This window comes from Amphiura filiformis, chromosome 14 (genome assembly GCF_039555335.1).
Source record: "Amphiura filiformis chromosome 14, Afil_fr2py, whole genome shotgun sequence".
Lineage (NCBI taxonomy): Eukaryota > Metazoa > Echinodermata > Ophiuroidea > Amphilepidida > Amphiuridae > Amphiura > Amphiura filiformis.
In genome coordinates, this window is record NC_092641.1 from 11389627 (window position 1) to 11521036 (window position 131410).

The 131410-nt window shown below is 37.2% G+C and overlaps 2 protein-coding genes and 1 long non-coding RNA gene across 3 annotated transcripts in view; 2 read left to right on the forward strand and 1 right to left on the reverse strand.

Annotated features, from left to right (window-relative positions):
* Positions 1 to 23003: 23003 nt before the first annotated feature.
* Positions 23004 to 110225, forward strand: LOC140169695 (dual specificity tyrosine-phosphorylation-regulated kinase 1B-like). Its single transcript, XM_072192993.1, is given in 15 exon segments — positions 23004 to 24446; positions 64873 to 65121; positions 65124 to 65173; positions 78328 to 78519; positions 96819 to 96966; positions 97816 to 97980; positions 97983 to 98015; positions 98018 to 98100; positions 98969 to 99115; positions 100792 to 100929; positions 102106 to 102236; positions 106275 to 106447; positions 107164 to 107800; positions 107802 to 107856; positions 107858 to 110225. Coding segments are annotated over 15 exon segments (2274 nt in total). The 5' UTR covers positions 23004 to 24433; the 3' UTR covers positions 107918 to 110225.
* Positions 110226 to 110556: 331 nt separating this feature from the next.
* Positions 110557 to 121519, forward strand: LOC140169696 (uncharacterized). The gene is made up of 2 exons (XR_011861381.1): positions 110557 to 119214; positions 119254 to 121519. It is a non-coding gene; the product is annotated as an uncharacterized lncRNA (long non-coding RNA).
* Positions 121520 to 124926: 3407 nt separating this feature from the next.
* Positions 124927 to 131410, reverse strand: part of LOC140169697 (rRNA 2'-O-methyltransferase fibrillarin-like) — a 15374-nt gene continuing 8890 nt past the window's right edge. Inside the window, exons 6-10 of the mRNA XM_072192994.1 lie at positions 130574 to 130744; positions 128471 to 128603; positions 127408 to 127520; positions 126629 to 126774; positions 124927 to 125442 (exon numbers count right to left, since the gene is read on the reverse strand). Of these exons, the coding sequence (XP_072049095.1) occupies positions 125424 to 125442; positions 126629 to 126774; positions 127408 to 127520; positions 128471 to 128603; positions 130574 to 130744 (582 nt within the window). The 3' untranslated portion in view covers positions 124927 to 125423. The remainder of the gene's footprint in view (positions 125443 to 126628; positions 126775 to 127407; positions 127521 to 128470; positions 128604 to 130573; positions 130745 to 131410) is intronic.

A 131410-nucleotide genomic window follows, 5' to 3' on the forward strand; every position in this document is an offset into this window, starting at 1 on the left:
CTGAACACTCCCCTAGTGAACAAAAAACAAAAGGGAAGAGGGATGGGGAATGAATAGGCCTATATGGGAAAGAGAACGAAAGACACGTGAACATGAAAAAGGGAAAGAAAAAAGAAAAAAACCCTTTTACTGCAATGGAAGAGGAAGGAGTGAAAGAAGGGGGAAGAAATTTAACAAGAAGGAAAGGACTCGTGATTCGTGAAGGCATGCGCATGGCAAGTATAGGGCCTAAATTTAGATTTTAGAAACGTTTAAGGGGTACTACACCCTGGCCAATTTTGTGCTTATTTTGCATTTTTCTCAAAAATTATAGCACATTGGTGACAAGTAAAATATGTAGGCCTATATTATAGGGGCAAGGACTACAACTACTGCACTGGAAATTCAACAACTCAAGGCAAGTAGTTATTGATTTATTGATCAAATATTGGTTTACCCTCATTTTTGACTGTAACTCCACAACTGTTGTCTGTGCTGAAATGAAATTTCCAGTGCAGTAGGCCTAATTGTAGTCCTTGCCCCTTTAATATACATATCTTACTTATCACCAATGCGCTATAATTTGTGAGAAAAAAAAAATAGGCACAAAATTGGGCAGGGGTGTAGTACCCCTTAAGGGATCTGGAATGAGCGTTTTGAGCGTTTCGACAGTATTTTTGTGGGACATGAGATCGAGAGCACATTAGACATATCGAATTGCATTCTGCATACGAAGAATGTCTTTCTGATATCAAATAATTTTCATTCAGTTTTGAAATTCACGATATAATACAAATTTTATGACAAATTATTAAAATTTGATATTTTTCACATTTTTGATATAATAACAGTCCTCGAAGTAAATTTGATAAATCTAATGATATATTCTTAAAGTGTATGTAACTGGGAGGAAAAGCCGACGATCAATTGAAAATGTTGACCTTTTATATTGAAGATATGGATTTTTTTCCCAAAAAGACTTATTTTTTTGTGTGTTTTGGGAAAAAATCCATATCTTCAATACGAAAGGTCAAAATTTTCAATTGATCGTCGGCTTTTCATCCCACCTACATACACTTTAAGTATAAATCATCAGATTTATAAAGTTTACTACAAGTATATACTGTTAAATATCAAAAATATCAATTTTTAATGATTTGCCATAAAATGTGTATTACATTGCGAATTTCACAAAATCAAAATTATTTGATATCAGAAGGACATTCTTCGTATTCAGAATGCAATTCGATATGTCTGATGTGCTCTAATGTCCCACAATAAATACTGTCCAAACGTTCATACCCCTTCCCATAAAGCAATTTAATATAAACTTGTCCAAGAATGACTTCAATTTATTTGAGTCTTCATTTATAAACCCATCAAGTTTATATATTTTTTATTTTCTATTATACACAATACCCGGTACCGGCATGTGACGTGTCATGTCAAAAGGAGACACTTTTGGGCAGGATCGTAAATGGAGAAATAGCCAAAAATCTGCCCGGGGTGATTTTGGCACAATATTTGAGTTTGTTGCGAATTTGTAATGTTATTAATATTAAAAAATATTGTCTGATAGTTTCAGACCGGAATATAACTGGCATCTTGTATTTTTTTAGACATTTTTCAAGGTAATTCCTAGTACTCTCAACATTGTCAATAATATTTTTAAAGGCCGATCGTATCTCAATATTTCCAATTTTATAATACTATAACTTATGAACTCAATATCTTCGCTTAGAAATGTCCGATTTCATTGGGGAAAACGGCGTTGTGGCGCAAAATGTCTCTTCATTTAAGGGCTGGGGTATGAACGTTTGGACAGTATTTATTTTGGGACATTAGAGCACATCAGACATATCGAATTGCATTCTGAATATGAAGAATGTCATTCTGATATCAAATAATTTTGATTTTTTGAAATTCGCAATTTAATACACATTTTATGGCAAATCATTAAAAATTGATATTTTTGATATTTAACAGTACTTGAAGTAAACTTTATAAATCTGATGATTTATACTTAAAGTGTATGTAGGTGGGATGAAAAGCCGACGATCAATTGAAAATTTTGACCTTTCGTATTGAAGATATGGATTTTTTTCCCAAAACACCAACAAAAATTAGGTCTTTTTGGGAAAAAAATCCATATCTTCAATATGAAAGGTCAAAATTTTCAATTGACCGTCGGATTTTCCTCCCTGCTACATACACTTTAAAATATATCATTAGATTTATATAATTTACTTCGAGGACTGTTATATATCAAAAATTTGAAAAATATCAAATTTTTATAATTTGTCATAAAATTTGTATTATATTGTGATTTTAAAATTGAAAATTATTTGATATCAGAAAGACATGCTTCGTATTCAGAATGCAATTCGATAGGTCTGAGGTGCTCTCATGTCCCACAAAAAATACTGTCGAAACACAATAAACGCTCATTTTGGATCCCTTAAGATATGTAAAAACCTCAAAATTGATAACCTGCATGCTCAAAAGTGTCTCCTTTTGACATGACACGTCACATATAATAGTGCCAAAATGGTCCTTAATTTGAGTTTGTTGCGAATTTGTAATGTTATTAAAATATTGTCTGATAGTTTCAGACCGGAATATAACTGGCATCTTGTATTTTTGAGACATTTTTCAAGGTAATTCCTACTCTCAACATTGTCAATAATATTTTTAAAGGCCGATCGTACTAGTATCTCAATACTTCCAATTTTATAATACTATAACTTATGAACTCAATATCTTCGCTTAGAAATGTCCGATTTCATTGGGGAAAACGGCGTTGTGGAGCAAAATGTCTCTTTATTTAAGATATGTAAAAACCTCAAAATTGATAACCTGCTCAAAAGTGTCTCCTTTTTACATGACACGTCACATATAATAGTGCCAAAATGGTCCACCAAATAGCTTCACTTGGGCTTTCAGTTTGCAAAAGTTTCACTTCCGAGAGCTAGAGGGAACATCCCCTATAGACACCCTCCCCCTTTCGTTTCTGCTTTTGACACCCAACACTGTACGTTTAAAGCAATAATTTATAACATGAGCAATGGCTTAATTCCGGCCTTTATTTCACCGATTTTCAGCATTTTCAAACTAAAACACTATAAGTATTGCACATAATACAAAAATGGTCCACCAAATGGATTCATTTGGGCCTTCATTTTGCAAAAGTTTACACTTCTGAGGGGGACGCGATGACCGTCAGTGGCGTAGCGCAATATAGGTCATTATATGGGGGGGTCTGATTGGGGGGGGGCAAGCCATTTTTCGGCCATTATCCTATATGGGATTTTCTAAATTTTCAGATCGATGCCCCCCCCCCGTGGATGACGCTACGCCACTGATGTCCGTATTAATTACATCAGCCCCCACTTTCAAAATCGTACCTACAGTTGGCTTGGGTTAGTCGTTGGCAGCAGGGCCGTCGCTAGAGGTGAGATATTCATAATTTGATCGGCAAAAATTGACTGTTGTCGGCAAAACCATTAATTTTGGGTGATTCGCTGCGAGCGATATTGTCTATGGCGAGTAGAAAATCGCTCACATTAGAAATTGAGTTTGGGCCAGCGGTAGTGAGCGAGATGGGATATACGAACGTCACGTTAAGTTTTCAATACGTTGTTCAGTACAACGTTTAAAGAACGTTACATCTAACGTTCTAGCGACGTCAAAAAAAGTCTACACTTTTGGTCATTTGACGTATAAGGTGGTCTAAAACAAGAACGTCCAGATGACCAAAGCCGGGGACCAAAGCCACCTTGTCATACGTTCTCCGAACGTTCTCACAACGTGTTACCTGGGAAGCCGGGTTCGAACCCCGGCTCAGTCTCAGCCGTTTGTTATATACCGGTAATTGAGGTAAATTTAAACTCCTTTGAACAAGGAATTAAGGGGTGGTGCAATAATTATGTGTATACCCCGGGGTGGTGAATTCTCAAAATGATCTGCCAAAAATCGCTTGCCCCCTCCCCCATTTGGCCATGCCAAAAATCTTTGCCCCCCTTTTGACGTGCCAAAAACCTTTGCCCCCCCCCTTACACAATGCAAGTTTTTGGGGAAGCTGAATTTAAAACCTTAAATTGTCTTATCATATAAATGCGAGCTTAGCGAGCAGGAAATTTTTCATATTTGAACGTGTTCCTACACCTTTTTAGGCGTAATATTAGAACTAGAAACGGTGCCCAATATCTGTGCCAAAAATCGCTTGCCCCCCTTTCGACCTAGCTGCCAAAAATCGTTTGACCCCCTTTCAACATGCCAAAAATGCTCGCCTCCCCCCCTTGGCTTGCCAAAAAAATCTTTGCCCCCCTATAATTCACCTTCCCGGGGTAGGGCCTACACATAATTATTGCACCACCCCTAACTGGTTAATTGTCTCGGTATACTCAGGCCCGTAGCCAGGATTTACTTGGGGTGCTGATTTTGAAAAAAGTGGACTTTTTTTTTCAAAATTTGGACCTTTTTGGACTGGAGGGGGTGGACATTTTTGGACCAAAGAGGCATAAAAAACCTCAATTTTTTCTCTCGCTGCGCTCGCAAATATGACTTTTTGGGTCAAAAAAGGGGACTTTTTGGGCCTTTGGCATTTTGGGGGGGTGCGTCGCCGTCACTCGCACCCATCGTTTGTCTGGGCTCGCACCCCCGCACCCCCATGGCCACGGGCCTGGGTATATATACCAGTATATACAAGAACTCATAGTCTCTTCAGCTGCACAAATCTCTAGTTGAACTTGCTTTATTCGCTAAATTTGCTACTAAGGGCTGTGCAATAATTATGAGCCCTGGGGAGGGTAAAATTGGGGGAAGGGGCAAGAAATTTTTGGCGAGCCGAAGGGGGGGGCAATTTTGGCCACGCCGATAGTGAGGGCGGGGGAAGCGATTTTTGGCGGGCCGTTTGGAAATTTTTTTTGGGGGGGGGGGGCGGCGCGGGGGCTCATAACTTGCCCCCTCTTGTACATGACACATTTCTGCCCACACAATTTGTAAGCCTTAAATGGTCTAGATAATAGGCGTATAAAAAGTCCGTTATGCTTTCTTTCCTAGTCCCCGTAGCTCCCCGTCATGATGTCACTTTTATATATAGCTTTTCACATAATATTATGTATAATTAATATAGGGCCTACACATGCCTAAATCATCATTTATGCATGGGTATAGCTTGCCTTAATTTCCATTCTTCTCCGCCATATTTTGGCAAAGAGTCCCTTCTTCTCCGGCTCAGCCTCTCCTTCAATATCCCGTCTCTTTCCTTTGTCCTATCGCGTCATTCTATTTTCCTTCCCCCATGATCACCCGTGTAGGGGAGAGCGGGGAGTGTTCGCCCTATTTTTTTTCTAACCAGCCTAGCGATGTCAATTTTAAGGTTATGGATGACCTCAGGGTTTCAGGCGCTAGTGCCCTAAAAGCAGCACATTTTAATGTATAGTACCATTTTTTCAAAAAATTTTATGCTTTATCAAATTTTTTCCGCCCTTTTTTATTTACTAATTCATTTTGCCGCCCCTTCGTTTTTGCCGCCCCTGTTTTTGCCGCCCCTTCTTCTCAGTCCGCCGCCCCTTCATTTTGGCCGCCATCTGCTTTTACCCCGGGGGCTGGCGCCCCAAAGCCCCCCCCCAAAATACGCGCATGGGTCACCCGGGGGGGCACTTCAATATGAAATGGATATAGGGCTGGCAGTGGCACTTTCGCACTAAGGGGCATTCGGTGAGAGCAAAATGTAAAAAGTATGGGGTCATAATTGGGTGAGAGCATGATTTTTGGCAAGCCATTCGGTGAGAGCAAAATGTAAAAAATATGGGGTCATTAGGTGAGAACATGACCTTTTTTAAATGAAATCTTTGGGTGAGAGCCGAAACAGCGCCACAGAAACCTCGAAAATCGAATTTCTAGTTCTAAATGGCTTCAAATTTCTTTTTTCAAAATAAGTACCGTACGGTAACAAAATCAGTGATAAATATGAGTTGCTGTTCAAAATGAACTTGTAAGGGTCTTTGGGTAACAGATCAAATGGAAAAAGCGATGCTGAAAAAGGGGTTCTTAACAGCCAGGCATACGCGTCACCTCCAAAGTTGGAGTGCCCCGGGTGTGAGACATGGACCTAGTGGGATTGGACGAACTTGGGAGTGGACCAAAATGGGAATGGACCAAGTGGGAACTGGACCAAGTGGGAATGGGACTGGAGCAAATGGGATTGGACTCGGGGATTGGACTAAGTTAGGCCTAAGGGACCGTTCACAAACACTTGTGGGGTGGGGGCTGATGCAAAAAAAATTAATCATGAAAATTTTCAAGGCCCCTTTTTGACATGAAAATTATGGGTCATGTCAAAAAGGGGGCCTTGAAAATTTTCGCGATTAATTTTTTTTGACCGGGCCCGGTCAAAACTTTTAAGGAACTTGGATTGGGATTGGACCAAGTGGGAATAAACCTAATTCATCAAGACTTTGTCATTTAGCCTATGTTGGCAAAAATGCTCAGTTTTGAAGAAAATTCCTAAAACAAGTTTTTTTTTTAATTTAAAATATTTCGTGCAGCGTAATAAATTCTTAAGTGAAAAAAATATTTAGGCCTATTTTTAAAAACTAGATTTAAATATCCTAAATACCGTATCTTGACCTGTTTTTTTTTTTTTTTTTTTTATTTTTATCAACTTGAGGGAAATTTTTACCAAAAATGGTTGAAAAATGCTCAATTTGGCAAAAAAGTATAAAAAAAGCATGATTTTCACCCAAATTTCAACAATTTTTGGCTAAGTTAGTCAAAATTAAAAAAAAAATGTGTCCTACACACCCGGGCCTATACACAGTTGCATATTGCATAGGCCTAGGCCCTACATGTTGTAGGCCTACGGTAATAGGCCTAATCATGATGAAATTGGCTTTTTAATGTAATAGTTAGAAGTTGGTTAGAACTAACGAAAGGATTCATGAAGATTTTAGCTATATTTCATTTGGCATGATAGCCTAATACTTTTTTAATCCAAATATTCAAAAAAAAATATTTCTGTATTTTTCTGAAAATAATTATGAGTGTTGACGTGGGTTTTTTTTTTTTAAATATTTTTTTTTCTTTTTTACTTTTTGTGTGTCTGTTTTCCGTTTGTTCGCAGTAACCGGTTTTCTCTTTTAATTTTATTTTTTTAATTTTCCCCGCTGATGCATAATAATATGTTTGGCAAGGGCTGGTTTGGCGACTTTTTATTGGCAACACATGCTATCAATACTGATGTTTTCATACAGCTCCCAATGCGGGGAATTTCCCATTTCTCTCTCGTTCAAATCGTTCAACACACAACGCGGGAAACAACGCGTGGGCCATCATGTGACCTTTCAATCCGGGCCTTTTCCATCTTTGGACATGATTTCCCGATGACATCATCGATAATCCGGGAGTTTTTGGCCTTTTGATTGACATATTTGGTATAAACCAGGCGTGGTTTCTCTCTCTCTCTAAAGATACCGCCTTTTGATTGACAGTTTCCATGGTAGTGGGTTTGAGAGGTCGCGTCATTCACCTGCCGCTGAGGGGAAATTTCGAATAAAGAAACAACGTACTGGCAATCCGCCATTTTTGTTTCGCGCCGATCTCTGAATCTATGATTAACAAAATTGAATTGGGAACATGATCGTGACCTCTGTCGACTACAAGTGTTAACGGGATCCGAAAGATAATAATCTCATGTACTTGACTTGGTGGGTAATTTTCTCTTTCTCTACCGGAAAGTGATATTTTGGGATAGATACCGACTCGACTACCGTTGAACTGAGTAAGTCAAGTTTCATTTTCGCGCGCCAGTTTGCGAATGGATCGCAAGTGAATGACCCCTGGACGTCAGGGTTTGGCTTGCCCAGGGGACACCTGACCCCTGCACCAAACCATCAGCCGCCGAAATTGAAATTTCTAGATCATCAAGAACAGGTTAGTTTCTTATTTTTGTGGAAAAAACATGAGAAATGTCAAGAAACATTTGATGTTTTTTAATTGAGGGCGCCATGCCATGTTGTTGTAGTTTCTAAAACGATTTAGCTATGATTGCAAAATTTGAATCCAATATCACATTTTCATTTTAGAATCTGAAACATGGTTTCTTCATCAGATCGCTTCTTGACATTCTTTAAATCCACTTTACAGTAGAGTACATTGTCATTTTTTCCAAATCATCACAAACAACGCCATATTTTCCAACCCCATGAGTCATGTCGTATCATCCCAATTCAACCCTGAATCATCGCTGTACATGTACTGTACCCATTCGTACACCCCAAACAACTCCCAAATAACACGTTTATCATTCTAATACCAAGCTTTACCATATTGAAATATTACTCATGTGGTATCTGTAGATATTTGTGAAGCTAAACGTGTTGCTACATTGGTTTCTTATTGAAAATTGGCTCTGTAATACCAATTTTTATGAGGGATGTTTTGCTAAAAACAGCTGATCGCGATCGAGACGCGAGTACGTCCCGGTTTCCTTGGGCTGTGTTTCCCGCGTAGCTAGTTGTATGGTGACCGCCCAAATACACCCATTATTTCTCAAAACAACTGCATTTTAAGGAGTAACGCCCGTTTCATTGTCGAATGAGTGTTTTAAGGATAATTTTGAGATATGTTTTGGCCATTAGATATCTAAGTCTTGTTGTCAATCAGCTGATTTCAATCGGCCTCGTGGTTGTGTTTTGGTTCATCAGCTGATCGGAGCATGGCGATCTCACGCTCATTTGCATAATTATTCCCCACAAGGGCTGCGAGCGCAGACACCTAAATATGCCATTATTTTCCGTATACTTCACCAATTTTTTGTGTGAAACATGTGATTACATATCTCAACATCACTTTGAGAATTTTGTCTGTGTTCTTGTGGCTGTGTTTAATGTGCTGTTTCGAGAATCTAGTCAAGGTTTTCTCCCGGGTTTACGGTTTTCTGTATGTCTAGCTGTGTCGACCCGGTGTTTTCAAAATGGCCGCCTTTATTTTGAGCAGCTGACCGAACATTTCAATTCATGATTTGTATCACGAAAGTTTTGGAAGGGGTTTTCCTATTTATTTAGCTCCTACATGTACGACCACGGATATTATGTTTCAGTACTTTTCTGAGATACTGTGGAGTATATGAATAATAATTTTCATTTGTAGGTTTTCAACATTTAGTAATGATAATTTTGGCCAGACATGAACGATTTGGTTGGAAATGAATGGGAAAGTGTCTTGACACCATAGAATGAGTAGACAGGGCTCTTCCGTCTATGAGACTTACTCCCCTTGTAACCTTGTTGTGGTAGCAATCGACTGAATAGTCTACTGTCTTACATTCTGGTGTACATTCACAAGTGTGTTGCTGTGTGAATTCTAATGAGATTTCTGTCCACTCATGCCAGTGGCGATGCCAGGAATTTCATTTTTTAGGGGGGGGGGGGAGCAAAATCAATGTCTTCACTTTTTCATATTTTTGAGTTTTTACATGCGGGGTTATTTGCCCAAAAGTGGTGCAAAATTTGGGACTTTTTCGTAATTTTCGGTTTTACATGTGTGGGGCATTCCCCAAGTTCCTTCGTGAGGTCTTGTGAGTTGTGTATCTTTCCAATTGATAATGATTTTGTTGAACGGCATGGTCCGCAATCGCTGATTTGGATTGTTTATTGACCAATTGTTTGGCAAGAAAAGGCTTGAGAATCTTACCTTTATGTTGAAAAAATGAGCGAAGACAGCCACTCGCATTTTTAGAAAGCACCAGTACTAAGCCACTGCAGTACGTCCCCACAATACCCACCACATTCCACTTTAAAAATTGTATCGCATCAGGCAAATTTTGGAATGCAGTTTTGTGATGTGATATGGCTATTAAACAATAACAACTTTTTTAAAGTTCTAAAACTGGCATTTTGTGATTCCAGCTAGCCTCCTCTTTTTAGAGTTCATGTTTCAAGAAATCCATACCAAAAAATTATATCCAATATTCTACTACATAGTTGATTCAGACATTGTGTTGTAAACTTGTAATTTCTGTCAGTTGACAGTCGACAGACAGAAAATACAAATTGGACGACACTTTTGTCATGTGACCAAATTGACAAGAAAGGTTACCGGTACGCATGCTAGTCGCACACAAACGTAACATATTCATACTAGTTCATACATAATATGTAGTCCATTCAGATGGTATAAAAATTTCAACTTTTTAGTGGGTGATGTCTGAGGCTGACCACAAAGTGCTGCTTTAATTTCAGATCACAAAAACGCACTGTCAAACAAAGGAGTACGATATATGTGCCGTAGCTGAAACAATGAATTGATTACCAGTATGTTATCCTTGAATCAAAAGGGGTTCCGGGTTAAACAAAGAACATGAACTTGTTATGGGAATCTTTGTGAAAAAGTGCTTGCTTGATTAGAGACATAAATTCAAGCTATCAGTGCTTGATATCATTGTTAGTTAGGGTTACCATTTTGGCAACCCAATTGGGTGACTTAAGAATAATTTTACCGACTTTTGACCATGGCTGTCAAAGCAGGGATGTGAGACTTGCATCCCTGGTCAAAGCCATGTACATTGTAGCAGCCCAAAATACTACTCGAGAGTCGATATCTCTGCAGCATGTGCATAAATCGTGTGTGACGGTGAGATGCAATGATACAATCACCTAGTGACCCTATGTACACACGGTTTCGGCAGGCCTGAAAAATATGTTTATTTCCCGGCAAGAGAGATAAATTTCCCTCCAACTTAGCAGGATTTCCCACCATTTCTTCTGTTCTTTATCCAGATGCAAAATTTCCTCCAAATGACCAAATTTCCGGCAAGGAGATTGCCTATTTTTTCCAGGCCTGGCTTTCGGGGCTGGGCCAGCGAAACACCCATTAGTCACTCAGTCATCGGTGATCTTGTGCTTGGGATGTGAGGGGTCCACGGTTCGAACCCCGGGGTTGCCAAGCGACTTCTTTGTTCATCTTCTCTCCTTTTTTCGTTCCTCTTTCCTTTCCGATAGCCAGAAACCCTTTTGGCGTGTTACAGTTAAGACGTTGTCCCATGTATAAACACATTGTTATTCATTATGAGAGCGAGAAGTGTGATATTGTTGGTTTTTTTTTGGTTTTTTTTTTAACTATTTAAAAAACAATTAGGGCTGAAAACTGAGGGCATGCAACCCTAGCAATCGGTAGTAGTTGTTCAACTTTATCAGACACATATCTGAGTCAGTGAGGTAAGGTCCTTTCCTTCCGTTTCTCCTGTGATTGTTTCCTTCCTTCCCATAGCTAAGGCTGGGAATCATTAGCTACAAAGTACAAGTCTGACACCATCCAATTCCCTAACATCTTGAGTTTTACAACCTTTTGTTTTATAATGTGGTGGTTGGTGTAGGGCCTACATGTGAGGAGATGGTGGTAAGTTGTGTTTGTTTTTGTGACCAATTATTTATTTGCAGTAGAAATTTAGAAAGGAAACTTTTCACTTGGAAACCTGTTGGCTTCTCTATTGCAAAACCCTGGTTCTTCCACCAATTTGCAAGGTTTCGAAAAGCTTAGGCTTTTCAAATACAAACTGGGCTTTCTTGCTTTGGGAAAAAAAGGTTTCTTGGTGAAAAACAAGGGTTTTCTTCAATGCTGGTTCCATGAGCTGCACATCATTCAATGAAAGAGGGTGCAGACTCAGAGGATCACACGTGGGAAAATGTGTTTACAAATGACTTTAACCAGTGACTGGACTTCATTCAAGGCTGTATTGTATTTTTCAGAAAATTTGGATGTGTTCTAGACTTCTTACTAGTGGCATCTGCATTCCATTCACGTAACAAGTACCTGTACATGCATCCAATCAGAAAAATGCATTGTACAACTACAATGTACCATTGCATTCCTGATTGTACGTATACAAGAGGGGGTAATGGTGATTTCTCCCAAATTTGACAGTATACAGGAATAATGCAGGAGGGCTACACTACATACATTGTGAGCAAAATACATTGAGGGTTGAAAGCCTCCTTTGGCTTTCTGGCTCTAAACCCTCGACAGGGACTGCCTTTTGAGGAGAGCAAGAGCAATCACTCTCTACTGCTTTCCTTAAACCTAGGAGAGTGATTTTAGCTCTCCTTAGTTGACCATTCTCTCCATATTCTATTGCAAATTTCAAAAGACAGTCCCTGCCTCGACAGTGGATATAGCTTCATTTTACCCCATTTTGCTCCAAAACCACCCCAAAGTGATACTGGTGGGCAACTCCAGTTCATGTGGGAATGGATTATAGAACTAACATTGATAATGTATAGATCTAGATGAAAATCATCAGTGTGACTGAGTCAGCTGTGAATGATGGAACTTGTTCAGATTATTAATAGTCAAGTCCGTCACCAGTAACAGGAGAAAGTTTTGGACTGCATCCGTTTTGTGATTCATCGCAACTGTGGGATATTAATAACATCCTCAATCTCTTCCCATTGGCTGCTGGTCTATTTGGCAATCTTACAAGTTGTCAGGTAAACTGTTTTTGATCTCATCTCTAGAGTCACAGTTCATTTGGTAGACTTTTTCTGTGTGAAATAGGGTCAGTCTGGACTTGAAGGTGTTCCTAAAGTTTCCCCTTCAAGTGTAACCCTAACAAGAGGGTATGGTACCTTATGGCTACTATTGGCTAGGGAATTTCCCATGTTGTGGAATGTGGCTTGAATATTGGCTAGAATTGAAGGAGGAACTTCCACTAGAATTATTCCAATGTCAGAGATGGGAGAAAAACAGTAAACCCCAGAAAACAAAGGCATCAAAGGTGCCTTCGGGTCCGATGCCTAAATTGCCTTGCTGCCCTTCAAAATGTGTATCTTGTTTTGGACACATTCTTCAGCATGTGATTACCCAGTGCCCTAGCATGTTTTCTTTGCCTGGGCCCTCACAAACAATGATTTGTTTTACACTGTAAAGGTCTAGTGAAATATCCAACAAGTGAAAATGTAGGGGCACAGACTCTGTGACCCCCCCCCCATCATATAATGCAGACCTTGTTTGACTTGTACTGCCGTGCAGAGAGTAAAGAGTAAATTTATCAATATTTGAGGGTGGCTGAAATTTTTTTAGTACCGTTACTGTACAAAAATAGTTTTCATTAGGGTCCCCCAAACAAATTTGAATCTCCATACATGTATAGGTACATTTGGTCCTTCTTTTTCCTGCTTAACGCATCATACATACGCATGTAAGTGCAACTCCTGACTTGAGTCAGAGTGGCTTAAGGTGGTTCTCGAAGTTAAATTAAAAACTATCAGTAGGGACGAGAATGTTAACCGTGATTCAGACATTGAGGGGATTGTTTCCAGCGTGTACCACAGCAACAAGTGTAAGTTTGTATGTTCTGTCATTTGGGTTCCGGTTGTTAACTTCCTGAGTTTGTGCAGTGCCGTCTGCCACTGAAATGAGAAGCTTCCTTTTCAGTCTACAGTGAGAGTGGATAGCTTCCACTTTGCCGCTGACAAATGTTGTGTCACTGACGCTGGCTGTTAATAGGCCTAGTAATATTAGTTGAGGACTTGAGGTACCTGCCGGTAGTTTCAGTACTGTGGGGGTGCCGGCAGGTTTTTTTTTGTAAGTTAGCAGTGAGAGTGAATAGTTTCCACTTTGGTGCTGACAAATGTTGTGCCACTGACCAGTCTTGAAATAAGCTGGTGTGGGGAGCATGGTGGAGCATGCACATGAACCAGGAGCAATATTCTGAAACAAAATTGCTCACGGTTCCAGTTTTGCACTTGATGCAGTAGTTGCTGGTATGCTGTATTGGATAAAGGATTGCTATTTGAAAATTGCTCCTGGTTCCTTTAAATTCCCATGAAATGAACGGCTATGTACATTTAGTAATAATAGTTGAGGTAGTTCTCCTTTGAGAATGTGTTGACACTGCAAAAGCCTAAGGGGTAGCAGTGCGTTTACCCCTCCCCCCTCAATTTCACAGAATGGCCCAAAGATGTTTTCGAACAATTGTTGTCAGTACGGTATTCTAATGTCAGGGGAGGGAGGTGAAACAAGAAACTAGCGAATCTTGGTTGAGACCGAGCACCATACTCGCCACTTTCATTAAGGCTAACAGCACCAAGATTTCAAGAATCAGATTCAGACTGTTGACCATTCATGACAAAAACATTTTTACCCGGCAACTGGCAAGTTTCACCATACAATGCATCATTTTACGTCATTGCCAGTTGGGTTTTTGCTCACATTTTACATTTACGGCTTAAAAAACAAACAAATCCAAGACCAGGGTTTGAGACCAAAAAGGAGAATGACTGTTCTTCTGGACTAGCAACAAAATCAGATCTTGATGAGCTGGATGGAGACGTCAAAGAGATAGAAACCTAAAGAATACAGTGGGTACAAACCCAAATGTGTAACAAAATCTACCATACGTTTTGGTTGTGGATTGTGGAAGTCAAATACCGGTAGTGTACTATGTAATGTTCCTCCTACATTTATCGAAATGGAATGATAATTGGCGGCTTAAAGCTTGAGCAGTACAAATGTTTACACACGCAGGTCGCAGGGCTTGGTGCGCATTTTTGATGCGATACATCATCATACTTTATTTCGTCTACACTACCATAGATTATCAAATGACACTACGCTGTCTCAAAACAAACTGGTTAACAAACACACACTTTGAATCATCATGTTTATCGGGCCCATCCAGGTGTATGAAAGTACACAACACAGGTGAAATACCGTAAACGTTCGCCTAATGGCGCTATGGGCTCCCTTGACATAAATGGAATTTTAGGCACAACCTAAAAGTGCCCTCCCGTAAAATTCCCACCAGCAAATTAGGGCACAGAACTTTAATTCTTGTTGGGATTTCAGAGGCGAGAGCTATCTATTTGCACTGCATAAAGGAGCCCAGGTGCGCCATTAGGCTGACGTTACGGTATTGCCCCAGTGAGCGATGCGTGTCAAGGTGGCGGCATTACAGCCGAACCACGCAACCTGGCATTGTTAAATTCTAGGTTTGGGAGCATGTTACTTCAATATTCTGTTGAAACTGTCTAAAATTGAGTTGAAGTTTAATTTTAGGAATTTTTTCGTCGTGATTTGCTGTGTTTACTTCCGAACTGTTCAGATCAGGTACATTTTTTCCCAATTTTGTTGAACTACGATTGGTAAATTCAACTAAATTGACATTTTAACTAACGGACATTGCACTCCCTGCACTTAGTGAATTTGTTGTATAATAAAATAAAGATTTAATAATTTAACATTAATGTACACTGGAATTGGCAGACATTAAGTCTAATTAAGTACTGATTAAGGAGCTTCCCATTTACAAATTATACCTGCATAAAAGAGCTTGTCATTTACAGCAGTGCTCAATAATCGCTCAAAATGTTATTGACATCAGAATGGGTGAATGCCCGACTGTTGTTGTTAATGCCAAGGGCTATCGGGGAGGGAGGTGCGGTGGTATTTGGCACAGCCAAACGGCCAGCCATTGTTGATGCAGTGATACGGCCATGGATGAAAGCACTGGTTGTGCCACACCATACCAGACAGGGTCAAAAGAGACCGTCATCAATTCAAGTTTCAACAAATTGACATGTAAATATTCAACATTGTGGGGATTCCCCTTCTTGGCTGGGATTATGTTGTCTTTGTAGGAACTAGGAAGTTGGCATTATTTCCAATGTAGGCCTATGTGGCAAATATAGAACATGTGTATTTTTTAGCAACAGGGTCAATCAAATCATTCAAATGTCATAAAGTTCTGATGATTTTATGTTTTTATAGCAAATTTTAAAAATTATGTAGGCCTCAGAGATCTAATTTCTCCGTATTTTTACGGAATTCCGTATTTGTTTTCATCCCCCAAAACAGGGATGTAAGTTCTCCGTATTTTTACGGAATTCCGTATTTTTTTTCATCCCCAAAAAATCTCTGTATTTTCCCCGTAAATTTCCGATTACGAAAATGTATTTTTTACTCTGTTTTTTCTGTGTCTTTGTATCTTTTTTCTCCGCGAAAATACCCCATCTGGAACAGGGGGAACAAAAAAAATAGCGCCTCAAGCGATTATATTTCGCTAGTTTCGCTCGCGTCTCTGTCTCGCGTCTCTCGTCTCTAAAATAACAAAATTTTCCAAAGGGGTTCACTTGGAAGAACTTCTATCTGGATGTGTCCGTAATTTCACCACCATACAAAGGTTCTGTCAATAACTCTTGACATTTGATTTTGATCCTTGGAAGATTTTAGCCAAGTATTTATACATCAATTGTTGCACTCCTACCTGCTTCTATTACTGACAATTGAATGTTCAGTGTCAGAAGTGGGTAAGTGCAATAGCTGCCCTGTAAACATGGGGCAATTTATATTGTACTCATCTACACATGGCGACTATTGCACTTGTCCTTCTGGCACTGAGTGGTCTACTCTCGTCACTTTGAGTTTGAATCTTGAAGAAGGGGCTTGGCTCACAATAAGATTGATTTGGAAAAGAAATGAAGACAGAGCACTGGAAGTTAAGTTCTTGAATTCGGAATTCCCATGAACATGATGAAATGACTATCAGTGTTGAAATAGGGCGGTAAGCCGCCATTGGCCTGTAACTTTTGGCCTGGCGGTAACTTTTCTGACTGGCATCTAGTTGCCGCACGGCTGGCTGGTAAAGATCAAGCCCGGCTGGCCTGTAACTTTTTGAGGCATATTTCGAACACTGATGACTATGTAGGTAAAAACTGGGTGTGTAGTTACAAATTTAGGTGTGTAAAACTTGTGACAGGCCAAGGACAAAATCAAGATTTCAGAAAATGCCGTCACATTTTCAGACATACGCGGATGATACGCCCGGTCGAACCTGGTCTGCGGAAGTTGCTAAGAGTAACGGTAGACGCAGCCAGGAGTAATGGCAGTGGGAGTGATGGTCCGCGTAAGTTCCACTAGCCGTAAATCCGATGATTTACTCCTGACAAAAGTCCGCAGTAGACAGCTAGGTGTAATCACAGCCAGGCATATTTTGCCATGTGAATGCTGCTACGCCTGGCACCGCCGGTGTAAGTTTGACCTTTTTTTAGTTACATTTCGCATGGTTGAAAAAGGTCACAGAAACAGAAGTGGTTGCCAATGTTTACACCAACCAGAAGTGAATGCTTGGTGGAACTGGTCACTCAGTCCGAGTTACTCAAAATGTGAACACAACCACAGAGAAGTTTATGCGAGGACAAGGCCAAGGTATGACATTTTGTCATGTGTAGGCTTAGAACATTCATACCCTGAAGGCATGGTTTATGTAGTCCTCCACTGATGGGACCAGTTTTAGAAAATCAGAAAAACTTTTTTACTGAATGAATGGATGAGTAGGGAAAGCTACTGTTTGCCTGAGTTACTCAAAATGTGAACACAACCACAGAAGTTTATGGGAGGACAAGGCCAAGGTATGACATTTTGTCATGTGTAGGCTTAGAACGTTCAGACCCTGAAGGCATGTTATTTAGATTTTGTGTGACAAATCCAATAAAATATACTCACTGACTTGAGCTTTAGCCATCCAGGCTGATGGCTTGATCACAAGTGATCTGGTCCACTGCATTTCCAGCGGTGTTTGGATGCACTCTCACTCCTCGGGATCAAAGTTTGTTTTAGCAGTGGATCATACTAGACAAAGACTCAAATGCTGTTTCAAGAAGAATCCGAGAATCAATTCAGAGCCGCGAGAAGGGGGCTGATGCAAGCATCCGCGATGACGGCTCTTTTCTCTGAGTCACGTATATGATCCACTGCTAAAACAAACTTTGATCCCGAGGAGTGAGAGTGCATCCAAACACCACGGGAAATGCAGTGGACCAGATCACTTGTGATCAAGCCATCAGCCTGGATGGCGAAAGCTCAAGTCAGTGAGTATATTTTATTGGATTTGTCACACAAAAATCTAAATAATTTGATCTACAATCCTACCGATGCATCTGTTTACGGAACCCTGAAGGCATGGTTTATGTAGTCCTCCACTGATGGGACCAGTTTTAGAAAATCAGAAATTTTTTTTACTGTATGAATGGATGAGTAGGGAAAGCTACTGTTTGCCTGAGTTACTCAAAATGTGAACACAACCACAGAAGTTTATGGGAGGACAAGGCCAAGGTATGACATTTTGTCATGTGTAGGCTTAGAACGTTCAGACCCTGAAGGCATGGTTTATGTAGTCCTCCACTGATGGGACCAGTTTTAGAAAATCAGAAAAACTTTTTACTGAATGAATGGATGAGTAGGGAAAGCTACTGTTTGCCTGAGTTACTCAAAATGTGAACACAACCACAGAAGTTTATGGGAGGACAAGGCCAAGGTATGACATTTTGTCATGTGTAGGCTTAGAACGTTCAGACCCTGAAGGCATGTTATTTAGATTTTTGTGTGACAAATCCAATAAAATATACTCACTGACTTGAGCTTTCGCCATCCAGGCTGATGGCTTGATCACAAGTGATCTGGTCCACTGCATTTCCCGCGGTGTTTGGATGCACTCTCACTCCTCGGGATCAAAGTTTGTTTTAGCAGTGGATCATACTAGACAAAGACTCAAATGCTGTTTCAAGAAGAATCCGAGAATCAATTCAGATCCGCAAGAAGGGGGCTAATGCAATCAACCGCGATGACGGCTCTTTTTCTCTGAGTCACGTATATGATCCACTGCTAAAACAAACTTTGATCTCGAGGAGTGAGAGTGCATCCAAACACCTGGAAATGCAGTGGACCAGATCACTTGTGATCAAGCCATCAGCCTGGATGGCTAAAGCTCAAGTCAGTGAGTATATTTTATTGGATTTGTCACACAAAAATCTAAATAATTTGATCTACAATCCTACCGATGCATCTGTTTACGGAACCCTGAAGGCATGGTTTATGTAGTCCTCCACTGATGGGACCAGTTTTAGAAAATCAGAAAAACTTTTTTACTGAATGAATGGATGAGTAGGGAAAGCTACTGTTTGCCTGAGTTACTCAAAATGTGAACACAACCACAGAAGTTTATGGGAGGACAAGGCCAAGGTATGACATTTTGTCATGTGTAGGCTTAGAACGTTCATACCCTGAAGGCATGGTTTATGTAGTCCTCCACTGATGGGACCAGTTTTAGAAAATCAGAAAAACTTTTTTACTGAATGAATGGATGAGTAGGGAAAGCTACTGTTTGCCTGAGTTACTCAAAATGTGAACACAACCACAGAAGTTTATGGGAGGACAAGGCCAAGGTATGACATTTTGTCATGTGTAGGCTTAGAACGTTCAGACCCTGAAGGCATGGTTTATGTAGTCCTCCACTGATGGGACCAGTTTTAGAAAATCAGAAAAACTTTTTACTGAATGAATGGATGAGTAGGAAAGCTACTGTTTGCCTGAGTTACTCAAAATGTGAACACAACCACAGAAGTTTATGGGAGGACAAGGCCAAGGTATGACATTTTGTCATGTGTAGGCTTAGAACGTTCAGACCCTGAAGGCATGGTTTATGTAGTCCTCCACTGATGGGACCAGTTTTAGAAAATCAGAAAAACTTTGTTACTGAATGAATGGATGAGTAGGGAAAGCTACTGTTTGCCTGAGTTACTCAAAATGTGAACACAACCACAGAAGTTTATGGGAGGACAAGACCAAGGTACACTGTAGGACATTTTGTCATGTGTAGGCTTAGAACATTCATACCCTGAAGGCATGGTTTATGTAGTCCTCCACTGATGGGACCAGTTTTAGAAAATCAGAAAAACTTTTTTACTGAATGAATGGATGAGTAGGGAAAGCTACTGTTTGCCTGAGTTACTCAAAATGTGAACACAACCACAGAAGTTTATGGGAGGACAAGGCCAAGGTATGACATTTTGTCATGTGTAGGCTTAGAACGTTCAGACCCTGAAGGCATGGTTTATGCATGGAAGATGGTTTATGTAGTCCTCCACTGATGGGACCAGTTTTAGAAAATCAGAAAAACTTTTTTACTGAATGAATGGATGAGTAGGGAAAGCTACTGTTTGCCTGAGTTACTCAAAATGTGAACACAACCACAGAAGTTTATGGGAGGACAAGGCCAAGGTAGGACATTTTGTCATGTGTAGGCTTAGAACGTTCAGACCCTGAAGGCATGGTTTATGTACATGTAGTCCTCCACTGATGGGACCAGTTTTAGAAAATCAGAAAAACTTTTTTAATGAATGAAATAATACTGATGCCACGGTTGGAAAAAAAATTTAAATTTCCTGGGAATATAATTCAGAGGCTGATCGGTTTAATCACACTCACAGACGGACATTTTTCAAAATTGATACATAGAAAAACAGCTTGGTAAAAAATACTGCTAATACGTATGTAACATAAATATGTACCATACTTTATTGTTTCATCCACCTTGTGGAAATCAAAATAATTGGCAGTACATGTAGGCCTAAATGTAGAAAAAAATGAAAATCCAATCCTACTGCCTGGAGGTTTTGTAGACAATAAAACAATTTTTTGGTCTTATTTCAAGGGAGTCAATCTAGTTCCCCATGCATTCCATTTCTGGTACCATCAAGCTAATGGCGTATTTGTCAGAAAATAACGGGTATCAGTATACTGTATAGTGGAACGTCGCTGCTGGCAGCACCATATTTCTTGAGTTGATATCAAGACGTGTCGAAGTTCAAGTTCGAACAACATCAGGCTAATTAAACATATATTATGAGTGTCTGAGAAAACCAAAATGGCAGACACTGAAAATAATGTCATGAATTTAAGCGACTTGTGAACAAAAAATACTACTCTTTAGCCAACGTGGGGTCATCTGCCACCAGGAGAAATATTTGGCACTTCACAATTGTGATTCCTTTAGAAAGAAAATTGCTGGTTTTCGGCAACGAAGCACAAGGATTTGAGATTTCTTGACTCATGTTAACACCAAGATATATTATTCTTTTACTTGAAACTGATAAAATACAACTTTTTCATCCCATTTTTTCTTTATTTTTTACAAAATCATAATTTCATTCTTTCCAAAGTTCTCTGAAAAAGTTACATGGATCAAGAGGACAAGTAAATTAGCTGAAATGAGTCAGGAATGCACAAATAAGCAAGACCGTATTTATTCCATTTAACCGCCCAGGGCGCTAAAACAAGGTCATTTCGGTGGGTGCTTCCATGTATTTTTTTTTACATTGTTTAAGCTGACAATATTTACGTAAAAAGAGGCACAAAATATTCATCCATCATCAGTGTGCCATGTTTCAGACCATGATTCAAATTTGCATCAATTTGGCATAATACTAATAGTAATGTGTGATTTGCATAGATTCCTATTTTTGCAATAATGTGTGATTTGCATAAAGAATAGATTCCGATTCCTATTTAAATGTTAGTTTTCACTGATAGCTACTGTTACAACTTACAAAAATTGTCCTCTATAAAGAAAATTGCTGTTTTATTCCAGCGCCTGCAATCTGTGTAGCAGCTCGCCGTTCGTATTATGATCATGAATATTGGCATAGTTTTACACAGCTACAAAATGTAAGACGAACAAAAGAGATAATAAGACAAATAGCGATATGCACACAGTTTACACAGTTTGTGGGAGCACGTGTGGCCGAGTGGATAAGGCGCCCGACTCATAATCCATAGGTTGCGAGTTCGAGCCTTTCGTGCCAACGTGTTGTGTCCTTGGGCAAGGCACTTTATCCTCATTGCCTACTGGGGGATGGGGTTGGGTTGGATGTTTGTATAGTTGTTTGTTTCAATGTTGCAATATTGGCGCTGATTTAACTGACCCTGCCTGCAAATTGCATTGTGTCTGTTTAGTTGTGTTTTTACAATTCTATCAATTTGACCTGCGGGTCACCATTAGAGTTTGAAATAAAACCTTCCTTTTTTTTATACATCAAGGCGGACGGTGCCTACAATGCGTGTATAATTTTTTAAATTGTTAGCAAATGCATTTGTTTTATGAATAAGAAATAATTATGAAAAATTGAAATTAACAATTTAAAAAAAATTATTCACCAGGGACTGTCTTTTGGAATTTGCAGTGTGAGAGCCTTATATCCTTACATAGCTCTTCTGGACCCTCCAAGGAGAGTTGTTTAGAGCATTTACAATAGAGAATGGTCAAATAAGAAGAGCTAAAAATCTCTCCTATATATTAGATTTAAGGAGAGCAGAGCAGAAGAGAGCGATTGCTCTCGCTCTCCTCAAAAGGCAGTCCCTGATTCACATAGCATTGATTGCCCAATGCCCATCCAGGCATCCACCCATGCCAGATCTTCTCCTTGAAGAGTTTCCATTTTGTGTTCTTGAACCTCTTGATCAGATGCACAAAATAGTCAATAATATTTATAACTTACTTGAAATTGAAACTCGGTGAATACAATATTTTTACAGGTCTGAGTAACAGACGCCAGGTTTTTTAAATGGTTTTAAAATTATGAAAATATTTTAATTGGTAAAACAAGGCTGGATGTCTACATAATGAGTTTACTGTACTTATCATGGTCATTAGTAAAAAAAAATTAGCAGTTGGGTTTTATAGCGCTTATCTATTCATGAAGACTTCACTTACTGTGCTTTCATAATGTAAACATACGTGTAGCTCCATTTTCTAGTTTTACAAGTATTGTGTCTATTTTTATCACACAAGTGATGAAGCGTGCTGTTGATTGCCTTTCGAAAGTCTAAGTCTAACCATAATAGCATGTGGCTTGTGTTGTGTTTTTGGTCGAATTTTAAATTGACATTTAGCACAATTGTCTTGGCTTTGTGTATTATTATTTCTGTATGATACCATTGGTGCAGGCAGGGTAGGTTTCATATTTTGTACTCCTAAACCAGCCCCTCAGGTTATCCAGAGGACACCACCCTAACACCCCTGTCTGGAAAATACAGTGTTCCCATAGCATTACAGCTTGCACTGAATTTAACCAGGCAGCATGAATGACCTTTTACCAGATTGGCTAATCACAAATGTATGGCTGATGGAGTGTGACCATTGGGTAACCAATCACTGTTGTTGTTAGGGAGATTCCTGGTTGCCGGTTTGGCTGCCTATGCATTATTGGGAAGTGGGTGTGTTTCAGCATATTCTAGGCTCGTTCTACTGCTGTCATCTGGCTGGCTTGCCTGCTGTATAGAAAAGTCATCACAGGCCTCTGTGAAATAATATCGCCACTGGAACAAGACAAGAAAAAACATAAACATAAGCGCAATTTGGAAATTGCTGTAAAATCTTGTGTTTTCTGTACAAATCTCTACATCGGATGATTAGTGCGATTGTGCCGCATTGCTACATTACAGCTGTCATTTCCTGGTGCAGTTTAATAGCAGTATTGTGATGGTGTTTCCGATCTCAGCCAGGGCCATATCCTAAACTGCCTGTGTTGTTATTGTGGAATATTATCTTGTGTGCCTGGCTGGCTGGGACATCAACTCTAAGGATAATTATTATTATGTGTACATATGCAGCACTGAAGAGCTCGCTCAAAGGCTTGTTAATTTTTCCTGACATATCTGTGTCCGTCTGAGTCGAGCCCAATGTGTGTGGAATATAAATTATTTGGCGGATAATTTTTACCGGGAGCACATGAATGGATTTTATAATATGCAGACATGGCTGAGGTGAAAATTATGCTAATCTGATCAACTAGGATGATACTGTGTCACAGTTTGATGAATTGGAACCATGGAATGTATGTGCTCACTGAGTATTGATTAGTGATTTGTCTACATTGGTATTGTATGCCACAGATTTATGCACTGATCTTTATTGATTGAATTGATAATAATTGGAGGAATAAGTATCTGGGTTAGGAAGCCATACTATGGACTATTATTATCTATCACTGATGCACCTGCGACATGTAAATTAATATATTACATGCATCACAACAAAAACCAAATTGAATGATATTAAGCTATACCTTGAACAGTGAAACAACATTCTGTATGATCGCTTTTCAAAAAGCAATTGGGTGCTGGATGCAACTCCCAACTGATATGTCATAACATAAGCTTGATTCCTGAATGTCACCCATACCTGCTGAATTCGGCAGACTTGATGGGCACGACGAAAACATAAATCATGGATGTATAGCGATACAGGGGTATAGCTTTCGGTCAGATTAAACACAAAGGCTTTTGTGTTTATTTTAAACGACGGATGTAACAAGAAAATTTTGAGGAGGGAAGTTGTACGAGGATTACCGTGTTGGCGAATAGCCACACTAATTGATAATAACAACATATCGGATACTTCTTCTTGAAGTAAAAAGCGCAATACTCCAGGGCCGGTTGGTTGGACTTGTATGTGCCATCGATGGTGCGCAAGAACGCCGCCTTAGCAGATCAAAGTATGCTGTCCCGACGTCCTCGCGACAGTCATCAATCGGATCTGTGGCGGAAAAGTGACATGATAGATTGCGTGTCGTCGGCGGCGGGGTGGCGGGCTTGGGCGTAAGAGGGCCAACGGAAGCGGATGTTAGTGACTGGTAGGTGTCAAGCAAAGATATTATACTCGGGAGATTACCGGCTCAAAATTACACCATATAACGCATTAATAGCAAATCCGCCATCTTGGTTTGTTGCTCATGGGGCCACTTAATGTACCTCTGTTTTTTATCAGCAAGACCCTGTAATCGAAGAATAATTGCATCTTTTAGCGTGAGCATTTCAAAGATATGAGTATACGCACATTTTAACATAACATGTTACACGCAGAACGCAGACAACCATCAAAGTTTGCTGAGCTGGGCGTAACGCGAAATAATCTGGAGGAACACGAATTAGCGGCTTCCATGAGCTACACACAAACATGGCAGAGTCGGTAACTCTTTGATTCTATTTGTCCTACCACAGGACAGTTGTAATTCAAGAATAAAGTCAGATGTATACTCCACTTAGCCACTTCGCGAGAAGCTGTGATGAAAAAATTAATTCGCAGCTTCACGCGAAGGCATTCATGTATACTTCATCAAAATATTGCCGAGTATTGCGAAGAATTGTTGCCCGCTCTGTGCTTTCATTAACTTCGCTGGCCTACCCCTCAAAAGTTGAATCAAATCCAACTCTCCGCGAAGCGAAGAAACCTGCTGAAGGAATTTCCTTCGCGGAAGTCGTAAAATTTCAGCTCAAATAATTACTTCGCGGCCTGCGAAATCGCGGTCGCGAAGTGGAGTATACATCGGACTTCAGAGCTTGGTCAAGCAGGGTTTGGAGGGGATTGACCACTTTCCTCATTTTGGCACATTACCTCTTCATCACCTTGTCTTTTCTTATTGGGCTATTCAGTTGAAATCAACACCACCCCTATTTTTGACATGACCTTAATCTCCCACACAGGGAGCGTAAATTTCAAATGGAGCTACCTGACTTGGGGAGAGTTCAATCAAATTCCACAAAATAGTTCCTGTGGGAAAATATTTGTCACTGGTAAAATTCCACTAAATAGTTTCTGTGGGAAAAAATTGTCACTGGTAAACATGGTAAAATCACAGATATCTGTGGTAAAATGTACATTGGGCTACTTTAAAAAAATAGCCTTCGTAATCAAAGTCCCATATATCTTTTAAACCCTGAGTTGACATATATATTTGCAAATGTCCAAAGTTGTACGACTAGGAATTATAAAGGGCATGCCAAACTAGCAGTTGGAGCGTTATCAAACGCTGGAAGCGTATTCAATCAAAATCGGATTTATCTCCAGCAACATGCAATCAATGCAAGCGTGAAAGCGACTCGACGTTCGGGCATGCTTGCAACTTATCGATGTTCAATTATTCAGGAGCCCGATCGGCAGTCGCTCTATCGATCGATCAGGGACGGAAGTGACATCACCCCTTTCACTCCGAACGATTACTTAGCAGGGTTCCATTTTGAGGGGTTTTTACATGCCTGTGCATGCAATTGCAAAATTTTGTGATATTCAGCCCATATTGAATTCAAGGGAAAAACTGCAGTGGTACGGTACATGTAATTATTATTTTCTAAATCGACCCCTGATTTAAAGTATGCTACCTTACTCCTAGGTATTTGATTCTTGCAAATTATCTACTGTTCAGAATGTATTAGGCCCTATCTGTTCCAGCTTTGGTGACACCTCTGTCACATTGTTGATACATTAGAGTTGTTTGATGAGACAGGTGCCCTGTTCAATTCTTAGCAAATGAAGGCTGTATTGATTCCAGATTGACTTACTCCATTGCATTCATGCAGTTAACAAACCTCATCTGACAGTGAATGGAATTTGTTCAGCGTGACGTCACAAGGTGTCACTGTAGCTGAAACGTATTATAAATAATAATCAGATTTTGAAAATTTATGCACATAAAAATTATTCTTTTTACAAGAATTTTTGCGAGGTTCAATCCAGGGATTTGCAAGAAATTCTAACCATTGTAAGATTTCAGATATTGATCGTCCTGTGGTTGGAAACTAGGACACAATGTTCTTGGAATTTGTTGTCGGTCTCTGAGATTTTATTTATAGTTACTTTCACAGACTACCGGATTGTATCGCGAGATAAATGGCGTACAATGCATGTCACTAACTCCCAATGTTTCAAATACTTGGCTTCATCAGCACCAAAATGTAAATGAACTGACCTACAAAATGGTGAACCAAACATGACTTGGATCAATCTATTTAGAGTGAAATGTCTGCATTGTCTGTCCGTGCCAGGTCTGGAAAAATTTTACTTCCGGAAAAAGATGTACCGTATTCGCCCTAATTAGCACAAATATAATGGTTGTGGCATCCTGAAAATCAACAGGAGGCAAGATGTATCTTTTAAATTGATTTGTAAATAAAATTAATTAAAGTAATTGAAAAAAAGGATATAGAATTCAGACTCGCATGAAATGTTCAAACTTCAAGATTTCATTGCACTCAAGATGGCAGGAGCTAAAATATCTGAAAAAAGACTGCTCCTGGTCCTCAAAATTTTGACAACTAGGAGCCGCTTTTTCAAGACCAGGAGCCATTTTCACAATCCACAAAATTAGGAAATGCAGTCCAATGCTACGACATTCCCATGTACACCATTTTGTCAACTTCAATAGTTAATTATTCAATTGGCACATTGGCAACATTATTTTTTGCAGAAGTAATGGGCAAAGTAAAAAAAAATTTCTGGCCGTATTTCCATCCATCAATTACATTAAAACTATTCTTGTCAAAACTATTTATTGTAATAGAGACTGATCGGTAAACATGGTCAAGGAAAAGCTTGGTAAGTTGATGTACATTGTAACAGCCCATTTAGTTGATCAATACCAACATTAGGCCGAATAAAAAATAAAACATGTTTCACGTCCCCTCCCGCTTCCTTTTTTGAGGTTTCTTCAATTTTATTTTTATTTTTTGAAATTCAGTTATAACTTTTCAAAAAATTGGTCTAGGAAGTTGAAAGCTTTCTACATCCTTGCTAATATACAAGAAACACTTTTATAAGGTTTTGTGATAATTAGAGGGGCCTATCTCTCAGAACAACAAATAAAAAGAGGCCTCCTCCTTTTTCCAGGCATTATTGTATATAAAACATCTCTAATTATGCGTATTTACACCAATTTTGCGATAAAAAATAAAAGCCCCTCTTCCTCCTTTTTTTCAAAAACCGGACGTGAAACATGTTTTTTATTTTACTTAGCCTTACACAGAATTTGTTTGTTATCCCGCCTCTAGTGTGTCTATCTCCGTCAGTAGGATTCAAACCAAAACAAAGTCTACCAATTAATAATTATCCACATAATGCGAGTTGGTCGCGTCATCCTTGTTGGGTGCTAGATGCACGGTAAATATCAAAGGTCATTTGATGCTGCATTAAATGGGCTAAGTAAACAACACAAATTGGGAGTGGAATATCACTGGATTAAGGATGACCTAGATTTTGTGTCAATTTAATGTGGGAGGAATTTTTTTATATTATGAACAAAAATTTCATATTTCTTTCATCAAATTGCACTTAATGATGTCTTAAAAATTATGTCTTCGTTTGGTCCATTTTTCGTACATATTGTAGGCCAGAAATGTAGATTTAAATTGTGGTGAGTACAGAGTATGATACTGTCAGAAGCAAGGTGTCGATGGTATCACTGCACAAAATGCTGAACATTTTCAATGTAATGCCGCAATTTTGAAGCTACAATGTATACATTTGTAGCAACTTATACAATGTAAGTACATACATCATTAGGCCAAGGAAAGTCGATTTTGAGTTTCCCGTCACCCGCCCTCACTTCATTTTCTGACCCTCACTTGAATTCATTTTGTGATTTTCCAAAAATACTGATAAAACTGGTTATATTTGTAAAAAAAATATGAATATCCCTTTATTTTTTTGTGGAAAAATCAAAATCAAAACATATATTTTGCTGTCAACCTTGCAGACTCTTTTTAATATACATTTGAATCTCATTTGGGCTAAACATCCATCTTCAAGTGAGTGAGTGGCAAATAACAACACATTTTACATGCGTGTTGGTCATATAATGAAAACCAAAAAAATAATGAATAATGAATAATGAAAAAGTTACCTCACTTGTTTTCAGAAATTATGTGACGGGAAACTCAAAATTGACTGTTAGGGGCCTTATCTTTGGCTCAAAAATTGTATGTAAAACTTGAACGCTGAAAATGCTATGCAATATTTTGTAAATTAATTAAACTGTATGCCCAGTCTTAGAAATTTGGTGAGAAACTGAAGAAATCCACCCAAAAAAGTGCAGTGATTTAGAGTGCCTACACACTAAGAGGCACAACACCTAGACATTGATCCACAAGCCTCACAATTGACCTTTACAGCCAGGGTCAGCTCTCTGAGTTTTGTACGGGTTTCCGCGAGTAAGTTCGATTAAGCGAGCAATTAGCAGTAAGTTCTTTGTCCAGGGTAATTTCAAGCTAACTCAATATTTCCACGAGAGCGAACTAAACCACCACAAGGGTTCGAACCTGCAGCGTCTCGCACCATAGTCGATTGCGCTAATAATGACTGCTGAATCCATTGTCTCAAAGAGATTGTTGTAGTAAATTTGAGCCTACATGATTTAACAAGGAGAATTTTAAGATTTTGGTAATACTGTTGCCAGAATCCAAATAGATTCTCGCAAGGTGAGCCAAAATTTGACACTGATTTATTCAGGTACAGTAAGCCAGGTTTAGGCCTACAATAGCTGTCAATAAAAAGCACTGTCAACACATTATCCACTAACATAATTAGGCCATAACTGTCAAGTGGGCAGGGACTCCCCTGGTCTTGTTTGGTGTCAAAGCACTTTTGGCTTGTTATTGTTTTGGGGGGTCAAAGAACTTTGGCTTCTTGTTATTGTCACATGATTATTTGTAACCATTGGTTTGTGACTCTGTCATTCATGTGACTATGTTATACATGTACCTGCACAATGAATGTTTGGCCTAATTAATTTTTAATTAAATGCTAGATGAAACAATGGTTTCGTGAATTATTTACTACATATGTGCAGATTATGTGGTCTATTAAAAAGTATAAACAGTGGCTGGTAGACTATTGATTTCAATGATTTGTGTAACATGTTGTATAACACTGGTTGTATAATGCTAGCTGCATTTGTATTGATTTGTTTTGGGATTTGTGCTTGAATAGTTAAACACAGTTGATTGTACAGTGGAGTACATGTGCCTGACATGTAGGAGTGTCCAAGTAACACCATCCTGGCACTGATTTGGTGACCAAACCACTATTGGTGGAAATTGTATGCTGATAAAACACCATTGTTGATTTTATCACGAGAATTTAAAAATAGAAACATCTCAAGTGATGCAATATAGACCTATTATTTGTAGATTGGGAATTAATTTGGAAGAAAAAATTAAACTGGGTAGATTTTTTGGATATATTGTAAACTAAAAAGAGTGTTCAGGCATGATTACCTGTGCCGTGGCAAAGTTCAATAACATAGGCCTACATACCTCATAAGATAACCTCATGAATGTTATAATGTCAAAGTTCATCCCATGATGGAAATGGGTATTGCCAATGCCAGGGACTTAGCATTATTAGAACGGTGTCCCAACAATTTGAAATGCTTCAGGTTGAAATTTGCAGAGTATACATGTGGGTGTCAAATAAATCATAAAAGTGATAGAAATAGGTGATTAAAAATTGTTAATGGAAAGACAACACAATGAGTGATACATGCATATATTGAGTGGGTGGAGACTGCCAAGTATGTGGTCGCACCCTTCTCAAAAACTGGTCCTAATACTACAAAAAACGACAACCATGATATCTGTAAGATACAAATGTTCAAAATATAGCCCTGCCTAAGGCTGCCGCCTCCCAAATCAAAACCCATGTGTAGGCCAGGCCTACAAACCTTTGAAAGCTACATTGCTTTGGAAGCTAGCACAGCAGTTTGTAAACAGGGCTAGTTCTTTCTATTGAATTTTTAAAGCAAATGATTTCTCCAGGTAAAAGGGCAGTGTCGTCTGAAAAAGCAAATGCTTTTTATATGGTACAGCTGATGCATGGTTCATCTTCATCACCAATTGTGTGACATTTAAGGGTGGGGTTCATGTCAGTATGTTACAGGCCTTATCATGATAGGGTGGGGTTACCAAAGTTGTGATACCATAACTCATCAGGAAGTGCATGCCCTGCCCAACAGGCTGGTACTAGAGTGGGTACTGCAGCTACTATTGGTTTTTGACAATGCTTAAAATAGATTGTAAACAAGAAACTTGAAACTGCTGGTGGTGGGCGGTGGTGGGCGGGCGGGAAGGATGAGTACAGTGCATTGCCTTGGATGAATATCACATGTGCAGGGCCTACGTGATGTACATGCATGTGTGTGATCTAAGACCTGTCTGACTGAAGTTGAAAGAACTAAATATGAACTATAAAACTTCTAAAACATATAGGCCTAACAGGTCCTACAGGTTTCAAAATTTGTTATACCCTAAATTCCTATATGAAATGCCCCAGGGAGTTGCATTTTCCAAAAGGGGGACGTTTATTAGAGGTCATTTTTACAATGATGAATCCCTCCCCCTCAAAAGAATTGAGGTAAGTTTGAAAATCACAGAAAAAATGGTGACAAACTGAACTTATGCACAAATCAATTGTAGTCCCTGGCCCCCAGGGGCCGGGGATAGCGGGGACCTACCTGGTGATGTAATTTTGGAAACTGTTGCAAACATGTTACAGTCCCGGCTTAGTCCCTGCAGGGCGGGGCACTATTTCCATGTACATCCCGGGGTACATCCCCAGCCAAGTCCCCGCCCCCTAGCCCCGGGCACCATGTTCGAAGTCCCCACATACTCCCCGGCCCTAAGGGGCCGGGACAGGCTCTCAATCTCGTGATTGCGTTGAGCAAGAACATCAACTTGCCGATGGCCATAGTTCTTTGCACCGCATAGGCCTATATTTCGTCTATCGTTGATGATGAAAATATTTGTAACACTACTTAAATTGTCTGTTTACATAGAAATGATAGAACCTGCGCTCAAATGACGGATAAATGTGGGTTTCCGCCAAACATTTAGCCTACCAGTCTGTGTTTTCCTTACCACCAATTTTTTCTGTTCGTTATTTTTAAAGGGTCCTCACCAATTTTCAAGGGTCCGACCCCGGACATTTGCCTTTGAAATTTCAAGAGAGAGAATTAGCTACGGCGATCACAATGTAGATTGTAGAAAATTGAAAACCCGGGTTGAAAACTTGATGGTACTCTAAAATGAAAGTGTACTCACTACTCAAGGAGCTGGACGTATTATGTGAGAAAAAAAAAATGCAGTGGAACAACAAAACTAGGATTTTCTGCTCTTTGCTTGGTTCAATTTTTACGGGTCACACGGACCCGTACCGTAATAAATGTGCGGGTCCGCGCCTACTTTCATGGGTATTTGACGCAAGGATGCGCCTTATTTCGAGCGCTGGTTATTACTGGCCTACAGTCATTGAATGACCTCTCCCAAGGATGAGAAGGGTACACAAGCTCATATCATTGTCATTACCATAACTTGAGTCTAATTTGATGAAAATTGGGGTAACTAGACTTTGTCACTGGAAATAATACAATTTTTTGGTTCATGGAGATATACCTTGTATTGCAGCCTAGATTGCAGTCTCTCCTCCTGGGAATTTTGTCACCTGTCCCAGACCTTGACCTCATTTCTCCTCTGCCAGGTAAACAAACCTGCTCAAACATCCATCCATGATGATGATGATGTACATGTATGATGACCTCTAAATGACTCTCCTGGCACTCTCTATTTATGAACTACAAATGACTCCCACTCTACACTAGTCGTGTTCACATTGTCGGACGTACGCCCGGCGGAACTTGGTCGGCGCAAGTTGATAGGAGTAGTGGTAGGTGCTGCCAGGAGTAGGTGCAGTGTGAACGATGGTCAGCGTAAGTTCCGCCAGGCGTACGTCCGACGATTTACTCCTGACAAAAGTCAGGAGTAGCGAGCTGGGTGTAACCTCCGCCAGGCGTAAGTTGCAATGTGAAGGAAGTTTACGCCTGGCACCCGGTGTAAGTTTGACCTTTTGTTGGTAAGAACTAAGAAATTACTTATCGCGTGGTTGAAAAAGGTCACAGAAACACCGGAAGTGGTAACCATTCTTTACGCCGACCAGAAGTGAATGCTTGGTGGAACTAGTCAGCGTAGTGCTAGGAGTAGGCTAGGTGTGGACACGCGGTAGGAGTAGGGAAAATATTTGTGGAATTTTGATCAATGTTAGCGTAAGTTTACGCCGGGTGTAAGTCAAAATGTGAACACGGCTACTGGTGGTGAAAAATGAAGGTTATCTGAGTGGTGTAATCAATTTATTGATATCATTCAACAATTCAATGTAAACACACTTTTATTGCATAATGGCTGTGTGATATAGGCCAAGTTGGCACACAGTAGATTGAACTGGGCTTTTACTGTGGAAGTGGAATTATGTGCGATTCAGACTCAACATTGCAGAGCGATGCGATGCTATAAAAACTGTAATCTGGGCCAGGTTTTTACGAGCTCGGCGGTGAAAATTCTCATTGCACTGTGGAAATTTCGATCCGCGATGGAGTTCCCGGATTTTGTTCAACTAAAGTCGGCAGAATGACCATAAAAGGAGATGCCTACCCGCATGCTTTTAAAGATCGCAGCATCGCGCGATGAAATTGAAATGTACATTTTATTTCATCGCGCGATGCTGCAATGTTTTAAAAGCATCGCATCTAACTTTAGTGTTGGTTAATCCAGCCCTTGATCGGATTGCTGATCTGCCAATAATAAAATTGACAAATTGCCCGATTCAGATTCAGATCTGGAATGCAAGAGCTTAAATGTTTCCGTCCAGAGAGTTTGTCATCTTTAAAAATAATAATAATACGAGTTACAAATTGTAATTTTTTCCAAAACAAATCAGGCGCTAGGCGCTGGAATTATAGCATAATTTTTCATTTGTTTGGCTAAAAACTAAAAGGGGACAATGTGATCAGAAGAAAACTAACATTAAAATGGGAATCTGTTCATTATGCAAATCACACACGGCTTTAAAGTAGGGATGATTCTTATACTATAGGATGCAACTTGTGCCAATTACTGCCATGCCCAAAAAACCTGTATTTCATGCCTTCAATTTACTGGAATGTTGTGTGCATAAAAGCATGATTTCATCATTTTCATGCAAATTACATTTTCCTTGGCAGAGCTAGCTAGGCCTGGAGACCTTGAACTCGCAAGGAAGTTACCAGACACTTAATCATGACTTAGGAAAATAAATGTTTGTTTAACCCTAGCCAGAAACCTTTTTGCGCCCACGTGATACAAAAAGTACTGTGAATACGATACTTCTTGATACTTAAGTTCACAAAAATCCAAAAGAATCCTCCAGATTTTGAAATATTTTCTTTCCCCCTGCAGTAAGTGGGTCTAGAGTTACGTCGGAATTTGATCGTCTTTCCTCTCCGAGATTCTTCAAAGTGTGGATTTCCATCAATTTGATGAGACTGTTTGTCATACTTTCTGTGGTATTGGGACTACATCATACATGTATGGATGAGTCTATAATAATGTCCTGAATTTCAGTGCCACAGTTCATTTTAACCTCAATTTAAAGTCAAAATTGTATGTGAAATGCCCTGGTATTCATGTATGTAATACCGGTAGGCCTAGCTGTAAAGCACATTGTATTATGAAGTGTATGTACTAGAGTTGGGCGACTATCACTTTTTTCCTAGTCGACTAGTCGGCAGCAAATAGTCACGACTAGGACTATAGTCGCGAATATCTGTGGTCAGAATTGGACCAAATAATCGGGTGAAAGTTTGGCGCAAATTTACAATAACAAGTCAACAAGACCAATTTAATGATGATTTATGGACTTTATGATTACTTGTTTGTATAGTATTACTATTGGTAAGACAATGACTAACGTTTTTTTCACATTTTCACAGTTTTATATGTAAGTATTTGCTTGGTTTTGTTGCGGATATCTGGTGCTTTTAACATGATTTTGTAACATTTAAATATAGTTGCGTTTGACGACTTTTGGTTTTCAATAGTCGTAGTCGCGACTACCAGTAATAGTCACGACTAACGACTCTAGTATGTACTAGAATTTCTGGGTAAAAATATAATGTGTTCTAACACAAACAGGAGCATACAAATTGAGATTTAATGCATATTGGGGCAAGATTTTTTCCACTCTGATCTTGCGTTCCCCAAATAATACCAACCCGGTCCGATTTATCCTGGTTACAATGTACAGGGTAACCGGGGGTACACCCTGTCAGTCCGAAACACCGTCAGTCCAAAGTTTTAGGGTTCCTAACCTTAAAAATTCAGACTGACAGTGTTTTGGACTGATGGAAAGACCCCTGTACTGGTAGGTCTCAAATGGCTGAACCTCCTTCAAAATTCTTGGGTCCAACTCTTCCCGGTACATCTAGGTCTAAAATGGCTGCATCTCCCTTTTAAATTTGGGTGGTTAACTCGTCCCGGTAGGTCTAAATTGGCAGAATCTCCTTTAATTTCTTCTTTGGGTGGTTTGTCAGTATTTATATGGCATCCATGTGTATTGTGGGAAATGGTACAGAATGACAAACATACCAGCATTCCTAAGTGAAAACAAATAGTAGAAGGGGTCATAAGGTCAACTGTGTCTGATGTAGGTCATGGTTAAATAACATAGGCAGATTGCAAGTGTGTACATGTGTTGGTGTGTGTAGTCTGATCAGCAGGTGTCTTGTCTGGGAAGCTATAGTCTAGATGCACTTGAGATGTCTGACTTAGCTCAGGCTCACAGTGTTGCATGTATACAGACTTAGAAGACCCAAAATGGCTGCTCAGTAAAACATCTAAGGCTTATGGGTAAAATTGTACACCGGTCAGATATACACATTTGTATGGGCTGTGTAATGAGGCCTATCTTGTTTTAAGATTTCTATGCAAGTTGACATAAAACAAACTTGTAAAGTCAAATTTGGCTAAATTGATGGTGCTCCTTTCTAAGAATCGACATTTGATTCTGAGAAAAATTTTGGAAGTTGTAATCGAATAGCGACTGTCACTACATGAATACCTGGTTTTGCAGTGGTGTACTTGGCACTGAATTTAGATCAGAATGACAAGAGGTCCTAAAATATGTCATCAACACAGCACAGGTATCAAAATAATGTGTACATCACCCTGCCCCCGCTCATATCGATTGCAAGTCCCAAACTAACCTGCTATTAATGATATTAACTTCAGATATTGGAGTTAATATTGTATGGACTAAAAATTGGTTCAAATATTTGCAATGCCTCACGAAAGTTCTGTTTTAAAGTGAACTCAAACATTTTCCGTCCCCATGCATCTAGATAGGGTTGGACCCAAATTATGTTATTGTGCACGGATGATCTAAATGTGGATAGGATGGTTGAATCGATTGAATTATCCAGTACCAAAATAAGATGCTGAAAAGCCGACATACTCAGTCAATGAAATCAGTCTGTATTCTCGCAGACTGTTTTGCTAACATTTCTCAACATTACAGTCTGGTGCACACACAGTCTACGTAGCATGTCATTGCCCAGTGTGCTATTTTACTTCTACAACAAGATAGCAATCGGCAGATGATGCTAAACTAGGGTGATGAATTCGAAGTCAATGACTTGGAAACCCAACATGGCTGCAAGACATTACTACTCGCATTGAAAATACCATGTTAACCACTGGACTCAGCGGCAGACTTGTTGCTAACGCTGATGGCAGTGTGAGCCAAAATGACCTCATTCACATTGGCAAAGTTCATTAACTCCTATTTGACAACCTGCGCTCAAAATTTGACCTTAAGTTGTGAAGTATGAATTTTTGTACCCAACACATACAAATGTTATGTGAGTGTAGAGGCATATTAAGGTTTAAAGAACTGTGCATCAGTGGATGAGCATGTACATAGATCTTGGCGCTTGTAGAAACTATCGGTTGTGGTCAGTGTGCCATGGGATGAAATGTTCAATAAAAATGTGACCAATGTCGGAGCTAGTTGCAATAAACAGAAAAATGGAAAGCTTAAATTTCATGTCTCTGGATATTCAAAATGGATTTAATTTCATTTGTACAAGAACATTTGTCTCTACAGTCTGCATAAGTGCACATTCAAAATTGATCTTAAATTTCATGGAAGTGCAGTGTTTTGATAAGCTTTAAATTCTGATGTTACTTTCCGATGACGTATTTCTGTTCGTACTGTCAAAAAAAAAAGTAGGCAAAAAATTCCTTGGCTTGGTCTAGTTGCATCTAATTTGGCCTATAGCATAAAAATGAGCATTGTCAAGCCAATCTTCAAGGCTGAATTTTGAATCGTGTTTAGGTCCGCGGAGAGCGCAGTGATTGAGGCATGGCGTAATAGAGACTGAGGTTTACTCGAGTTCATATCGTAATGCCTGGGGGATGTGTGGGGGTTGTTATTATGCAAGAAGAGAAGGCAGCTCTTCCACCACCGATTTCAAGTGAAGATGAAGTAACGAAGAATGTGGGTATTCAATGTAATAATCCACCCCCGTATTGTCATCAAAGTCTCGCCCTGTCAACCATTCTTGTTCTGATCTGCACGTGGTTTATATCAGTTTTGACAAGAAAGTAACAAGATGATACTATTATGGTAAAAATATTGAGGCTTTCGAGTTGAAAACAAAAGAGTAAAGTATGACGTTCAAGTTCAATGTTAGGTGAGTGGGTGAGGTTTTTGCCAGCATTATGATTTGAGTTCAAGTTCATACATGTATATAGCGAGGCATGATGATGATTTGATGCTAGATTCTACACTGGGTTATTAATTTATTTGAAGTGAAGCACTGCTGTAATGTCTTTAGTCGTATCCACACGACAGACAGACACTCTGACTGAGGAAATTCCGAACACTGGAGGATTGGATGGATTCTACCTTTACCCTTGTCGGGAGTTTTGCCGGGGGGTTTCGTCCGTGTGGATGCACTTAAGGTTTGACACCCCTGTGGAAACCCACCTCAAACCCCCAAGATTATAAAGGGTTTAGTTGAACCTCCAAGTACTCTCAAAAGAAACTTGCAAGTTTATGTGGCCGACAGTGGCCCAGGCACATATTTGTTTGTTTGTTTGTTTGTTTACCCAGGTTGGTCCGTGAGGAACACATGCTAATCCACGGAAAACCATGGACCGTTCCAAGCTCATACAAATGCACAAGCCTGAATAGCCAGTGTAGGCTAATATGCATGCTGGTCTAGATAGCTTTGATAAACAAAGCAAGAAATGGAAGAAAATAGCTAGAGAAAAGAGAGAAGGCCACTCCCAAACACAATTGTACAATTTTACTCTTAGCCCTTACTTCGTGAGAAAGGAAACTGGAATTCCAATATCAGGCCCCGATGCAAAGGCTGAATTAACGGTTTTATGTAGAGGTTCCCTGTAGTCAATTCTGGTTTCTACACCCTTAGCACATCACTCATTAAAAAATTATAATAGGGTTTGTTCAAGGGTTTCTTCTGGCAAAATCATGTTGTGGACACAGCTCTCAGCCTCGGAGAACATTTCATTTTCTACGTCATACCGGTCTAAATGCTTTAATATTTTATAGTGGTTTTATGAAGTTTTAATGTGAAAATTTGGAGAAAAATTAAGATGGATGATTTATTGACAAAGTGTGCTCACTTGGGATTCTTCTGAAAAGTGATGTGTGGTACCAAGTAAAGTGTTTTTCATCTTCACTGATGCCCACACATTTCAATTTTCTCGGATTTTTCACATAACTATCATTGAGCTAACATTGGCATCATATTTTTGTTATGTATCGAAGATTTTAAATGTCAGAATCGTCAGAAGATGTCATTTCTTCTATCAATATGAACAAATATTGGTATTGTACAAGAACACTTTAAAACGCTAAAAATAACATACTATGTTTACTGCCGAACATTCATGATCGCACGTTTGGAGTTTTGTCATAGTGCAATGTCCTCAGTAATGTTTGTTTTAAAGTACACAGACACCTTGTGTGATTGTAGGAAATGTGAGCCGTTTTTACGATAGTTTGCCGCATGCATTTAGTCTAATGTTGTTGGTATTATCACATTCCCGGTTTTTGTCTATATTTAGTAACATTCGTGTGGATACATGAAAGGACTATGGACTGTAGAAAATTATTTCTACAATCCATGAAAGGACATTCAAATGAGTAGAAAGACTTTAGTGTTATGTAAGGGGTGGGGTGTTTTGCCGCAGGCCTCTATAAAATGATATTAGTTAAATTATTAGTACCGATTTGTCGAATAAACGCCTCGGGCGTTACATTTTCCCAAGGGGGGGCGTTTATTAGAGGTCATTTGTAGCACGAAAATTCCCGTAAAAATCATTAGGTAAGCTTAAAAGTCACGCTAAAATGACGAACTATGACCTTTTGACACTGACTTTTGGTTCACTTCCGGGTTCGGATGCCGATTTTCGCCATTTATTGCTGCTACTCGCGACCATGTGAGCAACTTGGTAAGCTTACTACACAAGAAAGCATGGAAATATCGGAATTTTTAAACATCTTGGTTGAAAAAAGTGGTGGGGGCGTTTATTGAGGGGGGGCGACTATTTGACGAAATACGGTATATAATGTAACAATATTTGTTGATTACAAAAAAATAACACTTGGAAAAAAATGATTGGCATGTTTTATTATGCAACAAGGCCATTGTAATTATTTTTTCAATAAGATGTCAAATTGAATTTTAAATAGCAATTTTACATGTATTCCTAGATTTGGTAAATTTCCTGGGAGAGTTCCCAGATTTTGGCATTTTTGCGCAATTATTTATACTAATTATCTCATTTCTAATTATCTTCATCTCATCACCAGTTTAATGAACTTCAGTTTTATTCTGCCATTATTGACACCTTTTATCAAAGCCAGGTAATAATTCATTACCTCATGAATAAATGCGATGTGTGCAATCCAATCCAATTTTCTTATTGTAAATATGTGGACACAAATGCAGGTTATCGAAATTGTATAATGACATCAACTCGTGACGAGTTTTGCGCTCAGACAATCCACGGCAGCGATGGCCATCGTATTACTATTTCGACATATAGCATGATTGGTTGGTGTATTGGTTGTTGGCGGAGTGTCTGATGCGTTGTCAGCAATTCCATTTTTGACAGTGAAACGGACAATTTAACTAAAATTTATTTTGTTTTCAAGTCTAAAATATAAGAAAATAATGATGCAGATGAAAAACAAGAATGAAGTTTAGGACCGAATGGTATTGATATTGTGAGTGTGGTGGAAAATCTAAACATTTTTCTTGGACCTTGGTATATCCATCCGGCTTAAGTTCCAAAGCAAAATGTTCAGATTTTTAACAATTTCCTCAAAAGCAAGTTGCAACGGATATGTGAAGTCAATTGTTGTGACCACTCGTCCGAGTCAGCTGCAATGTCATCATCATTAACACCTCGCACCAAATTATTATGTAAGACTAGCACAGCTGCTGTTTTCTGATACCTACATGTATGATGATCCCTTCACGGTTTGTGAACAGGGCTAGTTCTATGTAAGACAAGATGGTGGCATGATGGGGCAATGGCATCCAAGGCATTAGCCAGAGAGGTGTCTTTAGGGTGTCCAAAATGGTTAAAAATACCTTATTCTACAAAATCAGGGTGTCCACTTCCTATTCACTCCATTATAAAAATCAGAATTTTAGGGTGTCCAAATTGAAAACAGGGTGTCCAAATGACACCTGGACACCTCTCTGGCTAATGCCTTGATGGCATCATCATCACCAATCATCTGTACTCATCTTCACCAACCCCAATCTCTTCATCATACAACTTTAGTAGTTATTCCTAAAGCCAAGAATTTTCCGCGTTGCGGAAATTCCGCGAAAATCACGGAATTCGGAGGTAAAGCGGAAAACGCATTTCTGAGAAAAAAATTTAAAAATAAGCAAAAATGACCTAGAAAAAGGGAAAAAAATACAATTGACAAGAAATAAATAAAATACTAAATGAAACGGGTCTTAGATTTACTGTACAACGCCTGTCCTACCTCCCATTGCAGCCATGATACCCAATCACCCATCCCAACTTTGCAAATCGCAATGATGGTCACAAGATTCTTGTGAAATTTTATTATGTCAGAAATGTGCTAAAATTACAAAGCGGAGAAAAGCAGAATTTAGCATTTGTAAAGCAGAAAATTCTTGGCTTTAGTTATCATTGTATCCTTGTAAACCAAACATTCTAAATGTATTGGGACAACAACCTTTGAATGTTAAGTACAAAAAATCATACTCCACTACTAGAGTGCAATCATTCTCTCTACTGTCTATGGTGCAATGTTTCAGCTTTGCATGTTGAATTGGAGCTTATGATTATTGAACTTTGACATTAGGCCAAGAAAAAAAAATTGTTTGCTTGCCCTCAACTGAATTTTGACAATTGGGTCGGTCGGTCGGGATTTCTTTTTTTTTTTTAAATTACTAACCAACTCTACTGTTTGTAATTAATTAAGGCTCAAAATATGAAAAATCAGACAATTTTGGTGTCAAAATTAATCAACTAACATTACAAAACAACTAAAATGTTGAACAAAAACTCTAAAATACATTTTTTTTACATCTTCAGAATGCAAAAATTTGAAAAAAAAAAAACTTTTTCAGGAATTTCCAAAATTAGGGTCGGTATTCTTTTGTACAGTAAATAGAAAAAAAAAACTTTTTTCTGATTTCCAAAATTAGGTCGGTCGGTTGAGGGCAAGCAAACAACTTTTTTTTTTTTTGGCCTTAGCATGACCAGAGATGAAATTGTTTTTTGGCTTTCAGTGTCTTGATCATGAACACCAAGCATCTCTTTTTATTACATCATAATATTTTATCGTCAAAATCGGTATCAGTGTACCATACATGTAGGATACCATACCAACATCATCATCTTCATCTAGTGTTATTGTTTTATCCTGGGTACCAAAGGTCGCCACAGACAGATACACCAGCTGTTTCAATGCGCATCCAAAAGTCGCCAATACCCCAGGGCTATGCGTCCCCATAGAAGTCTCCTCTCCTCTTACTCCAGGCAAAGATGCTGCATGCATCAGCTGACTGGTTGCTGGGATGACCCCAGATTCACCTTTTTTTTGTATAACACTGGGGTACATGGGAGTGTGGATTGTTTTTAGGTGGCACGCGACTTAAATGCTAATGTCTAAACTCTTAACTGTAAAATGGGAATTTTTGTTGAGGATAATTTTTCACATTTGAGGACCTGAAACATCTTTCTGCATGAAGTTTTCAACTTCTAAATTGTAGGTTTTATTGGAAAACAATACTTTCCTACATCAGGCCGAAAAAAATAATTATCTCTTAGACCTGCTTTCATAAGTATACATGAAAGCCGTCCTATCGCGTAATCCTATGCGATGCGAACCACCCAGAAACAAATGGCTTTTTTTCCCCAATTGAAAAAAAAGTAGAGCCCTTAGCATTTTTACAAAATGTTTCTAGACTGCAACATTTGGTGTTTTATTTTTGCCTTTATGTTTTCAACTTGACAAACATGGAAACAAAACCAATGTTAGGTGGCCATACATTTATAGAATGCATGGTTACACCATTGCAAAAGAAAGTGCTTTTGAATAATTCTGCATAAATTTGGTTTTATAGAAGATGGCTGAGAATTTACCTAAGGAATTGAGGATTAGCCTAGATTGAATTGTAAATTTACCCAGGAAGGCAAAATCACCCTGAGGAATGGATCTAGTGCCCTTAAAATCGCATCTTCACTGGACATTGCTCCACAATCAAAACAATGTGTGTGTTTATAGTGTGAAAATTTAATAAGGCCATGAAAAAAAATTGCTGTGCTGCCCTTAGCGACCGACCCTACTGAAAAACCAGGGTCCCAATTTTTTTTTTTTTTGAATGATGATTTTTACAGATGTTCAAAAAATCAATGTTTTTCACTTCAAATTAATATTTTATTGAAAGATTAGTCTCAAATTGATTATTTAACAAGTATCCAGACAAATGTCCCCAATGGAAGTGGCATTATTGAATATTTAGTGGGGATATTTAAAAACTGAAGGTTAAAAAAAAAAAGATAACTGACCGCCCATTTTTTCCCCACTTGAGGGCAACATAACAATTTTTTTCCCGCCTAATCTGAACGGAAATGCATGCTTAAATACAAATAAATCATTATTTAAAACTATTTAAAATCCTTGCCTAATTTGTATGCAATAATATTTAATTTGATAGCCAAGAGAAAAAAACACCTCGTTAATTATATTGCCAATCCAATTTTTATTGAATCATGAACAAGATGTGAAATTATATGCACTTTAGCGTAAGGGACCACAAAGACTTGAGTCCAGTCTACCCAGTTGACCCAAACACAAACAAACCAAGACACATGTGTTGTGAATAGTTAGCCTAGGGTCCTATCTCAATGGGATCATCAGCTGATTGTCTCTAGTCATAATATTCTGCCTAGAGATAAAGATGACCAATGCATGCATGCATGAACAATATCAATTCATACCTGGTGCTGTAAATGTGGATTTTTTCGCAAGATTAATTTTTTCGCGCCTTGCCGATTTTGAATGGTTTCCCTTTATTTTTAAATGTCACGATTATTAGGCCAAGTAAAAAATAAAACATGTTTCACGTCCCCTCCCGCTTCCTTTTTTGAGGTTTCTTCAATTTTATTTTTATTTTTGAAATTCAGTTATAACTTTTCAAAAAATATGTCTAGGAAGTTGGGATGCTTTCTATAGCCTTGCTAATATGTATACAAGAAACACTTTTATAAGGTTTTGTGATAGTTAGAGGGGGCCTATCTCTCAGAACAAGAAATAAAAAGAGGCCTCCTCCTCTTTCCAGGCATTATTGTATATGCTAAAATAGCTCTAATTATGGGTATTTACACCGAGTTTTCGATAAAAAATAAAAATAAAAAGCCCCTCTTCCTCCTTTTTTTTTTCAAAAAACCGGACATGAAACATGTTTTATTTTTTACTTGGCCTTAGTTTCCATACACATTGACTTTTGCACACAAGGATTTAGGAATATATTAGTGTCTTGTTATTTTTGCAATGTAGCAGCTTATAGAGTGAAAATAAAAGTAGCATGAAAATGTCCACTATTTTTAATACAGTAGAGGAAACTGAGAGGCCAGCTGACCAGACAACACCGCCATCGTGAGTCAGGATGGGGCCAGGATGAGGTGGTGCTATATGACTTTAATTAAACTAATTATCTTCGTGAATATCATGAATATAAGTGATAACAGTAGGCTTTAATGGTGGTATTTAGAAATCAGCTTTGCAAGACAGCGTTGTGACAGCTTAGAAATTAGGAAATAAGTGTGTATTTATTTTATTTGATTAATTGATTTACTTAAGGGATCTAAAATGAGCGTTTATTGCGTTTCGACAGTATTTTTTGTGGCACATGAGAGCACCTCAGACCTATCGAATTGTATTCTCAATATGAAGCATGTCTTTCTGATATCAAATAATTTTCATTTTTTGAAAATCACAATACAATACAAATTTTATGACAAATTATAAAATTTGATAATTTTGAATTTTGATATATAACAGTCCTCAAAAGTAAATTATATAAATCTAATGATATATTCTTAAAGTGTATGTAGCAGGGAGGAAAAGCCGACGGTCAATTGAAAATTTTGACCTTTCATATTGAAGATATGGATTTTTTCCCAAAAAGACCTATTTTTTTTGGTGTTTTGGTGAAAAAATCCATATCTTCAATACGAAAGGTCAAAATTTTCAATTGATCGTCGGCTTTTCAACCCACCTACATACACTTTAAGTATAAATCATCAGATTTATAAAGTTTACTTCAAGTACTGTTAAATATCAAAAATATCAATTTTAATGATTTGCCATAAAATGTGTATTAAATTGCAATTTCAAAATTAAAATTATTTGATATCAGAATGACATTTTTCGTATTCAGAATGCAATTCGATATGTCTGATGTGCTCTAATGTCCCAAAATAAATACTGTCCAAACGTTCATACCCCAGCCAGGGTTCGGTTTTTGCCGGCAAAAACCTGTTTTTGCCGGCAAAGTGGCAAAAACTGTTGTTGCCAGTTTTTGCCTGGTTTAAACCGGCAAAAATGGCAAAAACTGGCAAAAACCCACATATAGTCACTCAAATATTTAAAAGTGACACAGAAAGCTCATAAACAGTAACACACAACTTTTGATGAATCATTCAACATATTTTTTGTCTCATCAAGTCCTTAAAATGAAAAAGTTAAAAAAGTTTTGAATTGTGATACATGCCACATTTCGATTAAACGCACCTGAGCAATGAAAATGCATGCCTTTAATATCTTAATATATTGCTTATAATTACAAAATCTGGCCTTGTTACACTCGGGAACTTATTTTTGTAACTTAATGAAATGAAAAAACTGAACTATAAATCACTTTTTTAGTTTTTGCCATTTTTGCCGGCAAAAACTGGCAAAAACTGTTTTTGCCAAGTGGTTAAAACCATGTTAAAACCGCGGTTTTTTCCACCTGCGGCAAAAACCTGCGAACCCTGACCCCAGCCCTTAAATACAACATCTTTTTATAAAATAAGTTGTAATGTTCATTGTTCATGTTTCGTGTCTAACCAAAATAATGCTAGAGAAGCAATTTCAAATTGTAATAATTCATACTAATTATTATTATGCCTGGACCTAACATATTTTTATTTACATAACATTTTTATGCTAACTGAATGAATCTACATAATTTATTGTGCAATAGAAAAAAAATGGGTGTCGTGGTATTTAAATTTTTTTGGTCATTTCCGTTAAAAATATGGTATGTGAAAATTAACAAATGAAGCCAGTAATGGTCAGCTGAGGTTATGTTACATATAGTGTGATTATTATTATTATTATTTTTGCCAATTGGTGTTTGTCAACACCTGGCAACTGAACATGTTCTTAGGACTAATTAAAATTATAACAAGATTTCAAGAGTTGTAGTCCAATAAAGCAGTGCTCATATTTTCATGTACTCTAAATTAACCTACCGTATTGTCTGTAATAAACGCTCCCCCTCTAATAAACGCCCCCCTCCAATGTTTCTGTGAAAAATTGACAAAAATGCTCAAGTTTCCATGACATATCGTGTAGGTAAGCTTAAAACTTGCATCAGTCATGTCAGTCACGATCGCTAAATTGAATGGACAAAACCTATTATGACTCGACTCCCATCCATTTCATTGCCTAATTATGGTCGAATTTCACGAATTCCATGCACTTACAGGTGTAATTTTGTTGTATTCCCCACGAAAATATCTATATGCCGCCATCATGTATAGTGTAAATCCCTCCTTTTAATAGGAGCACCATCGGGAAATTGAACACGATTTTTAAGCTTTTATCACTGACAATTCACTTCCAATAAACGCCCCCCTTTTGGAAAAATGCAACGCCCCCGGGGCGTTTATTACAAACAATACGGTACATGTAATTTACCCAAAATGTTATACAATGTTCTTGCAGGCCATCTTAATTTGGCTCAAAGTCTTGCTCGCTTTTTGTGCATTATTTCCACTGGATCGAGTACATTTCATTTTTTCTACAATTTTTTTTTTCGTGGAAGGGGACGTCCATCAACATCTTGGACAAATGATGTGAAGAATGTTTCATCACACGGAATGTATGGTGCAACACGTTTGGCTTTTGATAGAAGTAGATGGCGTACTCTTGTGAAGACCACAGCAGCGCAATCCTGCGCCATCTGACCCAGAGAGAGAGAGGTTTTTGGTTTTTTTTCAAAACTCACCACAAGTTAAAAGTGTAAACCTCAATAAAATTCTTCATCTTGAACACAGTGAATATGGTGAAATATTTTCCCTGGCAGGGCTTATTGTCAAAAAGTTTGCCCCATAGTTTGATAAAAGAAAATGCACTCAATGTTTTCTTTAAAAAAATGCGAAAAGCTGGAAAATTGGCCAGAAACGGCGATATTAATCTCGCGTCCAGTTTTAAAATGAAGTTTGACTTAAATATATGTATTCTTGGTTCAATATGCGGGTTGAAATTTTTTTTCATTGCGGGTTGATATGATGTACCAAATTACCTGTAAATATGGGAAAACAAACTGAACAAAGTCGCATCTTGCACATTTTGATTCAAAAATATGTTACTTCTTTTGACAATTCTACTACCGGTAATAAAATATTGGATTTGAACCTAAAAGTGAGGTGTACATATTTAGCACGATTTTCTGCCATTGCGATTTAATCATTTTAATGTAACAGGAGTCTTCAATAGAAAAAAAATAATCTCACTAAAACATAAAATGCAAAATCTGTCCTTGAATGCAGCAAATCCTGGGGCCAGTATCTATTACAAAAACAAAATTCTAATATGATTTGTACATCTCATCGACAAGGGATTTGCCAGCGATGGTGCGTTAACTTCATAACCCAAATTTTCTTCTCCCCATTGGCTTCCGTATCCTAGACTGTGTCTGGAGCCATCTGTGAAACGTTTACTCGTTTAGTTGTTGTCTTTGAGAATCGCTGCAGCGGAAACAACTTGCCCGAGTTACCCGTGCGCTAGTTGATAGCTATAGTCTGGTAGTTTAAAATAGAAAAAAAATATGGCAGCATGCTTGTGGATTTCATATTTTCCCCCTCCACTAAGTCCTGTTATTAATATCACAATTTTGGGCTACATTTATTTCAGTCCAATTCTACAACATGCACTTTAAAAATAATGTGCATATAATTATGTTCCTTTCTTCACAGGTGAAACTCGACGTCACAAATTTTAAAATCAAATTATTTGGTTTTAAAAAAATGAACAACCACAGTCAGTCAGAACTTGTGTGTAAATTTTGTGATCAAACTCGGATGTGAACACAGTTACACAAATTTGTAACAAAGATCATGCTGAAAAACCATAAAATTTATCAGTACTAAAAATAAAACTATTCTTTAATTTCTTTTATACATCTAGGTCTATGTAAGAATCAGAAATTTAAAACAACAATTTAAATCAAATTTAAAGCAAGTAAAGTAGCTAAAGATGGTACTGGCAAGTCTTTGTACGTATATATTAAATGTCTCTTCTTGCACTGCTGGACCATTAGGCCTAGGGCTGGACAGTCCAGACCGCAGGATTTATGTAAGTGGGTCATGACATTTATTTGACCCTTTTGTTCCAATTCCTGGTGTGGATTTTGAATACAGGGTGCAGTATTTTCACAGTGACTTTATTTTTGGTGATTTTATTAGTACTAGTAGGCCTACTTAAGTTAGCTTCCTTACAATCAGGGATTTAGGGGCCTACCACTTTTCAGGAAATTTCCTGATTTTGAGGAAATTATAAAGAAAATGGGTACCAATTTCAGGAAAATGTTTGCTCAGAAGAATAGGAAAAAATGCATTTTCATGTTTTTCAGGAAAGTTTGACCACACCAAGTGGCATCTTTGTGCTGTCTGCAATCTATAGGTGTAAATAAGGACATAAGATTCAGGTAGAAAAGATTCAACTTTCCCCAAGTTATCAAATAAAATAATTGAAATGTACGAAAATTCTAATTGTGCGCAGAGATTTCTCAAAAAGAAAGAACTTACTTGATTCACTGAAGGTGCAATTATCCCCTGATCATATTCATAATTGTACAATAAAACTATAATAAACTGAAAATCAGCTGGGTTGACTTGAACTGGATGGAAATAGGCAGATTTGAAACAATCCATGAAATAGACAAGTTTGACCCATTGACTAAGAAATACCAGATTTTTGTAAGAAAAACAATTGATATTGGGATGATAAAAATGTATTTCACCACATCAGTCATAAGAAATCATTAACATACTGGTCATCCATACCCAGGTCTCTTCTAAATAATTGTTTGCAAGATCCAAGAAATCAACTCCCTGGATTGAAGACCCTTGGAATCAAAGAAACAACACCTTGTACAATTTCTTGGAAACTTCCAACTCCTGAAATTTTGTCTGTGAAAAATAATGTGTTGTATAATACAGGTAATATAAAGCCAGTTGTTTTTATTGAGTAAAATATAGCCAATATGGCAGTGGATTTGTGTGTGGGTGGGAGAAATCTAGGCTAAGTTTATTGTTTCAGATTTTGTAATGCTAATTTATTGTCTGAGCGCAACACACAATGGCAGCATATGGGGGAATTTGAAAGTAAATTCATTTTTGCAAATGTTTTGACAACGAAAGCTTGCTTTGAAGAGTAAAATATGGTATGGTAAGGCCAAAAAAACAAACAAGTTTGTTTCCTGTAGCGCGCGCACATTTAGTTTTTGACAGCTTATTATGCGCATTTTTCACTTGCAAAGGGGAAAAAAAACGGAACCCGCAAAAAATAAGGAAAAACGCATTTCGCATTTGACTTTTTGGACCTGCTACAGGAAACAAATATGTGATGCGATCCAGCAAAATCAGTCGGAACTCCGAAATATTGATTTTGAGATATAGCCAAACAAAGTAAATATTTCCTTTTGTTTCCTCCTGTTTTGGAAACTCTTTAATTGCTCATATCTTTGGAACTGGTTGTTCAATTTCAATGGGGTTTTCTGGAAAATGCAGCTTTGGAAATGTTATTTACTATTCTGTAAGAAACTGAAAATTTGATATCTCCGAGTGCCGACTGATTTTGCTTGATCGCATCACATATGGTGGGTTTTTTTTGGCCTAATATGATTTTATTAAAATAGTAGGGTACAACTAGCAGGATCTATCTGAGTATGGAAAATGAATTAACTTAGTAAATTAATTTCTAAGTCCTACTTAAAAATAAAAAAATGTTTACCCATTTTCATGTTTAACAGCCAGACTTGATCGATGGCAGACTTGCAGTCATACTGTAGTTGTCAATACAGTTGTGCTAAAAATAGATTTATATGGGCATCCCATTAACATGATTAAAGCCAGGAGAGAGCAGACAGTATAAATTTACATAATATTTACATAGCTGTAAAAGCTGGGATTGTTATTATAAGCTCTATATTGCATGAGTGACTTGATCAAATATACAGCGTTAATTTCATCCGGAACTTGGGAATGGTTACTTCCGGCCAGCCAAAATGGAGATTCAGGCTGACTATGGTTGTCATATTGTTTTTAGGTGATAGGAAAAATCCGAGTTCATTATTTATGATCTTTAAAGGGTGGTACGCCGGTTAGGGGCATTTTGTGATCCACAGCCTCATCCCCCGCTTAAACAACAGGAAAGCTCGGTCTACATAATGTTTATGTACAAAATATTTCTTGCAGAATAATTTGTTTTAAAAGCAATAAGTATTGTCAATGTCAAATTTTAATTACGTTCTGGTGTACCAGAACAAAATTACATCAATTGAAATTTTGGAAATAAGCTTTTTTCATGGATATCTACTGGAAAATATCATAAAAAAGACTGCTAGGATTAAAAATTACTCCTTTAAATTTATATAAAACATGATGAACAATCTTTTTTTACACAACTTTGAATGTCTGCTAAAGATTTATTTATTATTATTTTTTTTGCTATCAACTGAAGATAGTAATTTCCTAAAATATCATCCCTTTCTTGCTGAATTCCAAACCGTAGTATAATTATATTGAGACATTGGGAACAGAATAAAGGCAAGAGGTTATAATAAATTATCAGCAGATGTTGTCCGTTCTGTTCTGTATTTATTTTATTTTTATTTTTTTGCAAGACCTATTTTGTTTACAGAAAAAAAAACCCAAGACAACAATGCTTGTACGATAAATCGGTGGACTCCGTCACTCCTTTAAATATAAAACATGAACTATCTTTTTTTACACAACTTTGAATGTCTGCTAAAGATTTTTTTATTTATTTATTTTTTTGCTATCTACTGAAGATAGTAATTTCCTAAAATATCTTCCCTTTCTTGCTGAATTCCAAACCGTAGTATAATTATATTGAGACATTGGGAACAGAATAAAGGCAAGAGGTTTATAATAAATTATCAGCAGATGTTGTCCGTTTTGTTCTGTATTTATTTTATTTTTTATTTTTTTGCAAGACCTATTTTGTTTACAGAAAAAAAACCCAAGACAACAATGCTTGTCACGATAAATCAGTGGACTCCGTCACTCCTTTAAATATAAAACATGAACTATCTTTTTTTACACAACTTTGAATGTAGACCTGCTAAAGATTTTTTTATTTATTTATTTTTTTGCTATCTACTGAAGATAGTAATTTCCTAAAATATCTTCCCTTTCTTGCTGAATTCCAAACCGTAGTATAATTATATTGAGACATTGGGAACAGAATAAAGGCAAGAGGTTTATAATAAATTATCAGCAGATGTTGTCCGTTCTGTTCTGTATTTATTTTACTTTTTATTTTTTTGCAAGACCTATTTTGTTTACAGGAAAAAACCCAAGACAACAATGCTTGTACGATAAATCAGTGGACTCCGTCACTCCTTTAAATATAAAACATGAACTATCTTTTTTTACACAACTTTGAATGTCTGCTAAAGATTTTTTTATTTATTTATTTTTTGCTATCTACTGAAGATAGTAATTTCTTAAAATATCTTCCCTTTCTTGCTGAATTCCAAACCGTAGTATAATTATATTGAGACATTGGGAACAGAATAAAGGCAAGAGGTTTATAATAAATTATCAGCAGATGTTGTCCGTTCTGTTCTGTATTTATTTTATTTTTTATTTTTTTGAAAGACCTATTTTGTTTACAGGAAAAAACCCAAGACAGCAATGCTTGTACGATAAATCGGTGGACTCAGTCACTGTGAAATGAAATAGCCACATAAATAGCATCCCAGCATTTAATGAACGTGATCTAGTTGGACGGAGGCTATCTAAAACAGATCAGGAGGGCATATGTCGGACAATCAGCAGGATGTCCTAGTAAATAACCCAGTTTCTATTTGCAGTTAGCAACCAAATTAGTCGTAAGTGACCGTTGAGAGCTGATCGCCTCCTCTGATCCGTCCTTTTGTGCCACCAAAGGCCAGGGTTGCTGGGCAAATAACAGAAAAAAAAAAACAAGTTATTTTTCTCTTTAAACTATTTTTTTTTTTTTTCTAATTGGGCTGAAACTTGAAGTATCGAGAAATTGGGGTGGCAAATGTTGAGACATCAAATTTTATTCCCATAAGTATTGTATCTGTGGTACAGGATATGGTTAGAAGTGGGGTGAAAATCTTCAAAAGTCACCCAATTTCTGTAAGTATTTGTATCTATGGTACAGGACATTGTCAGAAGTGGGGTGAAAATCTTCAAAAATCGCCCAATTGGGCTACTTAAGTGGGGGGGGGGGGGTTCATAACACTAGTTGTCCATTGGGTTGGGAGACTCCTGTTGACGTATGGGCTTCAGCAACTCATCATTACCCAATACTAGCGTCACCATGTCTGAGTGTCAAACATTGTGAACCATCCAAATCATACTATGTTGTGAGGCAGATGAATGATGACACTAATTCGGATGCTGTAGATGCAAAGGTGATTCAACACCGCTGCACACATTTTCATAACAGAGCCTGTTGCGCAGATTTGATCTCATCACCCCTATCTTAAAAGTGGAATGGTCTTCGATGTGTGTTGTTCAAGAAATGGGTCAGGGATGGAGGTCATTGTTCATGTTTAGCTGAACGTAGTTGATGGATGAGTGGCATAGCATATGACATGCCATACATAGCAAGATGCGGTGATGTTGGCTTGTAGATGCGATAATGCACAGCAGGGATGACATAAGAGACTTGATATGGGTACCTATGTGAGGAGAGAAATGGCGATGATAAAATAATTATTTGTCACCTCGAATGAGATCATGTTATGTTAACACTAATTTCATTTGGTAAAAACAAACATGAAAACAACAGGGACATGGTCAGTAAAAATTGAGCACTTGCATGTACATGCCTGTAAGAAATTGGTATCAAATCTCAGTCTATTTCAAACCTTGCAATCAATAGATTATTGTATAATGTGACATCACATGAGAATTAAATTGAATTAGTTTAATATTTCAAATGATAATTCGTACGTGTAGTACTTCTTATCAATTGAATGAAGCACCTTGTTCAGTTCAATCAGTTTGTCTGCAAAATTTTGAACTTGCTGGGGAAAAAAATCAAAGTTGAGCCTCGTATCGTAGTATCAATCCTACATAATATTGCACATTTACATTTGTACTGTATGCAGTTCAACACTTAAAGGAGTATTTCGTGATCCTAGCATCCTCTTTTTATGACATTTTTCAGTACCGTAAAACGGGGTGAATCGGGACACCGGGGTGAATCGGGACAAAACACAAAAAAGTTTTTTGACACCAAATTTTTCAAACCTAATTGATTGTTTTGTGTGTTTCTCTTCCCATGTTAAAAAAATGGACTGTCAGTATCAGAATGGTGGCTTTGCACATGTGATACAGGAAATATGGAGCCCAGGACACTAAAATGAAAATTTCCTCCAATTGCTCCAAAAAAATGATGTGGTCAGAACTTTATCCCTCCCAGTGGAACCATTGGAGGAAATGAGCTGGAAATGCACAGGGACCTCACAAAAAGTGTCATACATGTGCTGTAAAAGTGAAAATTTGGTTAGTCCAAAGAAATTTTAAATTTTGTTGATTTTTGTACTTTTCAGATTTGAACTTTTGAGAACGGGGTGAATTGGGACACAATGTACTGTAGCTTTAATGGTATTAAGTTTGGATTATTCTCTATGTGGCATCACCTTAAGCCTGTAATAGTTAGTTGTCCTCTACCCGGTACCACCCACCACTAATTTTAAAAACAGGAAGTGAGTTTTTACTGTCCCGGTACACAAAATTTTACCACACCTAATTTTCAGAATTCCAGAAATAATTTTTTGAAAGGATTTTCAGGTTTTAAATAAATACGTACATCATTATAAAATACGTACTTTGTTTTTAAAATATTGTTATTAATTTGTTTGTATCTTTAATGGTATAACTTGTATTAAGATATGTATTGGTACAACAGACCTATTTGCACCTTCATTGGGCACAGGTCATTGGGTAGCTCTATAATTTGACTTAGAATTTGAATTAGAAAAACAAATTTGAAAGCCACCCACCCTTAACCCAAAAAAGTTTTGGAGGACAACCATTTGAACTATAATGTTGTTAGTCTTATCCTGAAGTTCCAGTAATTATTGAGTTAATTATGCTTTGAATATTGCTGTTAGAGTTGGAAAATGTTTGCCAATGTTCAATTTGTTGGACTGATAGAAATCATTCGTGAGTTGTTTTTAATGGCACTGGTTGCAAGTTGGTACCAGTATGGTATTGCTAAATTGCCCATAATGTGTTTGGCCAAAGGTTGTTTTGCTTTAGGCTGTATGTACATGATAATTGTTATTGATGGAAAATCACATGCAAGTAGCAAGAACATTTTTAAAACAGTTGTCTGCAATATGTGCAAGTTGTCCATTTTTGACTGAAAGTCACAGCTCGCTCGTTATTTTTTCCTTTAAAAATGACACATGATTATCGGTATTTTTTTTTAATGTTTAGGGAGAAATGCAGTATTTATTTGGTAAGAAACACTGTAGTATTACCTTATGTAAGTAGTGATAAGAAAAGAACAATGAAAACTTAAGTTTTAAAATGAAATGTGAAGGTCAAAAGTTTTATTACTTTTTACCGTAACAAGTACAGTCCAGTTGAGGGTACCAAAGAACATCCAAGTTATGGCAGTAAACATGACATCAATTGTTGTTAAATTGTTCTAAATTATTAGAGACGTATTTAAATACTTGTTTAATGTCCCAATTCACCTCATTTGTGGGGATAAAGGGTACAAAAACTTATTCAAACCTTCATCAAATACTATTTACTCTGCTGTCCCGATTCACCCCAAACTCGGGGTGAATCGGGACAGTCACTTAAAAAAAAAAAAAGAGGTAAAGCACTTGAAATCCACTCAATCTAACATTACCAGTATGTAGATCTCATGTGTGGACATAAAATGCACCAATGACTGTGGCAATTGAAGCTACAAAAAAAAAAATACAATTAAAGCCATGCCCAAACTGTCCCGATTCACCCCGTTTTACGGTACATATCCACGAAAAAGCATATTCCCAAAATTTCAGTTGATTCCGATTTTATGCGTTTTGCGAGTTATGCATGATTATGTGTATTACACTGCTCCATAGACAATACGTTGTAATTTCGTTCTGGTGCACCAGAACGAAATTCAAATTTCGCGATATCTTTGCTAAACGAATTAATCTGCAAGAAATATTTTGTACATAAACATTATGTAGCCAGAGTATTCCAGCGATATAAAAATCTCAACTTTTTTTGAGAAAAGTGGGGGGATGAGGCTGTGGATCACGAAATGCCCCTTTAAATACCAAATGTTTTTGCCTAGCTGTTAGAGGGCCGACCACTGATGGCCCTTGACCAACTTTCAAATGTACTAGAAAAACAAGAGAAAGGCTGTATTTGACCCTTATGACGCTACGCCACTGTGTAGGCCTCCAATGTTTGAAAATAATGTTTTTCTGTTGCTGTCAAACAAAGAGAAAACCATGAACTAGACAAAAGGTTTGCAATTGAATTCCATACACCACCTAAGACATCACCTTAATCTTCCACACTGCGAACTTATGAATTTCACATGGGGCTACCTGAATGGGTGACTCCATTTGAATTGACATTTTTATCGTCTCCTGGGTGTGTGGGAAAAAGGTTATGTATCAGGGGGTGAAGGGATTTCAACTGGAAGATCGCAATGTTGCTCAGAGTTGCCATCATTTTTCAGAATAACCCAATTGTTAGCTAAAGGAGAAGGCACCAAAAATCCTTTTACTAATTCTAGCATGTAGGCTAGAGTGGCAAGTTTTCTGTGATTTAAAACACAGAATTCAGTGATTTTACGTGCATGGTTTTAAATACTAAATTCTGTGATTTGCTGTGATGTACTTTTAATTCCGTGTTCACATTAGGGGTAAAAAGAAGTTACTTGCATTATCATTTTAGTTGTTTTAAGCCTGATATCTTAGGAGATGACTTCATTTTAATTCTCAAGGAAAAAGCATGTTTTCGGTGAATTTCTGAATTTTTCTTAAATTCTGTGAATTTGTTCCTTTTTCCATGACACAGAACTTGCCACTCTAATGTAGGCTAAAAATCCTTTGCCAATAAAATAAATTTCTTAAAAATGGTAATTCAATATCTTCGAGACGCAAAAAACTAATTGAAGGAAAATCAAAACCACTGCCTTGATGGAGCTAAAAATTGGCCTAATTTTAACAAGACTGTGTGTTGTGGCTGGTGATATTTGCAAGGAGCCCAATTCGCAGCAATTTTGTGCCTAATGTGGGTATTGTGGCAACCTTGAATGCTCGAGGAGTGATGAAGCTAAAACAATGGTATTGGAAGATGTCAGATGAAGATGAAACAAGATGTCTGGACCGGGGTCTTGTCCTCGTCATGAACTTGACTTTGTTATGAACAGAACAGGTGAGAGGAGAAATGCGACACCTCAAGCGAGCGCATCCCGACACCATGATAGCTACTCCCCAACAACAAACACTGTAAGCGCAACCAGTCTCACTTCTGATGACAAAGTTCGATGACCTTGTATTGAGTATGTACAAGATTTGACACCAAACTGTGCCCTCGGGAGATTGGCATGTGAGATTCAAGTGTGAGGCTATATCTGTCTCGAACAACTGAATTCATTTTGAGATGCTAGCTGACATATTAGCATACGTACGTACGACTTGTCTCTTAGCATCGGAGAATCCTTTGCCACTATGCCAGCAGACATGCATCGGTTCAAACTTTGATGGGCACACACACACTTTTTGCGCTACGTACCAGCATTTATATAACCCAAAATAGTACAATATCCTGTGGCATAGTTCATTGAACTTCATTTAATAACCATAGCTCAAAAGGTTACTGTTAGTTGTGGAGGGTGAGTTTTTGTACCCAACACATGTAAAGGTCACCGATGAGTGTAGAAACATATTTTGGGTTTAAGAACTGTGCCCTGATATTGTAATGTTTCGAGCGTGGTGTGTCGATGACTCGACTCATACAGTGCATACTGATAGGCGATTCCTACATGTAGCTTGCAGCACGCCTTGGATAAGAAGAGTGAAAAAATACAGCACAGTGCAAAGCTTTCGTACCATTTTTATTTTCACACTTTTCGGGTTTGATTTCAGAAATGCAAATTTATTTTAAAACCATTCCTTACAAAAATATGTCTGGCCCTTGGGGTAATATAATGTATGGGTCTTTGAATTTAAATGCAACTGAAACAAACAGCAATATAGTACTCATCAGAACTGTAAAATTTGCAAAAATAAGCGCTGCTAAAAATATCCTGAGCTCATACGGTATATAGGTTTTTAGGTGACTAGGGACTTAACTCTCTCCACGTGGGTGTCGACTGCAGACGACATTTTTTTATTTCAAAAATATCAGAATTGTAAATTTTCATGACAATATTTGAAATCAACATGAAAAATGCATCACAATGAGTACAACCAAGCCTAGTTTTGGTTCAGTGGTTCTTAAGATAGCCCTTCATATTTTGAAGAAATATCTCAAAACTTTGACTTTTTATGTTGGAAACCTATGGCTAGCATGCCGAGCATTAAGATGGAGCGCAAAAGACTTAGAGTGAGAAATGGTGCTTGTCTAATTTGTCTGAAAGGAATGACATTTTTTTTTTGTTGCAATAAAATGTTCACAGTTTTGTGGAACTATGATTTTTCAACTCGAAAATGTTTCTGATGTATGTGTAGCGTTATAGAACATTTGTGTGAGTGGGCGTTAATTTTGGAATTACATTTGATTTTTTTTAAAATGTTGTGGTTCTTGTAAAGTATGAGAATCACAAATACAAGGGACACAGTCATATTGCATACCATGGTCTTAATTACTTATTTGTCTGCAACCGACTGTGCTTACAAGTTACGTCTGATCATGTATATATCACAGCATCTCTTGATGAAATAGAAATATATTCCACATGTGATATATTGGGCAGTGGTAGGATTTTCTTTTAAGTGCATGAATCAAGCTTGATTCTTGCAAAAGGTGTTTTGCGAGAACCATTTTGGTTTTACCCAATCACTGCTGTGTGAACATAAAATGTACCACTTTTTTGATTGACAGATTCTCACCGAAATTCTAGCCCTGATTGGTAAATTGCAAGGAAGATTCTCACAGATTTTTGCTGTGGATCATGGTTCACGCTTTTGGTGAGGTCGGAGATATCCCGACCTTGATTTTCAAGCATCCAATCAGAATCGTGGAGGGCTGAGATATCACTACTGAATTGACAAATTCAGCCCTCGGTAGTCGGCAATCACCATAGAAATCTCCTGTATTAGATGTTTGGCCGTAGCGGTGTAAATCCAGCTCAAATTTCATTGTGACCACTACTTGTTGTATGTAGGATATACATCTGGGCATGATGGGCATAAAGTTAGTCCATTTTCTTGATTGAAAGAAGCGCATCTGCCCCAGATGCAGTGTGCTGTTTATGCAGAGTGTGGTTTGTTTTGAAAACCAAGCAATTTGAGGCGATGCATCGGTCAATTAGCACAGATTGAACAGTCAATGTGATGTAATCACAAAAGTTATGATGACAGGTGTCATTTCCTTAATGCAACAAATATTTTTGAGATCAATGAAATGAGTCATTGGGGGTTTTCTTAAATATTTGTTTAGGTTGCTATCTACTGAAGATGAGCTTTTATCCATTAATGATTTTATGAATGACAATTGTCTAGGTTGTTAGTATCTACTGTAGATAGATTTCAAATATTTCATTGGTTGCTATCGTCTGAAGATGGGCATTTAAAAAAATACAAAAATGATTGTATGACAATTGTTAAGGGTGCTATCTACTGAAGATAGATATTTAAATTGTTTAATAGGTTCCTATCTTCTGAAAGAATGGGTTTATATCTACTGAAGATAGATATTTATATGAAAAATAATTTTATTCAGCTATTATTTTAACTTGCTGTCTTCTGAAGACGGGTTTTTCATAAAATGGCAGATGGGCTTATTTTTTCCATACCCTTATTTTCAAGATATGTTTGTAATTTAGTAATTTGACATGTTTTCAAAATAAGGAATATTCTAGTTTACAATAAAATGATTTTAATTGGGTGACATTTTTGTTTTAGGATGCTATCTACTGAAGATAGATATTATGTTTTAGGTTTTTATCTTCTGAAGACATGTTTTGAATAAACTGATTTTATGAATGGCATTTGTTTAGGATGTGTATACTGAAGTACTGAAGATAGGTTTATTTCTTTTGCTATCTACTGAAGACAGGTTTTTTGCAAAATGGTTTTGTGAATGGTTGATTTTGTAGGGAGCTATCTACTGAAGATAGATATTTATGTGAAAAATTTCATTGCAGTATTCAGACATGATCTGGCAGCAAGCTTTGAAATAAGTAGGCGCTGGGAGCAAATTTGCCCTCGTAAAGCTACCAATTGCTCCTGGTCCTGGTGTAAAATTCACATGAACCAGGAGCAATTTTCTAAAAGAAATTGCTCCCGGTTCCAGTTTTGCACTTGATGCAGTAGTGCTGGTATGCTGAATTGTATTGACAGAAAAGGATTTGCTATTTGATAATATTGCTCCTGTTTCTTCAGAAATTGCTCCTGGTTCTTGTAAAATTCCAGTGAACCAGGAGCAATGTTCAAAACAAATTGCTCCTGGTTCCAGTCCATTTATTTCAAGGTTTGTCATGAAAGGGTCTATGCCATCACCAACACTGTGCCTCTTATCAACTCTGTCAGATCACGACAACTACGATTCCTGGGACATATCCTGAGGATGCAGGAAGATGAACCATGCAGAAGATATGCTCTCTACACCCCATTACATGGTAAAAGAAGACCTGGAAGGCAAAGAACATCCTACTTGTCTTATGTGCAAAAACTGTTGGGGATTTCGACAACTTTCTACTGCCAGATGCCATTGCCACTTTGGCTTCAGATCGTAGTACATGGAGAAACTTTGTAGTCGCCTGCTTCGCAGCCGAATGAAATGAAATGAAAATGAATGAAATGTCTGGCAGAATTGAGTAGCACAGGTTCATCTTGGCCTGTGGTCAGCATTGGCAAAAACAAAATGGGTCGGACAAGTGATAAGTTCAGAACTTTGTTAAATTGGTCTACATTAGGTCAATAATCCCATTCTCGTTCCGACTCGTCTTTTCGCCATTTGAGAAAGTAGGTTCGTCATTCAACTGTTTACATTCACAATGAACCTGATAGATTAATACTGAATTAAAGGGGACAGTAATCATCAGGAAAGTAATCCTGTCATTTGTCAACAGTCTGGGTCAGCAGACAGACGGATGGACAGTCGGGTCAAGACTGACTAGCTTAGTGACCAATGTACAGGTGAGCAGTACAGCTTCCAGAGAAAACATCAACTGCAGATCTTTTGGGATGGAAACACTTGCTGACTAAGCTGCACATCTTTAGCCAGAGGAAGTTATGTCAGAGGTCACTCATGCTCCTTCAAAAGTCTGATGAAAGAGTCAATTGATTCTCAATTTGTGTTGCTACTATGGGAACCTAAAAAACTTGGATGAGTCAAATAAATGGAATCCTAACTCTAATGTTCCGGGGTTAGGTAGAGGTGTTGTTTTCCCCCGGGCCAGTTAATGGGAAGTCTGTACCCAGGTTGTAGTCTTTATCAATCAGGAGTGTCAAACTTTTATCAAGAGGTCTGTAGTCTTGTCTCTTCTCAAGTTGGAATTTTGCAGTGGCAGGTTCAAATCGTGCGTGCTATGTAATCCCGCGGGCATATACATGCATAGATAGGCGATTTGTATGCGCGCAGGCACGCAACCAGGGCCACGTAAACGCTTTAATGGGAATATGCCTCACCGAAATCCAACATTATGTTACTCTTGACCGTGAGGAGATCTAAAAATTGCTTATTTGCAGGGAAGATACCCTAATTCCCATGAAACGTAGTAATTTTCCATAATTTCTTAAATGTATTTCTCTCTTTTGGTAGTAAAATTTCCATCCAATTTATGGGCTCCAAATTCCAAACTTTCCTTCCAAATGTAAATCTCCTGGAAGGAGCTTTGCAGACATGTTCAATTGGGCATGAAGCCATGCATACATCTATGATTTGTTATAAATAATGCATTTAAATGGCCTTTCAGTAATAAGCCAGACATTCCAACTATTTTTATACTGATTGTTATGGTAATTTCAGAAGATTTTCCTTTGTTGTTGTTTTCATGGAGATAACTATTCTATTAGTATGACATGCCCCATTACATGTGATGTACACTGTAAGCAGTGTTGCCAACCCCGCAGTTTAGTAGCCCAATTGGGTGACTTTTGAAGATTCCCTTACTCCTCACTCCGGACTTTTGACAATTTCCTGTCCCCTAGAAACCAATGGTTACAAAAATTGGGTGACTTTTCTGACTTCTAATAGTTTCCTGTCCCATAAAAACCAATAGAGAAAAATTGGGTGACTTTTTGACCTGTGATTGAGCTGAAATTATTTGACAACCCTGACTAGGAGTAATCCGGACAAAATAAATCTGGTCTGGTATGACTTGGCTTAGTTTTGTCTCAAAAGATATTTCCTCAATTTCCCTGAAGCAATGGCATTAAATTGAAATCAATGTCAGTAAAAGAGGGTTTCAATTGCTCAGTGATTTTTTTTCACATGCATGTATAGACCGTATACATCGAATTGCCCAAAAAGAAGTTTTCATTACCAATTGGACCAATCAGCAACATTGTTAGAATAATTTCACCATGCAAAAAAATTGGTGAATTATTTGCAAAGCTCCATTCTGATTGGTGATGTAAGTGAAGTGAATCATGTAATTGACCAATCAGAGGCAATGTTAGATCAGCAGGTAGTGCTCAGGGGGTTAAGTGACAAAGACAGGTGTCTAGTTCAATTCCAAAACCATTCATACCTATCACATGTTTTATTGTATTATCGTGCGAATTGCCCTGTGGTACCTTATGGTGGACACAGAATTTTATTTAAATGAGGACGAGTGACATAGTATTCAATAGGGTCTATATTGTAACACAAGATATGATTTGATAATTTTGTAACAAATTTTATACAAATTTTGGTATATAAATGGGTCCTTTTTTTAAATATTCTTAATTTTCTATATCCAAAAATGTTGAAATTTCGCTGTAATTTGGGAGAAAAGTTGTAAAAAACCTATGACCATTTTTGTTCAATTTGCCTGAAAATTTTAACTTTGACATACCAGGTCCAAATTACTTGAAAAATTGGTATAGGTCCACTTCTCAGAGCTTCTCAGCAGCACATCCCTACCCAAATCCGGGCCCAAATCAAGCTTGAGTACCCCCCTCGGTAGATATATACCTTGAAAAAAAAAAGAAGACAAACTGCCTGTCAGTTAGATGATCAATAAGATAGATAATGAATTATTACACAGTATGAAAAGGAGCTAGAGAGAGATGATAGAGACAGAGTGAATGACCTCCCAATAAAAAAATTGCTGGTAAGAAAGTAATTACAATAATTTTGTAAGGAGCAGCATTATTGATGAAAAGGAGTCAAAGTCTGCTACATTCAGCTATTTTTAGCGCGTTCCAGAGCTAGATTGATACGTTCTCACCACTGATAATGAGACGAGTTCGGTAACCGCACCTTGCATAATGCGCATGCTGTATGCGAGTTAGAATGTACTATGTGGAAAGGGTACGACAATATCATTATGGACTGCGCCATGCAAAGGTAGACTTGAAACAAGTTCTCATGTGGAGGGAGTGCCACTGGGGTGAAAATACGTGCACGTCTGTGATGGTAGACTTGAATCAAGGAAGTAGTTGGGACAAATTGTGACAGGTACCTGGAGTACATTTGATTGTAACATGTCTGCTCTTCTCCAGACTAAAAAGTTCAAAATGCTTTGATTTTTTTTTCCTGCACAATAAATATTTTTATTGCTATCTTCAGTAGATGAGAATTTACAATCAATAGGACTTACAAGGTCCTTGCACTGTTGCAATTGCTGATTTCAAAAGGCTGATTTTGATTTAGTAGCTATTTTCACCAGGTTTCTTGAGGAGATTAACACTTGTAGTAAACACCCCTCCCACCCCCACACTACCTCCCCTCCACACACACACACCACACCCCTACTTTTGGTCCAAAATAAATGCCCTTAAAAGCTCAAAAAACCTCCATAGTCAGGAGCCTGTCAGTCGTTGTTGTGTTTTGTTTAATCTGTTTTTTATAATATTTTGCCTCGGATGATATATCTGTAAAATAAACAGTAAACAGTGATTTCAAAGTTTCCAGTGTCAAGCTCGTTTCTTGAATAATATATCACACTTACATGTGTGATATGAATTACAAACAAGCAAACATTTTGAATGAAAATTCAAATGAAACAAAAAATGGCAACCTTAAATTTTAAGATTTTTGGGTCAGTCAGAAAAGGGTAATTTATAGAACACAATTTACTTTTTGCCTTGCATGTAAAAATTTTATATCAGAATTTTTTATCAGAATTACAGAATTAGGCCTCTCAATGGATCAACTTGCAATTTATAATTCATCATATTAACAGCTCTGTTTATAACCCAACCACTGTGTCAATTAATACCATTTTTAAAATGCAGCAGTTTTGTCTTCAGTGACTCCAACTGGTAACCATGGCGACAGTCTACGATAAGACACATCTACTTGACATTTAAACGCCTTCCCTTGTCTATAAATGTAACGTAGCAGTCAGCTTTTTGAGCTTTTTTCTTTTCTATTTGAGTTTTTTTGTTCACTGATTACTATGACAACAGAATGCGTGGGCAGACTGGTTCAAGGTAGTTAATTTGATTTGATTGAAGCTTGTGTTTATGTGCGACGCATTATGTGCAATTGATGCATTTTTAACTCTGCTCTCTCATCTCTCTCTCACTAATTTAAAAACTCTTCTCTCACATCCAAACAGACACATTTTGGGTTGTTTTGGACCAATTTCACACTGATTTCAGGTTTTTTGCTGACCATTTTCAGGTTTCCAAGGAAAGTACTGTAGTACATATTGATTCCTGTTCAGTGCTAATTGCTAAGGGATGAAATCAAAACTCAACTGGCGGTTCTGTCCGGTTGCCATTGTATAGAACAATAGCAACCGAACGGAACTGGCGGTCAACCGCCGGTCAAGTTTTGATTTCATCCTAAGGTTCCTTCTTCATTCTTTCCGAGCCTTCTCTCTCCCTCTTTCTGTTTCCTCACCCACCCTTTCTTGATTTCTCATTGTCATACCTTCTTTTCTTTTCTACCCACCCCCCTCATTGTTTGAACTACATGCAGTTAAAAAGAATGCATTGATTGAGGTACACGTGGCAAAAGCATGATTTCTGAAGTAAAAAATGCTACTATTTTTTTCATCAGACAGGAAGTAAGGTCACAAACAATTATGATAGTTTATTTTTCTGGGAAAAGAGAAGAGGAAGAGCAAAACTAAGTGTATCGTACTGTAGTATTTACGCATACAATGTATTTTGTTTTGAGACACAAGAACTTGGCATTGTTACGTCATAAGGTGTATAAAGTCTTCAAAATAAGCAACATTTTTGGGGACCCTACAACTGTCATTATAATGATTGAGAGGCATGTCATGTAGGGTTGAGCGCCCTCCAAGAATCCACTGGCCAAGGACATTTGGATGAGGGCCAGTCTTATTTAGGACCCTGCCATTGTCCCAATCTGTGTCCTGGCCCTTTAATTTCAGGAATATTTTGATATTTAAATTGAAGAATGAAGAACCATGACATACATAATTTGAATAAATTGATTGTGGCTGATAATAGTGATATTGTAGTATTGTTTTCCAGTCAGTGGCCATTGTTTTTAAAGGAATTAAAATTCTTAGAATCCAATTTGAGAAGCTTGGATGAAGATGATTGATGACACTATAGTAAAATTATAATTTTTTGCTAGTAAGAGAGAACAATTGAATGAAAGAGTGGTGCCATTTTACATCTAGCTGTGTTGTTTAAAAGTCATCTTAAATTTGCCTTGTGATTAGAGGATAGTGTTGACGGGAAGAAAATGTCTACTTGCGTCGAGAGACTCCTAGGTATGTGAAATATGGATGGCTTTATCAGTGTGTATTAAAATTGAATGGATTTAGAGAAAATAAAAATTTATTGGTCAAGCTATGAGTTACAAAATATTAACCAACTACATTTTGGGCTGCTGGCAGCCTATTGAGAATTCTTCTACAGGGTTAGAATTACTGTGAGAATCCACAAATCTATTCTCGTAAAGATTCGTCATTCATGCAAAAAGATTTGCGGGAATCAAAGTTGATTCTCGTAGATCGATTCCTGTACAGTTCAGCAATATCTTACCTTTTCTTCTGTATTTATTGTCGTTTTACAGGCCAAAGCGCCACCAAACACCTCTCCTTGCCCAATGGATGTCATGCCGGCAGCGATCTAGACGTCAGCAGCGACACCGAGATGGCTTCGTCGACGTCGACCACCAACCACCATCCGACGGCAACGTCGTCGGTCACGTCGTCGTCATCATCCACATACAATGAGCAGCAGCAGTTCCTGCACCGGCAAGAGATGGCAGCGATGCAGTCGCAAGCATCCCGCGAGACATTCCATGACGCATCGCAGGCGCCTCTCGGAAGCTTAGTGTGGATCTCATCAAGACATACAAGCATATTAATGAGGTAATGTACAGTATTCCCCCTAAGGAGCACCTTCCATAAATATTATATTCGTAGGCCTAAAAAAAAAAAAAAAAACCAGTTTTTGACCAAAAATGCGAGATCTGCAAAATGCCAGAAAAAGCACGACTTATGCCCCAAAATTGGTGGAAATTAAAAATAAATAAATTAAATAAACCCTCTATGGACTCAATTTAACTACCGTATTCGTCCGAGTATAGTCCCACGTTCGAGTATAATCCCACCCCCCCATTTTTCGAAAAATTTCAGAAATTGTAAAAAAAAAAGTTTTTAAAGTTTATTTTTTTCGGTTTTGGAATGTCCCTGGACCTAGACCTAGATGCTAGGATCATTCATGGTTGACCTAAAAAAAAAAAAAAAATTTCAAGATATTTTGTATTTTTAATATGAAAATTGATAATTTGTATTCATGTCATACTTTATTAATGATTTCAAAATGCTTTGAATTTGAATGCATTTTGAAATCATTTTTTTTTTTTTTTTTTTTAGGTCAACCATGAATGATCCTAGCATCTACAACCATGGCCAAAATGTGTTGGGACACTTATGGAAAACGTACACTATAGTATGACCTTATTTCCGTTATTATTAACGTGATAAAGTGGAGGTTTCTTTTGTGTCAAGCCTAAACACTTTCCTAACACCCCAACCCTCCCCCACCAATCAATGTTGGGTGCCACAAGGCTCGTGTGACCAAAAAAGTCGAATTCAACATTGATCGGGGAGTGGGGGCTTATTTACATTACCCTATCAAACCGTCCCAACACTTATGGCCAGCATTGTCTCTAAGGTACAAAAATCTAATTTTAAAATGTGTGTTTTGGCCCATATCTCCTCAACCATAGCTTGGATTTTCATCAAATTTTACATGAAAACGGAGAAACTATTTATCTTTTCACTTATATAAAAATTATTGCATTTTCCTCATGTGATTTAGGGATACGGTCACGTTTTATACGCAATATCATGTATTTTACAGTGCGTTCTGAACATTATTAGCCTATGCCAACTACGTATTTTGCGTAAAATGACGTTTTATTTTGAAAGAGTAGTGATTTAATCACCAGAAATACATGATATTTGTTGACAGGAATTGATTGAAGTCTTTTAAAAGAGTGATTTTGGGAAAAAAATACTAAAAAAAAAAAAAAAAGCTAATTTTTAGAAGAAAAAAACAAAACTTTAATCATTTTCATCGTTTGCATCAAAAACGTATGTGGTATTTGCAACGCAGTATATCGTGTAAATATAATCATAGTCGGCAGGAGTAGGCTTAAATTACATTTTATGACTGAAATTTATTAAAGCGCTTTCAAAGAAACTTATAGTAAGTATAGAAAAAGTAAAATATAGGATAGACATACAGCCACAAAAAAAAGTAAAAGGGCGGACATTGGCATTATAAAAATTAATATTAGCGAAGTGAATATAATATGATGAAGGATTGTGTCACATTTAGTTCAGTTTTGTCCGATAATGACTACGGGAAAAATCGACGGTATACACGCCTTTAAAGAGTAAAGAATTTTAATATAATATTACTTTCATTTTCTTTTTACAAACGTATATCGCTCGCATTTTGTCCCAAAATCATTTTACCCGCCCAAAACTGATAATATATGTGGAGCACAAATGTCAGCCAACACCTGCTATATGATAAATATTCAGTTAATGAAACAAATGCCGTCAAAAAGTGTGATTTGTTTGACTGTTTATCGTCATTAGAGCTGATATTTATATACATGCATCTTGAATAGCATTATATTACAGTTTAAGCCTGTTAACGTAATACAGCTCTGTGGTGCAATGGATACGGCATCTGCCACAGGCACAGTGGACACGGGTTCGAGCCCCTGAATTTATTTATATAAATTTTTTATTTTCTTTTTTGTTATTATTTTACAATATCCTTCATCATATCATATTGCTGCTCTATTAATTTTTGCCAATGTCCATCCTTCTTTTTTTTCTGTATTTTGTTGCTTCATTTGTGGTAGACTGCATGTAAATTGGGAAAACAAGTGTGCATGGGTTCGATTCCTTTATTTGTTGTTTGATCACGAGATGTTGTGATATACTTTTATTTTCTTCTATAGCTGTAATGTAACATTTTAATTGGTGGAAACAATAATTTTCCATTTTAAAACCCAAGTTTTTGACAGTTAAAGTGCCGAATAGTGAACTTAGACAGGGCCAAAATATCGTTTTAAGACATTTTAAGTGACCAGTCCCTAAATTTCAAATGTAGCCATCCAAAAAATTTTTGGTAAAAGCCACATGATAAGATCTCTAACTGCTCCAAATTTGGTGTCAATATCATATTTACTTTTTTGAGTTATAAGCAAAAAACTGAAATTAGATGATTTTTTTTCAACTTTTCAAATATAACCATGGTCAAAATGTGTTGGGACACTTATGGAAAAACGACACTATAGTATGACCTTATTTCCGTTATTATTAACGTGATAAAGTGGAGGTTTCTTTGGTGTCAAGCCTAAACACTTTCCTAACACCCCAACCTCCCCTTCCCCACCAATCAATGTTGGGTGCCACAAGGCTCGTGTGACCAAAAAAGTCGAATTCAACATTGATCGGGGGAGTGGGGGGCTTATTTACATTACCCTATCAAACCGTCCCAACACTTATGGCCAGCATTGTAGGTCTAGGTCCAGGGACACTCCAAAACCGAAAAAAATAAAAAAATTTTTTTTTGAAATTCGAGTATAATCCCACCCCCCAATTGTGAAAAATGTTCACATAAAAAACGGGTGGGACTATACTCGGACGAATACGGTAATTGCATTGCATGAGCTGACCTGACCCTGGACTGAGCAAGATACACTAATATTTTCCCGGGAATATTTTCCTAAAAAATCGGCTAAAAAGGTCATACTGAATGATTTGTGAAGTTTATAGCACTTGTTTGGATGTGCCAGAAAATAGATCATTTTTCAGATATTTTAATCTGTGGTCACTCACAACCCTGCAACATGCTGCAGTAACCACGCTTAGAAAGGGTGGGTTTCGGAGTTTTGGTATAAAGGGTATAAAATAAGAAGGGTGGGTTTGTATCACCTCTGCCAACTTGTACTTGTTGAATTCTGCATATCCGCCACAGAAACAGTTTTTCTTGGTACAAATGAATCTTTTAAAAGTGAGAAAAGCACTAAAAAGCAAGATTCACAGCAAAAACACAACATTGCATTTTCTCTCTAAGCCTATGTATTCGGCCTTGTTTTAAGTTATTTTGTAGTTCTAGTCATCAATTATAAATTATATAGTCAGGATGGGATCAAAACTAAAATAACTGAATAACCTTGTCCTCTGGAAGTCTGCTATGACCACCTGTGACCAGAGACCATTGCCCATGTTAAAACCACTGAACAAGTTCAAATCTGTATAAAACCCATCTGTTTGGTGTTATTTATAATTTCGCATGCATTTTATCTGTACTGCAGTTTAAATTTATGTTTGTCCATGAATTCATTGAATTGTTTGTATTGTATTTGAATTTATAACAGCTTTCTTAGTAGAAGTCCATAAGACCAGTTAAGTGCCACTTAATGTGTCACAAGTATTCCAAGCTAATTACGGTAATACTATGCAAGTACTTTCTGACAGATATCAATGAAAATTGCATTTTTATCACACAAGCTTCTTGTTGATTTTGACTAAAGCCAGGTTCTTATTTATAACCCATTGCTGATCAATGCCATAATATAGGCACTGGAGTTTTGCGCGATTTAAAACAGCAAAATGCGCTGGCCACTTTTCAAAATGCGCCAAAAAATGTGTGATCCCCTGTTATCAATGCAAAACACGAAAAAACATCGGTAAAACGATGGCATGTCAATCAATTACGACCGACTTCCGGTTCATTTCCAGTTTCTGAAAAAAATAAAAAATAAAGATGGCGACCATCACAAATCGTCGATCGAAATGTCGAAAGCAAGGGTAAATTTCCCCACATTATGCTTGGTTTAATGATCGTTATTTGTATTTTGATGTACATAAGTGAAGTTAGAACCAATATTGCGTGAATTTTCTTGTAAATGCTGCCGATTTGGGGCATAAAATTGTAAGTTTTAACTTTAAGCTTATCGATGGGTCAAAATGCGCTTTGGACACCCAAATGTCCGGTGCCTACCATAATACCACCTGAAATCATCAATTTGTTTCATTTAGTCTATTCCAAGCTAATTAAAATGCAAGTACATTTTTACTGATCAATAAAAGATATTTATAACCAAGTGTTGCATCAGGCCAAGCTGTTACACAATGACCTCAGAAAGTACTTTCTGACTAGTCTGTGCATTGATCACAAAATTAAAATTTTGTACCTATATGGTGTTGTGTGCTGTGAATATACATAAAGGTATTATTTTTTAGCTTTTTATTTTAATATTTTACAGAAAAGAGTTGCCTATGTACATGTACATCTACCAAAGTATACTTCGTAATTGTTTATATCATGATTTAGAAACCTTTGAATCCAAAATTCCAAATGCTATCTACTGAAGATAACAATATTCTCTATTCATGTTCAAAGACATTTTGAAATCTAGCTTGCAAAACCTTGTTTGCCAAAAATGAAATCTTTTGATTTGCTTTTTGCTCTCTACTGAAGATAAAGATAATTGGATCATTAAGGTATAACTTGCTTTGCTTGTTCACATGAAAGCTTGGAATATCAACAGTCACTTACACAGCACTTAGTGAAATAACTTGGAATATTTGACATTTTGCTATCTACTGAAGACAAAGTCAAGAAAAAATTGGATGGTTGTCATCCACAATTTCTTGATAGATCCCAGGCCTATAATGCAAAATGTTGTTATTTACTGAAGATAATGTAATTGCTATCTACTGAAGAAAATTGATATCCTTTGAAAATAGCTTGGAATATCAAAGATCATTTGCACAGCAGCTCATCAACTTTTGTACAATATTTTATATTTTGCTATCTACTGAAGATAAGGCCTTGGAAGAAAAAATTGAATGGTTGTCTTCCAAGTTTCACAATGTTTTGATAGATTTAGGGCCTACATGTATGCAATTGCTACATTTTTTGTATCTATGAGATAATATAGAACTTGCTATCTGCTGTGAGGCAAAATGTAGTTGCTGCTTTAAAATACTGTATCTTTTGTGAATTGTACACTTTGATAATAGTTTAGCATCCTGAAATACATCCATTTCTAGCAATTACCCGTTTGCACTCCTGTGTATTTTTATTTTCTCTTTTTTGGAATTTTTGCAAACTTTGGAGATGCTAGTGTTCCAGGAATTTTTTTAATAGAACCCACTCACTGTGCAATGCCAACCCTCCCTATTTTAGAGGGAGGCGCTCTATTTTTGGAAACATTTTTGTCCATTTTGACACCCAAATTTGGCAATCTCCCTATTTCTGGCAAGTTAAGTGCCAATTGAATTTTTTGCATGTAATTTTAAAAACTTCCCTATTTTTTGTTTGAATCCTGAAAGTTGTTATGGTCAGTCTTGTGAACCAGGTCACCTGGTGTATCCTGAAGACAACGCATCAATCGCAGGTGTTGTTTGACTAGAATAATCACATCCTGTTCGGATTCATATTGGGCAAAATTCAAATGGTCAATTTATCACCACAAATGTTGTCAATCGCTGAAAAGCCACGTTTTCCAGACTAACTGAATGTACATACTGTATTCCACTAACACTATGGACCACAATGGCCTCATCCCAATGGCATAGTTTAAGAACCTCAATTAAACAATCATGTTGCACAATTTGACCTCAAGTTGCGGAGTATGAGTTTTTGTACCCAAATTGTCAAAGGTCATTCAATTAATATGTACAAATGTATTGGGGTTAAACAACTGTGCCCTGATAGATGAACATGTTGTGGATGCTAGTGTAAGAGGCTAAGAGCAGACATATTGTAAACAAGTGAGACGTGTCCGCAGCTCCAGACGTTATATAAAAACCGAGCGGTCAGTTTCAAGCCTCGCTATGGTTACAAGCACTATAGTGTAAATAACCTCACTGTCATAGGCACAGGTCACATGGCTGCATTCAATAGATGTAAAGCGAGTTGACTGGTGGTGTGGTTTTAACGTTGAGGCTGAGTACTGCAGAGTGCAAAGTTGCTGTGGGATTTTGTTTGTAAACAGCGGAACTGAGCCTTAGGTATTAGAGTACAATGCGATACATCTGCTTTGGTTACAGGTAAAATATCAATATGAAAAGCCTCGCTGTTGTAAGCACAATATTATACCCATCTTGCATACGCTGATGCACACCAAATGAACCCGGCATAGTTTTTAGGGGATGAGTATGAATAACAATATCAGTCAAGGTCATGGTATAGGTCTATACACATACATAGGGGTCAGTGAACGTGTGCCGTGGGTATTAATAGCATGAGCCAGTGCACTGTGAGATGCCTTAGCCTTTAACAGGTTTAAGCGATAATCAAATTGATGAAATAGCCTCACTATTAATGCTGCAATCATATATTTAGGTTAAGAGAGTGCTACTTGGGGCATTCAATCCAGACGTGTGATGCTGAATAGTCTTGGCGTAAAGATGGAGAGGCTTAAAATTTCTTGGCAAATATTTTACGGGTCCTGGGGTGTGTATTTCACTAACATTTACGACTCATCGTAACTTAGTCCTTGAATCCGTCAAATACATTGTTACTTCTAAGGTAAATCACTGTTAGAGTTATGAGGTTGGTACTTATTATGATGTGTTGAGGACTTACTTACTTGAGTCCTGGTTCGCCTGAATTTAGTCGGGAACAGAACTCGGTTTTAGAAACAAGACTCACTTTTGTTTCAGTAACAGTCAGAAGCCAAAATGGTCCAATACCCACTGGCACAGTTCAGTTGTCTTCTTTCTGCATTTTGGACTTTTAAAGAATACCAGCTTGTAATGTTTATTTCAAAATTGGACTTTATATGGAATATAAGATGTCAGGTCCAGTTTTAAAATAAACATTACAAGCTGGCACAGAAAATCTTTTCGGTGAGCACTTTCGCTTCCCTTGTCTTGTCTTTTGGTTACTTATATTATGTAAAGTTGATTTGTTTTAGTAATTTGGTAACTTCATTTGATTTTTTTTAGGGAAAGGCTAACTTTCAAGCCTTTTTGGTCTTAGCCTTTTCCTTCACATCGTGTTTGTCAGCAACATCAAAAGAAAATTACAGAACATTCCATTTGTATTTCAATAGTCATGTAGTCAAATTTAACAGTTTGCAATTTTATAGTGGCAAATTTACGATGGAAAATTGTAATTTTGAGTGAATTCCACAGGCGTGTTCTTAGAAAAGAAGGTAAAATGAAGCCTAGATGAGAGTGCAGTCCATTAATGTGTTTACCTCCTCGACAACCTCCCCGTCTCTGCTTGTAACTCGTTGTAAACCAAGGTGAGCTGTACGGCATACGACGACTGGTCGACCTTTATTGCAGACTACGACAGTCGGTCTGGGCTTGGCTTGGCTTACTTTCTCGGTAAAAAAAAAATTGAAAGTAGGTCGCTGCGACCTTGCATTGCATATTGTGCCATGATATCAGGCTGTGCTCGGCTCTTTACACCCTGGCCTCGAATTTTAAACACCGTCGCAGTGCAGAACGTAATAATAACTCTGCATGCAGGCAGTCAATCCGCAAAGCAATTTTCATCTTTGATTTTAAAAGAAACACTAGAATTGCCTTGTATCATTTGAAAATTATCATTTCGGTATAAAAGCAGTGAAAGGATTATAAGATGTGTGCGACAAATCGAGGATGGCGGTTCTTGTTGATATTATTTCAAGTCCGTTTTTTCAAAATCTAGGACTGCTGTAATGCGAATCGTCGCGGTATGTAACACGTTAACATCACGTCTGCAGGTTGTGTTGCAAGAGCTAGCGATCTGAAGATGTTGTTTATTTGCTCCATTTTGTGTTTTACTTTTTCTCAGAGCCTGCATAATTTGGGAGGATAAATTTTAATTCAGTTTGGATGGGCTTGTTAAAATAACATGTTTGCAGTTGAACTCTTGTATTCCTCGCACATTTGCAAGTTTCTGCAACCTAGTACAAATAACGGCGAACACTATACACATGTAACTCAATAACTTGGATCCCACCTTCCCGTATGAAAATTGATATTTTCGTAATATCAGTGTGTAGAAAAGTACAGCCACATTTGTAGTTCACCTTAAAAATGTATGCCTCAAATCCTAGGGATTGAGGCATGTTGGGCTATTCCATTTGAAATTCACTCTCCCCTGTGGAAGATTCAGCTATAGTCTTCCACAGAGGGAGTATGGGTTTCAAGTATAATTGACAATGGGTTTTGAAAATAATTAATCCCAGCCAATTCTATTTGAAACTCGGTGGAAAGCTTAAATTTTCCACAGGGTCATAGATTTTGAATGGAATAGCCTATTGCAAACGAAATATTTGCTTTGCATTTGAGGTTGTTGCTTGGAAAGTGCTATGGGCTATTCCAGTTGAAATCCATAACCCCCCTCTATTTATAGGAAACATGACCTTAATCTCCCACAGAGGGAGTGTGAATTTTAAACGGGGTTATCTGAAAGTGTGACTACACCCCCCTGTATGGGAGATTAAGATCATGTCTTCCAGTGGGACTATGGATATCAACTGGAATGGCTCATTAGTAATCAAAAGGTAGAGATATATGTCAGTCAGTCAAGTCGGAGCTAGAGATGAACTTGTCTGCGATGAGGGCATAATAAGATGTGGGCGTGCAGATTTTTTCCCCTCATCTTTCTTACTTTATGGCTCTCTGAGACCTGTAAATTGGATTCCATGCCAGTTTGGACCAAATCGTAATGTTGGTCTAGATGTAAAAATAATTGTTTTGTTAAGAGTAGACGAGGTATTGTTGGTGGATTTTCATTATCTAAATCAATATATGGAAAAATAACACTTGCATGTTTTGCAAAAGTTCATTCTACAAATCATATACCGGTGCTTGCTTGATTTATTGTTGTTTGAGTTATGTACGTTTTATAAAGGGCCATGCGATATAAGGTGGGAACCTCTTTCGTGACGCACCATAAATTTCTGAAAATTACGTCTTCGCACATTCAAAATACCATATCTTGAAAAGTATTGACCCTACCCCAGCAAAATTATACATTTTCTGAAAGGAAATTGTCCAAGGATTCCATAAATGACATTGTTTTTGTGGTGGGAGTATGCCCTAGAATGTTATATTCCAAAGTAGGGAAGAATTTTTTCAAAAAAAGTGTGTCTGAAAAAAGTTTCATATTTTCATTATGATATACCCTACATGAAATTAAATGCCAGATTTGAATTCCTCACACCAAGACCTTTCCAAATATGTATAGTTTATTGGGGGTTGACATGTTACTTAACCCCAAAAATTTGAATGAAAATTGACTACTCGCGACTTGAATAAAACAACGAAAAGGCAGAAATATGTGTAGTGTGTTTCAATAAAGGCAAATATGATTAGTAAAAAGTAGCCTGATTAAACAGAAAAAATCATCAATAAATTCACTGAAACATATTCACATACAAATGTGACGTGTCATGTCAAAAGGAGACACTTTTGGGCAGGTTATCAATTTTGAGGTTTTTACATATATCTTAAATATAGAGATATTTTGCTCCACAATGGCGTTTTCCCCAATGAAATTGGACATTCCTAAGCGAAGATATTGAGTTCATAAGATATGGTATTATAAAATTGGAAATTGAGATATCGGCATTTAAAAATATTATTGACAATGTTGAAGAGTAGGAATTACCTTGTAAAATGTCTCAAAAAATACAAGATGCCAGTTATATTCCGGTCTGAAACTATCAGACATTATTTCTAACATTATTAAAATCACAAACACGCAACAAACCCAAATTGTGAAAAAATCACCCCGGCAGATTTTTGGCGATTTCTCCATTTACGATCCTGCCCAAAAGTGTCTCCTTTTGATATGACACGTCACAAATTTCAAACATACAAATATCAAAATAAGTCATTCTACAAGCACATGTTTATATTGAGCATATAAATGTCTTTGTGATCCTCAGTTTGAAGAACAACAAGGTTTGTAGTAGATTTTTTCTGTGATGGAGTTATGTCAATACCTAATATACTATGCTCTGCTTTGGGATACTAACTTCTTGGATCAAGTAAGCAACCCTCCCTTGATGCTTTTTGGTAAAACAACAATTACTTCATCTCCATGTACAAAAGTGTAGTTAACATCTGACACTGCTTGTGTTTGCTCATCAACAGTAATAACTACGTCTGATTCCAATTCAAACAAATGGTAGTCATACATGTGGCTCAAAATATGCTAAGGTGTCATATTATAGCCATATATTTTGACATCTTTTTTTAAAAATAATAATTATAGAAATGGAATATTTGCTAGTTTAGTGGCAAGTTTAGGTAGTAAAGACATAGCATACAAAATTTAAGTAAAATCCTTTCACTCTAAATAATAAAAATTAAAAAAAATAGCTGTAAAAATGCCTATTTTTACACTTTTATTTGTAACATGCCAAGAGACGCATTTTTTCAACAGCTTTTAATTTTTTTTATGGATCCTTATAGAAATTCATGTGACCTGTTTCCCAAAATGGTGCAGTAAACCAATCAAAAAAACAGAAAGAGGCATTATGAATTATAAGTTAACAGATCAAAAAGGATTTAAAAGTTTGCCTTATGTATGTTACTATTGTCTGTCAAACTTTTGATTGATTTTGAAGTCCCTCAGTTTTTTATAAACAAAGACTTGTAGCATAAACTAAAGGGTAAATCTATTGTAAATAACTTCATTTCTCCATATTATAATCAATTTGTAAGTGGCTGCCATCTTTTTTGAACATATAACAATTTTAAAATTTTTCTTGAAATGTCTGTCAAATAGTAACATACGCAAGACGGTGCTGTAATTCCTGCTAAACTAGGGTGATACAGCTAATTATGCTACATGACATAGCATTTAGCTCCACCTAGCTTTGTGGCACTATCACTTTGTGAGGAGAAGCTTTTTGATGACACAATCCATTGTTAAGTGTTGTCTGTCAAACATTTATACGCAAGTAACATATAAGATTTGTATGTGTCTGTCAAAAGTAACATACGTAATACGTTTCAAAAAATTAAAAATCACTTGATGTTCACATTATGATGATAGTTTAGAGTTTATAAAAGTGTTTTAAAACATGTGATTTATAAACTGCATGTGATCTTTATTCAATTTCCCATCTTGAACTACTGTTTTTGCCAAATTATTATTCTGTATGTTACATTTGACAGACATCTTGCGTATGTTATGGCTTGACAGACACACATATTTTATTTATAACAATTTATCCTCCTTATTGTAATATTTGGACACATTTTTTTCCACAATCAGTTGCTGTAGGTCCTATACCTAATTAACCACAAAATACCTTATGTAATACTTTATAAATTTTTATTTGATTGCAGAAAATCATCAAAATTGTGTCTGTCAAATATAACGTACGCAAGGGCTAGAAAATTAAATTTGTGAAGTAAATGGTCTATAACTTATCTTTCTTTTAGTGTATTATGAACGATATATGTGAATACTATAATTTAAACCTGGTTGGAGACCAAAAGAAAAGAGCTGGAAAAATAATTGTGTGTTACACTTTTATGACACCTTAGCTTATTTTGAGCCATGTAGGGAATCAGAACCAGGTAATACTAGCAACAATTGATCCCTTGCATATCAAATCATACATGTACATGTACATATTATTATTAAGCTGTTCTTCAGTTGGTTCAACAGGTTCAATTGAATTTTCAGCAACATTGGTACTTCGACTTTCTGGAGCCCCCCCCCCCCCCTCACATTGCACCTTAATAATTAATCCTTTCTTGATACCTAATTACCCTTCTAATTAATAAAAATGTAATTTTGAACATGTTTAAGATTAACAATGTACATTGTAATATAAATGCAAAACACTTGGATATGAAATAGGGAGGTAAACATTTTTCGTACATGTATGTAAGTTCTGTAAAATAATTCTTTGATCGGAAGCAGTAAATTGGGAATCTGAGCTCGTTAGTTACTTAATCCTTCTAATTGAATTGAAGTTTTACAAGAATTAAAGTTTTATAAGACTACTTATGACATATTATTAATTCTTTAATCAAATAACATTTCCTCTAGACATGTTTTTAGTTTGTAGAATCAAATAAAGTTCAACCAAACTTGGGATGCCGCTTTTCCCATACAGTTTCTATGGTACCGTGTCCCAATATCCGTGTCCCAATATCCGCCCACCTGCATGCTCGTTAACATAATTAATCATAAAGTTAATTAGAATTGGTAGAGAAGGCTGGGTTTGGTGTCAAATGAAAGAAGAAAGAATAGGCTTTAAAATGATATCAAAATGAAAGCTGTAGGTGTTCATCTTCATATCTAAATAACTAAAGTCATTTCATATGTTAAGAAAAATGTCACACCACCCACTTATTAGTACTCCCACCTTGTAACGCAGGGCCAATAGGTGTTGTGTTGTATCAGCCTTCATTACAACATAACTCAAGAACCACAGGGTCTAAAAAAGTATATGATATTTGAATTCTTCTACACACTGGCTATAAAATGATCAATGCAATTTTTGCCAAAGCCTATTACCATTTGCAAGATGCTGTGAACTACCAAATCGCAACAGTGGGGTTGTATGCTGCCCCCAAAAGTAGTGTTGATTGGTCGTAAAAATATTTTTTATTTCAGCAATTTCTTTTGTTCATACGATATGAACTTTAAGTTATTCAATCGTCGCTACGAAAGTACGAAGCATAACACAAGTACATTCTATTCTATGTGAGCTGCGTACGGTCAGTCAGTAACCCTAACCATACGATTGTTCTTCCACGACTTGGGTGCCCATTATGAATTGAATCTGATAGAATTGCGTACATTTATCAACATACAATGTACATTTGTACAGTTTTACTTCATCATTCAATGTGTATAATTAATGTTTTGATGTTTTCAAATTTGTCTACAGACATGAATTAGTAGTTACTGTGTGTAGCTATGGATGTAATGTGCAGTGTAATTAATGACATGTTTTCGTAATGAACAAATGTACTAAATTAAAAACATCTGCTATCTTTCCCCTCTGCAGGTGTACTATGCCAAAAAGAAGAAAAGAGGCATTCATCATGCACAAGGAGAGGATACAGGGCACAAGAAAGAGAAGAGAGTTTACAACGATGGTTACGACGATGACAACTACGATTATATCATTAAGAACGGAGAGAAGTGGCTTGACAGATACGAGATTGATTCCCTTATAGGGAAAGGATCATTTGGACAGGTAATTTGGCAGCAAATGCTAACACGGTTGAATTCGAACAGGCCCAATGTTAGGTCTATTTGAATCTGAAATACTTGCAATAAGCAAGTGAAAAGATTAGAATTTGATCAGCAGGGCAATGAAATCAACCATCAACGTATACATAACATATTTCCTCTAATAAATGTCTCTCCTCTAATAAACGCCCTCTTTTTGAAAAAATTGCTCCCTTCCTGAAATGAATAATTTTAATGCTTTCTTGTGTTTACCATTTAGCCAGCCACGATTGGTATTTGGCGAAAATGACATCGCAAACTTTTTTTTAAAGCTTTTTTATTGGCTAACAATCAGGGGTAGCATTAAGGCCCGAAAGTCGGGGGTCGTTTTTCTGTGTTTTTCACTCCCGAGCTTGCAGAAAATCCAAATACATGGGGTGAAAATTAAATCTCGGGGGTGAAAAATATTTTGCAGTGTAGTCAGGGGTAGGAGTAAGGTCCAAAAGTAGAGGGTCAGAGTTAACCCCCGATCTTGCACATTCCCAATATATGGAGGGTGAAAAATTAATATTTGTTAAATTTAGGGGGTCATTCACCCCCGATCGGGGGTTAACGCTACCCCTGCTAACAATTTTCGCGGCAATTTTTTAACATTTTAAGCACCTGTAATGAACGCTCCCCCTGTTTTTGAAAAAAAATTCACGCCTTTTGGGTGTTTATTCTCTAGATGAAACATGGTATGTGCGGACAAATGCAAAAGCATGAACCTGCCAGAAAAATGAACGTGACTCTTTCCTGTTACATGTCGTAATTCATATGTAAAAGTAGTATGATTGATAAGGCAATTAAATAATGTATTTATAAAGCATACCCCTTGATTTCTAAGAAAACAAACAATAAAACTACTTGTCTTACCTAGATCATAATTCATTGAGAATAGATCTAGATTTAATAATAACTTTTATTCATGAACAGACCCTTGAAAATATAGATCACATAAAATAGTAACAGCAATGAATCAAATTATGCCAAGAACAATGTGTCACCTGAAAATTCATGGAAACAGTGCGTAAAATCTCATAACACTAACATGGCCGCGACTGAGTAGCCATCAGACTCTGCTCGCAAACCAGAAGGTGAACCGGAAGTCATTGATCCCAAGTTCATAGTTCGTCATTTCAGTGTGAGTTTTAAGCTTTTCTAATGCTTTTAATGGAAATTATCGTTCTAAAAATGACCTAATAAACGTCCCCCTTTTGGAAAATGAAACGTGGCGTTTAATTGAGGAAATACGGTACAAGGTTTTTCATGCCCAACAACGTTTTTGATTTCATGTGTGCACAACAGGGATCAATGTTTCTCAGCAATTTCATCAGCTTAATTTATTGCAACACTCTGCTCATTTTAGAAGCAAATATTTATAAACTTTCGGTCAAAAGGGAATTGTTTACTAATTCACTCAACAAATTAAAGGGTGAGAAACTCAAAGCAAATTGGCCAAAATGCTAGGGTCAATTTCATATAATTGCTCTAGTCTGGCCAATGCAGTTGAATTCAAATATTTCCATACATTGTTCAAGACTTACCATCATTTCACATGTGACCTTTTGACCCCTGTTACAAAATATCGTGACCAGGAACCACAGTGGTGTGTCAGGCACTATGCAAATAGCACACATCATTGAACTGTGTATGAAAGTTGAGACTATCTAGGTCATAAGAGCAATCCTCCCTTATTAGTAAACAAGATGGCATCTTCAGTAATTAGTTGGCGCGGTTTCAGATTTCAATAATAATATTCCGACCTTGTCAGTGGACAGGATATTATGGGCTTGTCCGTGGACAACAAGAGGAGTTTTATTTTGGCATTAAAAAAAATTACCTTGCCCGCTGTTGTTTTAATTTGTCACACCACACATCCAATATATGCACAGTTCACTCATAAAATGACATCTACTTGCACTGAATAACAACTCATACTCCATAACTTTAGGTCATATTTGTAGCTATGGTTATTGAATGGAGGTTATTGACATATGCCAGTGGGAATGAGACTGTTTCTGGAGTTCAGACACCTGACAATATATTTCTTTATTCAGGGTTCGTTTTTACCGGCAGTAATAACCGGTTTCTGCCGCAAAGTGGCAAAAACCTGATTTAAAATGGTGAAGCGTACATGTGTATAGTCAGTCAAATATTAAAAAGTAATATCACAGAAGGCTCATAAACAGTAGGCCTAACACACAACTTTTAATGAATCATTTTAACATGTCCTAAAAAATTGTATCATCAGGTCCAAAAAAAGTGAAAAAGTTTTGAATTTGATACGACACATTTGAGTTAAATGTACAAGTGAGCAATGAAATATGTGCCTTTAATTTGGTATATATTTTACCAAATCTGGCCTTGTTACACTTGGAAAATTATTTTTGTTTAAAATTATTGCCTTGATGAAAAAAGAACCATTTATCACTTTCTTAGTTTTTACCATTTTTGCCACCAAAAACTATATCTACTAATGCGGTTAAATCTGGGGTGTTTTCCACCTGCAGCAAAAACCTGCAAAGCCTGTCATTATTGTTGTCCTTTGAGTCGTCCGTCAGACCAGTAATTTATCATTGATGTTGATTTACTTTTACACTGTAAGATGCAGTGGTAGTGTTGCATATCAAATGATTATTATCTAGGGAATAGATATAATTTCTGGACAAGATTATAAATTTAAAGCCACAATCTTATAATATGAAATTGGTTAATTTTTTTCGAACCTGATTTTTTGGCTTATTTTTAATGTTTACACATTACCCAACTTGAATGGAATCAGCCAAATTTGTTGTGTTTGTCAGGTCAACGGATCAATTTTGTTATAAAATTGTATTGGTTGAGCCCATATTTATTGGTCGAGCTATATTAAAATATTGGACGAGACGTAGTCGAGTCCAATATTTTACAACTTATAGCGAGACCAATAAATATTGGGCGGAAAGCATCCAATTTTATCATCATTATGTTTTGGATCCAATATTTTCACACACTTGGATCCATCAAAACATAATAATGACATACATTGTAATGTCTTATTCAGACATCAATTTCCCCCATAGAACGTTGCTAAATGGCCAGAATATCCGGGTGGGGTGTCTGTCACTTTTCCTCATTATTTTGTCTAAAATGGACAGAAACCTTTCCTGGCAGTCTTCAGTAGATAGTTTTACTGTCTTCAGTAGATAGCACAATTTACACTACTTTGCCACAAACAAGATACCTTTATTCAGTAAAGCTGCATATAGGTAAACGCAGAAAGAAAACAACATAGCACTTTGAATGGAGTTTGCCAGCACAAAACAACCTGTACACTAAGGCTGTGACCTATCGGGTAATGACGTATTCGGGTACCCGAGGTTAATTTCGGGCGGGTAAACTAACCGGGTACCCGTATCAAACGTAAAAATTTTTAAAAAAATAAAAAAAATTTTTATGTTTTTTATTTTTTCGGCTTTGTAGTGTCCCTGGACCTAGAGCTAAACGGTAGGATCATTCATGGTTGACTTATTCAAAAAAAAAAAAAAAAAAAAAAAAAAAAAAATGTAGGCCTATGTGTTTTGAATAAATTTGTACTCATGTCATACTCTATTAATGATTTCAAAATGGATACAAATTCAATGCATTTTGTATCCGGGTATGGAAAAAACGGGCGGGTACCCGAATATCCGGGCTTGAGTCACTGCCTTACTGTACACTATTTTACCCTCCATGAATGACATGCAAACATGGTGCCATGGTGGAGACGGTACCTACTCTTTGGTTCTACATCATTGAGCTCAACATGACGAAATGTAGTTTATCGCATAGCTTTTGGGTTAGCATTCATCAAAATCATTGGGCTGCCAGACTTGTCCTCATAAAACATGTACTAGGTTTGATGATTGATCTCAAACATTCCCATGTCTGTACAAAGTTCCCCCTACTAATATGCTTCATACATGTTACTTCTTAAAATGATTCCTTGGATACCAAACCTCATACCCCTCAACATGAGGTCAGCCTTTTGAGCTTTGATTGTTGAATTGAGGTTGGTGAACCATGCCTTTAGAAGTGAGACAATTTCAGCTCATGGTGCCGTATATAGGTAGGGTTGAAAGGGTCCCAGGAGGTGAGTGGCAATATTTTCTCCTTTAAATTTTCATTTCCTTCAATGTACGCCTTTCTTGTGGTTTGAAGTTTCTGAACTTGGGTGTGCGAATTATCATTGTGAATTTGTGAATGTATTTCTAGTAAAAAGTCACATAATTCAAACCTTCACGGTTCATGGATAGTACAGATATCTTCTTGATTACCTCAGAGTGTGTTAACTTAATCAACTCAGCGAGTGCTCACGAGGATAAACTTGCAACTGTTAATATCTCGGTTTGCATTAATGCGACAATTACTTCAGCTGAGGCCCCCGACGACGAGACTTCACAACGAATCACAACTACAGTGGCCTCCCGACTTTTTCCCCCTTTGTCCCCATTTCGCTACGTGCGTTCGCGGCTCCCTATGCGGGGTTGTTTAATATTTGAAATGGAAGAAATTCTGTTTCTAATATTAATGTAGCGTTGGATTTTGAATTCGTCTGACGTCCGACTTAATCCCAACTGGCAAACTGCGTTTTCTAGAAACACAATTATGTAATTTTGGAAATCACCTGGTTGTGACCCCTACAACAAATTTATTGCGGGTCCCTAGCTTAATTGTAATGCCCTTTGATAGATAAATATTGAAATTGCAAAAAGATTTTCTGTTGATGAGGAATCTTGGGTACATTTCTATGTCAATTTTATGCTGATCTAACGTTGCCTCTGATTGGTCAATTACATGATATCTTCACTTCAGTTGCCAATCAGAATGGAGCTTTGCAAATTTTTGCATGCTGAAATTATTCTAACAATGTTGCTGATTGGTCCAATTGATAATGAAAACTTCTTTTTGGCCAATAGGCAGGTAGGTAGTTAAATACATCTAGTGTTGCCAGTTGCCACCTAATATGTAACATCATTTGGCCAAAAAATGGTATGCTTTTCCGAATGAAGGAAATAAAAGGGTTTGAGCAAAAAACAAAGTGTTAGTTTGCCATCACATAAAAATACAAGTTAGGTCTACGTATGGTCAGTATTTTAAGGGAAAGATCTAATTAGAGGTTAATAACTGCGCATCGGTTATTTGGAGGCATTGTGAAAAATCTAAACATTTTGCCTTTGGAACGAGGAATATCCCGAGGGGCGCAGCCCGAGGGATATTCCGAGGTCCAAAGGCAAAATGTTTAGATTTTTCAAAATGCCCGGCATATAACCGATGCAAAGTTATTAACCTCATTCATAACCGTCACTTTGATCTTTTCACTTTACAAAATAACACACAATTTTCCTCAAAAGTTTGTAAAAAATAAACAATTTCTACATCTAACCTTTCCCAAAATCGATCAGGCTAAAACAAAACGACCAATAACAAAAGTGCGTATCAGAATCTGTGCAAATATGGTAGCGCGCAATCCAAATACTGGCAGCCAGCTCAAGGCAAGCAGTTCGTTGGACGCTAACACTGGCGCACGCAGAAGTCAATTGTGTGCGACATTGGAACAACTACGCATTTTGCGGTCAATTGTGAGATATTAATGACCTCGATTTGCGTTCGCGTTTTCACAAATAATAAGATATGATTGGATCGCACGCATCGCGTTTATTAATGAGGTTATGAATGATAATTAAACATTTATTAGGCAAAAAAAAAAAAGGTTTGTCTCAAAGCTTGTGCGCGCATTTGTAAATTTGTGAGATTTGGAAAAAAAGAAATGCAGAATTAAAAAAATCGCATTTCGCATTTGTTTTCAAACCACTCGTGAGCTTTGAGACAAACCATTATTTATTTTTTTGGCCTTATAAAAATAATCTTAGGGACATGGCACATTGGATTTCAAAAGTATTCGTTTGTACAGAGCTTACCCAGTGCTGTACGGTGCAAAAACTGATTGAGGAGCCAATGGCTCCTAACTTTATAAATTTAGGCGCCCAAATTTTGCTCCCAGGTAAAAAATCTGAGGTGCCAACTGAACAGCCATGTGCGTTGAATGTTCATAGCTGCTGTACTCAATCTACATATATTCCCATTCAACGCTACATACTTCATACACAGCATGTACAGTGTAGGCCTATATTTTTTCCAGGAAGTCCCCATTGAGACATGATGATAAATGCATATTCATAGCATACATTCGTACTCTTGAATGCTACATTACATACATGTTTTGTTTTTGGCGATTAAAAAGCTTCAGCAGTTGGTCGCCATTGGCGCAGGATTGAATATTTAGTCGCCATCAACAAAAATCTAGTCGCCAATGCGCCTAAAATGGTCGCACCGTACAGCACTGAGCTTACCCTGCATAAAAAAAATTTGGGTCAGTCTTTGTGCTAACACCTCAATTAATTAGTTTAGGTGTTGTTTCAAAAACAAGGCAATTCTGTGAATATCATTGATAAGTCAATCTGTTCCCTGTCTGAACAGCTTGCACTCCAAAGCTGTGTGTTCAGATGATTGAAGGTTTAGGACTAGTCTAGCACTGGTTTCTGTGCTGTATTCTACCTGTATGATGATTTTCCAACTGTAGGATAGTACGCTCGGTGCTCGCTATTCGAGAGGCGTCGCGGTTTGTGGAACGGGGCTAGTTCTAGGACTAGTCTATTAGGCCAAAACAAATTGCTTTTTGACCATGTTAACAAATATTTTACTAAGCAAAAAATATATATGATTGAAAAGAGGAGATATCAAGGTATAATTTCATGCGAAAAATTTGTTTTGATTTTTTAACACCTTCATGACATTTTTTGTCCGTAACAGTAAATTTGTATTTTCCGACATCTGCCTCCTCTGGCATTGAGGCATTCCCTAAAACCATCAATCTGAATCAGCGGAAACTCAGAAGCATTTCAAGCCCACAGTTCTATCTGAACATGAATGACTTTTAATTTTAAGTCTGAAACATGAGAATTTGAATGCCCTGAAATAATTCTCAGCTTGCATTCTCACTTACATAATATTCAACCCTAATTAAACAAGCCATATATATGTATAAGGCCAATGAAAGTTGATGTGAGTTTCCCGTCACCTGCTCTCACTTCATTTTCTGACCCTCACTTGAATTCATTATTGTAAAAAGATGATGAATCCATTTAGTTTTTGTGGAAAAATCAAAATCAAAACATACATTTTGCTATCAACCTTGCAGACTCTTTTTAATATACTTTTGAATCTTATTTGGGCTAAATATCCATCTTCAAGTGAGTGAGCGGCAAATAACAAACACATTTTATGCATGTTGGTCATATAATGAAGGCAGAAAAATAATGAATAATGAAAAAGTTACCTCACTTGTATTCAGAAATTATTTGACGGGGAAACTCAAAATTGACTGTTAGTGGCCTAAAATGGCAAAAGTCAAATTCATTCCAATTTAAAAGTTTATGTTGTCCATCAGATTTTTGGGTTTCAATCTGGAAACTCTCTACCAGAAATCTATAGGCAAAATTGGGGAGGGTAATGTATACTAACATTAGCTCTATTTCAGGATTATCCTTTGTTAGGAGCTGGATTGCACCAGAGCTGCTACAGCTCTCCTAAACATTCCAAGAGTATGATTTACTGAGCTCCTCACTACTTGAATCCCTATGTTTTAATACAGATATTAAAAGATTAAGCTCTTTGGTGAGCACCTTAGTAAACTCAGGAGAGTGATTAACAGAGCTCCTGCAATTTTCAAAAATGAAAGCCTGTTGTATGCGTCAATCAGCAAGTTTGAAATAAAAGAACTGTAGTGTTATTACACTTTTATCAAAATCATTATCATTATTAAATTCTTATTACCCATTCCAGATCAGATAATAATAATTAGTTACAGTGGTCCTCCTCCGTTATCATAATAAACCAGATCAATTTTCCACTTCACTTCCGATTGCATTCCAATCACTGTCCGATTTGTCAGTGCATACATGAAATTACTGTCCTACTGTTTTGGTATGGCATAAATAAAATAAGTAAACAATGCCAGGAGTTGCCAGTTGCTTAGATCGCAAACTTGGATGGCTCAAAAAAGGCCCAAGCGGTCCATAATGGTTTGATAAATATTTATCCTGTTGAGATAAATTGATAGTACAATTTCTGGGGGAAAAAATCTAAATTGGTGTTTCAATTGTAGGCATTGAATTAGTGCGGTTGGAGTGTGTAGCACAAAAGTCACATTATCAATATGAATTGTTGGAACATGGCACACTAACTCTGGAATGAGCTACAGATTTGGGTGCATTTTTAGGGTTTTTGGTGTAACTTTGAGTGTCCTTTTTCAAAAAGCTGGAAATATAGATCTTTTTGTGAAAATATTTCCAGAAATTGGGCAAATTTACCATAATTTTCAACAGAAATAGTCCAAATTTAATCTTTTGTATATTTTTGTGGTATGTTAGTGGTCTCTCAGCCGCACATTCTTACCCAATCCAAACCTATAATAGATGTAGAACCCCGCTGCCCCTATGACATGTAGCAACAAGGTGGAATTGCCGGAAGTAGGGCCTAGCCGGAAGTAGCCCAAAGATGTGTAAAAGGGAACCCACATGGCAACATTGTTTACTGCATGCGCTGACCGTTTGATCCTTTGAACTTTTAATACAGTAGCGTGTTTATTTTGGATACCAGGGAGATACACATAGGCTCTGGACTTCAAACCCAAACATGCCGCCATCGGGTATCTGATGGATGCATGCAATACCAAAATAAATGGGGACTGATCCGTCCATGTAAATGTCATGCAAACAGAACGAGGGTTCATATTATGTTCACTACATATGTTGGGTACCAGGCAGTCTGGCATTATCAGATTTTCCATCATCATTTATCATCAACCAGAGAAATTGCAATCTCTGACCAAGAAATTAGATCTTCTATAAAATTATGATGCATCAGATGCCTATCCTGATTATACTCATTTTATCATAATTTGGTAGGTCCTTCATGTAATTATTTCGTGTAAGCTAATCATAACCCTAACCTTAACCCTAACCCTAATTTCATGTATTATTACATGAAGGAGTAACCCATAATTTACAGTGAGATCTTGTTCTTGATTATACCTGCAGGGTTCCCAGCCAAGCAGGGCATTCAGGGAAATTGAAAATCTATTTTTCAAATTTCAAGTAGGGAAAACTTCAGGAATTTGAGGAAAACAGCCAAAATCAGTTACAAATAATGGGTTTTTTAGTGGTCCAAGAGGGTCATTATTTTTGTCCTTTTGTATATCTTGCATACAAGGAACACCATTCAGCTAATAAAATGAGTTCATATTTCAGACATTAGAAAGAATTCTCTCTTATCAGTCTCTAAGCCCATCTCTTGCTAGTCATTTGATAAGCATCCATATCGTGATAGTAGGCCTATACAACCGGAAATATTTTTCATGGAATATAACAGGAAATATTTTTCACCGGAAATAGTTTTCACCGGAAATATTTTTCACCGGAAATAGTTTTCATGGAATACAACCGGAAATATTTTTCGTGGAATTTTGAAATTTTGTCGGTGAAATATTAAGTGAAAACTGGCAGAATTTTGTTGTAGTGAAATGCTGGGAACCCTGGCCTGAAAGCAAATTGTTTGACCAATAAGAAATTCTCTTTAAAAGGCAATGATCAATAAAGCTATTGATCAGTTGTGCAGAATAAAATGAGCTTACTAATTGACTTATGAACCTGCCAAAAACCATGACAGAAAGGGAAATGAATTGATATCAATGCTACTATTAAAACTTTTGTAATTAATTACTCGCAATCAACTGTCATAATCTTGTTCTTTATGAAACTTGACCTTCAAGCCATCATAAAAGCGCCAGATAAAATAGTTCAAGTTTAGCTACCTTGATAAACAGTTGACACATTCTTATGAGTGTTGAGATTCCCTATTTCAATGGTCAGTACCAGCCTTTTATGAGCCACAACCTCAATCCAGTGACATAGTTCTTGTAACCCCTATACGACAATCCTTGCGTCAAATTTGACCCCAAGTTGTGGACTATGAGTTTTTGTACCCAATGCATTCAAATCAACTTATATTATGTAGAAACATGTTGGGGTTAAAGAACTGCGCGTTGACAGATGAGAATGTTGTAGAACCAAGTTCAAGTTGTGATTAATTCATGACTAATTTCTAGATTTATATTGACATATTTCTCTGATTACTGCGCTGCTATTTTCTGTCTGTTTACTCATCATCATCATCTGTTAGTGTTAGTCGCCAAGAAACCAAGGGTTCAGAACTTCAGATTATTCATTTCCATTTAACTTGAAAAATTTAACAAATTGAAGCTAGATCAATCCCGAAATATGTCTTGAAACGTTAAAGCGTCTTTAGGGGAAAATAAGTCCCCCCCCACTCCCCCGTGCAATGTTGAAACGTGCAAATGTGTTCAGCGTGTCTCTAAAGTGTCGCAACATTGAATAATGGGGGTGGGGAAGGGTAAAGTGTTAATTGATGGCCCAGCTTTCTTCTAATTCCAAATATTGTTCAAACATTTTTACCCACATTTAAAATACACTTTTGATTTCATTCAAGATGCCTAAAGCGTTTCAAGGACATTTTTCGGGGATTGTCTGAGGCAATCGCTAAAATTAACATCTGATTTTAATCTTTTGGCTATAACTTTAAAACTACTTGATAGAATCACTCCAAATTTTCAATGAATATTACTTAGTGCATAAGCTACGATGTGGGTATAAAATAAAACAACTAATTCACGTCTAATTGTATCAATTTTGACTATATCGCCCTGCACTACAAGCAGGTTGCACCCATCACCTGTGTATGTCTACAATCATAGATTGAACACAATAGCGCTCTTTTCAAACATGCTAATCTTACAGATGTGAGTGATCAGCATGATATAGTTCAATGCATAGGTATCGCGTGAACGCTGCAGTGCAGGGCAATATAGTCAAAAAACGACCATGATATAGTTCAATGCATAGGTACCAGCGTGAAAAAATTTCCATGACTATATTTATTAATAGATAGGCTATGGTGTGGGCACAAAATAAAACAACTCATCTTTTATTTAGGTAGTGGTCAAATAATTCTTTTGTACTCCATCCATTTGCATATCTTCTGGAGCGTGCCTATAGAGGAGATGATTTGAACTAATGGCCTTATGTGCAAGCACTCTATAAGTAAATACTTATGAAACGTATGAAACTTGAACGTGTGTGGGGGTGTGTGTGTGGGGGGGGGGTATCTTACAATTGCTATAGAACCCATATTCATGACCTTTAAAGATGTCCGGATCTATGTGTGTCTTTATTACAATTTAAAAAAACAACAATCAATTATCATGCCATAGATAAATTAGGGCTTTAAAACTTATTTTCGTGTTTCACAATGTCAATTGTCATGAATACAGAAGAATAGTTTACTGGTTTGAATAAGTCACACACACACAAAAAAAAACAAAAAAAAAAGGTGAAACTGTTGGGGCTCGAACCACTAGCCTTCGTTTCACCGTCTGAAGTACTGTCCATTACACCACGCTGTCTTATGGAAATAATTACGGGATTCCGTGATATATGGGTGCGCATTGCATTCTCGTGATTATGAAAATGGTAAACCTCGACAGACGATTTACATTTGCTAAAATCAGTAAAATGTAAATAATGTTAGAGCTAACAAAACGGTAAATAGTAAAATTAGATGTATTTTTAACAAGCTTTCAAACAAAACACTTTACAAATAAAAGTTGACACCAAATCGTCCTAAATTATGAATTTTGTCAACGGTTTACCATTTCTAAATTAAAGAAACTCCTTGTATTAATATTCAGTATTAGACTATGGTAAACCGTCAAATCACTATGTGATTCAATGGGACGATTTACAATCGCACTTTACCATTTCAAGCAAATAAAATGATCAATTTTAAAGATATCTCTGCATGAGTAGGCCTACTTCATGATCGTACTAATGCGATTTTTTTATTGGTTCGTTTGTTTTTTGGGTTTTTTTTTGCTTTGGGGGCGTTGGTCTGAAAAAGGTGAAAAAGGTCGTTTTTTGACTATATTGCCCTGCACTGCAGCGTTCACGTGATACCTATGCATTGAACTATATCATGCTGATCACTCACTTCTGTAAGATTAGTATGTTTGAAAAGAGCGCTATTGTATTCAATCTATGATTGTAGACAAACACAGGTGATGGGTGCAACCTGCTTGTAGTGCAGGGCGATATAGTCAAAATTGATACAAGTAGTTGTTTTATTTTATATTCACATCATAGCTTATGCATTAACTAATATTCATTGAAAATTTGGAGTAATTCTATCAAGTAGTTTTAAAGTTACAGCCAAAAGTTTAAAATCAGATGTTAATTTTAGCGATTGCCTCAGACAATCCCGAAATATGTCTTGAAGCGTTAAAGCGCCTTTAGGGAAAATAAGTCCCCCCACTCCCCGTGCAATGTTGAAACGTGCAAATGTGTTCAGCGTGTCTCTAAAGTGTCGCAACATTGAATAATGGGGGGTGGGGAAGGGTAAAGTGTTAATTGATGGCCCAGCTTTCTTCTAATTCCAAATATTGAACATTTTTACCCACATTTAAAATACACTTTTGATTTCATTCAAGATGCCTAAAGCGTTTCAAGGACATTTTTCGGGGATTGTAGATTGTTGGGGGAAAAATTGAACCTCCTCTCGTACCAGGACCTGTACTACGTAGAGTTTAGACCTGGTCAGGTTCCTGCAATTGTAATGTCCCATAAATTGTGATCGTGACTCGGGGGGACTTGTAACTCATAACACTAAAGTACTTGCTTAGGGTAGGAGAACAACTGTAGTACTTGCTTTGGGTCCAGTTTATACTAGTGAGAAATACTTGCTTTGGGTACTCTTAAAAGTGCAGGTGATACAACTTGAAATACTTGTATTTGACTGGTTACGTTTTTGCTGTAGCTTTGACTAGAGCTATGAAGAGTTCTGAAGAAACAATAATCTACATTCAGCCAGCATATTGATATATACTGCGCCAAGAAAGTTTCACAACTGAACCATATCGGGGTAACTTTGTTTTTTTTTAATAGATGCGCCATCTATTTCGGCACATTTTGACACCCTATTGAATCCAATGTGACTTCAACAAGCAAAGTTACAAGCATTTGATTAGACGAAGGTTCAGTTTTAAAAGTGACACACTGGTCTATTCAAAACTCCATGGACTAGACATCTGGTTTGTGTGTGCCTTTAATTTAAAACAAAAGGAACAAAAGAAAACTGAAACAAAAGAGCTGACAAATAAAATGCAAGTTATGAAAAGTACAGAGAAGTAAAAACTGAAATAAATACTGCTTTAAATAGGCTTCATTGAAGAAACTGTGTAGTCTCTTTGTTGCGCTTGTTGGAATCTTTTTGCGCCTTGTATAGGCCAATTTGTCACTTTTAAAATGGGACCTTCGTCTATTCAATTGCTTGTAACTTTACTTCTTGAGGTAACATTGGATTCAATGTGGTGTCATAATGTGCAGGATTAGATAGTGCATCTATTACAAAAACAAATTTATCCCAATATGGTTCAGTTTTGAAATTGTGATTATTTTTCCAAGTGTAAGGATACTTCCTTGGCGCAGTATAGTTGGGACCTTTTTAGCATGCGCTATTTTAGTTGTGACAAATAATTTGTTTCCCATTGTGCGCCAGGATTTTTGGTTGTCCGCTAGTAATGTTCTGGACACTTTGAGCCTCTTCTTAATCTGTTGTTGATGTGAAACATTTTTGCTGTGTCAGAAGCATGAGCATTATTCAAGTGTTGCCAGTCTTCAGGAAATTTCCTGATTTCAGGAAATTTTACTCTGATGATCCTGTAAAATGTTTCTAGCAAAGTACATTTTTCAGGATTTTTTTTGCCATTTCAGGACTTTTTGACAACACTGACTGGCATCTCTGATTATTCACAACAGCAAATTTTGCAGCATCCCAAACACACGCTATGTACATAGGTGCACGTACGTTTCAGGGCCTTTTTCAAGATTTTATCTTCTGAGACAATACAAGGCAGTGCCACTACCAACATGAATACAAAATATTCTAAACAGCAGTAGGTTTTTGTGCTGGGTTGCCGTGGCAACCCAGCACTTATTGCTTGGTTTCTGTTTTCTGTTGTTTCTATTAGTAATTCATGAAGAAAACGGAAACTTGTAAAAATATTGCAAAAAAATTATCAAAATGGTTATGACAAACATGAATACTAAAATTGGCCTGTGCATATATCAGAAATATTGTGTTGATTTTGCATTTTAAGGTAAAATAGGTATATGTTTTAGGAAAATAATATTTCTGAATCTAGACTAGGAAGTTTTGATGGTTTTCTTCACTAGCACACTGAGCTTGGCAGGCTATGGGTTCTATGGGCAGATACACTGTATACCATACATGCTTTGTTGTTGTTCAGTATCTGCCATGTATGGCCTGTATCTCTGTTCCTTAATCATGTTAATCTCTTCATGTAGATAGTGGTCTGTCGGTGGTGGTCTGTTATCAAATATATGTTGGATAATTTTCAACTACATGTAACATGTTTGACCCTGCAACATGCAGCATAGTTAGGCCTATTTGAGGGAAGACCTGTGTTAATAAATAAACAAGATCACTGCTTGGAATAAGATAGGCCTGTGTACATTTCCTGGTAACAAGATGGTGATCAAAAGCTATTGATGCACACATCACTTATTTGGGTCTATTTTTATGATGACACAAATGTCAAAACTAGAATGAAGCATTAGAGCATACGTAATGATTGGATTTTGTTACTACTGAATATTATCAGTAAACATTCACTTATTGGCTTTAAAGGTGCTATTTTGGGGTTCAGTTTGTGTAGGCCTGTAATATATACTGGTACTTAAAAAAATATATTTCTTGAAAGTTTGCTTGTTACTTTGTATGCTTAAATCCTCAAAAAACAAAAAGAGCTATGAATTAATCTATACTATAAGGTGCAAACGTCGGTTCCAACTCATGCCATCCAAACCTGGTGATAATAATATTTGAGTAGGGGGACAACACGTGAGTGTAGATATTTGAGGTCAAAGGTCATTTAGTGGTCAAATGAGGTAATTGTTGATTTAGATAAAGCGATGGGGAAATTGCCCTCCTTTGTAAAAGTAAATTTCAATGTCAAACATTACCTAGTGGTAATAATCTGTGTAAGGGGCATCAAGTGAGTGAAAATGTTTTGAGGTCATAGGTCATCTAGGGATCATATTTTAAAATTGTTCAGTATTGGGCTGTAAGTTAGTGAACGTAAACCTTAGGAGGAGTAACAACATAAAGAGCATAAAAGTATACAAATTGGAATGGAACTGTTGTGCCTGATTTTGAGGTTTGAACCAAACGAATCTTTGCACTTCAAATTATTTTGACTTTTTTTATAAAAAGAAATATAAAGTTACTCAATGTGAACAACCATGTCCCAGCACATCCCTTTTTAAAGGGATTTTTATTACTGTCCAATTGATTGGCCTCAGACTTAATCAAATTCACTAAGTATAGATTTCTCAATGTCAAAGACATCACTCACCATATAATGTCATAGTCAGTCAGTAGCATTAACTGTGTTCACACGATTCGCCAATATCTTGGGAGTTTTTAACTCTTAAGACCGAGTATGAGTAGTGATTTTGATTGCATCTGTCATGATTATGTTCGAAATCTTAAATGTGATCTTTAAATTTTTTCATTGCACACGAGGAGATATATTTTTCAATGATTTGTTTGCAAAATTTAATCCCTTCACTTTTCCCTTCCTTTCAAGCACAGGACAAGTTTTGTGAAGTCTACGAGAAAATCTCAGCAAAAAACAAAATCTTACCTTATATTAAATATATACAAGCGCAGTGATTTATAGTGCGCTACGCATAGGCACAACGCCTAGACGTTGATCCACAAGCCTCAGCACACTTTACAGGTTGTCGCTGACCACTGGCCCACATCATTCCATAAACCATTAAACAACAATTCAGGGAGTTTGCTTCAAGAGCGCAGCCGCATACCCTAGACATACCACAAATAATCCATCGCAACCTTCTGCCCAATTGCCCCACATTCTTTAATTTGGGGATTTTCTGTTGGATGAAATTAAAAAGAAGCCATTTTTTGGCCAAAGTGGATTAATTTTGACTGAAATTTTTTGACAAAAATTACAGCAAATTTCAAAATATGTAAAAACTTGATTTTAGGGTCATAGCCTCTTCAAGAAAAAAATCCTCACCGGCCAACCCTACTTGGAATGTATGTCCTCCCATACAACTTGCTTTGTCGGGGTTTTTTTTGTCGTCTACATTTGTACATACCGTAACCACCCGGGTATAAGCCCACCTTCGGCTATAAGCCCACCCGCTATTTTTCAAAACATTCTGGCAACAAGGGTGCACTCAGGTATAAGCCCAGTACTAAATTTTGGCCAAGTTCTTAAATCAAATCAATGCTTTGCTCTCATATTTAAGAACAAATATTTAAAAATATCAGTTGAAAATTAACATTCCACACTTTTAATTTTAAGAAATTGACATAGATGACAGAAATTACTGGTACATTGGGCATATACAAATTGGGGTGCATTGTTCTTAGTTTTAGATTCAAGCACTAGCCCTTCCCCGGTTATAAGCCCACCCACATTTTTAAGTGAAATCTGCCATCTAGGGGGACGGGCTTATACCCGAGTGGTTACGGTAATTGTATGTAAGACATACATTTTCCATCAATTGCAAGTAACCTATTCAGTGATTTGAAAAAGAAAAAAAATAGAACAAATAGCGATAATCCGAGGATGAATTGTTCGTGTGAACACCATTGTTGTGCAATGCATTATTTATAGCTATAAAACCTTGAACTAGAATGGCATGAGTTACTTGGGGAAAGAAAGAGAGAGAGAAATGTAATTAACTTTGCATCACTCTTTGAGTTATTATGTAAAGTTATGTTGTGCAGTGTTATTCACCTCGCTTTGTGCTTTTCCTGGCTTTGCTGCGAAATCTATGTACCGTATTGGTCCGAGTATAGTCCCACCCGTTTTTTATGTGAAAATTTTTCACAATTGGGGGTGGGATTATACTCAATTTCAAAAAAAAAAAAAAAAAAAAATTTTTTTTTAAAGTTTTTTTTTCTTCCGGTTTTGGAGTGTCCCTGGACCTAGACCTAGATGCTAGGATCATTCATGGTTGACCTAAAAAAAAAAAAAAAAAAAAATTCAAGATATTTTGTATTTTAATATGAAAATTGATAATTTGTATTCATGTCATACTCTATTAAAATGATTTCAAAATGCATTGAATTTGAATGCATTTTGAAATCATTAATAGAGTATGACATGAAAACAAAGTATCAATTTTCATATTAAAAATACAAAATATCTTGAAATTTTTTTTTTTTTTTTTTAGGTCAACCATGAATGATCCTAGCATCTAGGTCTAGGTCCATCCAGGACACTCCAAAACCGAAAAAAAATAAACTTAAAAAAAAAAAAAAAAATTTTTTTTACAATTTCTGAAATTTTTTCGAAAAATGGGGGGTGGGATTATACTCGAACATGGGACTATACTCGGACCATTACGGTACTTACATGAACAAACACTGTGATCGGAAGTTAAAATGCCAATATTTAAGGACAGTCTTTTGCACATTTAAGCTATACTTTGATCAGCTCGTAATCGGCTGGCCTTATAGCATCGCGGATTAATATCAATATATTTCAGTTTGAGAATTTTCTTGTGACATCTCAGCAGAAGCATCACAGGGTCAGAAATTCGCAACCAAGTGCGAGAATCATTTTGGATTTTCCCAGTTGAATTTTGCAAGAATCCATGGATTCTTTGCCATATAACTAGTCTTTGTATGATAAACTGAAATATTTACGAGAATCCATTTAGATTCTTGCAGTTTTGTTGTCAAATAATAGCACTCTTAACGCGTGTCTACTGTTCGGCGTAGTGGTAAAACCCTAACATTTCCTGCATATTACAAGCTGATCAAACTATGAAGGTAGTGAATTGCCAGAGGATTGAAGAGAAAAAATATAAAATGCAATTAACATGTGGCAAAATAGCAAAAAAATAAGAATTTCCTCGTCAGTGTTTCAGGAAAGCCCCTAATGTGTCTTCCAAGCCCTTGCATCCACTGGTTTTCTTTGTTCCAGGTTGTAAGAAATTTATTTGAAGAAAAGTTCAAAATGCATGTTTTACTAATCTTTATATTTGTTCTTTCTCTTCACTTCTGCAGGTTGCCAAGGCATACGACCATCAGGAACAGGAGTACGTCGCCATCAAAATCATCAAGAACAAGAAGCCGTTCCTGAACCAAGCGCAGATTGAAGTACGACTTCTTGATCTCATGAATAAACATGATGTTGATAGTAAATACTATATTGGTAAGTGTATCATCTTATGAATAAACATGATGTCAGTGGTACTAAATAGATACTAGGTTGATAAGTGCATCATCTCATGAATAAACATGATGTCAATTGTACTAAATAAATACTAGGTTTATAAGTGCATCATCTCATGAATAAACATGATGTCAGCAGTACTAAAATAATATTGTTAAGTGCATCCACCCACCTGTATTTTTAGTGGATTGCTTCAAATTTCTGCCTACGTCAAAGAACTTTTATACCTTTGTATTTTTTGTCCGCCTCCAAATTAACTTTCACATTATTATTCAGCTACACAGTAAGTTGTCTTTCCCCAAATTCTGTGATGCAAATTGTGAACACCAATGACTAGTTTTCACAAAAAGTTCATTCTTTCCAAGAGACTTGGACAAACTAGGTAACAAAGCAATACTTTTAAGAGAATACTTTATGAAATGGGCACTAAAAGAACTGCTCAGGGTTTAGCTACGACGGGCGGTGTTGGCGGGCGGCAGAGCCCGGCACTCCGATTTATAGCCTACTGATAAACAATTTCAACAAAAATTGCAAAATCACATAGAATTTGGCCAAATTTAGGTAATTTTCAATAAAATTGTAAATTTTATGAACAATTCCCTCATACCACCCAGCACTAAAAATTCTCCAGCTACAACCCTGGAACTGCTTTAAACCTGCGTAGGACTTGACTGTTGACCTCAGCTCAAGAATGAATGGCTGATTATAAAGTTGTTTGTATAAAATTTTGATTAAAGTTGGAGATTTCCAAGAAATATTAATCTCTGTGTAGGATAATTCCATTATTGCATTATATAACAATAAGTTGTAATTTCTTTCTCCTTACAGTAAAATTGAAGAGACACTTCATGTTCCGCAACCATCTATGTCTTGTCTTTGAGCTTCTATCGTACAATTTGTACGACCTCCTGCGCAATACGAACTTTAGGGGTGTATCCCTCAATCTAACACGTAAATTTGCGCAGCAGATGTGCACTGGCGTTGCTGTTTCTGGCGGCCCGAACTGAACATTATCCACTGTGATTTGAAGCGGAGAATATACTGCTTTGTAATCCTAAGCGTAGTGCAATCAAGATTGTCGACTTTGGAAGCTCATGTCAGCTGGGTCAAAGGGTAAGTGGAAAATCTGAAATAGTCTGTGGATGCATGCAAAACGTATAAATATGGCTGCTTTGTGTAATATTGTCAAGAAAATACTTTTTATTCACTGTTGTAGTGATTATGTAATACTTAGTTACTGGTTCACACTTTGACTTGCACAGCAGTGTGCAGGTCATTGAATTTGTGTTGTGATCATATTGGTTGTAGTTCGAAGGTGAAGTTAGCGTGAACCAGGTCACCAAGATATGAAAACGGGCTTATGTCAAACTATGTAAGCGACTTTGATTAGGGTCTTTTTGTCATTGCGGTTTCTGATTTCATTTTCGTTTACGTTTTCAGATGACATTGTTATTTTGAAGTGTTAGCCACCTAGGTGTGACCAATCTTTTTATTCTAGCTAGCCTTTTGTCACTCGCTAAAAAGTTGAAGGGAGTGAACATACGATTTCAAAAAACACCTTAACGCTCGCGTGTGGTATGGTATTCGTATAGAATTGCGTTCAAGCAAAGCTAATTGATTCAATTTATGCCGTAACAATTGGAATTGGTAATCTGATAATTGCTTTAGGCAAGATTCCCAGACTCAAATTTAATTTGAAATGTATATTATTTTTCAGTCAATGACTAGGCTGAGAGGAGAGAGTGTGGGAGATGAGAGGAGAGGAGCAGGTTGAGGAGTGAAGAGAGGAGAGGTGAGGAGAAGAGAGGATGGCGAGTAGGAGAGGGAGGAATAGGCGAAGCTCTCAACAGCATTTCTGTCACCAAAAGACCCCATTTGTTCAAACTCATTACTATTTATTTTGATTTTAGCAGTATTCTTTCATTAATGTGCATGTTTTATTATAAGCTTACATTTGTATGCCACATTGTTTAATCCTCAGATATACCAGTACATCCAAAGTCGGTTCTACAGATCACCAGAGGTGTTGTTAGGCATCCCATATGACATGGCCATCGATATGTGGAGTCTGGGCTGTATACTGGTAGAAATGCACACAGGGGAACCACTCTTTAGTGGATCAAATGAGGTAAGACAGGGGGTTTGTAGATAGCACAGAATTAAAACCAAAGAACCTGGAGTCCCTATACCACCACATACAGTAGCTGCGTCAGCTATACAGGAAATTTGGGGTATTCGGGTCCTTGCCGACTGCGCGGAAATGAACGAAAACAATTCGGCATCTCATCTGAAACGTTTAGGTATCACACGTAGGTAGCATCAAGTGCTTCTCTCGAATACATCTAGTATTCGATGTCGTTCTCACATCGAATTGACTGCCACGGCGCATTCGAGCAAAACGGAAATACGGAATACCCTAATTTTTGCTCCATCCGTGTATCAAGAGAGTGCTCGAGTCCTGGTTCTCTGGTTTTAATTCTGTGGTATTTAGGCATCTCCATAAGACATGACCAGTTGAATATAATAAGGTGGACTGTAAGTGCAGAGTGATAACAAACCATTTATGTACGACCTTGCTTTAAACCGTTGGACTATTTTAGAATCTGAAGTGTATACTGTTCAATGAGGTAGAACCAAAGAGTACCGACTCAGCCATGTTGTGTGTCACTTATTTGGGCACAATAGTGTACCTCTGAATTATTTTGCTATAAGTTTCACACTGAGTAATTTTGTGCAGGTACTCTTTGAGTCTAATGTCTTTGATACTGATCAAAAGTCACACAAACCGTTGTGAAATGGATCGAATGGGGATGTGGATTCAGATTTGGATCATAATGTTTGAATTTATCATGAAAAATGAAGGAAAAGGAGATAACATTATTTCCATAACAATTTAACCAGAAAATATATTTACAAGGGGGCAATTTGCCACCCCCTGCATGCACCCCCATGAACTTATGTAATAAATGAAATCAAACTCTTGATAGCAGATGTAAGTAGGTCACCAAGTCACTGGCAAAGATAACAATCCACATCTGATGGCGTTTCATAGACATGTATAATTTACCTATCGCCATAGGCTTAAGATACCTTACACCTTCTGTTGTGAATTCTTGGACATGTATACTCAGTAGAGCCACGGTCCAGGAAAATCACCCAACCAGTTTATTGCAGGTCTTGCATAAACTGTAGCATAAGAGCCAATCCGTGGGCCTCGCATGCCCTTGAACACAATCAATGTGAAAACAAATATAGCACTAATGTAATATAAACATATGAAAGATTAAAAATTCATCATACATGCTCTCATGCCCTGTAGGGCCACCATCCAGGGAAATCACAATTCATTGGAGTGACTAACAACATGGGATGTATTGCAGTCCTTGCCCCCAGAATTTTAATTTTAATTTTGTATCTTTGCTTTAATAGTAGAGGCACTATCCAGGAAATAATAAACCATTTAGACTACGGAAGTGCTGTCGTCCTTGCCCCTCCAGAAAGCTGTAAACCATCTGTTGAATAATTAAAACACGGTTGTTTGATGTGATCATTTATTCAAGTTTCTAACAAAAAAAATTATATATTGTTCAATTTTAGACATGGACAATACCAGCAACTATCGTACTAATATGAACATATATTTCCAGCTCTTTTTAACATATAGATTTTTGTTTCTTTTCCAACTTTTTCTGCCTTTTCGTGTTATTTTTTTATCTATGAACTGTATAATGTGCACAACTGCACATGGAGGGTGCTATTTACATGTATTTTAAAGGCTCATTTTATCTATTTGTTTGTTTGTAGGTTGACCAGATGAATAAAATAATTGAGGTGTTAGGTATGCCGCCACCTCATATCATAGACCAAGCACCAAAGGCACACAAGTACTTTGTCAAGACAGACAGGGGGTGGGTGCTCAAGAAGACCAGGGAAGGAAAGAAGGTAAGACTAGTATCCAGCATTTTCACCAAAATTGGCCATCCAACATTTGACCCTGAAAACATAAACCAGACCTCTGCCTCCCCCTCCTGGGGGGAGGGGGTTCAGTCAGTTCAAACAGATATTGCTATAGCCTTTCGTCTGGTCTTATTTTGAGTTCACAGGACTTATTCAAGCATTGTCTTAGGGTTTAGCATATGTCATGGCCATATAGTTTGCCTGTCCCAGGAGCAAATTACTTGTCCAAAAGGATGGGTGGCTAGGCACCCTCCCTGACTGTTTCCAGTAACATCACTGGACAAAGTTGGGTTTTTTTTTTCGAACACAGATTCAGAATATTTGTTTTCAAATTAATATAATAATATTATAATTTAATAATAATATTCAAATATTGCCAATAGCCATTATCTTGCCAATAGCCCAATCATATTGATGTTTGTTACGCAGGGTTCGGTTTTTGCTGGCAAAAACCTGTTTTTGCCGACAAAGTGGCAATAACTGGCAAAAACCTGTTTTTGCCTGGTTTAAACCGGCAAAAATGGCAAAAACTTATGTATAGTCACTCAAATGTTAACAAGTACACAGAAAGCTCATAAACAGTAAACATACAACTTTTAATGAATCATTCAACATATTTTTTGTCTCATCAAGTCCTTAAAATGAAAAAGTTTTGAATTTGATATGCCAGATTTCAGTTAAATGCACTAAGTGAGCAATGAAAATGCATGCCTTTAATTTCTTAATATGTTATTTTTAATTACAAAATCTGACCTTGTTACACTCCGGAAAATAATTTTTTAATTTAATAATTCATTTTGAGATCAAAAATCTGAACTTTGATTCACTTTTTAGTTTTTGCCATTTTGCCGGCAAAAACTGTTTTTATAAGCGGTTAAAACCGTGGTTAAAACCGCGGTTTTTTCCACCTGCGGCAAAAACCTGCGAACCCTGTTGTTACGACAGCAGATACAAGCATTTCCTTTTGAAAATTCCAGGTGTGCTACAACTCACACTCAGGTGTGCAAGTCTGCTAGAGGATTGATTTAGCACTCCTCAGGATTGTTAGGGGTGTGATAAATCACACCCCTTGTCCAGCCAAGACCTGCGATGTAATTTGAATGATGGCTTATCAAATGTCTTTAATTACTACGGAAATGACTGTACCTTTATTATTTTCAGTACAAGTCACCTAGCACAAGAAAGTTACATGACATCCTGGGAGTAGAGACAGGAGGACCTGGCGGAAGAAGAGTTGGAGAGCCGGGACACACCGTATCAGATTATCTCAAATTCAAAGATCTTATACTCAGGTAGGTAACACCAAGATGATAAGACACTGCTGCATCGCATGCGTTGAAGCGATACTTGAACCAATCACAGTGACACAGGTCTGATCAATTTAATGTTCAGAAAATTTAGAATTTATTTTCAGTATTAACACAATCCCTTACCAGCACAAGCTGTTTTAATTTCTGGTCAGTATGCCTCTGAAAAGGATTGGCGGGCTGCATTTGACGATGCCGTGGGCTGCAGGTTGGCAGTGGGCTATTCGTGTCGAAAACTGTGCACCATCTGTGGAAGACATGCCCTTAATCTTCCACACAGGGAATTTTGCGAATTTTAAATGGGGTTCCTGAATGGATGACTACATTTGAAATCCACACCCCCATATATGGGAGATTAAGGTCATGTCTTCCATAGGGGGAGTATGGATTTTAACTATCCCAATAGATGCACTGCAGAGGCTTAAGGTGGTACTACACCCTTGATAAATTTGTGACTATTTTTGCATTTTTCGCAAAAAATAATAACACACTGGTAACAAAAGTTATAATGTATATTCTAGGGGCAAGGAATCCAGTTACTACACTGGAATTTCAGTGACTCGAGACAAGCGGTACATTATTTATGATTTAAGAAAAGAAGTACCACTAGAATGTTACTTCCTTTCTTAACATAATTATATAATGAACCACTTGTCTTGAATCACTGAAATTTCAGTTAAGTAATTGGATTCCTTGTCCCTATAATATACATATCTTTTGTTACCAGCGTGTAGTTATTTTTTGAGGAAAAATGCAAAATTAGTCACAAAATTTATCAGGGGGTGTTGTACCACCTTAATTAAAACAAAATCTATATTGAAAGCTGTAATATATAGCTCAATATGGGAGGGAGGGAGGGTGGGCTTGTGACACTGACCTACATCTGGTAATTCATGGCTATTCCAGTTGAAATCCATACACCCCCAGAAGACATGCCCTTAATCTCCCACACAGAGGGTGTGAATTTCAAATGTGGCTACCTGAATGGGCGACTCCATTTGAAATCTACACCACCCGTGTGGAAGATCAATGGTCATGTCTTCCATAGGGGGTGTATGGATTTCAACAGGAATAGCCTAATTCATGGCTCTATGTGATGGTGATTGAAGACAATGATGTATTGCACACATGTTAATAGGTCAGCTTCCACTGCCATGACAACATTCTGACCAACATCAATCAAAATGGCTCCAGTGTAGTGCTGACAGGCTAATCATAAATGAGTAGTATTGCTATGGACCACAATGGCCTCATCTCAATGGCATAGTTCAATAACCTCAATTAAACACTTGTAGTGCAAAATTGGACCTCAAGTTGCAGAGTATGAGGTTTTTGTACTCAAATTTTCAAAGGTCATTCAATGAATGTACATACATGTATGTATCAAGGTTAACGAACTGTGCACTAATAGATAAGAATGTTTTGGATCCTACATGTAGTGTATGGATAATGCTATAGTTTGTCTGACTCAAAAAAACTCCATGCAGCAGGGACATCCAAGCAAGTACTGTGCAATGGGTTATTTTTGCAGGTGTGGGTGTTGATTGCAGACGACAAGTTTCAAATCATTTTGAAAAATTCAAAAAAGATTTATCAGAATTGTATATTTTGATGACCATATTTTGAGTCAGTATGAGTCAAAATATGGCACCTGCCACTCCACTCGCCTTACAACTGCATAAGGTCAGTAAAGAAATGCAAATTGTCATCAAAAACTGCCATTCGTTGAGACTTGCCAAATTTGCAGCAATGCCATGCAATATGAAATAAGCCCAATTAGGTGGGAACAGTGCCTTTGTGGCAACTGTCCTGGCGTCACATTAGCAATGAGAAGGTCAACCAATCTAGGTCAACACACACATTTGTGATTTGTCGGACACTGGAAATGCCATTTCATTTTGATTGAAGTCCACTGGTAATTAACTGCACAGCTCTGTGACCTACTTCTATGTTATACTGGTCTGGTACTACTATTTTCAACATTTTAAAAGGAAGAATTTCGGAAATGAGTATTAACACAGCTCTGATATTATGACCCAGTTCCAAGTTGTACTGGTAGTGGTAGCACTTATTGTTAACATTTCAAAAGGAAGAATTTTGGAAAACAAAATTAAAACAAAAAATGCAACTTCGAAAAACTGTGCGGTTGGGCTAGCTATGCTCAGTTTTTTTTACTTACAGTGGTATCTAAGGCATCATTAAATGTATGTGTGTGGTCAAATTGGTCACAAAAGTGACAAAAATTTAATCCAAACAAAATTTGAAATGCTAATCTGTTTTTAAGAGCCACCAAAGTATTGCTTTGAAACCCAGCTGTGTATATATTGCCTGATTAACACTGGTCATTATTTTCATGATCTATTTTGATAATGGATACACGGCTAGGTCTCAAAACAATAAAATAAAGTAAAACAAGACTATCTATCACACAAGAAAATTTAGTTGCAAAAGAAAACCAAAAGAACCAATAATATGTTGTAATTTGTATTGTTTCCAAATGTTTTGTATTGATTTATTTGTAAAACTTACAGAAAGCAAGCTTTCCAAGAAAAAGTAATTAGCAAGTTTGACAACTCCGCTATTTTCTGTCGAATTGGCTTATTATTTGTGAAACTTACAGAAAGCAAGCTTTCCAAGAAAAAGTAATTAGCAAGTTTGACAATTCTGCTGTTATTTCCCTGTTGGCATGGCAACTAGTTATTACCCAACCAGCCTGAATACTCTCATCTTTAATAGCAAAGTTCATAGCTCCCATTTTAACAAGCATAGCTCACAATGTGACCGCAAGATGTGGAATATGAGTTTTACCCATTTCATTCAAAGGTCATGCAATGAATGTATATACAAACATATTTGGGGTTAACCCCATGAGAATTACCTGCTGATTGGCCAAAAAGAGGTTTTCATTATCAATTGGCCCAATCAGTAACATTGTTAAAATAATTGAGGTGAATTGTTTGCAAAGCTCCTTTCTGATTGGTGATTAAAGTGAAAATATCATGTAATTGACCAATAAGAGGCAATGTTAGATCGGCAGGTAGTGCTCAGGGGGTTAAGGAACCAGTGATACTTTCATTCTAAATCACATCCTTTTTACAACAGCACACGCCAGAGAAGATATGTTGGTCTTCCCAGAATCCTTTGCAACATGATGCATCACCTCATTACAGCAGATGACACTTCTATTAATTTGTACAGGTTCCCTTTGTTTTTCATGTTGAGAATAGACTGGCTTAACATGGGTCGATAGTAAAGAAAGAAATAAAATTTGGATGTGCTATGTTCATTGAGATACGTTTTCGTTTTGTCACTATCGACCCATGTTGCCCAAGATACCGTATTTAAGTCAAATAGTAGCCCCCCTCTAATAAGCGCCCCCACCACTTTTTTTTTCAACCAAGATGTTTCAAAATGCCGATATTTCCATGCTATCTTGTGATGGTCCATAATAGCATCAATAATTGGCGAAAATCTGGATCAGCTGGAAGTGAGAGCCAGAAGTCAGTGTTTCTAGTTCATAGTTCGTCATTTTAGCGTGTGTTTTTAAGTTTACCTAATGATTTTAACAGGAATTATCATTCTAAAATTGACCTTGAATAAATGCCCCCCCCCCCTTGGGAAAATTTAACCCCGGGGGCGTTTATTTGACGAAATACGGTAGCAATACAGAAAAGTGAAATGGAAGAAATGCATTGTGGGAAGTGTAAGATATCTTCTCTGAACACATGTGCTTTGTAAGAGAAAATTGTGCTGTTGCCGTTTCAATTGCATTGTTTTCATACCAGGTAAATTCTTAGGAAATTGAAAATTAAAGTACATTAGTGGGAAATGTTTCATCTCTTAATATAGGCTTGTTGGAGTGGGTAGTTGATAAACAGTAACATCTGGTTATGTGCAAATATGTTACCACACAAAAAGGAAGGCCTGGTTGATAAAACTTAACCACAAATGTTCAAATTTTCAGGCTTTACCAACTATCATTTTGATTGACAAATTCAAATTTTCCACTTCCTTACTCCCCAGAATGTTGGAATACGACCCAGCAGTAAGAATAAAACCGTACTACGCCCTCCAGCATTCATTCTTCAAGCGCACCGCAGATGAGAGTACAAATACGAGTAACAGCACATCGACGAGTCCGGCTATGGATCAGGCTGGCACCCCAACAGAGGGCGCTTCGTCAGGGTCAAGTTCAGGTACAGTAGCAATGTTTTGTCCTGATTTGTTTTTCTACTTACTGTCATCAAAGGTTGGGACTGTTAATCCCACTTTGCCCTTCCTTGCATTGCCATCCAATCGGACCAAAAGTGGCAATTTATTGAGATACAAGCAAAATTTGATGGCAAGAAAATAATTAATAAGAAAATTGTTAAAATAAAAACATGATATTTATTTTAAAGGATTTCAGCAAAAGTACGATTGGTAAATGAGCAAATTGATGATAACCTTGTTTTGTTGTAATTTGTAATTTTTAAAATGGCCTCCTTTGGAGATTGTGTCATATTATTATAACCTCTTTAGGAGATTCAATGTTAAATTTCTTTTAATGAATATATTTCATTGTATGAGGGCAGTATAACAGTTTGTTTGACTGGATACTGTTTGCACAGTGCTTTTATTTTTGCAGTTACATGACTGGTTGATGATTTTGGTTTACATGACTGGTTGATGATTTTGGTTAAATTACACCGGACATCCAAAAGCTTCTAGTTTACTAATCAAAGCTGGAGCCACCCCTTTATACAGCAGAGTATTAATATTGTTATTCACTTTAATGGTACAGCTAGCTGCCAGAGCTCCAAAGGGTGCACTTTTAATTTTGGCAGTTCTTATGACTGTCACAGAAATTGATTCTGCTGATTGCTTTTTTAATTCTTATCTAAACTCTTTGTTAATGTGACTTAATTTCCAGGTGCTGGCGGAAGTGCAGGGCGTGGCTCTGGTGCTGGTTCAGGCGGACGAGCAAGGTCGGACCCAACGCATCAGAACACCAGTGCCCAGCATTCCATGGGCCATCAACACCAAAACTCTGTCGGTACAATGGACTATGAGCCAGTTACATCTGGCCCACCGGGGGCGTCACACATGGCGTGGGCCTCTGGAGACTTGAACGCCCCTAGTGGCGGCATGCATGGACATGCGCATACTTTCCCCCACGCTCACCGGAAACACCACCACTCACATGTATCGCCAGGACAGACTAAGCACTCGCAGAGTGCGACGCTACCAAACCAAATTCCCCCAACAACGAACTTGTCTTCCGCTACCGGTGTAACAATACCCCATGTTCACATGGGGAGCGGAAGCAGCTATGTGTACCCCCCGCACAGTAACTTAGACTGTACAACAAGTGGTTCAATGAATATGCCACTCGGAGGCTTTAGGACATCGGGACACCATCATGGTCCCAACATTCACAAGCCTCAAACATTACCGGTGGCGGTACCGCACACACACGTACAAACCACCCATTCAGGTGGCAGTGTGAGCTACTAGCCGCAGCGGGGCAGCGAGTGCCGGAGGGTCGGGTACGGGTATTCAATATCCGCTGGCGACGGTGAATCCTGGACTTGTTTCGACACAAGGGGCAGCTCAGCGACAAGGCAAGGGAAGAATCGCCGATGCACGGCGTATGTGTACAGCAAAGCCCCGTAGCTAGCCATTGACCCCTGTACAAAACTGTAGGGTTATTGTAGCTAGAGCTTTAACGACAAGTACAAGTATAGACCGCTGCCTTTCTTCTCCATGCTATATCAGTATTGATTGGTGGTGTAGTGTTTCCCTCTGCTCAAGCAGTAGATGCAAAGGATGAATTAGTGATGAATTTGGAAGGTCGCACTCGACGGTCTGTGATGAATACATTAGCCGCTTCGTGGCCATGTGGAAGCCGTTGCTTGCCCCTGAGAGGCAAGATTCCTGCAGCAGGACGAGGGAGGAATTGGAGACGGCCGTGATTTCAAGCTATCATATGTTACAGAAGATCGTATCACCTGTTGCCATGGCAACCAGTCCAGTCGCTCTATATTGCTAGTGTTGCGGCACATTTTGACATCGGTGGTTTGTGTGTTGAGTTTGTTATAAAAAACATGTTCTGCAGTTATAAGGTAATTGGGTAAGCGCCTGAAATCTTAGACGACTGATGCCTTTTTTAAAGACATGAAGTCATCTTTTTAAAACTATTTCTATGCGCTCTGGTATAATGTATCTGCCTCAAAGAATAACGATGACCACCAAAGGTGAAGGGTTTTTAAAACAAAATAAAAACTGCAAAAATAACGACATAATTACTTTCAAACATCAGTATTTGAATTCCTTTTGATGAGAATAGAGTCCGGCGAGTGTCCTCTATTGACCCATTGAACCGTGCAAAATGATTGACAATGAGATAAAGAATCGATTTTTAAATGCAAGTTTATCAACAATGTTTGTTGGATATTATTGGTGTCAATATTACTCAAATCGTGCAAGAAATTGAAGTTAAGAAACGTTTTAAAAAATTGTATGTATGTAAGGCATAGATTGTAAACATGCTACTTGCCGACGAATTGTACCAAAGCATTGTAAATTTTCTGTGTATGCAATTTTTGAACAAAAAAATAAGCAAATATTTCACTGAGCATGTACAGATTATATGTTACTCTCTGAGCATGCTCAGTTCCTGTATGTCAAAAGGGCATTATGGGTAGCTTGTTTGTAAACAATATTTGTAATGAACAATGAATATTCATGAGCACTGATTGGACGTCAGTACCCGTAAAAGAAATACTTGTTTGTAATCGGCTGAAAATTTTAACTCACAAAGTCTGCCATTTAAACTGGTTTTACAACGATATAAACTGGGTTATTCCATTGTGAATAGTTGTAGAACTGGTTTAAAAAGTCTAGCACCAAATCTTTGCTGCACAGTGTTATCAACTAAACATTTGTAACTATATGAATAAGGGGTATAAGCCAGGTGTACAAATAAAAGTGTATAAATAGTCTAACTTTTGTGGGCTTAGTTCAGCTTCTGATTGCGATTATGAACTTGACCTCCGTATGAGGTTCACTCTTAGTACCACCATGTTCAGTTCATAAGCTCACATAAAATTGTGTACGGGTTGCTGAACTGTGTGGCCTGTGGAGTTGGCCTCCATTATTTGAAACAAGAATCGTACGATTATGGCTACTAGAATAAAACTTAGCAGGGTGTATGAGATAGGACAATAATACATAGGGTGCATCCAAATCTAGCAAAAAACAAAACTCTGACTTTTGATTATCTTACCCATAAGATGATTCAAGCCCTTCCCATGAGCCTTTACATATCGTTGTTGGACAGGAAAAACCTATGTGTCATTAGCCCCTGAACATGTTTAAAGCAAAACCTCCTATGTAACTCTTTGGCAGTTTTGTTTTAAACATGTTCAGGGCCACAATCACAACGGAGGTTTTTCCTGCCCAACGACTAAATGTGTTTTCACCAGAATTTCACCAGTACAAAGCGTAATATTTTCGCGGTATTTATTTTTCGCGATTTGAACTTTTCAGAGCAGTGTTGTAATTTCTTTATATTGCGTGATGGCAAACAGGTATACATGAAGGGATGCTGCAGCCAAACAAAATTGTTTTGCTTGCCCAAGATCGCAATAGTTGGAGAATGATGATGATACATCAAACCCTATGGGGGAAAAATTACGGGGCTCTGAAATTAAGCACAAAAATAAAAACCCAGCGAAAATATTACGATGTACAGAAGCATTCAAATTCTATCAAAAAATGTAGTACCCATAGAGAACAAAAAGCAGGTTTTAGTAATAGCAGGCTTAGTGTCTTGGGGACTGAAGGAAATCATTTTCATTATCATTGATTATGCAAATTATGATTATGTAAAGGACTTCATTGGGTTGGTCCATTTTGAATCCATACACCCGTTTGGAAAACTTAATCTTAATCTCCCATGCAAGGAATGTAAATTTCAAACATAGGGTTACCTCTGAACCCGGGGGTCACTCCCATTGTGGCCTGTACACCATCCGCGATAATCAACTTTTGAAAAGCACCCTAAACAAGGATTTAACCCTTGGCTAAAACAATACCCTAAACAGGGATTTTATTCCTTGCATCAAATTTCATACCCTGAATTTCATTTCCGCGTATTAGCAATTGCAATTTTGCTACCCTTTTTTCCAATATTTCATGTTTTTGACACCCTAAACGCGTTTCGCGCGTATCGTGCCTACCCACGAAAAAACTACCCTTTTACTGCGTTTTCATTATCGCGGATGGTGTACAGGCCACAATGGGAGTGACTCCCGGGCCTCTGAATGGGTGACTTCATTTGAAATCTTCACAGCCTGTGTAAAAGATTAAGGCGATGTCTTCCGTAGGAGATGTATGGATTTCAGCTGGAATATATCACTTGGTTTTGCTCAGTTTTGTCATTGTTGCAGAAAATAGCTGACATCCACTCTTTTTTTAGATTTTTCAAATATTATAACCTTTTTTATTTACTTTGAAAACAGTATTTCATTCATGTGAATAAGTGTTTTGTTAAGAGACTGCAAAATAATCCAATTTAGACTAATGGAATTTTATCCAGTGACTGAAACATGTTACAATTTTTAATGAAAACAGTCTAATTTTCTGTCGAATTCTGCACCTTTCTTTGTTTGTTTTTCAATCCACCTGCCCAGGCTGCCGTAGTTTTTGAAAAAAAATTATATCTAGAAAGTCTTCAATTGTCCGTTTACAATTTTGAGACATGCATTGATTTTATACATACATGTATAATATGAATTTTTAATCACTTCTTGCAAATCAATTTTTAAAAAGAATTTTAAAACATCAAAAGTTTTTAATAACATTCCCTACTATTGTATTCATCATTGAGCTCTGAAAAGAGAAGAAAAAAAATCCCATGCCTCTTCAGATTGATAAGGAGAGCAAAAGGGCGACCAGTATTTTTATCTTTTTATATCGTTTAATTATTATTATCAATATTGTCCAGAAAAAATGTTTTAAAATGCTGTAAACTTGTTAAAACTTCTTTTAGACAAAGTGACATGGTTCTGTGCATTGATGCTCTGAAATCTGAAATATATTACTAAAGTATGGTTTATATTTCGCTGACTGCCTCGTTGGGTCCAGAGTTGTAATGGTACAATAGACTTTATATACCATACACTATGTATTTTGGATTTTACAGCAAGTAATAAGTGCACAGAACAGTGTTGTGTCAGACCTTAAGCTTGCCTTATGTAGCTGTACCGATAAAAGTGTGGCCAGCTTATGCTTATTTTTGACCATTTTGCCCATTGGCTAAATTTCTGCGGTTCATAACTTGCCTGCCAACATTGGTTATTCCAGTTGAAATCCATACACCTCCTATGGAAGACATGACCTTAAACTTTGACGCAGGGAGTGTGGATTTCAAATGGGTTTACCTGAAATGGTGCGACTCCATTTGAAATCTACACTCCCTGTGTGGGAGATTAAGGTTGTGTCTTCGATAGGGTGTATGGTTATCAACTGAAATGAGCCATACCTTCTATAGTTGTTCTCACCTAGAGATAGGTAGTGATTTCACTGCTTGTTTAGGCCGTGTAGCCATGACACATGCCATTCTCGAAATCGTAGCATGGTACGCTTGGATGTAGGCAACACAATCATAATGCTCTCAAATACAGAGACGAATTTTGATGTCTCTACCACTCTGGAGGTGAGAAGAACTATACTTTGGATTTCTAATTTATTTTGCTTGGCATACGACCAAGTTTTGTTGTTAATGAGTGCCTTTATTGTGTGGGATTTTATCAGCAAGGTTCAAATTTACAAAACACATCTGGGCAAGTAATGGACTGTTCCAGTTGAAATCCATACACCGTATGGAAGACATTGCCTTAATCTTCCACACTGGGGGTGTGAATTTCAAATTGGGTGACCTGGGTGAAATTTACATACCCTTTTGTGGGAGATTAAGGTATTGTCTTTCATGGGGAGAGTATGGATATCAACTTGGATAGCCCAATGTCTGCATTCAACCAACACTTGATTGCCAATGGGCAAGGGCCAAATGTGAGCGCAGCGCATCAAATAAACAGTCCTCATTAGTTTTAGCCGTCATAACTTTTGAGCACAATGAACTTTAAAAAGCAATGAGATTTATACGCCTAAGTGATTATGTCACACAGTCCGTCGATACGTCACATACGGAAGTCGAAGTCTTGGATGGATATCCTTTGCATCTGTGTGTGTATGTCATCTAACCAGCAACTCTTTGGGATGCATGTATGGCGTAACACGCCAATGATATGAATTGTGCTCGAATGTTTGGGGGATATTTTGAGATGTTAACATTTCATCTAAAATAAGGTCCATTATTGGGTTATTCCAGTTCCCCCTATGGAAGACATGACCTTAATCACCCACACAGGGCTATAGATTTCAAATGGAGTCAATGTAGATAAACTCCATTTAAAATTCACACACCCGGTGTGACATATTAAGATCATGTCTTCCATAGGGGTGTATGGATTTGAACTGAAGTGGCCCCTTGCATAAACAAAAAGAGTCCATTTTCTGACAGTGTATTATTCTAAAAGCGGTTGCATGTTCTGAAGCATGACCACAGAATTCGAGAAGGAGAATCGGGACTCTCTAATACCGCAACGTACAATCGGGCCATCAGCTGTGGGGAGAAATTTGGGTCCTTTGCCGACGGTGCGTGGAAATGAACAAAAACAATTCTCGTCAGTCATCTGAAGTGTCTTGGTACTTGCGTGCAGGTCGCATCAAATGCGTTTCTCAAATGTGCTAGGCAATCATCAATGTAGTGCTTGCATGACAACAAATGCCTCGAGCACATTCCGAGGGAAACCGAATACCCCCAATATTTGCTCCATGCCTGTCCCCGTTCTCCTTCTCTAATTCTGTGAGCATGACCCTTTGAAATAATGGGCCATTTTTTAAATAATACTTTAACTTGCTACTTCAGTTTCCTATATCATGCAGAACTGCAGAAAATACAAGATGCAATTTGCATACCACACCAAATCTCAAACCATATTTGCTTCAGTTCAATAAAAACTTGGTCAATTTTTGTTCGCAGGTGCTAAACAAATGCTGTTTATTTATAAATAACGGATATAAGGGAAAAAATGAATTAGAAATACAAAAATTTGAAATTAAACTATTCTTTTCTCATTTTTATGAAAGGGTAGATGTACAGAAGGATGCTCCCATGATGCTTTGCAGTTTTCCCACAATGCCTTGTGGCATGCTCAGTGCTGATTTTTAGTACCCCCAAGTTGCAATAATTTCTTCAAATATTTCATTCATATGGGACAAGCCAGGGTCTCTGCTAGAGATTCTAAAATTTTTGTAGGCAAAAAAAACTATACAAAGTTACGTTGGTGCAAAATAATTGTATGTTCTTGTTCAGGACTGACTGCCGATATGCTAAGGTATAAACCAACCGTATATAAAGATTGGTTTCAAATCTATTGGATCTGAAGAAAAGTCTCATTTTAAAAGGCTCAGAACCTAACAGAAATGCACTCAAAATCAAAGTGGTCTTGTGGTTCATATTTGTGTATATATATTAGAACCATATAAGACCAGCAATGACAACCAAAATACATTACCTCATCGAAATTTAGTGCAAAACTACACCAAGGTTGATTAATCGACAAAAAAAAATGAATTTCATTGATTTATTGGAGAAGGGAAAACTTGCTGTGGACTGTGTTTGATGTTTGCAACTGGGCATTACTTTTTTCCCGCCATTATGTATAAGGGAAATGTCACCCCTATGTCAAAGAAATAATTGACTTCAAATTTGGAATGGACAAATAATGATTCTGTATAGCAGGATATTTTCGCTGGATTAATTTTTCATGATGTTATCAGTTATGGACAGTGGGTGTTTAATTCGCGTTCCAAATATATTTACATTTAAGTACAATGTGTAATCAATATTTTTGCGGTGTTAAATATTCACTGCTGCCTGTTTGGCTGTGAAAAGCGCAAAATTAAATCCTGCGAAAATTTTCCGCTATACAGTTATGATTGAAGCAATCCAGGATCTTTCTCCCCAACAGTATTCTTCTGGTATCTACCTATTTGTAATCAGTAATCCTTAAAGCGCCCTCATTCATATTATATCCGTGCCCGTTTTTGGTGGCCCTCTATTTTTCTACATAACTATGTTTGAAAAATAAAAATTACAAAAAAAAGTGAGAAATGAGTAAGAGGACTTCAAAACAAGTAACTACGGCCCGTTCTGCCTTGTTTTTCCCCCATTTTGTAACATTTTTTGCCAAATATGGGATGTATTTATATTATTATCCTGCCACATTACTGTTGCATACGGAATAACGTAATGTACATGTAATCATTTACATAATGTATAATACTAATTTATGTGTGATTTGGTACTTCATTGAGACCATGTACAATGTATAATCCAGATGTGAAAATGGCCATTGCTAAAAATTGATTATGGTGTAGTGTAAAAGCAATGGATTTATTTAGGTGGGTTTTCTGCATGGAATGAAACATTCTCCTGTCCCTTGTATGCATCCTGTCACAGTGTATCCCATGTATTGTGCCTGGTGCAGTCTTGTATCATACCACCAAGACCTTAAGGTTCAGGGGTCACTAGGATCCACAACATGCTCATCTATCAGGGCAGTTCTTTAACCTCAATACCTTTGTACATTCATTGAATGACATTTGAAAATTTGGGTACAAAAACTCATACTCTGCAGCTTGAGGTCAAATTTTGCACTATGATTGTTTAATTGAGGTTATAGAACTGTCATTGGAATGAGGTCATTGTGGTCCATAGTGGGTTCACAATTATATTTGCCACAGGTGTGGAGGGCCAACAAGTGTCAAAATATCTATGTTAAGGGCCCAATATACCTTATTTTGCTATGTTTACTGCACATTTCAGAGCTGCTTAACAGCTAATCGCCATTGGTCCGCTTAAGAATGATTGAGAATCCTGATATAGAACACTACGATTGCTCAGTGCCAAAAGTGGGTAAGTGCAATAGCTGCCATGTGTAGATGAGTACAATATTACTGTGTGTAAATTGCCAAATGTTCACAGGGCAGCTATTGCACTTAACAACTTCTGGCACTGAGCAGTCGATTAATGAAATGACTTGCTGGTGGTATGGTATTCGGGCTGCCTAGCATGATACGGGGAGAGGATGCGATTCCTTATTTTAATGTGTATTTCTACATGTATGCCGGTTAAAATCAGTGTTTTTTTTTTTTATTTAACTGGTGTACATATTGAAGTGTGCATTCATGTAAGAAATGGCGTTCTCTTCCATATCTTACTCTACCTCTGTTTTAGCTGATCAAGTAGGCTTTATAATCAAGTCTGAATTTGAACCTTTTTACCTACGAATTACCCAAATTATGATGTATTATGGACAATTTCTATAATTAACAGTAGTTTTATCATCAATGCATTGTTTGTTTTTAAATATTTTAATTATGTTGTTTTCATTTCTTTTCTCTTCGAAATCATTTTAAATCACTTCTTTTTTAAAAATCCTTGTATGCCATATGTTGTTGCTTATCCTTGCCGCAAAACAAATGTGATTTTGATCAAAAAATAAATTAGGGACGTATCAAAGTCATATTTGCTTTGCGTGCATATGCCTATTTAAGTTGCTAAATTAAAATGGGGTTTACTCTTTCACAGTTTCTGTATGCATAAGAACCGTTATCCTAAAGACTTGGGGAAAGACTAACGTTGAGTATAATTCAAACAGGGTTAGCCTCTTCAAACACAATTAGTTAAACCAAGGAAACCTGTAGCCATGATGCTGAAGACTCTGTGAAAGACTAGTATCAGTGTGTATAGATCACATAGGACTAACCTACAGCGATGACATTTCATACTTAACAGATTTGTTCACAACCTGTGCCAATGATTGGGTTAAAATAGCATCATAACTAACAGCATGGTTCATGACCTCCATTCTACAGATTCTCTCTTGGGGTGAAGGGGGGTTGGGCTAAATACATTTGAATTTGAAAGTATACATATGACTGCAGTAAGATTTTCAAATGAATAAACTTGGCATGACAAATGCCCGCCACTCAACCATGACAACTTGAACTGGATGCAGTGGACACATGCAAGAGCATCAAAATTGGCAAACTGTTCATTCATTTGAAATTCTGACCGTAGGCATGACACTTTATGGTGCATCTGTACCATATGGGGAGATCAGAAAAATTTATACGAGCGAATGCAGAACAGATGACAACTTTCCTGCAATCATCAACAAAATTGGTGAAGATAATGTCAGAACTGAACTTGCACAGTATTTATAGTTTGATTGCATTTAAGAGGGTGTTGACCTTTTAGATACGAGGCGAGCACTCTCCTGAATGTTTAGGAGAGCAGGCACTCTTGCTCGCCTCATGTGGAGTTGATCCAACATTGGCAGCGGTTTATAAATTGTACACAAGTAGCGTGTTTCTACTGAAAATGGAGCAAGAATGGGTATTATAGCCCTCTATATTTTTACCAGTATGCAGTTCCCAATGGCGAGCATTTTATGCTGTATGCTTAACGGTGTCCAACAGTAAAAATTTACCCAAGATTTGTTTTTGTCCTGCCATTTCGATCGGATGTAATGGTATGGGGTTGTTTTAACTGAGCTGGATAGCGAACTCGTGGAAACGTGTCAGGTACGGTAATTTCATTCTCAGAAGAAACACACTATCATAATATATGTATTGAGCAATGTTCAATTGTTTGCGAGGGAAGCCCACACTGGAAAGCCAAGCTTTTGAAACTTTTAACAAGTCATCTTGTCTTTGGATATTGAGTCCAAAATCTGCATCATATCAATGATGGGTAGTAAAATGTTTGTAAAATCCATACAAGCTCCTGTGTTTTATTTTGAGGAAACAAGATTAGGTGTACTGTTATTCATTGGCTTAAGAGTGTCAAAAACTCGGGCACACTCGGAAAAAATTGAACATTGCTCGCGTTTTAAACCAACATGAACTTGTTGGAATAATTGAACATATCACATGTATAATGTACTTGTAAATTGTATTTAATTGTACAGCACAGAGTTTGGGCAATAATGTTGCAAATTGTCATGGTAACGGACATGTTGCTATGGCGATATATGTATGATAAAAGTGAGGTAAATAAGTAGAGAAACTATGATGTAATGATAAGCCATGACTGAAGTTGTATGGAACTCTAAACCAAAGCAGATGACATTTTTCCAAACTGAAAGTGATCATTACAGCAAACTAGTTTGTAATTATAACCCTGCCAGAATTCAACTCTAAATGTTACGTCCGAAATCATACAAAACAAGCCGTATTGCACAGGTCAGCAATCAATTACAGCATGATGCCTCGGTCCTGACATCAGGCGCAACATTTGGAGTTAATCTCTGGCAGCGACTTCAGATTGATGACTTGCTGGTGACAAAATAACACCGTATTGAACCTAATTAGTGCTACTTGATGACTTTTTCTTTCGGTGAACATTTTTCCATGAAATAAGTAAAAATTCAGAATTAAATCGTGGAAAAACAATCTGGGCATGAAGTTTCAAAGGCTGTAACATTGATTCTGCCATTCCTATTAATTTTCAAATCTTCAATTACAGCATTATTTTCACTTTTATTATCACAGTAACTAAAGCACCCAGGCGCTAATTAGTTTGAATACGGTGATCTTCATATTAGACGGATCCACGATATTTTAATTCACGCTCCAAATCTGAGTATATGGATTATTTTATTGTAGATTTGTCCCCGAAATTTTAACAGTGAAGCAATTCTTACGCTTCAATTGATGGTACTCCTAGAATGACCTAAGTCAGTAATGTTGATGACATGCTGTATCGCTGGAATGTGTTTGTATTGCAGAATACTAAGGTACTTACTTGCGTTGTTCGATACTCTCGTGCAAAAAAATTGTTAATGGCTGAATTACCTAGCTGCGAGAAGTCTTGTGGCATTGGTTCACATGCATTGATGGGGGTGATACCGGGTTATTGAGGAATGAAATCCCAGCAAACTAGACAGTTCTAAAATATAACCTGACATATAACATTCAGGCATGAACATTTCCAGCGTTTTAGCTGATTTCAGCGTTTTTTGTTATTTTTCAGTGTTTTTCAGCCTATTTCTGAATCAAATTCACAGAAAATGGTAAAAAACATGGTTTTTAGTGTTTGTTTTTTTCAAGACCAGTTTTCATGCCTGAACATTTATGTTGGGTTCTTAAGGTTAGAAATGTTGACAAAACGTTTGAATGTCATTACAATTTACTAAACACTTTGTGAACATCTCAAAACAATTTTAAAACATCAAAACAGAACATCATGAAAACTTTTCAGCATTTTGGTGCAGTTTTAAAACATCTGTATAAAAATGTATTAAAACATTTTCTTGTAATATTTTGCACATTTATTTTATCATCATTGGGTCATTTTTAAACACTTTTTAATGCAACAATTTAAAACGGGATAATTGTGTTGATAATACAAAACGTCTTTTAAACCATGGCATCTAAATGTTTTACAAACATTAGGATAAATGTGTTTTAGAAAATTGAAAGAAATGTTTGCTGGGATTTTGGCACTAACCAGATCATACTACATGATATGTATGCATGTTCCTCACATCTTGTGCAAATAATGTGATGTACAATACAGTCACCAGCCGAGGTACACTCGGAATGTTGCAACTAATGTAGCAAGTGCAGAGATGCCCTGTTTCAGGAAGTTTTGAAGAAAATTGACCAATTTCAGGAAATTTTTGCTCTATACCTTCCCGTGCAAAAGAATAGGGAAGAGTGCATTTTCAGGATTTTCCCATGTTTTTAAGGAAATTTTGACAACATCAAGTGGCATCTCTGCAAGTGTCTGCACTCATAAGGATGCTACACTTTTGACAGGTGAGGTGAGACGCAACATTGTGCGGTTATCTCTGCTGGCAACTAGTAACCTTGTCAGGTAAAGTCTTATTCAGATTTCCTTTGACAGCTTAACCATCGTGTATATGTGTGCAACGTCAAGCGTGTGCATTGGACCTTGAGCAAATAATACGCGCTGGACGGCTAGCAGTACGCTTAATTTGTAAAAGGAAATCTGAATTAAACTTTACTGAGCAGGGTCAGAATTTTGGCGAGAATCCAAGAATCGATTCCTGCAAAGTTTCTCATAAGCACTTAGCAGATTTGCGTGAATCAAAGTTGATTCTCATAAACTTTTGTAGTTTACACAGAAGTTGATTTGCAAGAAGATTCCCGCTGATTTATTCTGCAAGAATCAAGATTGATTCTCGCACTATGAAACAAAATTCTGACCCTGCTGAGTGATCATGCTACAAGTCATTGTGATACACCACATACTGACAAATAACAGGCATTTGTAAACTGTCCGCATTCTTTTGTATGGACTACAGAGGGCGTGGTTATCAAATCTGTTACAGTACAAAGACATGGTCGTTACCATTTAGTCTGCTCTCAGCGAATCCACAGGTTGTAATACAGATATAGAGACGCCACTTTTCAGGAAATTTCCTGATTTCAGTCAATTTTGAAGAAAATTGACCAATTTCAGGAAATATTTGCTCCAAAAGGGAAAAGTGCATTTTCAGGATTTATGGAAAATTTGACAACGCTAAGTGGCATCACTGATAGGGACAGTTTATAGTTATGGGTTATTCCAGTTGAAATATAAACACCCTATGGAAGACATGGCCTTATTGTTCAAACACAGGGAGTGTGAATTTCAAATGGGGTTACCTGAATGGGTGACTTTATTTGAAATCTACACCCCCTGTGCAGGAGATTAAGGTCATGTATAATATAGGGGGTGTATGGATTTGAAATATACCGTGTGTCGAAAGTCCGTTCCGCCTATATTCCGACTTCCCCTGGAGCATAGCCTGAATATGGAAGTACCCCCTCTGTTTATTTGCTGCCTTTGTGCTACTAGCTGCAATGAACCTTAAGGCTCATTGCAGCGAAAAAAATATGTCGGCCGTTGTTCTACAATTTTAGAGCTAATTTTGTATGTTATGGCAGATTTAAAGGTCTGCAAACCTTGATTTTCTATGGAAAAACAACAATAACAGAGGTTTGCTCACTTTCGGAGGTTATCGACCATAAAAAGACAACAACTTCAAATAAATTGCTAAGTGACATTTATATTAATCCAAAACAATAACCAGTAACAAATTAATATCAAATTAATTGTGTAAGTTTAATTTAAAGCATGTTAAAATGGTTTTCCTATGGGGGGAGGAACAGACTTAATGACACACGGTATATATTCAATAGCTCAATTGGTATTTGTCCGTATATGGTGTTCATGACAAACTTGGCATTTACACATCAGTTTTGTGTGGAAATATGATACACGAGTAGCGTGGTACATTATAGATCAAGCTACTCGGTTATAACGTTCCTTGTTCCACAAAGCTTTGTGATCATATCAGATATGGCCATTGATGCATTATTTAGTCTTTCACCAAGACTTGTAAATTACACACACATTGCAGTCTCAAACTGAAGCATGCAGTGTAGTCTACTAAAAGGAGCCTTACTATTTAATGTTCATATTGTACAAAATAGATGGTGCTATACTTAATGACTTCATTATTACTATCAAAGGAGAGGGCGCTGTTATCAATCTCTACAACATACCTTACAGCATCACTTTGAATTGCCATAATTGTCATCCTCACTAATATGTTACATAATAGTCCCTATGATCACCAACAAGTAACATATTGTGAGACCTCTTATAGTAGTTCAAATGGGAAGTGATATGATAAGGTTGTTGCAGAGACTGGTGACAGCACCCCTCTGGCGTTGCTATAACCCATACTATGTGTTGCCATGTAAAACACTCTTCTGTACCATAGGGTCATGTGCAATTCGCTGGCTCAATGTAAAACGTCCACCAATCGGGAGGGTGGGAGAAATTGTTGGGTATCAGCGAGCACATGCAGAAAGTGCTATTCTTTATAATAAAAAAAATTGTAAAATGTTCATGTTGAGTAAAATTACCAAGGGTGTTATTAAACAAGGCAAAGCGATAGGTACATTGTAGGTGTAGCAGCAAGTATTTGCTTTGCTTTGACTTGATGATAATGAGGAGGCCCTTTCTTTGTATATAGCCGACCTAATTCCGCATTAAATAATAATAATAATAATTAATACCAATAAAACGTGGCCAGGAACTCGATTACAGCTCTGTTTGTGATCGGGCTTTCAAATATTGTGTGTGTGTCTCATTTCTTTAATGTGTGAATGGATTCTTAAATTTGATAATTTAAAATTTATAACCATGGCAAGACGGCATAGCTGCCTTAGTGCCCTTGCCCTGTAGACATTTGACAATTACTGCATTCTATATTGTACACGACGACCATACGCTGTCGAAGTTAAGTAATAATCGAATTGACTACCATAGCAAGTTGAATATAATTTTTTAATAGATCGCCCTGCACTACAAGCAGGATGCACTCATCACCTGTGTATGTCTGCAATCATAGATTGAATACAATTGTGATCTTTTCAAAGATACTAATCTTGCAGGTGTGAGTGATTAGCATTTCTTTGACATCTATGGCTCAATGCATAGGTACCACGTGAATGTTGAAGTGCAGGGCCATGTATTCAAAAATTGTATATTGCTTTGGTAGTTAATCCGATTACATCATCACTTCGACAGTGTATTGCAGATGGGGCCCCTCTATCCTAGACCCCAGAATTCAGGTTTATGTTTCATCATCCCATTCCTTAGCCATTGTATAAATCGCCATCATATAACTCTATTCTCCAGTGATCGCTCCCATGACAAATTGCATACAGACTATCAAAATGATTGGTACCCGTCTGCTTTGATGTTCATTGAAACCCCCGGTCTACTTCCAATTGCAACATTGGATCTACTAAAAATAACCAGAATGATGACATTAATCAGTAGATTAGGTGGATCTTATGTTACATTTTGGAATTGCAGTCTTGTCCATAATCACTGAAAACTGATGGGTACCAATTATTTTGATACACCCTGTACTTGCTAGACTTCTCCGTAGTCCACTTGCCAATTGTGCACTACTCTGGCTATTACTTTAAGCTTAAAACTCTGATTTAATTAATGAGTGCACAATTGATAGATTTTCACAACTGATCTTTTCAGTCACCGTACGCCCTCTGTTTGTTAGCTTCCCAAGTGGACTACTGACTTTGCCTTGAGAGTTAGGCCAGAAAATTGGTGATGATGTAATGCATCTTTAAAAATGAATCTGGCTTGTGATTGGTCGCCCAGATCTCGTTATTGTTTAAATCCTCCCGACGTGTACTGGTACCATTATAACTATACATGGTACACAACTATCTAGGGAATGCGGCTCTTTTGTGCTGGTGGATGAACGTATGCATCTAGCGCGGATTGTACCACCATGCTTAGTCTTGTGGTTAGATTTTATTGATAAATAAGTATGATTGACAGTGTGCGAGTCCCGGGGTAAAGTTCTGCTTAAAAGTGAAAGTCTATAGTCGGTTTTTCGGATAATAAACTGGCAGATTCTAAAATTACAATTGTTCAGTATTGAAGTGTCATTATAATTATGCCATTATGATATGTTGCATTCAATAATATAAGCCTACGTAGGGCCTATACTTTACTTTTACTGTCACAAATATAATTATATAGCCTAAGCTTTTTCATAACCATTTTATACTAGTATTTTGATGTAGGCCTACTAAATATCAGTATAATTTCGAGTTCAACTGAATGCGTTCATCATGATTAATAACATTTTTATTTATCAAAAATCGACTATGGCATAGTCTATGTACTTGCCAACCCTAAAACCTCACATAGGGACAAATGGGAGGAAAAAAAATCTGAAAATAGGGACACATGGCAGGGGTTCTGGAAGATGTTAAATATTGGGGGGCCCAATGGTATCCCCCGGTCCAGAACCACTGCATGATTTTATGCTTTTTGTTTCAGTAAAAATAGGAACAGTTGGCAGGTATGAAATTGAGGGTCAAAATGCAACACCAGCAGTGCAGGCATGTTTAAAAGTCCAGCTTAGTATAAATGTTCAGTCATTAAGAAAACACGAAATACAAATGTTTTCCTAGAATAAAAAAATCATTTTTTAATAAAAAAAGAATTACAGTACATAATTTGTTTTTTGTCAGTTTTCCCCAGCTGCACAATAAAATGATACAAATGCAATGATAAGGCTATTCTATTTGAAATCCACACCCTTGCGAGATACACAGTTCTATCATTGTTCTAACATAATGTTAAAAATCTCACAGAAAACAAACTATTCAAACTCTTCCTCATGGGGGGTATGGAATAGTGCATTGTGACCGTTTGGTTACAATTGGTTACAGCAGCAAATTATATCAAAGTAAATAAGTAATGAGGTTAAATTCATGAAACTGGGAACAAATTATAGTTATAATCCAAGTTTGGAGTCGGACATCGCTATCAAACTTTGTGCAGTTTGCGATTTATGACCGTAGCGTACTAGGGTAGATAACCAATCACAGACAGTACAGAGTTTGATTGACAGGTCAGTCATTATGCTAACTAGTTTTTTATTTTCACTCTTCAGGTCTAATCGAAATCAGAAGACACTTATTTAATAGAAATATTTTTTTATTAAATGAAAGGAAATGAGGCGTTGAAATTGAAAAGTGTTTAATTCTGTATTAAAAAAAATTTTTTAAATCATTTAGTCAGTCAAATTTCAGAATAAGTGAAAATAATTACTTTCACTCAACCAAGGACTCATCTTGCTTGACCGAGTTTCATAATTATGAACTTACAAGCCGAAAATATTCACCCCTCCCCCAACCAATCACAGCCAACTCTACTTCGCACCAAAATACATGAGCGCCAAGTAGAAAATAATCAAAAGGAATATACCCAACACCAGGGGTATAGAAATTGAAAAGAAAGGAATTTCACAACACTAGTACTAATTCTACAACACAACTGAACTGGAACTGTTTGTTCAAAATTCAAGTTACTATAATATTCCAATTCAGTAAAATAATACGTAATTTCCAAATAAATGGCAGTGACAGGTCTTCTAGGTGACCATGTGCCATACACAATTCGCTAGCGACCAAATTTTACAGGGACTAGCATTTGGCTGTATGCTAACACCAGGCACAAAACATCATGTATAGGAGGCTTTTGGTTAGTACTTAAAAAAAATCCTATAAAGCTGCATGTGCTTTTATATATACACAAGGGGAATTATTAGAGAAGTAAACAAGTAATTACATGTAGTTAAGGCATGCCACATTCGGCCATTCCTGTTGAATTCCATAGACCCCCTATAGAAGACATGAACTTAATCTCCCACACAGGGGGTGTAGATTTCAAATGGAGTCACCCATTCAAGTAACCCCATTTGAAATTCACTCACCCTGTGTGGGGAGATTAAGATCATGTCTTCCATAGGGGTGTATGGATCTCAACTGGAATACACATTCTACACAATTGCTCTTGCTCACCACAGAACCTGGTATAGCTCCTGGCTATTAAGCTCCTAAAAACTTAATTTAATCTACTATTTAGTTAACCATTTTAGGAACATTACATACATACACAAATTCAAATTAAATATTCACATGATAGAATAACTAAAGATGGATGGTCTTGGTGCCAGGTTTAATTTTGTCTACATGATGAACAATGTACTTAACTTATAGCTTCAAACATGTACTCTGCCTGTACTAACTTTTGTACAGAGTCATCTGAGCAAGTTTGCCTGAAATCAGTTAATTTTCTGAAGACTACTCAGTTTAAAAGCTTAACAAATTTTCATTTTTGAACAATTCATCTTCATGGCAATTGTGTATTTTAGTGCTTCAAGTCTGTCCAATTCACCAATCGCACGGGCATTTCAAAATGAGGTTCTACCTGCAAAGTGAATGACCCAATGATATGTGAATTAATGCAGCAAAACAGTATGAGGAACAGACTGGCCATTTCATTCTCTTCAGATTGGGCATTTGTTCTTATTCTCAAGAATGGTTTTGCAAATCTCTCTTAACCATTCACTGACTGATCCCAATCCTGGGCCTTGCTCACAGATAAAATAGTTTATATACAGTCTACATAAAAGCACCTTCCAGTGATCACTTCTTCTTTTGAGATCTGCAATCAAAACAAAGAAACAGTAAAAATTAACACATGTTACAGAAACTAACAGGGTTATACATTCTGTTTTTACGTGAATGACATGAAATGAAATTTATCAGGGTATATTATTGTGATTATATTCCAAGACAGAATTTAACAAAAAGACTAGTTTGCGACCGACTTCATCCGTCAATCACTCAGAGATGATTAGTTTACGATTTGTTGCGATGATCAAGTTTCTACACACAGCAGTAAAACAGCATGCCTTATGATTAATTTTGCACCTTCAAACATACAAAAGTTAGGTCTTAATAATAGGAAATTTTCTCTCCTGAAGGCCCCATGTCAACAATGCTCTTTGCCTTCACTATTTTTTGCAATGCAATGCAATTCCTTTTTTCCCGATGAAGGCACCAGATGAGTCAACCTTCCTCCTACTATCAACCAATCAAGGGCTGTGGGGAGTTAACAGTGACGACAGACACAAACTATGCCAGGAACTTGTTTGTTTACATGTTGAATTCATCATTTTGGAGTGGCTAAAGGTTGCTGTTTTATTATGTAGTTTAATGTCCATTCCCTGAGTTGATATCAATACAGAAATCAACAATGAATCTTCTTGTAATGTTGAGTTGCAATGACTAACTGATGTTCCTCATGTTTTTGTTGTTGAAAGGGATTCAATCAGCATTCACCGCTGTTCAACACTGTTTTGTAACTTGTGTCTGTGTGGTTTATTTTGCGAAGTAAACCATGCAGATTGCAGACGCATCGTTGTTAAGGGGGTACTACACCCCTGTGGTAAATTTGTGACTATTTTTGCATTTTTCTCAAAAAATAATAACACACCGGTAACAAAATTTATGTATATTATTGGGCCAAGGAATCCAATTACTACACTGAAATTTCAGTGACTCAAGACAAGCGGTTCAGTATATATGATAACAAATGAGGTACAACCTAGCTGTACCTCTTTTCTTATCATAAATAACGAACCGCTTGTCTTGGGTCACTGAAATTCCAGTGTAGTGGGATTCCTTGCCCCTATAATATACATAACTTTTGTTACCACTGTGTTATTAGTTTTTGAGAAAATGCAAAAATAGACACAAATTTATCGAGGGGTGTAGTACCCCTTAACTGCGATGAACAACAGTGAAACATGATTGATCCTTAACTCATCAGCAATATTATACCATACCTGTATATTCCTACAACTACAGCGTGGTCTCTTTCATACGGCTCTAATGTCAGCTGCTCCTTTGGTTTCAGTCTTTCTGCTTGTAACTTCTTTACCTCCTCCGCAAACACGGCTTCTGGTTGGGCGGTGGAATCAATACAGTTAGCCTGGAAAAATAACACAATGATAAGATTTAGTCATGACAACATTGAGAACAGGCAGTGCTGGAAATAAGACATTTTGGGGGGGGGGGGTGGTTATTGGAATTAGTTTTTGACAGGGGGTGCAGTTTCATGTTCAAAACCCTATTACATTTCTATGTGTAATTTCCAATCAAAAATTTTGCTCTTTTAGTGCATTTTGTTCAAAACATGTCAAAGCATTTTCTGTAAAGCAGTTTTTGGATTTTTGAAAACCTATCTACCCCATGTCTAGGGATTAATTGTGAAAATAGATCTCTTTGGCCAGCATGTTCCCTGTATACTTGGAAGCACCCCCTTGCTTGGGATTCACATGTGGCACTTATTCATTGCCAATAGATCTGTATGGTGACCTCCCTAAGCTTTCACAGTACATCAGAGAAGGGACACGCTTTGGAGCCTGTGGCCAAGCTGATCCACTGGACAACAAAGCACTGGAACTGAAACCCTGGCAAACCCTCTAACATACATGGATATGCTAAAAGCAGGCCACTGGATTGGATGGAATAAATTTGGAACATCCATGCTGCTGGACAGGAGGATGTGACATGCTGTTGTGGTTCATGAACACCACTAAAACTAATAGTAAGCAAGACTTACCTTTATTGAGATTACAAAATGTCCTTCATTCTTCAGGAAATGATGTGCGTTGATTGCGACGATACGAGCCTGGTCCGGTTGCGCCACGTCAGCAAATATACAATCTACCATACCTGCATGTGAGGAAACATTATTACAGAGAATAAGAAAGGGCAGTACGCACAAACCTCATTCACAAATCTTTTAAAATTTTACCTTTTAAAAAGTTTAAAATAACAAAATCGAAAGCCAAAAATATCCTTCATTAGTGATCCAAAAGATCATCACCCAAAATTTAAATGACCAAGCCATCAATTTGTATGCAGCAGAAAGGCACGCAAGTATATGTTCAAAGTGGGGCGCCCCTGATTTGATCATGGTATTAATTTAAGTGGCTAACATACTGACTAACATGCATGGATGTCTTATCTTCAATGATGGGAATGATATTTGTGCTTTTCTTCTGACCTCAAGGTAAGGACAGGTTGTAACCTAAACTTAGGGACAGGCCAGCTTCAGGATATGACCATATTGATGTGGTCGTCTTACCGACTAACATTCTGTATGGAATAATTCTGGTATACCCTGAGCAAAAGTATAATCCTTATCCTATAGTCTGTCCACTTAGAAGTACAAAGTAAATAGACCTCGGAAACTGGAGGTATGAGAATATATTCTTCAGTGCAATGCGCCTAATTGCTTCTTTGGCGCGCCAACTGCTGCGCGATTTGTACTTGCCGAGCGCACCACGCTATTTACGCGTCGCGTTTGTTTAACGCGTAGTGCATGTGACGCAAAGCATCGACCCCAGCTGCCACAAATTTGGTTTAAGTACTTCTATGTGGACAGACTGTAATCTTAACCTTAACCATACAGGGTATGCAGGGTAAACCAGAATTGTACTTAAAACACAGGGTAAACAGAATTGTACCTTCTGTAGTTGTGTGGATGTCTGGCATCTTCGATGATAAGAATATTTGTTCTGTTCTTTTGACCTAAAGTCGTAACCTAATCTTGGATAATCTGACCTTGGGGTTGGGGTCTTGACCTTCAGAATATTACCATATTAAAGTTGCAGACTTACCGACTAACATTCTGTATTTGTGTGGGTGTCTGGCATCTTCAATGATAGGAATGATATTTGTTCTTTTCTTTGCGACGTTGATGAGATCACGCCCTGATCTGTGTGAGAATTCTACTGCATATACCAAGCCATCCTGTGTGGGGGAAAGTAAATAGACATATTTGACATTCCATCAACAACGTATGCTCCAGGAGCATAATTTGTTTCATCACTTCATAGCAGCACTTGTGGTATTACCATACCCATTTTACTGAACTATATATGCATGATGCTAATTCCACACTTTTTTTTTTTGAAATAAAAAAAATTTCCGCATTTGTTTTTTCCCAAATCTCACGATTTTACAAATGCGTGCGCGAGCTTTGAGACAAACCTTTTTTTTTTTGGCCTAAGCACACATATTTGAAAGTGTTGCACATATATATAGATACCATTCTGCCAACTTGGAATTTGAGGTCAGGGTACTTAATAACTATGCATATAGATTGCTGGTTTCAATATCTGATTTCTTTCTATTATTATAGAGTTAGAGCAGCCATATTTCAAGCGTTAATTTCAAACTATCAGTTTTAGATTTAGATTATGAACAGCTGCATGATGTTAGCGAAGTTATTTGTTCCCCAAAGACACCGATTGTTGATGGAATCTCAAATATATGCAAAGTAAAAGAGCTACCTGAAAATGTTTGAGACCCACTTCATTGAATTATTATTTGACATCTTACAACAATCATAACCATTGTTTGACCATGCAATATGAACACAGTGTTAGTAGAGGTGCAATTTTGAGCATCTAGCTCATTTTATAGTAAACAACCTTTAAAAAAATGTATCACTTGTCATAATTGCTTGGAAAATATGTGCTCAAAATTCAATTTTGCTCTTGTTTTTGTTTTCTGTAAGTTTTATTGGTCTATATCTGTGAGTAAGCACTGGTAGACTTGACACTGGGTTCATGGTGGATGGTCACATACACATACTGTCTTTTGGAATTTGCAGGAGAGCATTAAATAGCTCTTCTGGAGCCTTCAAGGAGCATTTTAGAGCATTTACAATATACTGCAAGCAGAGAATGGTTAACTAAGGAGAGATAAACATCACTCTCCTAAACACATCAAAAGAATTAAGTCCCCCTCTGAACATGTCGTCATAACATTGTAAGGTTTCGTTTTGTACCAATAAAACTAACTTTGAAATAAGTATATGACTATTTACTAAGTGCTGTGTGAAAATGAGAGATTTCCATGACTTCAGGGCTGAATGAGCCTAAATTGAAGGCAAAAACTGCCCTTTTCAAAAGTCACAAAGTAGGCCTATGCTTGTCACAAAAGTTGATTCATGGCTTGTTACTAATGGAAAACCCTATGTGTTTGAGTGCAGTTTAAAATCCTCACCAAGTGAACATTTACTGTAATGTGTACCGTATCGATTCTTGATCATTCAGCCATGCAAATCCCCTTGGTGCAGAGTTCAGCACAGTGAGTTGTAAGATGGCCAGTTCCATTCCTTGTCCCAATACGCCTTGCAATTAACAAGCATAGGCCTACTTTGTGACTTTTGGAAAGGGCAGTTTTTGTCTTCAACTTGGGTTCATTCAGCCATGAAGTCATGGACATCTTTCATTTTCACAAAACACTTAGTAAACAATCATATAATTATTTCTAAGTAAGTTTTATTGGTACAACGTTTTACTTTACGATGTTATGACGAAATTTTCAGAGGGGGACTTGTTTCTTTTGATGTGTTTAGCTCATTTTATAGTAAACAACCTAAAAATGTATCACTTCTCATAATTGCTCGGAAAATATGAGCTCAAAATTCAATTTTGCTCTTGCCTTTGTTGGTTTTATTGGTCTATATCTATGAGTAAGCACTGGTCGACTTGACACTAGGTTCATGGTGAATGGTCACATACACATACCGTCTTTTGGAATTTGCAGGAGAGCATAAATAGCTCTTCTATCTGGAGCTTTCAAGGAGAGCTGTTTAGAGCATTTACAATATACTATAAGCAGAGAATGGTTAAGGAGAGCTAAAAATCACTCTCCTATATCAGATTTAAGGAGAGCAGATAACAGTTGAGAGTTGCTGCCAATTGACTTACCGGTCCTACAAGATCTGACACATGTGAGACTGTGGTTCCTGAAGCAGCACCCAGGTACAATACCTTACAACCCACTGGCATGTAAATGTTATCAATACCACCCATGATGGCAGCACCAAGCTTTGATCTGAAGGGGTTCCACACACGGTATTCCAACTTCTGCTCTCCCTCCTGCAGGTAAGATTGAAATAATGATAGCAATTACAGATTATGTGGCAAACAGCAGTGGCAATGCCACAGGGTGGGGGATGGGGGAAAAATCAAAACTCAAAATTATGGAAATGTCCACTTTTTGCAGCAATTTTGGGCAAAATTGGTTGATTTTGCCTCCCCCCAAAAAAATTAACTTCCTGGCGCTGCCACTGGAGAGCAGAGTTAAATCCATTTTGAAAAGAAATTCTGACTTCAAAGATTTTAGTGTGAATGTTATCAATTTAAGACACGGTAATGTAGCTTACACCTTCTTTCCAAGTTAAAGTACTTTTGGTATAGTGTAGTAAGCGACATCAGCAAAGCTTGAAATCGCAGGTGTTTACTCAGACCACTGTGCCATGCTTGCAAGTTTAACTGAACGTGCGAAACACATAAAGTAAGCATAGGGAAAATGCACAATTTTTGAGAGCAAAATGCGTGTGCCAGTTTTCGAAAAATGCAAAATTTTCAATTTTTTTCCAAAATGCACTAATTTTCTCCCCAAAAGTTTGGATTTGCAATATTTTAAAAAAAATTTAAATTTTACTTTTTTTCTTCTATAGGCTCTTGCAATTTTTTGTGACGGCCTATTTTCTATTTTTCAACATGGATTGTGTTGCAGATCATTATGGTTTCTTTGATACT